The following is a 144,179-nucleotide window of genomic DNA, read 5'->3' on the forward strand; positions in this document are numbered from 1 at the left end:
ATATATATATATATATATATATATATATATATATATATATATATATATATATATATATCCAGAGTTTATACTGTAGCAAGATAAAGGCTAGTTATAAGCAATATACTACTATTATCCTAGTTTGAGCACCTTTATTAAATTACTTTAGGCATAGGCACACGTATTATAAAGAAAAGAGAATAAAGTATATCAACATTTTTCATATTCATGCATGATAAGTTACATATAGTTTTCTTTATTTTTAACAATTATTCACTGAAACATTATATAATTTGTTTAATTCTTGCCTTCCCTTAAATTTCACACCTCCTGAACATTATTTTGTGCATATCCCTGGCTGCATCCTACATGAACTCAGGCATGAACTTGCACCATTAGGCACCCTATTCAACCAAAGTCTGAGTACTGGCTTTGTCCCAGCTGAGTGCAGGACAGTCAATGTCATCCCTTTACACAAAGGTGGAGCATCCACCGATCTGGGAAATTATAGACCTATCAGCCTAACTAGCCTGATCAACAAGGCCATGGAACAGATTATCATGGACCTCATTAACAGGGACATTGTCAACCTCCAAACACTTGACCCCACAGAGTTTGGCTTTGTCAAGGGGAGTTCCAGTCACCAAAGCCATGGATGAGGGGACGACAGTGCACACCGCCTACCTTGACTTGGCCAAAGCCTTTGACACTATTCCCCACTGGGGCATAGTAGATAAACTACCTCAACTAGGCATCAATCCATATGTTACCAGGTGGGTACCAAACTGGCTTATTGATAGAACCCACCTAATCAAAATGGGGAAGCCACGTCAAGCAGTAGACCTGTAATGAGCGGTGTACCCCAGGGATCGGTCTTGGGGCCTCTGTTATTCAGGATATACATCTCTGAGGTGCAGGCCAAAACCAGCAGACTATGGCTGACCAGGTTTGCAGATGACTGCAAGGTGGGTGCGGTTATCAATTCCCCAAGTGATGTGGACATCCTCCAAGAGGCTCTCACTCAAACAAGTGACTGGTGCCAGAAACATGGCTCAAGCTGAATGCCAAAAAATGCATCATCCCCTTTGGGGAGAGTGACATCCCCATAAATTATCACATTAATAACAATGTCCTAAGTACACAATCAGTAGTGAGGGATTTGGGCACCCAGGTTGATAGCAAGCTGATTTTTGTCCACCATGTTGCTTCCTTTGTATGGAAAGCTTTCTACATGGCCCACCTCATAAGTAAAGGTATCTCATCCAGGGACAAAGAGGTCATAACAGCCCTGTATTCTTCCCTTATAAAGCCATTTATTGAGTACAATGCCCCCTTCAGCATATAGCTCACAAAGTAGTGATCTCAGTGCCAAGCCAAAAATAACTAGTAAACCAAGAATAAGGCACAGCGAACCCAGCTAAAGGACAAAACTCACTTTAATCCAAACGTAGCAAACGAAAAAACACTAATGCTGTATAACCAGTTCCACATATGTTTTCGTCAAAAAAACAACTTCATCAGATAAACTTGACCTCACTAAACACTTACATAAATAACCTAACCAGTTTGAATAAACCAATGAAAAAGCAACTTGCCTTAAATAGATGTGAAACAATCAATCCTTAAAGACATAAGTTAAATTTAAAACAATTTAAAATGCATACAAAATATAAGAATATGTATAAAGACATTTGTTGTATATATACCTGTATAGTAAAACATATATTTAAGTGGAATACTAAAATTCCTTAAAATTTATAAAAGAAGAAAATTAGAAAATAAAAAACAATAATAAAGTGCAATGAACAACAGAGTACTACCACCATCTGGTGGAACAATTGCACATTACAAATAAAATGAATAAATATTCTGAAAAAAGATACATGACCCTGAAAAATGACATTAAATTGATGAATATATAAATATTTAAATGTAAAGGAATAAAAAGTATGTATGGATCTAAAAATATGTAAAAGTTGAACCATAAACAAATATAATTTGGCAGACTTTAATTTCAGAACCGGTTTTATGGATAACATTTTGTTAAAACCAGGGGAAGTACTGGCATCCAAAACAATTTGCCAGTATAACTCCCTGTATTCCAGGCGGGTCTCCTGTGGACCTCCCCTAGGATCTAAGGGGACAACTTCAATTGCAAAAAACTGAAATTCAGCTTTATCACAATTTTCCTGATGTTTGTATAAAGAATTGTTATCCTTTCTTTTTCTAATGTCATAACCATGCTCATACATTCTCTGCCTCAATCTCCTTTTGGTTTTGCCAGCATAGAAAGAATCGCACATCCCACATAGGGCAATATATACCACCCCAGTGGTGCTGCAATTAGTAAAGCCTATTGTAACAATATGTTTACCCCTGCATTTCAAAAAAATAGCGTCACCTTCTTTTATGTTGAAACATTGTGGACAATTACCATATTTACAAGCTCCTTTTTTGTTACTAAAGAACAATCCACTATTTGCCCCTTCCAAAATGTTCTTAATATTTCGTCCCTTTTTATATACACATTTAAAAGGTTTTTCAAAAATGTCATTCAAATCTGACAAACTAGAAAATTTGTTCCATTCTTTGGTAACAATCCTCCTAACCAAGTTGCTTTCATCATCAAAGGTGGTAACCAAGGCAGACTGGTATCCTTTATCTTGTATTAGGACATCCAATAAATTCTCCTCATTATTAATCATTTTGGAGCTGGGGGAAGTTTTTCCTAAAATCGGGGTAAATCTAGAAATTCTACCCTCCATTACCTCAGTGGTCACAGATGTTAACAAATCCCTGGGATAACCTCTTGCCTTGAACATATCATGAATAAAATCACATTCACTTACAAAATCATCATCTTCAGAAGTCATCCTACTAGCTTGCACCAACTGGCCTTTAATAATTGCCCTTTTTCCAAAGGACACTTTAGTTTATTTACTAAAGGTTTTACTTTTATTCCCAGAGTCAAGGCAAATATAGTGAATTTACTTGTGGATTTAAAATTATTTATAAGGCAAAAAAATTTAGAGATGTTTTTTAGTGGTAATATAAGAAGGAACACATTGGACTTAACTAAAAAGAGCACTTTTAACCCGCCCCCTGCACCCCCAACTTAAAAACTTCGAAGTTATGGTCGAGAAAGAACTTAGAGGCCAGCTTAGGTAGAAAGTCACTTCAAATCTTTCTAAGGAAGAAATGAATATTTTAAGAGCCTGCAAGGAAGATAAAAACCTTAGAATTATGAAGCCTGACAAGGGGGGGGGGTGGGGTTGTATTTATGGATCAGATCAATTACGAAAAAAAGATGTTTGAACTGTTAAATGATGAATTTACTTATGAGAGTCTCTTTGAACGAGATTCATATTGCTCACAAAAAACTAGCCCTTTGCTTAAATTATTTATTAATAGAAGGGCTTATTGATTTAGAACCTATAAGTATTTACACGTTGAAAAACCAAGAGTACCCTCAATTTTTGGTATACCTAAGGTCCACAAAAATATTGTGGATCCTCCACTTTAGCCAATTGTCTTGGCTCAAGGTTCTATCATGGCCCCCTTGGCTAAATATGTAGATGTCAATCTTAAGAAGTTAGTGAAGGATCATCCCAATGTGTTAAAGGATTCATGGGACTTTTTAAGACATATTCACAACTTAAACCAGGAAAACACATCAAGTTTTATTACACTGGACGTAGTGGATTTATTTACATGTATTCCACGTGACATAGGTCTGGCATGGTTTGAAGAATTTTTAGAAAGCAGGTCTAACGTTTCTTTTAAAGTGTTTCGTACATGTTTAATTTTAATGGATTTAATTTTAAACAACAATTTTATTTTTTTCCAGGGAGAGTATTTTAGACAGACAAAAGGTGTGGCTATGGGTGCACATTGTGTACCCACATATGCTAATATTATTTTATTGTACTGGGAAGAAAGATTTGTTTTTAATTCTGATTTTAAACATTACTGGAATTTTTTTGGGTGTTTCTTGAACGATGTGTGTCTTTTTTGGAACAGTTCTGTTGAAAAATGTTGATTTTTATGATTATATTTCCAACACAACGGATTTTTTAAGTTTCACTTATAAAATTGATGAGACTGATTTTTTTCTAGATGTTAACATTCAGAAACATGGTAATGGTTTTAAATCAAAAAATTTTAGAAAAGAGACATTCTCTAATGCCTATTTACATTACACTAGCTCTCACCCACCCTATAAAAAAAGGGCAATTATTAAAGGCCAGTTGGTGCGAGCTAGTAGGATGACTTCTGAAGATGATGATTTTGTAAGTGAATGTGATTTTATTAATGATATGTTCAAGGCAAGAGGATATCCCAGTGATTTGTTAACATTTGTGACCACTGAGGTAATGGAGGGTAGAATTTCTAGATTTTAGGAAAAACTTCCCCCATCTCCGAAATGATTAATAATGAGGAGAATTTATTGGATGTCCCAATACAAGATAAAAAGATACCAGTCTGCCTTGGTTACCACCTTTGATGGTGAAAGTAACTTGGTTAGGAGGATTGTTACCAAAGAATGGAACAAATTTGCTAGTTTGTCAGATTTGAATTACATATTTGAAAAACCTTTTAAATGTGTATATAGAAAGGGATGAAATATTAAAAACATTTTGGAAGGGGCAAATAGTGGATTGTTTTTTAGTAACAAAAAAGGGACTCGTAAATGCGATAATTGTCCACACTGTTTCAACATAAAAGAAGGTGACGCTATTTTTTTGAAATGCAGGGGTAAACATATTGTTACAAAAGGCTTTGCTAATTGCAGCACCACTGGGGTGGTATATATTGCCCTATGTGGGATGTGCGATTCTTTCTATGTTGGCAAAACCAAAAGGAGATTGAGGCAGAGAATGTATGAGCATGGTTATGACATTAGAAAAAGAAAGGATAACAATTCTTTATACAAACATCAGGAAAATTGTGATAAAGCTGAATTTCAGTTTTTTGTAATTGAAGTTGTCCCCTTAGATCCTAGGGGAGGTCCATGGGAGACCCGCCTGGAATACAGGGAGTATACTGGCAAATTGTTTTGGATGCTACTACGCCCCCCTGGTCTTAATGAAATGCTATCCATAAAACCTGTTCTGAAATTAAGGCCTGCCAAATTTTAATATTTGTTTATGGTTCAACTTTTACATATTTTAGATCCATACATACTTTTTATTCTTTTACATTTAAATATTTATATATTCATCAATTTAATGTCATTTTTGAGGGTTATGTATCTTTTTTTCAGAATATTTATTCATTTTATTTGTAATGTGTAATTGTTCCACCAGATGGTGGTAGTACTCTGTTATTCATTGCACTTTATTATTGTTTTTATTTTCTAATTTTCTTCTTTTTATATATTTTAAGGAATTTTAGCATTCCACTTAAATATATGTTTTATTATACAGGTATATATACAACAAAATGTTTTTATACATATTCTTATATTTTGTATGCATTTTAAATTGTTTTAAATTTAACTTATGTCTTTAAGGATTGATTGTTTCACATCTATTTAAGGCAAGTTGCTTTTTCGTTGGTTTATTCAATCTGGTTAGGTTATTTATGTAAGTGTTTAGTGAGGTCAAGTTTATCTGATGAAGTTGTTTTTTTGACGAAAACGTATGAGGAACTGGTTATACAGCGTTAGTGTTTTTTCGTTTGTAACATGTTTGGATTAAAGTGAGTTTTGTCCTTTAGCTGGGTTCACTGTACCTTATTCTTGGTTTACTAGATATAGCTCACAAAGCACATGCAGCATCTGGAAAGACCACAGAGGTTCCTCACCAGGAGAATCCAGGGCCTCAAACATCTACCATACACAGATAGGCTAAAAGCCCTGTCCCTCTACTCCGTTTCATACAGACTCCTCAGGGGTGACCGCTATTTGGCATATAAAGCAATCTCAGACCCTACCTTGATGGGACTGCTGCATATCCACAAGTCAAGTTCCACTAGAGAAACCTGTAGGCGTGACCTCATCCTGGTCTGTGATATCAATAGGACTTGTTGGCAGGACAGATTTGTGTCCCAAAGACTCCCCCATCTGTGGACTCCTCCTCCATGTCAAGCAGAGTACCTCATTATCCCTTTTTAAGCACAACCTGGATAAGTGGATGGGAAACAGAAAATACACCCCTGGGATTCCACCTGTGTCCCTGCTGGACAGGGGCTTTGGGTTCTGACTTGTCTAAACATGGGCTAAACTCTTGGCTATGCTTTTAAGGGCCTCAGGGCCAATAGCCTAGTAACCTCCTATGATCATATGTACTATGCAGACTGCCTCAAGGCCCTATCCCTGTATTCTATCTCCTATAGGCTTTTGAGGGGAAATCTATGCCTGGCATACAGGGCATTGTCAGACCCCACTCTGACAGACCTCCTGCATAGCCACAAAACAAACAGTACCAGAATTACCTGTTCTAAAGACTTAAACCTTGCCTGTGATATAAATAGGACCTGCTGGAGAGATAGGTATGTATCCCAGAGACTACCCCATCTATGGAACAGGCTCCCCATCCATGTGAAGCAGAGTTCCTCCCTAACCCAATTCAAGTGCAACTTGGACAATTGGATGGGAAACTGGAAATTCATCCCTGGTTTGGTACCTATGTCTCTAATGGAAACAGGTAACCTGTAAATGATTTATCTCCCAGGCCTATGCTTACACTTATCAAAGGTATCAGAACTTGTCAGATATTTGGAATGCACTGCTAGGCTTAAAAAGGCACTTGTGTTCATTAGCCTAGTAAACACTTATGAACCTATTGATAACAGGAAGACTTGGCCCTTTCATTTTGACCATTAATTCCTGGGTTTGTCTGCATATGTTGGGCCAAGAATCATGGGTATGTTGGACAGCCAGCTCTGGAGTCTATACTTGTGATTTGAAAGACATTTATATACACTATGGAGAATATTTGCAGTGGTACCTTCTAGTTAAAGATGGAGTACATCCTCTAATCATACAAAATTGACTTAGCAACTCTCCCAAGTTCAAAACAGGATTTCAAGGCATAGTACTAAAGTGTGATCCTGAGCACATTCCTGGGGCATTATAAATTTGCACTGTCGAGCTACAGAGAAAGGCTCAAACCATACTCTCCAATTAACAAACACAATTATACCATTTAAAAGAATTTGGCAAGTATACTCATACTGGTTATAGTTTTACAGAATCAGAAATCACAAAAAAAAAATACGCTAGCACGGGTGTGGATGAATAGCAGTAGAATGGAAGGGATGCTGTATGAAGAATGGCTAAAGACTGGGCATGTTCTCCCTAAATGACAGGAATGAAATAAGGATGTTATCTGGTATCAGAAAATTATAAAGAAGAATTGAGAAGATATTTTACTTAATAAGAAGGATGAGGTCTACAAGAGACCTTATGAGTTTCAATTTTATGGGTCAGACTTCAGGTTAGATATGAGAAAATACTATTTCACTGTGTGTGTGTGGTGGACAGGGAAGCCAGGCATCTGTGATGGGTAGTAAACAGCAAAATAACACAATATTTTAAAAAGGTTTGGAATGAAAAGAGAATGGAGGAAGGCAGGATGGGATGGGCAGCAGCAGGATGGTAGCAACAACACACAGAGAGACTAGATACACCACTGATGGTCTGCTGCTTAAATATGCATATATGTAGATGAGGAAAACAATGCTTACTCCCTCAGAAGAATGGTGTTGAAATGCATTGTATGCTCCATGTTTCATCATCTAGGAAGAATTGTTTTTTTAGTCTCCCTTGTAAAAGAGACGCCCTGATTTTAGTGGGATTAAACATGGCAGCATTCTGGCGCAGGTGTAAGATTTCTGATCTCCACCTCTAGGGTTCAGTGTTCAATCCTGAGTTCCAGTCACTGTCTAAGTGAAGTCAGTTTAGTGTTCCTGGATCTGTGTCAGCTTTCTCTGGGTGAGCTAGTGTATTTGTATTTTCCCTTACTTTTTTTTTTTTTTAATTTCTCCAAGTCTTTTGGGTTTCTAATACCATGACGGGAATGGACCCTATTCCTAAGTCAAAGTGCGATTAAAGTTCATGAAATTAGTATTGTTCCAATCTTTGATGTCAGGCAAAAGTGCTTTTCGCAGCACCCGCAATGTGCCCAGTAATGATTCCTTCTGCAATTCGTATAAAGTTACATGTATTGGTAGCATATCTAAATACAACTGAAAATTCTTTTTTATAAGACCTGTTGCTCCCACTACTTTTGGAGCTATCTGGCTATCTTTCTTCCACATTTCTCTCATTTCTGCCTGCAAATCTTGATATTTTATAACTTTGTGTCTCTCTGTGCACAGGACACTGTATTCACTGGGTGTGGCAATTTCAATGATCAATGCTACTTTTGTCTTCTTTTCCTGGACCACTATATCCAGTTTTCTAGCATCTATCTTTTGAACTGTTGGGAATGGATGATCACATATGTTGTAAACTTCATCATTTTCTATGATGCTTTGTGTCTCATGTTTCCAGTGTTTTTCAGCCACTTCAATACCATAATGTTTGCACAATCTCCAGTGCAACAGTCTTGCCACATTATTGTACCTTTCAGTATACAGTCCTTCTGCCATTAGTATGTTACAACCAGCAACAAGGTGTGCGACAGTTTCCAATTCTGTTTTACAAAACCTACATTTGTCTGTTTCTCCCACATGTTCAATGGATTTTGTAAACCAAAGTGTATGTAGCCCACTATCTTGTGCCACCAGTATTAATCTTTCATCTCTTGGTTTGAGTTCACCTGTCCTTAACCATTCCTGCATCTGTTCCTAATCAACATGAGATTCTTCCAGAAGTTTTCTATACTTGCAACTATATTTTTGTATTTTCCACATCTCTTGCCTTTTTATCTGATCCTTCACCTTATATTCTTTCTTTTGTTTTTTTTTTTGGCACATTCAGTTGCTGCCTGATTTTTATCTACTTTTGGATTGATTTCCATTCCTGCTTGAAGCTAATATGCTTCTGCTAAGTTAAGCAGGGAAGTCATCTTAGATTTATTCTCCTTATGTTTCAAAACTTTCACTACATTTGGATCTCGTGAGGTCAGCAGATATGTGTGGAGTTCCACGATTGCAGATCTATACATGTAATCAATTTCAAGGAGGCCCATCCCTCCTTCGGAACGGGAATATATAATCTTGGTATGCACTGATTTTTATAAAGCATTTGGTGAGCATGAAGCATCCTTCTTGTGTTAATATCTAATCTATCCAACATGTTTTGGGGCCAATCAATCACTCCAGAACTGTAAGTTAGGACAGGAAGAGCAAATTGGTTTATAGCTTGGATTTTGTTCCTAGATGTCAGTGCTGTTTTCAAGATTAATTTAAGTCTTCTAAAGTATTCCTAACTAAGTTTTACTTGCATTTGTTCATGTTTTATTGCTGATCCTTCATCAATTCCCAAGTATATATATACTCCCTCTTGCTCCAGTTCTTTTATATCACATTCTTCTCCCAAACTGATGTTTTCCTGATGCTGCAGTTTTCCTGCTTTAAAGGTTGCTTTTGCACATTTATCAAGGCCAAATAACATTCTTATATCATCTGAAAAAGTTTTGACAACCTCCAGCTGTGCTTTCAGTTCCTCATCTGATGAGCTATACAGTTTAAATCATTGACAGAGAGAAGATGAGAAGTTTTTAGACTTTGTTTGATAGGAGCCAAATTATAGCCATGCCCTAAGCTGTTAAGAGCAGCAACAGTGACAGAGAGTTACCCTGGAATATCCCCCTTTGAATTTTTATCCCTGGGATAATAATTTGTCCTTTATCATGGCTTAATTACAAAGTGTTCTGCCATTGTTTCATTGTCACTGTAATGTAGTCTGTGTAGGGTGTATCTTATACATTTTTAAGCACTCTTTTATCCATGAGTGTGGGATACTATCAAATGCTTTTTTGTAGTCGATCCATGTCATACTTAGATTCTTCCCCTTTTTACAGCTCTCCACTATGACTTTATTCAACAACAAATGATTCTTTGTTCCATATGACTTTTTTATTGTCCTTTTCTTTTACTGCAATAATTGAGTTTTCTTCTAAATGACTGTAAACTTTGTTGGCATCAATTCCCGTATAGTTTGTACATCGTTGGAAGGCAAGTTATTAGTCTATAATTTTTGGGGTAGCTTGCAGGTTCACTCTTAAATAGGAGCATTGTTTTACCTGTTGTTAGCCAGGTTGGTGTCTGTTCTGGGTGTGCATACAAATAGTTCTTACTCATGGCTAAGATGTTAATACTTTTAACCAAAAGTTAGGTACTGCATCTGAGCCTGGGGTTTTCCAGTTAGAAGCTTTTCTTAACTATGTTTCAATCTCTCTGGCTGTTACTTCATCCAATTTCATATCCTGTACCTTTAAATTTCTTATTCTTTCTTTTACTTCTTTTATCCATTTCGCACCTTTTTGTGTTCCATGGGATCTTCATAGATACTTCTCCAAAATTAATTTATTTCTTCTTTTTTTGGCAGTCATTCAATTTCTTTTACCTTGTATCCCCAATTCTGTATAAAACTTTTTTGGGTCATCACTAAATTGCTTATTTTGTACTTTTTCTTTATATTTGTCTGTGTATCTTCTAAGTACTTCCACCTGTGCTGAAACTTTTAATTTATTTGCTATAATGCATGATAGAGCCTGGTCTGTTCTAATACTACGTACTGCTTTTATCACATCTATCTTTCTTAGTATTTTTGTTGATCTATTCCCTCTTCTATAGTCTTTTAACAGTGACACTTCTTGTCTTAATTGCTTTATATTTTTCTCTGTTCAATACTTCCATGATGGTATTTGATTTATCCCTTTCATTTGCTTCACTACCCTGTGCTCTTGTGGTAGAACTTTATCAGTTATTCATTTAGCTGCACAGTGACATATCCTGTTCACTTCTGTTATATCGCATGGATCTCTATGGACAGTCCTAATTCCTGTGTTCATTTGTTTTATCAGATTTCTGACTTTTGGGGTTTTATTAACCATTTGCAGTCTATTTCTTTCATTGATTTTAATATATCTATGTCTGTTAAGTCAAGTAACTCTTCTCTTAGTTCATTTTCTTCCAGACTGAGAGCACATCCTTTGTTTTCCACTTCCTGCGGGTATTCTATAGAAAGTTCTACAGCATCTTCCTGTGGCACCTTCTCTTCAGTTTCATCCTGTGCCATCCATTCCTCTGTCATATGGGAACTCACTGGCCCATCACTCTTTAACATTGACTGCATTAGAGATTCCACAGTCTCCTGTTCCTTCCCTTGCTGTCTAGCTTTAAGTGAACTTTTATACTGGTTTCCTGTGGAAGGCTTCAGAATATCTTGATATAGCGCCTGGCCAATTGCTTCCTGTTCCACTGGTTTCCCCTTAATTTGGATATCCATTGCTCTATCCTGTTGTGGTGCTTTCTGCATTAGATTTTCTACCTTGAATCCTTCTCTTTGTAGCTGTTCCATAACCTCAATTTCTGTTTAACTTCTCCATTACCGATTTCCTTTTCTACGTTTCGTCTTTGTCTTCTTATTTTTTGTATTCTAAAGTTTTCCATACTTGGATTCCTTTGCCTGTATTTCTCTTCAAATATCTTTGGTGCTGCTGTTTTGGTATTGGTTAGTTTTGCTTTCTCCTTTGCATAAATATTACACCATATTAAATCTCTTTTCCTTTCCCATGTCCATATTTCTTCTTCAGATGTCTCCTGACCTTACTTTTCCTTACTGTGGGGACTCCCTCCATCATGCTGTGATGTAGTCTGTATTAAACCTTCTACATTAAATCCTTCACTTTGCAGGCACTCCATAATTTCAACTTCTATTTCTTTAACTTCTGCTTTACTGATCTTCTTTTCTAGATTCCATCTTTGTGATATTAATTTTTTTATTATGAATTTTTCCATATCTGAATGTCTTTGCCTGTATTTCTCTCTGAATAACTTTGAGACTGCCTTCTCTATATTAATTAACTTGGCTTTCTCCTATGCATAAATGTTGCACCATATCAAATTTCTCTTTTTCCCATGTCCATATTTCTTTTTTATACTTTTCAAATATCTCTAGGTTTTGTTGTTTACATTTTCACACTTCCTCAGATGCTTCTTTTCCCAAACAAATCAAAATTTCTTTATCTATATACTGTTTTTCAAAAATCTGTTGTATTAATGAACACAAATTTTCATTTGAAGCTTCTGACAGTTTTTCTGTGGAAGTATTTTCCTTTCCTCTAATTTATCTCTTAGTCTTTTTGTATATTCTCTGCCTGGAAAGTCTAGGTTTTTGCATAATAGTAACAGTACATAATTTCTTTCTTATCCTCAGTAGTCCACTTTGTCTTCTTTATGAGTCTTCTTTGGCTTATCAGTTTTTGGGATTTTTGTGGACTGCTACTTCCTTCTACAATGGGGGGGGGGGGTCTTCCCCCTAGGCCTGGCCTGGCCCCATTGTAGAAATGTTACCATATTTTGAGGATTCCACACCGTCATTTTTTCCAGTCCTGGCACCAGTGCGCCTATCAGGGTTGGGCACTTTTTTATCCTGGGTCCTGTGTACCCAGCTATCTTTTTTGGTTTTTGAGTTACTTCTGTCCATGATATATGCTGTATAAATACAGTCTATATATCAGTGTTACTTTGGTAAGATTTTGTGAAAAACAGGGTCCACCTCATGAAGGTACTCACTAAGACTTGAGGATGAATTCAATTTCAAGACTCCTTTGCTTAGTGACTTTTCATCTCTCCATCTGGCCCCAGTATGGCCTAAGTCATGTCTGAAAAGGTATGAGGCCCAGTTAGCTTACCCATTTAAGTAATTCTGTAACTACAGGGCATTCTTCACATGAATACTGATTTATGCATTTTGACAGTGTAAAAGCATTTTGGAATACAGTCAGTTTGTTTCTTTAAAACAAAGTTCACTTGTCTAGGTAGTGGTCCGCAAACAACATCTAGATCACTGTTTTGGCTTCTTGGCATCACTGTAGGGGTTATTTTAGTAGTGCCATTAAGCAAACTACATTATAAGGATTTAAAATGCATTTTCTGCAGGTTTTTCTTTGCCTTAAGGAAAGCATGCATTCTCTTTTATGAGAAATGTCTGATGCTGTCTTCTGTACGTGCTGTGTAACATTGTTGACATGAGTAGTGATTGCACAATTGTGCAATCATCCAGCTGCCAGAAGTACAGAAGCAATTGAATAAGGAAGTAAATATACCATAGTGTGTGTAACTGAGTATAACATAAGGTTTGATTATATTAGATCTATAAAAATTGTAACATTTTGCAAACAGTATTTGAATAGTTCCCACATTTAGCATCATTTCTGGGCTTGAGTTAAAGATTTTCATGACATTCTGATGAGGTGCAATACTGTAAAATATTTAGCATTTATTATCACTTACTTGTCTTTGTATTACTGAAAACATTCAGAGGATTCTATAGTACCTTAGTTACTATAGTCAGAAATCATTATTACTTTTCTTGACACATCTGCATAAATTTCAGGATACTTTACAATCAGGATAAATGCATTTCTTTTTCTTTGATCAAATTGCTAAGTGAGGCTAATGCTGTTATAACTTACAAATTATCAGAAAACATGTTACTCAAGAAAAATAATGTAGCTGAAAATATAGGCTTTACACTATTAGATTATCTTTGAGCAAGTCATTGCACAGTGTAATTAATGCACGAAAATGTGAGACATGCTTGGATGGTAGGAAGAATCGTTAAATAAAAGTCTTGCACATTAGCTGATCTATTCTGAGAAAATGTAATTATATTTCTGTGTTTATCTGAAAATAGGATGATATCTATGACTCCAGATTAAATTGCCTATCCATACTAGTATCAAACAGATGTTAATATTTTCACAGTGTAGAATGTGGTTCAGATTCGTGTACACCCAAAAAGTTACCAGAAAGTCATTGTATATTATTAAAATATCTTCACAAAGGTTATCAGTCTACATTGTTGCTTTAGGATCTGCAGTTATGTTATACATCAAGCACTGCCACTGGGAAACTAGCATAATATTCAATATGCAAGTTTGTTTTTTTGTAAAAATTATTGTAATTTGATGGAGGTACATCTCCTACTAATAGAAGGGAATTACATGAAGTGTGGTGCAAGTTCTAAATAAAGCTTTAATAAAATTGTGCACTTTGTTCATTTACTTTTGATGAACTACCTGGTCAAATATAATTCATGGTTGATCATACCTTATTGATTAGAATGTAATTTATTAAGCTGATAATTTGTCCTACTGTCATTTCTGAAAAGTTTATATTTGATAAAATGTTGAGCAAGATTTGTACTTTTGAAATTTTTGAGATATGTACATTTGATGTAGAATCCACACAAAATACAAGAAATCCACAGGCTCTACTTTATTGTACATTAAGTGCTTTTGTCCTTCCTAGACGTTATCAGAACAAATTTAAAACATTTACTAGCTTATAAAGTCATAGTCAATTAAAATTTAACCAGTCAAATTACATTTAATTCAAAATCCTCCAATAATAAAAGCATTCCAATTCCCTGTTAATATACACCCCTCCCCTTCACAGTTTTCCCGTAGCCTTTGTAAAACACTGCAGATACATAAAGCATCATTCAAGCCTGGGGGTGTCAATGAAGTTAATCTTAATTGCCAATGAAGTTCTTTTTCTTCAAGCAGGTTTTCCCAGTTGCCACCCCTGGGATCAATTTTAATTTTATCTAAGATCCAAAATTTAAAGTGATTAAAATGTGAATTTTTAAATTCTAGAATGATTGAGACTTTGATTGAGATGATGGGAATAGTACTCATAAGTAATTACATCTGTTAAGAAGGGGAGTAGGGGAGTACTACATCCAGAAATCTGAAATTATGCATTGAATGAGGAAAGCAATGTGTGATTTATTGACATCAGTTTCTTTGAGGTAAAAAGGAGATGGTAACACCATTACTGGGTAAATATATTCAGCATGAACAAAATGTGTTTGGGGGCTTGAAAGATGCAGAACAAGACTAATATGTTACATGTAGTGCATGAGTATATGGCTGCATTATATAGCTCTATGTTTTTTACATCAGATTTTCCTTTCCCTACTTTAGTGCTGATGTTATAGATCAATTGGATGTGGCCATTACTGTGACTCAGTTAGATACTGCATTACAGTTAGTCAGTGCTGGCAAGTAAGGGAAAGAGGTAGGTATGTATGTGTGTGTGTATGAAATGCCATGGTTTGGGATAATAGGTGGTTAGTTAATTTGCTCAAACCCTGTACCTTGGTTACAGGAAACAAGAGCCTGTATCCTCTACCCCAACCACCAAGCTGTTAAAAAATTAATTTCAAGGATTTAAGTGTAAAGTGTAATTTTTAAGGAATTGTAAGCTTCAAGAGTAGAGAAGTTTACTGCTGCTCATGCTAAGTCTGTTTACAATGTGTAACTGTTTTGTTTAGCAAATGGTATTGCTGTTGCGTTAAAGAATTTAAAAGTATTGTGAGTAGCACAACAGATAGCATACTTGCTTTTGAGGCAGAAGGCTGTTGGTTCTACTCCCACAGTATATAGCTGGATCACTAATACTCTGTTGTTCTTTAAGGGGAGTGGGGTTCTGCAGTCCTGAGTATATCCTCCTTTGGATGAGATGCCTAGAAACTATGAACCTGTTGTCAATTTGTCATCCATTCCCTATTGCAATATTACTAACTTAACATTTTTTTTTTAATGTAACATAGGCAGTTTATTCTTCAAAACACTACAATATAAAGTTGTTTGCTAGCAGCAACCTCTTCATTAGTTGCAGATATCTTTAATGTGGAATTATTTAGATGACTTTTACATCTGTAGAGATTGTGCATATTTACTGATCTTGATGGATTGTAATGAGAGAAGTTTGAGTAGACTTTTGTGACGGAAATGTTCTGAACTGGGCAGTTTTGTCATTATTGTGGGTCTATATTAGATGAATGAATGCTTAAAATGTCGAGTACGACATGCTCGATAGCTTTTAAGTGAATGTTCATCTAAGCGAAAACCCAGAATATCGAAACAAGGAGTTTCTGAAATTTACAGTTGGCCAGCCGTCAGGAAGCTAACGGCTGACTGCTACAATGTACTGTAGAACATTACAACCTCCCCCCCAAAAACCCCCCAAAACAAAATGACAAACAAAATAAAGTGGGGGGTTTGCCCTCAAAACCCACCAATGTGGGGGGCTGTCACCCCACACCCCCCTACCTAAATATACCAACTCCGAGATCGCACCACAATGGAGGACTGTCAGAACATTGCACAGGGTGAACGTTGAGACCGCACCACAGTGGAGGACTGTAAGAATGGTGAGACAAGGTGAAAGTTCTGACATCAGCTGTTGGCTTCCTCATGGCTGGCCATCTGTAACTTTTCAAAACTCCTTGTTCCAACATTTTGGAACTGAATACTTTACAGTTAACCGTGGTATATAGTTTTCTTGGTTATCCCTGCAAAAAATCCTGCAGGCCCCCTTGCCACCAGCCTCTTTGTTCTTCTCCTGTTGGGAGTTGTACTGGATTTCTTCCTCAGCTAGAAGTAAAAGAGAGAAGAATAATCTTACTTTTCCATATTTGAAACACGCAACCTACATTTTGTTTAATTGCTTACTGAAAAATGTTCAAAAAATGCAAATTTAAAACATGCTCTAACAAGTGGTGCTATATTATATAATGAATATAATTTAATACAGTAAGGAAGGTTAATCAAAGAACACGTGTGTATGCATGGTCCTACATATGTGTGCAAGGGGCCTGTGATTTGAAAACAGCCCAAAACATAAACTTTATCCACCACTGGCGAGATGCATTTTCTTTTAATGTAGTTTTCGATACTGTTTCAATGAATGTGAGTTTCAAGAGCAGAGAAGTTTTAATGCTAAGACTGTTTTCATTGTGAGACTAGATTGCTTTGTTTAGCAAACAAATGTCTATCAGTGTGCTATATAATTTAAAATAAAAGTTTTAAATTAAATCCAAATAATCATTGTAGAAATAAAGCAGAAAACAGCATGCACATTACAGTACTTATGATAACTGGGGAGAAATAGCCAAGTAATGGGGCACTGGAATGGCTGGAGGGGAGAGGGCTGTGGATAGGGGTACCTCAATCCATTACCCTGCCTAGGGCCCCATTTAACCATAATCCAGGCCTGCTCCCCAACCACAGATATATATATATATATAGTTATATGTGGTTTAAAAATTATACTTAATATAGAACTCTAGTCCATACCTGGTCAACCCACTCTGCCAGCTGGTCAGCACTACGCTTTTGCAAGTCATCATACCTTTCATGACACTGCTTACTGGGGTAGGTTATACATATCAGGTGGTCACCCAACCCCTTCCAGATATCTGTTTTTCTCCACATACTGGTATGCATTCAAGCCTGGATCTTCTCCAGGTACAAATCATGCAGAAACTAGAGCATGATTAAGGTCTCTTTTTCAGACCAGCCAGGAGCATGGCCTCGTGCCTTCACAGGCACTGCCATCACTGGAAGAGCCAGAATCAGAATGAATAAAGTATGGTGAGAGCTGTACTAAGTAGGGTTAGAACCATTCCCTGTTGGGTGTGACATCAACTTGATCAAGCCCTGTTTTACTAATATGCTCATTAGACCAGGTATTGATAACACAGGCAGGCTTGGTGTACCAAAACTGCTTTGTCTCACACTTTTTTTTCTTAAAGAGAAACACCAGACCATACAATTACTAATGGATTATGTCTAAATTTATCTGTAACAATTAAGTGTTGCCGGTAATCTTTCTTCATAGCATTTACATTTTTCTTAAGTCTGAGTTTAGCAGCATTTGGTTTCATGTAGTGAAGTGGAACAAATGCCTCTTTTTATCACTTTTTTAATAGGTAGTGGAGAAAACAATGTCAGTACTAATGTAATGAAGTATTTCTAGTTTTTTTTAATATGTATTACTTGTTAGGGTGTGACATACAGGCTTAGATAGCCAGGGATTAACCTTCAGATCCTTTACAACCTGATATTCAGATTACTCCATTTTGGATTTTACCAGTATATTCTTATATTGGCTAGTTTTGTCCAAGCAGCATGTCTGAAACATCTTGCCAGTGCTGGGGAGTTCATAAATGTCCGCAGTGTGTCCAAGGCTTTTCGGATTTTTTTTTTCATGTAGTGTGTCATGCATCTACACAGACAAAAATCTGGAATATGCCAATGTAATTCATAACAAGTTTGCTTTATACTATGATTCCTAGGCATGTATATAAATTAGCATAATTTGCATGCCAGATACGTAAATCAGCCTGAATTTATGCTGCAAGGTTAACCTGCACCATATTGATTTGAAATAGCAGAGATAGATGACAAATTACTTAGGATAACTCAGACATCAGAAAGTAGGACAGAGTTTATAAATTAATCAATAGTTATTAACCAATTAACAGTTGTCATAATGTTTTAAATATCATTTGCAATTCATTTTGAACTGTGTTGTGCATTTAAACATGACACTGAATGACTGGTTAATTATGGGGAAGTCCTTGCAAGTTGTTTGACATGTGGTGCTGTTCACTGAAACTGTATCATTGCAAAACTTTTGGATTGTCTATACAACAGAGGACTGCTTACTGCAGTTGAGAATGTGTACTGCGCAGAAGACAGAAATGCAGATGTGTAGTGAAAGTGTTGTTTTACTGCTGTCAGTGAAGGACCACTTGGCAATGGCAGACAAGACTGCATTTTAATGTCGCTGTCATTACTTTCATCAGTAGTGAATAACCTGTAGTTGTGATACACTTTGAAATCACAATTCTGTTTCCTTATTTATGTATTTGTGTAGGTGGCAGGAACAGCAGACCAGTGGCTTATAATTTAAGTACTGATGTCATGCAGACAGTACTGTGGCAAGTGTCTGATCATAGCCATTTTATTTTTGTGTTCCCATGTAGTACAGATGGAGAATAAGGGATCCAGGCATAGATATGATAACTTTAGCCATGAGGAAAATCATGTATGTATGGAAGCACTTAAGACATATGGAAAACTGCTTGGTAAAGGGGGGGGGGAGCAGATGAGCCAAGAGGAGCAAAGTATGGGGCAAAGTAGTTGAAATCAATGCAGTTGGAGGCAGAAACAGATCTCTGGCACAGTGTGAGAAGAGGGCAAATGATACAGCAGGATGTGCTAGAAGCAGGGCAAGACAGAATGCTATTTCCAGAACCACTATGGGGGGTGGTGGTGGTGCTCCCAATCTTGTAAGTGAGCACTAGATGATGATATCTTCTGTCCATCCATGGGGATGACTATGATACAGAAGATGGTACAACTGGAATAATTAGAAGTGGTGTGGACACTGCCCCATTGAACCAAAGTCTGCAGCAGCATTTGCATTCATCAGATCCTGAAGGTTGGTTTAAAGTGTGCACCTTTTAAATGTTTAACATTAAATGGAAACAAATAGTGGTGTTATTAAACTCCTCACAATTCATTATTATTAGGTCAACCCTGTACATCACTAGCTAATGAAAATGAAGACAAACATTATGGTTAGTGTCCCCTCCCCTTGTAAGCATACTATAATGTGTGCTGTTGCAGTGCTATTAATGTGTTGTAATGATTTATTTTACAGTCAGAATCAGAAACACAGTTCAACTGTAACAATAAATATACATGAAATCAGCAGTAGAATGGGTGTTGCTGCTGCTGCTAACACAGTTGTATTTATGAGGTAACCTGAAGGAAGTGTAATGGCAGTTTCCCAGTGTAATGGCAGGCTCTTTCACCTAACAACATATTAATAACTCTACAGAAAGTGATACTTCATTACAAAGTCAAACACAGGCTGACTGACATTCCACTCACACTTGTACACCAGGAACAAACCTACAAGTCTACACCAGTGTATCCATATGCAGAAGAACCATTTGAAGATGAAGGCAGGCAATCTGAGGCCACATAGCCCACAGTGACAACATTACAAAGAGGTGCCAAATGCAGAAAGTATTTTGAACTACCTCAGGAAACACGTAAAGCATTGACTACACAACAGGAAGTGTGCCGTGACATAGGGCTCAAAACAGTGCAACAGAGTCAGCTAGAAATGGTTAGAGTCCTACAGGGTATGTAGGAAGATTTCAAACACTATGTTGAATTGGCAGAGAACAGGGATAATGCCATGGTTTCATATTTAACAGATGTGTAGAATGGTGGCACACCAGGCATCAGTTGCAGCCTCCATTTTTACACTGGTTCGGACATACCAGAATCAAGCTGGACTCAGTTTTACCAGGGGAGGGAGATGGGGGAACTGTCCAGACAAGTGGGGAAAGATCACATGATATTAATAGTGGCTCTCAAGACAGTAATGTCAGCAGTCACAGTGAGCAATCACAACACGTTTCTCACAGGCCATGTCAACAGTCATCTACACCTAGAAGAACCTCAGTTTCCAGATCACGTCACAGTCACAGAGCATTGTCAGGTCACTGACAGGAGGATCACCATCCTCCTCTAGATCACACCATTACACTAACTCACGTTACAGTTCTCACAGTAACCCATTCTCCAGATCAGTTGCAACATCTCTGGGCCTATCGATGAGATGTGTATGACTCATTCAGTCTGGAGCTACTGTGACTTACATTTATTGATAAATATGACTGTATACTAAAAATAAGGTTTAGTTGGGGTTGAGGGTGGGGTGGCCATATATACAAAGTTGTTTCCCTTCCAGCTACTCCTTTCACAAAAATCTGAAATTGCAGTCTTGTAAATTTGCAAATAAATGCAATCGTACTTTGGGGGGATGGAAGTCTATGTACACATGTTAAATGCATAACTTAACAATGAGCCAGGAAGCAATGATACATGCATTACCATTCCATATGCTTTCAGTAACAAAATAAATCACAATAGCAATGAGCTAATATTTCCATGTCCACTACACCATACAAAAATTACATATTGAAATAATCTTGCCATATACACTTAACTCCTACTAGTACAACCTCATCACTGTACAAATGAAAGATTCTGAGCTCATAAATATTTTAATGACAATAAAAAGAAATCTGATGTGCAGTGCAACATAATTATTTACAAAGAAATTGCAAATGAAAGTTAAAGTGTTCATTGCTTGCAGTATCACTTTCTATTGCATACTAAATAAATAATTAAAACTGTTATTTAATACAGCATGTGCAACTGTTAACTAATTTATCGATTTGTTGCCATTCAGCATCACTGTACAGGAATCAGTGAACACTCAAGCAAACAGCTAGTAATAAAAAAAATATTTTAAGATGAGAAAGAATGTCAGATGAACAGTGGAAGTGGACCATGCACCACACAGCATAGCCCGTAGGTATTGCTCACTACATGCATCAATTATGATTTTTTTTTAAAGGAAAGAATAGAACTGGGAGCTGTAGAGACAGCATGGGTCACTTCACCACCAGACAGGTGGATAATCTTATTATGCAGAATACAACAGTCAGTGACCATCCTACATGCAGCAGCTGGGCCATATTGAAGGATACCCCCATACTCATCCAGGCACTTGAAACGGTTCTTCAGGAGGGCAAAAACCGTCTCACTTACAACATGGGTTTAGGATAGGGATGTATTATATTTCTGCTCTGCAGATCCAGATGGTTTTCTCACCAGACTTATAAAGCATGGCTCCATTGGATATCTAGCATCCAGCATCCCCTTATGAAAAGAAGAGGGAGAAAGGGGAGGAGATACAAAATAAGAAAATGCAAATTAATAGCAATTACATTTAACGTGAATAACTACTTACGTTAAAAAAATGAACTGACCCAACAAGATGACCACTGAGTATCCTACCACGCAGGAAGAAGTGGTAAAGTGAGCTAGTGTACCAGGAATGGGAATCGTGCACTGCCAGGATGCTGGGCAGAGATGTTTGGTGATACACCCCCATGCTCAAACACTACCTGGCAATTTATGGAATGGAAGCCCTTCCTATTGTAGTACCACTCACCCTGTGGACCAGGAAGGGCTCTAATTGGGACATGGGTGCAATCTGTCATACCAAGTACCTCAAGGAAATGTGCCATCCCATAAAAGACACATATAGTCTGAGCTGGTCCTGAGGTTACACCAGGAAGTTGGTGTACTGATCCACAATGTGCTAAGACTATATTCACCAACTCCTTCAGTATCCTCAAAGCAGAAACCTGTGAGATTTCCAAGGTGATCAGACTGTCTCTGGAAGGTTCCCATAGCAAGTACAGTGAGGGCTAGACATACTTTGGTGTGCAAGGAATAGGAAGTCTGCATATTCCTTCAGTGCTCGTATGGGGGTCAAACATGTTCACTAAGATCCTTATAATGTTCCTGTCTATTCTAAACCTGTCAAATATTTTTTGATTATCAAAGTTAAAATGAGTAATTCTTTGCTTATATTTTTGCCTTCTTGGTAAGTGAGTGCCTCTGGGCTCATGCAGTTTTGGCCTGGCTAAGACAAGCAACTCTGACCTACAAATAGTAAAGCTCACTACAAGAGAGTGTTTTTACCATCTGCAACTCTGATACCTTTGGTGAGGCTTCCTTTTTTATACCGCATCTGCAACAAGTGCAGGAACGCAGGAAAACTATGAATTGCAAATGGTGTAAAATTGCATTAATTAGCATAAGAACATTTTCATCACTTCTCATTACCATCTCATCTGCACATTTGCATAACTACATTTGAGGACTCAGCAAATTGGAGTAAATGGCCTCTATGAATCATGGCTCAATTGCTCCCTAAATCATTTGTGTTAATGACTATGAATACTGCCCTGCATTTTTTGAAACAGCTCCTCTTGAGAAGCCTCATACTCAGCCAGTTTTTTCTTCATTTCAGCCTTTGATTTTTGCAGTTTTATCAATTCAACTGAACAGTTAGTTAAAGCCTCTTCTATTTTTTCAGCCTTTTGTTATTTGAGTTCATATATTCTTTCAATGTTTCATTTATTTTAACCACCTCTGAATACATTTAATTTACTTTTCCTCAAAATTACTGGAAGCCATTTCTTAAACTAAAGCTGAAGCTTAGACTGATTTTTGTTGAACAGCTGCAGAATCCTTCCCAATCAGTGTTTTCTCTTCTCTTTCTCTGGTTGATTTTCTTTCAGGTCTTCCAAATTTCTTCTTTGCTGGCATCCAAGCAGGGTACCTACTAGGCAATAGCGGAATTTTATTAAAAAGGTTTCACTGGCGCTCCTTTTTTCTCAGTTTCTGTTTTCACACTGAGAGCGCTGAAGTTAAGCAGTTGACAGTGTGCAGCTATGTTGGAAGTCTGTATAAGGCCCCATTACTAATAAGTTCTGACCAGTGTAGGGTATTGTTTTTAGTTTTCTAACATAGCTAAATAAGGATTTATAATTATCGTTGACTTCAGAGTCCAGCCTAAGTGCATGGGCTCTTTCAGTGGACCTGTTAGTATTGTTCAGTTTTTCTTTTGTAATGCTTCTAGTATTATCCATGGGAAAATGGATTTTGGCTCTACTAAATAATTTAAGTAGTTTCTTTGTTTTGTTGACTAGTTTATTTATGGACGACCAAGGTGTTTTGTTTTTAATTAAACATGATATTTGGTTCTGGTAAAGACCGTTAGCTCTATGCATTTTTCTAAATGGGTGTAGAATTCCTTATTGAAGCTTCTTGCTGCTGTAGGTCCAGGGAGGCGCAGTCATAAATAAATTGTGATGCTTCATCACATAGTAGGCTAGGGGTGGTATGTATGTAGTCCTTAAATTCAGCATGGTTTGCTGTAGGAGTCGTTGGGAGTTTAAAGAAGGTCACAAGTTTATGGTCAGACGTCACTGGGGAAGGAGATACCAGAGTAGTACGAGAGGTGACCATATTTGTAAGAAACAGGTCAAGAATGGTTTGCCCCATAGTAGCTGAGTCTCATGTACATAACTGAAGTAGAAGGTTACAAATCAAAGTGGAAAAGCATCATGAAGGAATGGGGGGGGGGTAAAAAGTAAGGAGAGAGTAGGATTTTGGATTCAGGCCTTTAAGAAGAATAACAACAACCATACAGGATATTATATTTATAAGACAGCAAAAGAGTATTCTAAGAACTAAGCCAATATGGGAATGGGGAAAGCATATTGTATCAATATAAATGACTGCAAGTGAGGGTATAGAAAATGGACAAGGAAGTTGGAATTTATTTGGGAACCAAGCTGCAGGGAGCACCTAACTATGGAGGGAAAAGTATGAATGTGATAAGACCAAGAAGCGGTTTGGACTACAGGTTAAAGAGTGGCTTCCCTACCAGGGACTTGTAACAGTAAATTTAGAGAAATGTGTAACCCCCAAACAAATGTTACAATGGAAAGGTACTTATTTTACACAAGGGATCAAAAGCCTGGTGTAACTTTTGCAGCATATACAACTGACTTGAGAAACCAGGCTAAAATGTGCAGATTTGGTGATTTGAGAGAAGAGTTGATAAAAGACAAACTTGTGTGTGGTCTTAATAATATAGTGAGAAAAATTTTGCTTCAGGACAGTGATTTAACTTTGAATAAGGCCATTAAGATTTGTCAGATATATGAGCTTACAGAAAAGCACACAAGTATGCTCACAAATGAGAATAGCAGCAGAAGACAGTGACAAAGCTCATGTTGCTAGTATGCAGCACGTGGTTAAAAGAAACAGGCCCAAGCATATGGCAGCTACTGCAGGGAAACCCCAAATCTTTCCAGCAAATTCCAGAGCATGCTCAGTTAAGCATAAGGGTGAGTCAGCAAAGTCAAAACATGTGCCCCCACCCAGCTTCATAGTCAACTGTCATAATTATGGTGGAAATTATGAACCCAAAAGAGAAAAGTGCTTAGCTTTTGGTCAGTAGTGTCATTCTTGCAGTAAGTGGAATAATTTCCAGGGCTGGTGCTAACATTTTGGGGGCCACCAGCAAGTTTCAAGTTGGGGGCCCTACTCAGAAGGGTATAAGGATATTGCTGTCACACCCCTTCCCTGTCAAGCTCCTTCCACCACTCTTTTAATGATCACTGTATAAAAGTGTTAGTACACTCAGACCATTATATAGGTTCATAGGTTGGTACTAGGCTATCGGTCCTAGGGCCTATACAAGCCTAGCCATAACAATTACCTGGCTATTTCTTCCCACAATATTTACTTCCCTAGACCCCTGTCTAGCAGGGTGACTGATGCGATACCCGGGGTGAATTTCCTATCTCCCATCCAATCGTCAAGGTTCCTTTTGAAGAGGGCCAAAGAGGCGCTCTGTTTGACATGTATGGGCAGTCTATTCCAGAGACTGGGGAGTCTCTAAGTCAGGAATCTACCCCTCCAGCATGTTTTGTTCATTGTGATGAAAAGATTTAGATCCCTGGAGCATGTGGCTCTGAGAGATTGGGATTTCTTTAAGTGTGGCATGTCCAACAGCTCTGGGTTTGACATGGCTTTGTATGTTAAGCAGAGATTGCCTCTGAGTAGATGATATGTGACAGAGTATAGCTGGTGGTTTTTTTAGATGGTCAGCATAGGGCATCTGCTTTAGGCCTGTGATTCTTTAAGTGAGGTATATCTGCGACCTTTCCAGTTGTTGCAGATGTCTTGAGAGGTACATGCCAAATGGGGCATTGCATTCTATAATGGGTCTAATGAGGGATGAGTACAGTGGGACAATGACAACTTTTTTTCTGGATGAAAAGCCCTTAGTGATGAGGTGTGCCACATAGAAGGATTTCCTGACTGTTGTGGCAATGTGGTTATCGAAGGTGAGACCACTGTCTACCTGTGTCCCTAAATCTCTTATCATACTTTTGGTGTTTAATGTACTGCCACCTGTGTGGTAATTCATGGGTACAAATACTTCCAGGGCCACTTAGTACATCAAGGCACACACACTGACTGGCATTTAGTAGCAATGTTACATTTCAAGTCTCAGTAACATAGCAAGGTAGACACTCTCAGAGAGGAAGATGCATAAAACTGGCTGACATTTTGTAGTAATGTAACATTACGGCAAGCCTTTGTACCATAACAAGCGAGCCAGTCTCACAGAGATACATAAAGACATCCATACAGATTCCCACACACAGGACAGAGACACCCACACTAGATGAAGACAACACTACAGCAAGATTGAACACAGAGACCCACAAAAGATGATTACAGTACTACAGCAAGACTGAAGACAGACTCCCACACACAGGACAGAGACACCCACATTAGACAAAGAGAACACTACAACTAGACTGAAGCATTGGGCATACTGACCTCACCACACAAGACAGCTACAGACATGCATAACAGTTAGACTACAGAGGCACACAAAGCAGCCATATCGAAAAGACTACAGACACAGAAGACAAACAGAAGAGAGCCTTAGGGAATTACAGGGACTGAGGCAGACAAACGTAACCCAAAGAGAATCAGGTGAAGTCAAACAGCATTCATGTGAGACACCAGTGTGTCATTTATCTGCAGTGTGCAGCCACCCCCTATCTCTCAATTTCCTGCCACAGCAAAACTGGACAAAGTCAAATATAATGGTAGGACAAAGGTGTAAAGATCAGGGACATATTAAATACTGCTTTTACACACACACAAATATGTACATTTGGCAGTATTCTCCACAGCCCTTCCCACTATCTTTTTACCACATAGATCAAGAAATCTGGACAATGCTAAAAGTAAAGATAATGGTAGGACAAAGGCATAAAATCAGGGACTTTTCAAACTTAACCTGGACATTCAACAATATTCCACCACAGCTCTAACTGCTCAACTGCTTGGCTCAAGAAATCTGTACAATGCTAAAAGTAATGTTTAAACAAAGGTAAAAAATCAGGGACATTTCAAACTTAAAAATCTGGACATTTGGCAATAGTTTCACAGCACCCACCTCTCAGCCTCTTAGCACAAGAATTCTGTGCAATGCCAAAAATAATGGCAGGGGAAAGGTGTAAAAATCAGGGACATATTTTAAGTACTGCTTTTACAAAATGAAAAGTGGATATTTCTCAGTATTTCTCACAGCCCCCTTCCCCCATCTCTCAGTCACATTGCACAAGAAAAGTAAAGGTAATGGTAGAACAAAGGGGGCATTTCAAACTTAACCAATACGTTTGCTAATATTCCATCACAGCCTCCACCTCTCAACCTTCTTGCACAACAATTCTGGACATTGACAAAAATAATGGCAGTACAAAGGTGCAATATGAGGGGCACATTCTCAAGACTGCTTTTACAGACAAATGTTAAAAGTAATTTTGCAGTAGTATGCAGATGTCAAACAAAATCTGGCCATTCTGAAACATACTCGCTGCTTACCCTCCCACTCCCACCCACCTTTTATTAACCCAGCTTTGGATAAAGTAAAAAAATAATGGGAAAAAAAGGCATAAAACATCAAGGGAAGCTTAAACCTTGTTCTCATATATAAACAAAACAGCACAGTGTACAACCATTTCTTTGCAGACTGTATGTATACATGCAATACTCTCAAAAATCATTTCAAATTTGTTTTGCTTTTCTCATCCCCCCCCCACCTCCTTACCACCACAAAATAATTCTGGACAAAACCAAAAATAATGGAGAAGAAAAAGCACAAAGCAAGGTAAAGTTTAAATACTTTCAGAGTTACAAAGATACCCCTCCTCCTCAAGTTCTTAACACAAGAAATCTGGATGAAGTCCACAAATAAGAACAGATTTTAATGTTATAAACTTAGAAAGGTGTTAGTATTAATAGTCTACAGAAAATGCAAACCCAAAAGTATGCCATAATTTAGTGACTTCATTCCTCAGTGATTTACCAGAAAAAAAAAAAATTTTTGGGAGAAGAACATGAGAATAGACTAAAAATATAAATCTGGCAAAAGTCTGGACATTCTGTGAAAATATGGACAGTTGAGAGGTATGCCTGCCAATCCCAAAAAACAGTGACTTGCTTTTTATATATGGTTATTGGTTCAAGCAAGTTGCTTGTGTTTGCTTCTGTTCTTCAGCTGACTGGGCCACTCGTGCTCACCCTGATGGCAGACTGACTTTTCTTCCACAAGAGCTTTCAATTGCCCTGAAAAGGACATTTTTTTTTCTTTTGAGTAAAAGATACCCTAGTAAGAAGGGCTTCCCTAATACTTTGATCACTTGTTCCTCAACACCAAATCCAAAATGAATGCCTCACATCTCGACTGTTTACTACTCAAATGCCAATAAAGTTTGCAGCATATGCCTTTCTAAAGGCACATTTCCATGGATGCAGAAGCACTGCAAGCTCATGTGAACCAATCAGATCCTTTCCTTATGTCTATGCCATTAAAAAAAAAAAACAACCTTATAGGCTGCAGTCAATTAGGTCCTTAAGCGGACCTGGTGGATTGCTACTTTTGCTATTATCACCTACTGAGTCACGAGGCAGTACAAGGGAAAAAAAATGCAAACACAAACTGCACTCTGTTAGCTGAGATTTTCCTGCTGAAACCGTGATACCTGACTGATGAATCTTGATAGTTGCATCCCAGTAGGAGCCCTGACCTGCAATGATAGATTTGGGGGCTCTCGCAGTTCCAGATTTCATGGGTGCTTAATGACAGCTAAGATAATTTCAAAAGGTTTTGTAAATCAAATAAGGCACATTCTTTTATTAAAAGAGGGCATTCCAAGAGGCAAGTTGATCAATAGCTGTAACCCCACTTTTTTATGTTGGTGTGTCTGATGCAGTAGATTTGTGGGTAAAGAACAAAATCTTTTGTACTGTTTGGATTAATGGAAGTCCTGTAGAGCTCAAAGTAGACACTGGATCAAAGTGCAATGTAATGTCAGTACAAACATTTGCTAGAGTAAAAGCTGCAGAAAAACCTGATTTGACGAAGTATGCAAAGCGTGTTGCTTATGGTGGTGAAGAGATTCAAACTGAAGGCTCAGTAGTGCTTTCATGTTACTCTGCTGGGAACAGCTATGACTTGCAGTTTTTCATAATCAGGAGATGTGCAGTCATTATTAGGCCTCCGTGACAGTTTGAAAATGGGTCTGCTTTCATGTAATAAAGAAGTTCACCATGTAAGCCTGCATGACAACAGCTCAAATTTCACCCAAACTGTTTTTTCTGAGTGTGCTGATATTTTTGCAGACAAACTAGGCAAACTACCTGTTGTGTACTCCATGAAGTTAGACCCAGAGGTCAGCCCAGTTATTAGACCAGCATGGAAAGTTCCAGTAGCTATGCAGAGCAGATTCAAAGCTGAGCTAGACAGAATGGTGCAGCTAGGATTAATTTGCCCAGTAGAAGAACCAACTGAATGGGCATCCTCTGTGGTGGTAGCTCACAAAAAAAGCTCAGATGATATCAGAACTTGTAATGATTCAAGAGATCGAACAAAGCATTAAAAAGGCCTCATCATCCAGTGTGCACAGTCAAAGAAGTTGCTGCTCTCATGCCAAACTCCACTGTTTTTTCTGTCTTAGATGCCAAGTGCCCATTTTGGCAAATTTTGCTTGACTGCAAATCTTTGTTATTAACCACATTTGGTATGCCATTTGGGAGATACAGATTTCTGAGAATGCCATTTGGAATAAATTCTGCCAGTGAAGTCTTTCAACATGTAATGGAGCAAATTTTTTTTTAGGCAATCCGTATGCTATTTTTGTAGATCATATTCTAGTAGGAGGCAATAGTGAAGTCGAACATGGCAGAAGCCTCAAGAAAGTTCTGGAAAGAGCACGTGAAGTGAATCTTAAGCTGAATCCTCAGAAGTGCAAATACAGGCAATAAGAAATTACTTATGTTGGTCACTTGTTTACCAGTTCAGGCTTACAACCAGATCATTCAAAGCAAACAGCAATTCTTGAAATGCCAGTTTGAGAAAATGTCCAAGCCCTGCAACATTTTCTTAGCATGGTCAACTATCTAGGTAAGTTTCTTACAGATTTAAGCCAACTTTCAGCACCACTCAGAGAGCTGACATGCAAAGATGTAATTTGGTCATGGTCAAAACAGCACCAAAGCGTATTTGATAGCCTGAAACAGAAAATTGCCAACCCACCAACTCTCAGCTACTATGATGTTCACAAACAAGTTAGTCTTTCCTGTGGTACTTTTAAATTTGGTTTAGGTACAGTTATTATCCAAGAGGGTAGACCAGTAACCTGTGCATTGAGAACTCTTACCCAGACTGAGATGCAGTATGCCCAGATTGAGAAAGAGCTTTTGGCAATTGTGTTTGAATGATAAAAGTTCCATGATAATATTTATGGTCAACCTGTCCAGACAGAAACTGACCACCGACCTGTTAATATTTTGAGAAAGCCTATGCATATAGCTCCAGCTAGACTGCAATGCATGATGCTCAAATTACAGAAGTACAATTTCAATCTTGTCTATACAAAAGGCAGATTTCTTTATCTTGCTGATATTTTATCCAGATCACCCAGAAAAAAACACAGAACAGCATAAAAATGAGCAACTTGATTTTGAAGTCATGGAAGTGAGAAATTTTTCTTCCACACATCTTGATGAGCTCAGAACTCACACAGCTTCAGACCCAATTCTCCAGAAGCTGAACTACTTTAGCAGTCAAGGGTGGCCTTCCAATCAATCTTGTTTACAAATAGAAGTGCAACCTCACTTTCCATACAGAGATGAGATCTTGTCAGACAATGGTATCATAATGAAAGGTCCTAAAGTGATTGTTCCAAAGTTCTTGCAACCAGAGTGTATTAAGATCTTGCATCGTGGCCACCCAGGAACTGATTCTACCAAAAGAAGGGTGAGAAGTCTAGTATTTTGGCCTTCTATGTTAAGAGATATTGAGAAAGTACTTTTATCTTGTTCAGCATGTAATAGTACTAAGCCGCATCAACAAAAAGAACCACTTCAGTTAAGCCAGATTCCTGAACTACTTTGGTTGACAGTAGCTACAAATATCTTTGAGTGGAATGGTCAGCATTACTTGGTGTTAGCAGACTCTTAATCAAATTGGTTCGAGATTGACCTACTTCCCGACCTAACGTCCAATACTGTCATTATTAAGTTGAAGCGACATTTTTCTGTCCATGGTAGTTCGCACAGAGTTTTTTCTGATAATGGTGCACAGTTTACTAGTTAGCAGTTCAAGAAATTTCAGAAGAGTGGGACTTTGTTCATGTTATGAGCAGTCCTAAATACCCTCAGACAAACGGCTTGGCTGAACGTGCAGTTCAAAGTGCAAAACAGCTGTTAGAGAAATCCAGATGTGACAATACCAATGTTTTTCTCAACTTGTTAAATCTCAGAAACATTCCTTGTGATAATCATCTTGGTTCACCTGCCCAGAGACTTATGTTGAGACAAACCAGAATCACACTACCAGTCAGCAGTAAATTGTTGATTCCATGTGCTAAGAACAACAAAGTAGTAAAAGCCCAACTGTTGAAAAAGTGTTTATCCCAGATGTCTTACTATGATAAAACCAGCAAATCATTCCGTTCTTTACAAAAAGGGAAGATAGTGAGGATACAGACGTCAAAAGGTTTTGGTCACATCAGATTTTTGAAAAGCTTGCATCAAGAACCAAGATTGTTCATTGTGAAATCACAAGGAATGGAATTCAGATGAAATCGGAAGCATTTGTTACCAGTGTCTGAACCAGTGTTACAGCATTTTGCCTGTGACAAAGACTCTAGTTCTCAGAGTGACTTGTCCAATGTTTCTGTTCCAGAGAATGTTCCGTCAGCAATCCCCATTCCTGATAAAATCCTGCGACTCCTCAAGCAGAACATTCCCCAGTGACTGTCCCTGTTGCTAAACCCAGTTCTAACTATTGTGTCACGAGATCAGGTCGCATCTCGAAACCTACTTTCACGGCAACCTGGACATGACTTTTTCTTTATTAGTGTCTGTATAATTGCATGCCTATTTTGTTGTTTATATGAGACAGCTCAATAAAGAGGGAGGATGTAGATCAGTGTGTGTGATATACCTTTAAGAAGCTTTCCAGTGAGTCAGCAGTGCATATAAGTACCATATTTCTCCGTAAATAAGATCTAACCAGAGAATAAGGCCTAGCATGGTTTTTCTAGGGTGGTCATAATATAAGCCCTACCCCCAAAATAAGCCCCAGTTAAGATCTTCAACAACACACGATGGAAGTGTTGAATTATAAAATAATATTATTGACACCTGCTGACTGAAGTTATCGTACTCTGCTCGCCATTTTCAGACTATTCGGACACCCAACTTCTCTTTGCAGAAAGTCATAAGACTCTTTCCCCGGGAGTCCTCCACGATTCTTACTGTAACCCTAATCCTCACTCAGACTTGACGTTTGAGATCCTTGGCCCATAAACACTGGCAAGTGTACTTTGATTGGTCAAAGTACAGGCAACGCTGAACAGGTGTGGTTGTGTCTTCTTAACTGTCGCCATTTTTGTTGCCACTCCTGTCTCGTAAGTCTTCTATTAACTCCCCAGACAAGATGAATGCAAAAAGAAAGAGCTATTCCGTCGAGTACAAGAAAGGCATTGTGGAGGACTCCCGGAGAAAGAATCTAATGGCTTTCTGCAAAGACAAGAAGCTGGCTCTCCGAATGGTCCGAAAATGGTGAGCAGCGTACGATAACCTCAGTCAACAGATGGACAAGGGAAATGCTAAGAAGTGCAAGTGTGGATCAGGTCAGCAACCATTATTTCCTGAGCTGCAAGACATCATCTGTGAATGGATTGCTAACAGGAGAGCAAAGGCTTTGGTTGTGCGCAGGGCTGATATTCAAACATTTGCCCTTGCAATGGCACCACAGTTAGAAATATCCCCAGAAGAATTCAAAGCATCTCAACATTGGCTGGATGGCTTCCTTCAGCGATATGAACTGTCTCTACAAAGATCGACATCACTGTTCAAGCTGGAAGATACTGAAGTTATTAAACGTGCACTTGCATTCAAGTCCTTTGTTGATGGCATCGACTTTTCTAAATACCAACTCTCCAAATGATTGCTATGGATGAAACTGTAGTGTTTATGGGCCACTAATCTCAAACAACAGTTGATCAGAGGGGTGCCTCATCAATCTACATTCCCTCCACTGGTTACGAGAGTGCAAGTGTTACCTGTATTTTGGCAATTCAGCTAGATGGAAAGAAACCCCCCACCTCTAATCATTAGTAAGGGCAAGAAAGATAAGATCGAATGTGTTTCAGGCATTTACATTCTTGAAACCGAAAAAGTCTGGTGCACACAAGCAGTTATAAGGAAGTGGATCGATGTAATGCTGCCACTTGTTTTGCAAGATGGCGAAAGAGGTCTGGGATTCAGCCAGCACTCACCGCGCTAAAGACATGAAGAACTTCCTTGCACAGAGAAGAATAGATCAAATAATGATTCCCGCAGGAATGACTGCCTATCTCCAGACACTTGATATTGCAATAAACAATTCATGGACCATTTGCGCATGGAACTTGACTACATTGAAAATAGAATGGAGAGAAATCAGCATGGCAACTTTCTGAAACCTAGTCTGCAAGAGGTTGTGACTTGGGTGAAGAATTCATGGGATAAAATCACTGACAGCTGCGTTGCCAATGCAGTACGAGCAGGCTACATGGACAAGCAGTGCTCATTTATGGAGAGCTCTTTTGCTAGGCATGACAGATTTGGGCCAGTGGTTCTACAGGAAATGGAGTCACAAGAAATTCTGGCCGGAATTCGGGGGTTGGAGACTTATGACAATGTTCCAGAAGAAGATGATGTGATTGTATTTGAATAACTTTTCCATTATCAGGGCAACAGAATGGATTGCTTCTCCTTTCAGCTGCCAGCAAGCTCGTCAGTTTTTTTACTTTATTGTATTAAGGTAACGTTTCATTATCAAGGGGTAATTACAAAGTAAGGCCACTAGTTCCCAGACTTCATTTTTATGACTTTCCATCATTCTTCTTTTACGGTTTGAGTAAGGAATAAAGAAAGCATGACCACACAAAAAGTGGCAGTTCTTCACCTGTTTTATTCTCTTCTTCCAATACACATGTATTGAGATTTTTCTGCACATTCTGTTAAGCATAAAATATTGCACTGTGAAAGCCAAGCTGTAGATATTCTGAAGTTGAAATGTTTGTTAAACTGTTTATGTAGAATTCTCACACAAATGTTAACGCGTTACCTAGAACTGTTGCCCAATAATGGAAAAGTACCAAATAAATGTCAATTTGTGTACATGAATAAATGTTGATTTTTGTATATGAGTAAATGAATAAATGTAGATTTTTGTATGGGAGGGGGGTAAATAAGGCATCCCCTGATAATAAGCCCTAATGCGTATTTCGGTGGGGGAAAAAGTATAAGACCCAGTCTTATTTTTGGGGAAATGTACTGAGCATGTGCAAGTAAGAGTGCCATTTTGCGTGAGCAGCCAGATTGTGAGCATGCAAGTATGTAGTCATTCAGTTAGTTCATTTAAGTTTAATGTTCCTGTCATCCATCCTGATGTATTTGGCATGCAATAAACTACTTAAACACCCAAGCCTCAACATCTTCTTAATGCACATAAGAAGAGCAACAATTAGAATAATAAATAAATGTAAGATTCAATCAGAAGAGATTAGAAAGGACTGGGAAGATAGACTGGAAAGACAATTTAGAAATAAACAGTGGCAAGACCTCTGTAAGGTCTAGAAGTTTTAGGGTTTTTGCACAAAGTGCTTGCATATGTATTTTTTATACACCAAGTAGCCTTCAGAGGATATTTCCTCAGGTAGATAGCGATTGCTGGAGGTGTGTTGGGAAAGAAAGAGACATGATTGTGAGCATGTGTTGTGGGAATGTAATGAGTCGGCAGATTTAAAAAAATTCCCCGCAGAGTACTTTATCAGAAATTGTAGGAGAGCAAATGACTGCACACAAGGAATTATTCTTTTGAGCAGGAATATAAGATCTAAATTGCCTAGGCATTGTATTGCCTTGCCAAGTTTAATGTCATATCTCTCAACCTGTAAGTACAAGCAGTCTGGTGGCAGCCAAAATAATGGGGGGACAAAGGCACAAAATCAATGACAATTTTAAATATTGCTTTTATAAACTTAGCAAGTTTCTAGAATAACACATTTTAATCAGCATACATTTTCTGAAGTATATCATGTATGAAACTCCAAAATATGTCAATATTATTGTTATTATTATTAGTATTGTCAGAAAAGCACAACTTTTATAAGGAACAGGATAATAATGTGGGGCAAAAATATGGGCATTCTGCAGAAATCTGGACAGTTGAGAGATATGTTTAATGCCATTGGCTGCCAAAAGAGCAGTTACTAGAAAATGGAAATTAGAATCTAAACCAAGTGTAAGTGAAGTACTGAATATGTAAAGGAGATAAAAGAATTGCAGGTGGGATGTTTGGAAAAAGGAAGGAGGAGATCATATAGAAATAAAAAGAATCTGTGGGAAGAATGCATGCAGAATGATGTTCAGGAGAACGAGTGAAGTTTAAGGGAAAGAAGGATTTGAACAATTTATGTAAAGTTGGAATGAATAATTATTAAAATTAAAAACATATATGTATAATGCTTGAAGTTAATGAAAATGTTTGACGTGGTTTGTTTTCCTTTCTATAACTTTGTGCACACATATTATTGTTGAAGTTAATAAAAGTGTTTTTAATTGCTTTGGAGAGTTGTCCCGGTGGTCGTCCAGCTGCATAAGCTGATTTCTGTTTTACAGTCAGTTGACACCTGCAAATTAAACATGCCTCCTGGTGCACTGACTTTCACAGAGCCTTCAGCCAATTCACAGGCAAGGCCTCTGCAGTACTAGAAGTCTGATGACGGCCCTTTCCCCTTCCTCATACAATGTAGTGCGAATGACCCCCATCCATTCAACTGGATTTATATTCTCAAATAGTTTCAAACACCTTTTGAGAGTCAAAATGTTTTAAAAAGCTTTGGAAAATGTTCTGTGAATAAAGCACGATACAAGACCTGAAGCTAAAGTTGTTTACTCAGCATTTCTTTATCAATGCCACAAAGTGTGCTCTCTTTCTGTGGGTTTGCTCCCAGTAATTGTTTAAAAAAGTGATAATTTATCTCTTGTTTGGTGTACCTTATTTCACTGTCACAACAAAGAAAATATCTGGTCCATAGCCTTAAATGATTCAAACCTCAGCAATACATGCCTTGGTCTTGCTTCTGCAGAATTCTGTTGAGGCATATATACTGTAATTCAGTTCCTGTTTGGCACATATACAAGCCAATCCATTCAACAGATTTGTTTTGGATGTATGTCATACAATCACCACCTCACACCTTCTTGAGGGCTCTAATAATTCAGACAGTTTTCCATCAAGCTCTAATGCTTAAAATACTATATGATTTTTCAGATGCTCAGGTCAATACTAGAGGCTACCATACTAATTCTTTAATTATCATCTCACAATGAAACTCCTCAGTGGCTGTAACATTTGAGTTTATGGCTTCTGCCATCTCTTCTCATTTATTGGTCAACATCATAAAATTTCCCAATATCCTTTTGTAGATCAGTGTGTATATTGAACGTAGTCAGCCACTGTAGTCCGAGAGAATGTGCATATAAGTTACTGAGTATGTTCTAGATCAGGGCCATTTTGTGTAGTCAGTCTGTGTGATTGTAAGCTTCAATGGAGATGCATATGTGTGTGCGTTAGAAGTAACAAGTGCAGTAAGCTGATGAAGTTCGAAGTATATGTTCCAGTTACAGCTCCTGATGTATTTTTGTCAATAAATACATACGTACATTCCGTGCCTCAGTGTCTCATTTGAATGCACAAGGCATGCGACATGGTATCAGAATGGGATCTGAAGTTGAAGCAAACCATGAAGCATGCAGTTAGAAGTGGAATAAAATACAAGAGTGAACTTGCAAACAGGTCAGTGGTTATTTAAAGGTACTTACATTTGTTTTAAATGATTTTCAGTCAACAGACATGTGGCATATCATTTGAAGTGTTCAAAATAATAGAGATATTCGAAATTTCCAAAATAGTGACATAATGATTAAAATGTTTACAATAATCTCCAAAGTATTTAAAATGTTTAAAAAGGCTATAATGTCTGAATTTTTTTGCAATGTACAACTTTTTCACAGTAACTAAAATTTTTCGAAGTGTCCAGAGTATTTGAGGTATTTGCAGTGTTAAAATAAAGCATTTTCAGAGAGAGTGTTGTGCACTTGAGCATAATTACAAGTACCAGGTCTATGCTTATGTTTAAAAGCAATTTGTTGTTATGGCAGAGGGATTCCGCAGACCTAAACTGGTGGTGTTTGATGATAATATTGTTGAGGATTGGCAAGTGTTTGAGCAAGAATATATTTTCATACAGGCTGCTTTTTCTGATAAAGATGCACTTACAAGAGCATTTATCCTTTTCAATTTAGCTGCCTCAGTGGTCATTGAGTGAGAACATTCATTTGTGTATGTACCTGCCATGTATACAGAGGAGGGGGAGAACTGCCATGTTGTGATACAGGCTGAAATGCGGGAAGACCCTGAGTGCTTAAAATATAAATTTACAGAAATTTGTAATCCTCAATGAATATTACAATGTAAAGGCACAAATTTTACACAAGAAATCAAAAGCCTGGTGAAACTATTGCAGCATATGTTACTGCCTTAAGAAATAAAGTTAAAACATGGAAATTTGGTGATCTAAGAGATGAGTTAATAAAATACCATCTTGTATGTGCTGTTAATAATGATGCAGTGAGAAAGATTTTGCTTCGAGATAGTGAATTAACATTGAGCAAAGCCATTGAGATTTGTCAAATATATGAGATTACAAAAAAGCATACGAATATGCTTATGAATGAAAAAAGCATGTTTGCAGTATCCACTAATAGTGCGAATGTTGATAGTGTGCAACAGAAAGTTAACACGAAAAAAATATATAAACCGAAGGGTAGTGCCACCCACAGCCACCCTCATTGTTAACTGTTGCAGTTGTGGAGGCAGTCATGAACCGAAACAGGAAAAGTGTTTAGCTTTTGGTCAGCAATGTCACAAATGTAAAAAAAAAAAAATCATGGAATCATTTTAGAGGGCTTTGTAAGTCTAAAGTTCCACAGATTTATGTTAAAAGAGAGTATTTGAAAAAGCAAGTAGATCAGATGGAGACTAGCAAACTCTGAAAGCTGTGAGCAAGCTCTCTATGTTGATGATGTCTCTGTGATTGATGAAACAGTTAATACAGTAGACTATCAGTTGTCAGCAAAGAGTGAAATATTTTGTACAGACAAATTAATGGGAAACCTGTAGAGCTTAAAGTAAACACTGGATCTAAGTGCAATGTTATATCAGCAGAAATGTTTGATAAAGTAAAAGCTAGTGAGAAACCTGATTCAGCAAAGTGTGCTAAACTAGTTGCTTATGGTGGTGAAGAGATTCTAACTGATGGCACAATAGTTCTCTCATGCCATTATGCTGGAAACAGCTATGACTTGCAGTTTTACGTAGTGAAAAGACACATGCAGTCATTGTTAGGCCTCAAAGACAGTTTGAGAATGGGAATGATTTAATTTAATAAAGAGGTCCACCATAAAAGTCTGAATACCAATGATAGTTTTACAGAGAATATTTTTAGTGAATATGCTGATATTTTCAAAGACAAGCTTGGTAAACTTCTAGTCACATATCCCATGAAGTAAGTCCAGTTGTTAGACCAGCACAGAATATTCCAGTAGCAATGCAGAGTAAGGTAAAAGCAGAACTATACAAAATGGTGAATTTAGGTGTCCTTAATCCAGTAGAAGAACTGACTGAATGGGTATCCTCCATGGTCGTAGCTCATAGGAAAAGCTCAGATGATATTCGAATATGTATTGCTCCAAGAGACTTAAAGCACTTAAGTGTCCTCATCATCCGATATGTACAGTAGAGAAGGTAACTGCTCTCATGCCAAATTCCACTGTTTTCTCAGTCTTAGATGCAAAAAGCTTTTTTTGGCTAATTTTGCTGGATTGCAAATCTTCATTGTTAACTACATTCATTATACTATTTGGTAGATACAGATTTTTGAGAATGACATTTGGAATCAGTTCTGCCAGTGAAGTCTTTCAACATGCCATGGAACAACTTTTTTTCTGGTTATCCATGTGCTATTATAGTAGACAACATTATTGTTGGAGACAACGGTGAAGATGAACATAGCAGAAATCTCAGAAAAGTTCTAGACCATGCATGTGAAGTAAATCTTAAACTGAATCCTCAGAAATGTAAATTCAAACTGAAAGAAGTTACTTATGTGGGACATTTATTTACCAGTTCTGGCTTATAACCAGATCCTTCTAAACAAGCAGCAGCTTTTAAAATTCCAGTTCCAAAGAATGTCACATCTTTACAACATTTTCTGGGTATGGTCAACTATTTAGGAAAATTCATCCCAGACTTAAGTGAGCTTTCTGCACCATTACGTGAGGTAACATGCAAAAATGTAAACTGATCCTGCTTGGAACAACACCAAAGAGCGTTTGATATTCTGAAGAAGAAAATTACCAGTTCACCCCCACTATGATATTATGATGTTCACAGACATATAACTCTTTCTTGTGATGCTTCAAAGTATGACCTTGGTGCTGCTGGTCTTCAAGAATGGATACCAGTAGCCTATGCATCAAGAACTTTAACCCAAACAGAGATGTATTATGCATAAATAGAGAAAGAACACTTGGCATTAGTGTTCACATGTCTGAAGATCAATGATTATATTTATGGCTGACCTATCCAAATAGAGACTGATCACCAACCACTAGTGACAATTTTGAAAAAGCCAATGCATACAGTTCCAACTAAATTGCAATGCATGATGTTAAAATTGCAAAAGTACAATTGTAATATTGTTTACAAAAAGGGCATACAGTTGTACCTTGCCGATGCCTTGTTACGTGCACACAGACAAACGACAGAGCAGCATGAAAATGAACAGCAGACTTTGAAGTCATGGAAGTCAGAAACTTTTCATCATCACACTTTGATAAACTAAGAAGTCACACAACTCCAGACCCAGTTCTCCAGAAGTTGAAAAACATTATTAGTCAAGGATGGCCAACATGACAATCCAGTCTACCACTTGACATTCAGCAGTATTTTCCTTACAGATGAACTCATGTTGAAAGATGGAATCATCATGAAAGGTCCAAAAGTGGTAATTTCTGAAGCAATACAATAGGAATATATCAAATTTTTGCAAGGTGGTCACCCAGGTACTGATTCAACCAAAAGAAGGGCAAGAGGCATTGTATTTTGGCCTCATGTGTCCAAAGATAGAGAAGGAAACTCTAGCATGTTGTTTGCAACAGCAATAAACCACATCATCAAAAAAGAACCACTTCAGCTACACCAGATTCCTGAATTACCATGGTCGATGGTTGCTGCAGATATTTTTGAATGGAATAGTCAGCATATACTTAGTGTTAGTAGACCCTTATTTGAATTGACCTACTTCCTAACTTGACGTCCAGCACAGTCATTACAAAATTGAAGAGACATTTTACTGTCCATGGTAGTCCGCACAGTCATGTCTGACAATGGTGCACAGTTTACAAGTTAGCAGTTCAAGAAATTTGCTGAGTCTTGGGACTGTGATCATATTACCATAGTCCTGAGTATCCACAATCCAATAGGTTAGCTGAACATGGATTTCAGAGTGCAAAATACTTGTTGGAGAAATCCAAGAAAGATGGTACCGATGTTTTCCTTAACTTACCCGATCTCAGAAACATTCCTCGAGACAATTTGCTTGGTTCAGCTGCTCATAGATTGATGTTCAGACAGACTAGAACAAGTCTTCCAATCAGTAAACAATTGTTAGTACCAAATGCAAAGAATAATAGAGTGGTCAAGGCTCAACTTTCGAGAAAACATCAGTCAAAAACGGTGTACTATGATAAGACCAGTAAGTCCCTTAGACCATTACTACAAGGAGATGTTGTGAGAATGCAAACATCTAAAGGATATGATTGAGTGGGAATCGTGAAGAACATTTGTGAAGAACCAAGATCTTACATCATATATTCTGAAAGAATGGATTTCAGATTAAATGGAAGACATATTACCTGTCTCCAAACCAGTGACGCAGCAGATTGCTTGTGCTGATGACTCTAATTTCCAGAGAGACTCGTTAACTGTTTGGATTCAAAAGGACATTGTGCTTCCTTCAAACAGCTTTGATGTAAAGCCCGATGTTCCATTTTTGAAAGAATCCCCACAGACTGTCCTTGTTGCTAAACCAGTCAAATTTTCTATGTTATCAGAGTGGGTAGAATTTCCAGACTGAATCCAAAATGCAGAGCGACTTGGACTTGAACTCAGTTTTGTTTTTTGAAATACTGATGTAATGTCTAGCTCTCAAAAATGCCTTTGTTCTACTATTTTGCTTGCAGAACAAAATTAAAGAGAGAGGATGTAGATCATTGTGTATATTGAACCTAGTAGCCACTGTAGTCAGAGAGCATATGCATATAAGTTACTGAGCATGTGCAAGATCAATGCCATTTTGTGTAGTCAGTCAGTGTGAATGTAAGCTTGAATGGAGATGCATATGTGAGTGTGTTAGAAGTAACAAGTCAGTCAGTAAGTTTATGAAGTTCGAAGTACATGTTCCAGTTACAGCTCCTGATGTGTTTATGTACAGTAAAAGACTTGAATAAATTCTGTGCCTCAGTGTCTCATTTGAATACTCGAGACATGCAACACCTTTAACTTCTCTGAAACCTGAAAATAATTCTTTCTATAGTAACAAATAATATTCATTAGAACCACTGTTTGCTACAGTCGCTCGACGCTATCCAACGTACAGCAGCCTCTTTTCCCATCATGCTGTCAGTAATCATGTCCAATCATTTTTGTTTACTCAGCTGCTTCTCAGCTTCCTTTTTCAATTACTTACCAAGTTTCATCATAGAGGCTTTATCTGTAAATGCATTTACTTCAGAAACAAAAGTGAAATCCATACTACAGTAGACAATTTCAATTTTTTAGACATTCTTGATGGGGCAGTCAGGGAAATATCTACTCATTATCACGCCATCATTAAAAATCCTTTCTTCTAGGAATTCTAGATTCCAGTACCATGGACAATATAGGGAACCGTCAAAGCTCATGGTCAGGTGTCTCCATTATTTTAGATGACAGGGTCTGTGTCAGGATTTTTCTCCTTCTTCCACCAGCTTGCCAGCAAGGGCTGTGAGGACCTGGAACTGCTGGGAAGTTACACTAGTTGTTTGCAATGTTTAGACCAGGTTACAGTGAAATGGTATCAGAAGCTGAATGAATAACAATTAGCTTACAATTATTAGCAAATGTAGTTAGCCATAACTTCGAGTTATGGGTTTAAAGTTGAGAAGTAACTACTGAATAGGAGGGGTCCCAGCACAGATCCCTAACAGGCACCACTGATTATCTTTTTAATTAACTGTGTGTGTTCTGTCAGGCAGCCAATTTGCTATTCACTTTACAATATAAGGATTTATGCTTAGGTCTTTAAATTTGTTGACAATACCAGTAAGAAAACTGTGTTGAAAGCATCAGCCAGATTAAGGTATACGGTGTGAACTGCATTGACCAACAGTCACATTTGAGACCCTTTCGAAGAACTATACTAGGTTGAGTTGGCATGGCTAAATGCAGCTGAATTGGTGAGAATCCATGGCAATAAGATTTTCAATATCTATGTTTACAAAATCTGATCTGGTGTAGTCAATGACTTTGCATATTAAACTACTTAGGCTAATGTGTCTGTAGTTACCTTAGTCGGAGGTAGAGCACCTGTTGGGTAAGGGCATTTAGAAGGGCCATTTCCATGCATCAGAAATAGAACTAGTGGAGAGGCGTAATATTACCATGCCCCACTGATGTCATATACTTGGCTTTGGAGAAGGTGGTTGTGATTTGATCCCTGGTAAATCTTGGATGGGGTTGGGACTGAGGGGTCTGGAATGTCTATGACTGTAGCTGGTGTGAAATTAGCACTTTATTTATTAGCTAGTATGTTGGTAATATTGGGTACTGTAATTATGGATTAAGCTAGAACATTGTTGGTTGTTGCTTCTTAGCTTTCTGACATAGGTGAAGTATGACTTGTAATTATCATTTGTTTCCACTGCTATTTTCAGTTAATAATTGGCTTTGACCTTTCTGATTTTAGCACTTAACTGATTTTCTTGATGGAGTCCTTTAGGTGGGCTGATGGTAATTTTTTGCAAGCATTTATTTTTAATTGTAGAGTTTTTAAATTTCCCATTATATTTGTTGTTATTACAGACTGTTTGGTCTAAACAGCATAGTAAGTCTGAATACATCTCCAAGGTATGTGGCAGGTGTGGGGCTACATGTTTGATTGGGGATAATGCAATGTAATTTTGAAAGCTCACAATGGAGTTTTAAGAGGGTTGCCTTTTTAACGTCCTTAAAGTCGTACATGTTGGCAGAGGATGTGTTTGTGCCTCTGACAAAAAAGACCACTACTTTGTGATTAGATTTGAGTAGGGATGAAGGCACAATAGGTGGGGTGTAAAACAGGGCTGAGTTTTAGGTCAAGATCCAGATTATTAGGACTGATGCTGGATAGGTTGATTATTTGCTTCAGGGACTTTATACATTTTTTAGGGCAAGGAACCATTGGACATGTTTACCATTATTGACTTTTGTCTTCCAGTTAGCAGCTGGATAACTGAAATCTTCCATTATAATAAAGATGTATTGTGATTTAAGGCAATTCAGGTAGTACATTTAGAAATGTTTCATGGTCGTGAGACAACATGGAAAGTTATCTGTTGGCTATGACGTGGTCATTAATTTCTCTTGTTTAGAATGAATTGGACTTTAGTTAGTTCTTTTTGAAGCTTTTGGGGAATCTGTCTGGAGATAATAGGATCTTTGACAAATACTGATATTGTAGGTCTAGGTGCTGTACCTGGGATAGAGGGATGGTTATCTTTATACTGAAACCACCTGTCTGTTACAACACAAATATAGACTGGTCTATATTAGTTCATCAAAGGTTCACTTCAGCAAACCTCCGTTCATCAAACAAAAGCCATCGAAACACTCACTTCAGCAAATGTTCACATCAGCGAAGGATTTACACAGGGAAAGGAACTAGTTGGCCAGCATAAGGAAATTTGCTTTTTTCCCCACTGTAGTGCAATCTCAGAGTTAGTGTATATATAGTTGGGGGGGCAGCCCCCCCACCTCAGTGAGTTTAAAATACTCAAGCATGTGTTACGGGGAAATATTGGGCAAGTAGGTTCTTTTCCAAGCAACACATTCAGTGAAGTGAACATTTGCTGAAGTGAATGTTTGATGTTTTGTGAAGTTCCCTGAAGTGAACCTTTGATAAACGAATATAGACCCATATAGACATCTTCAAGTTGCAGAAGAGTGCCAAGATCAGGCATCTTATTACTTTGACTTTTGACACTGGGTACAACAGCTTTCATGCAGTCAGGATTAATTGTTTTTTGCTAAGTTGGAATATCCTGAAGATGGAATTTGCCTTATTAAAGGCACTATGGGGACAGCAAAAGCTTGGACAGTATGGGGAAGCCATTACACAAGAGGTGCAGACCATTCCTTGTGAAACAAGTAGGCCTGTCACTCATCTCATCTCAAGCTGACACATACTGGACCCCCCTGAATAACACTAGCTACTTAGCCAGTTATTAAAAACACTTATCATTTTTTTAATCTGTGCTTCATTCTGGATGATACTGGAATTCCATTCAAGACCAGATTCTTGCCTGCATTAGATACGTACATAATAAGATCCCTCATGTCTGTCTACCTGTCCTTCTGTGTGTTGAATGTCTCAAATCATTTGTACGTTCATAGGCTACTACCAAGTTGTATTTCTATTTGTATTTGTCTCATTTGAAGGTTTTTAGGACCGTCTTAATGTCACAGATCCTGGTCTGACTGATACCCTTATGTTATCAAGTCTAGTTTGAGTAGAGTCTTTATCTAGCAATAAAGTTACCAGTTACCAAGATAGTAGAAACAGATGCTGTTGAGTCTGCAACCTTGTGAGTCCCTGTACTATAAGTGAATTTATATTACATATGCTGGGGGAAAGTGGTGATGCTGTGATATTGGTTTGAGGCCGAGGCTCATTTATCCTGATTCTAGGAGGTTTAGGGAGTAATTTCTTAACATCCATAACTTTTATGGATATGAAGCGTGCATGCAGAGGTGGGGTGGACTTGTATGAAATTTACTGATTGTTTTGTAGAGAAGGTGACCTTCAGGTAGTCTAGATACTTAGACTTCTCGCAAATTGTATCATGTGGATATAGTAGTAGCTGGTTATCAGTGTTCATTAAGCATTTGTTACACTGTCTAATAATATTGTCTAATAATAACAAGGGCTAAAAGCAACCTGAGCTTCTATATGCCAGAAATGTTTTGCATATAAAGACTACAAAAGGTCAATGGTTATAGTTGGTTTTAATTAAACGGGCTAATACTTTAATGGTTAAGACAGGTTTTACGTAACTCTTCTGATACTTTATTGCACTAATCATAAGAACAACCTGCACTGTATACAAGTACAAGTAGGTGGAATACGATAATGATACAAAGTGTGAAAAGCTCTAGTAAGACTACAGTGTTACTTTGACCCACGAGTGAAAAGTAAAAAATGTACAGTGCTACTTCTACCCACAAGTGAAAAGTGAAAAATATACAATGCTACTTCTACCCACAAGTGAAAAGTGAAAAATCTACAGTGCTACTTCTACCCACAAGTGAAAAGTGAAAAATGTACAATGCTACTTCTACCCACAAGTGAAAAGTGAAAAATGTACAATGCTACTTCTACCCACAAGTGAAAAGTGAAACATCTACAGTGCTACTTTTACCAAGTGAAAAGTGAAAAATGTACAATGCTACTTCTACCCACAAGTGAAAAGTGAAAAATGTATAATGCTACTTCTACCACAAGTGAAAAGTGAAAAATCTACAGTGCTACTTCTACCCACAAGTGAAAAGTGAAAAGTGTACAATGCTACTTCTACCCACAAGTGAAAAGTGAAAAATCTACAGTGCTACGTCTACCCACAAGTGAAAAGTGAAAAATGTACAATGCTACTTCTACCCACAAGTGAAAAGTGAAAAATGTACACTGCTACTTCTACTCACAAGTGAAAACTGAAAAATGTACAATGCTACTTCTACCCACAAGTGAAAAGTGAAAAATGTACAATGCTACTTCTACCCACAAGTGAAAAGTGAAACATCTACAGTGCTACTTCTACCCACAAGTGAAAAGTGAAAAATGTACAATGCTACTTCTACCCACAAGTGAAAAGTGAAAGACCTACAGTGCTACTTCTACCCATAAGTGAAAAGTGAAAAATCTACAGTGCCGCTTCTACCCACAAGTGAAAGATCTACAGTGGTATGTCTACCTACAAGTGAGAAGTGAAAAATCTACAGTGCTGCTTCTACCCACACGTGAAAAATCTGCAGTGCTACTTCTACCCACAAGTGAAAAGTGAAAAATGGCATATTTTATTTGTTTTATTAAAGTTATTTAAGCAGAGTGGTGAACTAATCCAAGAAGAACCCATGTGTTATATGGGGGGACAGGAGCAAGTTGCCCATTCTTTAAAACTTTTTTGTCTGAGTGTGGTGGGATAATTATTTATATTACATAATTTTGTTCAGGTACCCAGGCAGTGAGACATCTCCCTGTGATACATTTGGTTGGTGACACATGAGTGAAGTGACATTCAGCTACACAGAAGTATGGCTGTTGCAGATTCCCTGTGAGAACGGCTGCGATGGTACAGCAGTTAGGGTTGTCGCCTCACAGCAAGAGGTTCTCCCATTCGATTCTCGGCTGGAACGCCTTCTGTGTGGAGTCTGCTTGTCCTCCCTGCAGTCGAGTGATATTTAAAGACATGCAGGTAGGTGCGTGCATGAATCGGTGTGCCTTCAAGGTTGGGCATTGGGCTGGCAACTCGGCACCATAAAAATCCACTGCCAATCATTAGCGGACTGGAGTTCCAATGTGGTGACTTCTAACCAGGAAAAGACGAAAGACTTTTTTTTTTTTTTTAGTGAGAAAAGAGAAGCATGCACTGCCATGTCCACAGCTTTAAGAACCAAGTGCATGGGGGCAGAAGATGTAATGAGTGTTGTGCTCAGTGTACAGTGTGTGATTATGTAACTACAACATGTAGAAGTGTGCTACATCAAGGAGGAAATCCTGCATGCTACTGTAGTCACAGTTATATTCCAGTATGCATTTTGGGTATTGTTCCCTAGAAACTATGAAGGAGGTAGTGGTTCACACTCACCAATTATAATGGCACTGCCCACTGTGCACTTCATTTTTACTGCCATTGACATACCCACTAGCCAGCCTGCTGCTGATGACTGCCATACTGCTTGCTGTTTCATGTTTCCCTGAGGCCATGGACAATATTTTCCTCTTGTGCATGTGGCTATTGACATTGTGGACATGGCACTGCATTTTTCTCTTTGCTTGCAGGGAATTCGCAAAAGCTATACATCTCTGCAGCTGAATGTCACTTCAGCCATGTACCCCCCAGCCAAATGTACCAGAGGGAAATTTCTTGCTGCCTAGGTGCCTGAACCCACATAATTCACTAGGTTTTGAGTCCTAATGGGTGGGGGATAGCACCAAGAATGCATAGTCAATCGATGATAACGAGTTTGATGATTTGCCAAGTAGTAAAGCATTGTCAAATTGTATGTGAAGTTTATAAGAGACTTTTTTCACAGTTATTCTATGACTGAGTGAGTAGATTCACTATGTAAGGCTTTGTGTATGGGGCAGAGAAGATGATCAACATACTCAAGGAAATGTGGCTCTGTGTATAGTATTGCAGTGGTGTTCTTTGTGAAAAATGGATGAAATAGCAAATTTTGTTGGAGAGGGTTTGCAGTTCTTTTTTTTTTTTTTTTTTTTTTTTGGAGGCATGGCTTTGCAGGTGTGGCTAAGAAGTGAAAGTGTGTATTCTAATTGTGGTAGCAATATTCTTTTGACTATAACTTTCCTCCCTTCAGGGCATAAAACTCTAAGAAGGACCTAGCAAAGATAACGTCTTTGATGTTTATTACCTTAAAGCTTCTGTAGTGGAGGCCCATGGGATATCTGCTAATAACCCCTTAAAGATATACCAGTGTTTCAGCTCCATGGCTTCTGAATACACAACATTTTACTTTCACTTTTTCAAAGTCTGTTTTGCTGGTACATTCAAGTAACTAAAGCCAGTTTTCACTAGCTGTAGACATGCCATGTTTTGCCCTTTTATTCCTGAGCTCATCAATATGGCAAAAGTGGACTGTTTGGCCATACTTTAGAAGCACGTAGCTTAAAAACAAGTCTGATGTAATTATCATTAGACCGACTGCAAAATATCCCAAATAACATCCAAACCAAAGGATAAAAATGTCACACAGAGAAACCACCTAGTAAAAACTACAAGAAAGACACAACATGCCAGTGTTCACTGTGTAATACCGTAATCCTCCAGTAGAGGAGTACTAAGAGATATATGAAATGATCCCTTAAGGGTATATCAGTGTTTCCTCTACATGGATTTTGGATACCTGTAACTTTTTACTTTCATTTTTTTGAGTCCTTATAGGTGCATTCGGGTGAGCGAAGCTAAACTCCACTTGCTGTAGACATGTGTTTTTTTGCCCTTTTTCTGAAAGGTTGCAAAGTATGATGTTTTATGACAGCCATAGAGGGGAGAGTTAATTTTTGCTTTTATATTATTGATGTGGAGGGACATGTTTAATGGTGGCTTAAGATTAACACTGAGATGTTTGAATGAGGGATGCTATTCAATATTTAGTTATTATAAAGAGCAGTGGATAGGAGGAGTTGTAGATTGTTAAGCTTGAGGAGAGTTCCAAAGAACATTATTTTTGTTTTAGTAGTGTTTAATTTGAGATGCTTGTTGGGTAGCTGTGGGCAAATTTATGTAATGTGGTTTGAAGTGTCTGCAGTACTGTTTCATAATTTTGGGCTAAGTAAAAGAAGACAAGATTACTGGCATACTGCAAAATATTTTATTTCTTTTTAATCAGTGAGTAGAACGTTGATGAAAAGGTAGGGGCTAGTGCTATACCGTGTGGTACACATGTATTGATATTTTGTGTTGGTAAGAGGTTTTATTGACACCAATGTTCAATTTTTGGGGTAACTAATGGAACAGAAAGTGGTGGTAACAATATTGTGTAGTATGCTGTTAAGTTGATTAGTTTCATATGTTTAAGTGAGGCCTTGGTAAAATCAACAGCGTGCCTGTGAGATGGCCTTTGTATTTGTAGAAATTATGTGAGTTAGTGTGTAGGACAGTCTTGGTGATTTTTCTGTCCATCATCAGCCACTCAGAACAAAGGGAGTTCATTCTTCTCTCAGAAGCTTTTCGAGTTCTAGCGAAAAGATTACCAAAGCACAAAACAATGTTTAAAATGAGCACAATTATACTCAAAAATATCAGAAAATAGTTGTTCACAGTCATAGCAAACAGTAGGCAAGTTCAATTTAAAGCAACCTAGAAAAACACATTATTGCAGAAAAGCAGCACACTCACCAGTCAAAACAAGCTTTGCTTTGTGTCTCCAACAATCAGGCACTCAGAACAAAGGCAGTGTACTTTCCTTTCACTAAAGTAAAACTGGCTTCTTCAATTCTAGCTGAAAGATTACCAAAACAAAGAACAATATTTAAAACAGTGCAGGCACACTAAACATAGTAGAAAAAGACTTAACTCAGTTGTGTTTCTGGTTTTCCAATCAGTCTAATGGTTCAAGGTCATGATATCTGTATGTGTTTGCATATGTTTATGTGATCTGATATAGACTGGCATCTTATTCAGGATTGGTTAATCTACCTTGCAACTGCTTAGTCCTGGATAAGGCTCAGATACCGTTGTGAAGCTGAACCAAACAAACTGGGTACTGGGGAATAAATGAATAATAATGAGAACCATTTTTAAACAGCATTCAGGATGCGTGATGATTGTGTAATCCTGCATTTAAACAAAATTTCTAATATTTTTAAAACAGTCACACTCCATAGGTCAAAAGTAAGACCACATGTTAAGGGCTAAAACACTTATTTTTTTTTATTCTTATAAGCTCTTTTAATGTTTGTCTGTTGACTAATAGGCTAATTACAATTATACTCTCTCCATTCCATAAGAGGAAAGAGCTGATCTTGGTGTGGCTGTCATCCAGGCAGTCATGAAGGATTTTCTATATATGATCTCATCTCACACCCTAGTGGCTAATGTGAACAGTCACTTTAACAAAGGCTTGCTTTACATTTCCCAGTGCACGTGAGTGTGTGCTTCAATACATGCAATGAGGGCTGCTGTATAGATTCAGCTAGCTACACATTCTTCAGTGCACGTGTGCATGTTCCATTACGTGCAGTGAGGGCTACTGTATGGATGGAGACTTTGGAGTGATTAAGTGTAATTTTTCTGCATTTTCTTGCTGCCTTTAGCTAATTCCACCTAAAATGCCAATTTTCTAGAGGTTCTGTGATTTAAAAAGCTTGTTTCAGCTACATATTGTACTTATTTTACTGCCTGCACTTTAACAAAGTTGTTTGTGTTTAAATTACCTGTTTAACTGTTGTAACTGCTGTATTTTCTGAAAAAACAAAACAAAAAAATATACTTGTTTTCCCACCTTTCTAAGCTAGTATAGCCCAGTTGTCAGGTTAGTGCTGAATTCAGGGCTGTGTTACAAGTTTCTGTGTTTGCCCATACCTTACTTGAATAGAAGGACGTTTCTCTGTTCACTGTGAGAGAGGGAGCTTTGAGCAACCTATCTGTCTCTGGAGGAGTGGTTTCAGCCCAGAAATTAGTAGTTTATTGGCCATTTTGGGCTAATTTCTATATCTTTCATTTCCCTGCTATAAAACCCACATTTGCGCGCCAGTTAGCTAGGGTATAACTATTCCCGGCTCCACAGAAGTCTACTCATCAATTTTTTCCTTGGAACTAGAACAAACTTTCAACTTAAGCACTCAAACCATTCACTTTTCATACCAGCACTTGCTCAAAACTCATAGCAATCACTAATAAATCTTAGCACTAGACCCCTTTTATACTGTAGGGAAGGACAAGGCTCTCTATTCGACCTTACCAGCCAATCAGTAAAACAGTTCACTGTACCTATCCAGGCATGTCCAAAGGGCAGTTTCAGGTGTACTCTCCAGTCCAACTGGTGAATCTGGGCATTTTGAGGCAATGTTACAATTGCCTCATGTACACAGACAACCCTCTCCTCCTTCCATCAAACACTTAATAGATTCAAGAGATGCAATTATACAGCCAAACTGGAGGCTAAGCTCTCTCAACCTAAGACTGGACCAGGCAGTCAAGAGGAGAAGGTAATTACTTGCATCACACCACCAGTCTCACATAGACCTATGGAACCAGCACTGGCAAAAAACACACATAAATGCACAAAAACATACTCGGAGGCTCTAAATAAAAATCTGCAGAAGCAGACATCCAAGCAACCTCCACCCCCCAACAGAAACCATGAAACACATACTTCACAAAACCAGTGTGCCACACAATCACAGCCCTTAAGGTAAAATAACATACCTAACACACTAGTAATAGGTGACTCTATAGTCTGGCACACTGACATCCCACTCACTAGGCTGAACAAGGAGAAGGTTACTGTTAGCTGCCTATCAGGTGCCAGGATACTCCACATAACACAAGCACTCAGGTCGATCCAGAACAAGTACAAATATGACTCCAAGTAAAGGAAACCAGTCTGGTGGACCCCTGCCATAAACAAGCTATACAGTAGAAGGAGGAAACTAGTACAGAAAAGTGTAAAATCCCAAGAAGGGAAGACATCCCTGATCAGTATCAGCAAGAAACTACATTCCGTCTTAAAATCATCCAAGGCTAGCTTCGAAAGAAAAATTGCCATGGACTCCAAAGATAACCACAAAGCATTCTTTAGCTATGTCAAGAATCTAAGTGGCAATTCTCAGATCTGCTCAGAGTTAGTGCAGAATGGCACAAAATACACTGAACTGACCGATATAGCCAACATCCTGGCAGACAGGTTCAGTGCAAACTTCACCCCCAAAAGGGTCCATAACTATACCAGAAGAATATAGTGCCCCTGAAATCACAGACACTCAGGTTAAAACAGCCCTCTCCAAAGCCAAAAACAGAGCATCAGTGGGACCAGATGGTGTCCCAGGCTGCGTCCTACACAAGCTCAAAGATGAACTAACCCCTCACCTAAACACACTGTTTAAACTCAGCCTCTCCACAGGCTACATTCCCACAGAGTGGCGCACAGCAACGGTTATTCCACCCCACAAAGGTGGAGCCACAACAGACCCCGGGAACTATCAACCTATAAGCCTGACTAGCTTGGTCTGCAAATCTATGGAGCGCATCATCATGGATCTCATTAACAGAGACATTGGAAACCTCCAAACACTGGACCCTACCCAGTTCGGTTTTGTTAAGGGCAGATCAAGCCTCCTAAACGTGGTGAAATTCTTTGAGACAGTTACCAAGGCTATAGATGAGGGAAAGGTGGTCCACACAGCCTACCTAGACCTTGCAAAGGCCTTCAACACCATTCCCCACTCAGGTATTATAGACAAGCTCACCAGCCTGAACATAAATCCCTATGGCATGAGATGGGTTGCCAACTGGCTCATGGACAGAACCCACATGGTAAGAGTTGTGAGAGCTAGGTCTGACTCTAAACCGGTTACAAGTGGCATTCCCCAGGGCTCAGTCCTAGGACCCCTCCTGTTCGGCATATACTATTCAGAGGTACAGGCAAGCACAGGAGGACTATGGCTGACCAAGTTTTCAGACGACTGCAAACTAGGGGTTATAATTGACTCTCTGGGTGACACAGACATCCTCCAAAAGGGTCTCACTGAGACAGATACCTGGTGTCAAAACCATGGCCTCAAGCTAAATGCCAAAAAGTGAATAGTCATCCCCTTTGGAAAAAACAAAGTACCCACAAACTACCACATAGGTGGTAGCCCCCTAAATACGGAAGACGTAATAAGGGATCTGGGGACCCAAGTAGATAGTAACCTCTCCTTTGATAATCACATTGCCAAAGTGGTTAGAAAATCCTTCTATGTGGCCCACCTAAACACAAAAGGGTTTGCATCCAAATCGAAAGAGGTCATTAGGCCACTCTATGCATCACTCATCAGACCCATCATAGAGTACAATGCCCCATTTGGGATGTACCTTACAAGACACCTGCAACAACTGGAAAGACCACAGAAGTACCTCACCAATAGGATCACTGGCCTCAAGCAGATGCCCTATGCAGCTCGACTGAAGAAACTCCAGCTGAACTCGGTTGCATACCGCCTACTCAGAGGTGATCTCTGCCTGACATACAAGGCCATGTCCAACCCAGAATTGATGGACATGCTCCACTTAAAGAAAACCATATCCCCTTGAGCGACACACTCCAGGGATCTAAACCTCACCATAACAATAAATAGGATTTGCTGGAGGGATAGATTTCTGTCCCAGAGACTTCCCATGCTCTGGAACAAGATTACAATCTACATTAGGCAGAGTTCCTCGCTAACCCTCTTGAAGAGAAACCCTGACAAGTGGATTGGAAACAGAAAGTTTACCCCAGGAATTACTTCAATGGCTCTGCTGGACAGAGGCACAGGGAACTAATCTAAGGGGGCGGCGAAAGCCAATACATTCCAGCTAGGCTTATAAACGCCTTCGGGCAGATAGCCTAGTACCTACCTATGAACCTATGGATGCAGCTTGTCAGAGCTAAGACCATGTCTTTGGCCCATATGCTGCATGCTTTGCACACATTCTGTAGGGGGTATCAACATGCAGTGGGCCAGTTCTCTCTCCCTCCCCCAGCATTGGCAAGCTGGCATCATGTCTCTTCTGCCAGCTTCAAGGTTGCTAAATGATCCTGTACCATCTAGGTACTTCCATTTTTTTACTGTATTTTTGTGTCACTTCCCAGCCATAAAACATTGCAGTACTTAAAGCAGCCCTACTTCATAATTACAATTTGAGATTAAGGCTAAACACCACTGTTTCTTTGTATGCATTGTGTTCTTTCTGCCCTTTAAAAGGAGGTGTAACAAGGGTTTTTGGAACTGTGTACCACTTTCCAAATTGCTGCACCCTGCCTCCTCTGGGGGTGTAGTCAGAAATGTATACATTTGTACCAAATTCTTGTGGTGTTATACTCTACTGAATCTAGTTCCCCTTTTTCTGAAGTATATATCCTTAATCCAGATGGAAAGATGCAGACCTTCTTAGTTAGACATATTTATTTTGCTACCTAGTAATGCAGCAAGAAAGAACACATATCATTGAATAACAAACATTAACTTCTTTACTGACTGACTTGTAACCTTTTGCTTTGATTAATTTACTAAACCTGAGACAGCTAATGCCCTTGTAATTGGCAAAATAATCCCCCCTTAAAAATACATTTATATATCATGGTATACATCTTTTAGGCCTAGTTATACCATGACTGTAAGCTTTTAATCAGCACTCACTATGACTGTAAGAGTGTAATCAGCACTGACCTCCTTACATTTCCACAAATGAAGTGTCCTGAAAAGTGCAACATTGCCTCATTTTAACAGAAATGGCATCTAACGAATACAGAGTTTATTCAGTAACTATGATCTACACAAATTGCATCCTCTAGCAAACAGATGATTCTGATGCTCAAAGCAACACAGCAAACAAAAAAGAAATCTGGTGTCTAAAAGAACAGTTTTCTCCTTTTCCATGCAGCTGTATTTAGAGGAAGTTTGGAAGTCCTGTCTGTCCTTTCAGGTGCACTGTCTAGAAACATTACTGGAAACTGGGTAATGCAGGCAGACAGATGAGATGCATGCACTCATGAAATGATTTTTAAGGAAGGACATGCTGCAACATTTTAGCACCCCAAGTAGCTGTGGATTAAATAGGTGCCTCATGCAGGGCTATGACTGCATCTAGTACCTATAGCCACACAACCTGTTTCCATGCCTCTTTTCCCCATCCAGCTCATGTCTTTTTAAAGCAATAAGCAGTTCTGCTGCACACCATGCAGTCTTGGAGCTTCTAACAATGTTTTGACATCCTTCTATTTGAAGAAGTAAGTTCTCTCCTCAGTTTGGAGATCAATATTTATGACCCCTGCCCTGCACAATCCCTGTCCTTTCTTTTTTAGCTCATATGCTTCACCATTTCCCTTAATTATTTTGTGGACCCAAATCAAATTCTCTCTTTGCTTTCCATACTCACTGGAGATGAGACCATGTTCTTCCAGTCTCTCCCCATATATCACGCAGTACATCACCATTTTGTTGCCAGTCATATAATAGCCATAATCAACAAATTCAGTAGTGCCACTAAAGGCTGTGATGATCTGAGTGCTTCACGTGTTTTATCAAAGCAGATTAGCAAATTATGGTTTTATTTGGGGGTTCAGTTTGCTTATGAGCAGGGATATAGCAAGCAAATTAATGGTAAGGAGGTGTGTTAAGCATCATTGTTGCAATGGAGTTTTTTGAAAAGATTTTGACTTTTTTATTAACTTCATTTTATTGCAGGCCATTTTTTATATAAGCGAAGTACTTATTTCATTTACAAATCATACATCATGGAAGTTGCAGAGTAAGTATTCTATGCATGTGCATGTTTGTCGATGTGTTTACAAGTCAGACAGCTTTTCCAAAAACAGCTCCAGACTGCTTGAGTCAGCTTCTTGACAAAATTAGAAATCAGAAAACCCATGTGGATTTCAAGCTCTGTTTAAGGAACACCTTTCCACTGAAGTTGAGAATGTGGCTTAATATACATTTATTCAAAGTGAAATTCAAGAACTAAGTTAGCATGTTCACATATCTAAAATGCTAGAAAATAAAAATCTTAACTCTAAATATATGCATACTATAATCCTACTTGTTTGGCAACTGCAGGTATTTTATAACTATTCCAAATCTGTATTCACCACTCAGTTTTCTCACGTATCTTATTTTGCTATGCATTAGATGAAGTTTAAACTGTGTGTATTTATATCCCCTAATCTGAGGGGAAAGCCAGACTTACCTGGGTTATGAGCAAGGGGGTGCACACTGGCAGCAAACAGAGCAGAAGGAATGGATGCAGGCAGGGACAAAAAGATCCTTCATGGCTGCCTGGATGTTGGCCCCTCTGGATAGCTCACTGCATTACTTTATTCGAAATCGGCAGATCCCTAGTCAGATGGGGGATGCACGGGTTACATCTGATTGCACAAGGCTTAATGGTTGGCACACATGGGGCAAAAAGCACCAGAAAAATATAATCAGGTCATTTCTTGCCAATGTTATAATAAGAATATGCTTAGAAATGATTTTTATACTTCTTGGCATGATTATATAAGATGGGAGATTTGAGAACTTGTTATGCTGATCAGGTATCTGTTACCTAAGTATAATTCTTTCTGATTCACCTTCTGTGTGTTTCAAGGATATAAATACTTATTTACAATGTACATTTTCATCTAAAATTTATGTTTATTTACAAAACAAGACAGCTGTCATCACGTATTGTATCCACTCAACTTTTTCATTGATGCTACAGTTTGCTAAGTGGGAACTATATAACTGTTCAAGTCTGGTAGCATGTGGTGTCCTGCTAAACACAAATCTTAGGTATCAACATTTTTTTGTCATCCTTGTGGTATCATTTGGATGAAACAATCAGTACTTCCAGAGGTTTAACTTAGTCTGGTCCATGACCTTATGACTCTACAAGTACATTTGCTTCATTGTCCTCTATCAAAACATAAACAGAGACAAGAGTCACTGTTACAAACAGGTTAACAACGCAGCAGCTGAAGCACTGATGAGAAGGATGTTAATTTTTCAGTTCTCTGACTGCATACCATAACATGTTAGAGAATTCTAGAATTTCAACTGTCTGAATACTAGAGAGATTTTCATGGAATTTTACATTTTTGGCCAGAGCACTAATTCATCATAACTTTTTTTATTATTATTATTTACTACTTATCAGGCTTTCCAACATTCTTCATGTACTGATCACTGCTGCAGTAGCCTTAGCTATACTGGTTATATCCTAACAAGGATTTAACAGTTGACCAGCTTCCAAATCTTCAGGGCACCTTCCACACACACAAACCATTAGGCAGTTTGAGCTGAACTACCTAAAACCACAGGTTTGAGCACCAAGCCCTTCAGAGCTTTCTTCCCAAGAGTGCTCCTTTGTGGACTTTCAAGGATCAACTTGTGCTGTTCTTTTATTAGACAGATAAGTTCACTTCGAGGAAGAAACTTCCACATAAAAAATGTTGTTTATATTTACTTTCCTGCTTAGGAAAGTTATTTTTAATGTAAGAGTTTGTGTTTTAACACACTGTCATGAGACTTAACTGTACTTTTAAATGGCAGGGCACTTCTTTCCTGTCAGTATAAAAGTTGTTTAAAGCAGTTGAAAAACATTTTTTCTGTTTAGAAATTGCATTTAATAAACTTTGCCTGGCCTTAAAAGTAAAATAATGTGCTTTTTACTGTGTTTTTTTGTGAAAAAAGTGACTTTTATCAACTTTAAATTTTTACCCTCTTATGCTGCTTGTTTTCTAAGAGAAAGTGGCCCCATTTTCGGTTTGACCACAGTATAGACTACCAATCCCACAGTCGATCCTTCCAGTCACAAAAAGAAAAAGCTAAGCAAATAACCTTTGTCACCACAGGAGATTAGCAATTCATCACAACTGCAGGGTAGATGACTGTGCTCTGGCCATTGTTGCACCACAGATCACTCATCTTTTAACCTGGATCCTTCTGGTGTAGTACCTACAGCCACTATAGACTGGAGATTACTCATGTCCTCTGTGGCTGTTGCAGTCCCCTCAGTGGGAACTGGAGTGCCAATCTTTTCAGTCTTGGGAGAGAAAAAGAGAGAACAGGAAAATCTGCCCCGTTTAGTCAGAATGTTGTGCCCATCCTTGACGAAACTGTTGTTACCATTAACACCATTGCTGGCCTCATTTTTCCTTTCAAAAAGAAACCAAAAACTAAACATGTATTGACTCCTCCTCAAATTTCCCCTAGACTGGATTGGTTTACTAGATTTGTCTCAGGGTTTAATTAAAGCTACTGACCCTACTTAAAAGGTGGTTTATAGTAAAAGAACTAAGGGTGCCTCTTTTTTGAAGAGACTCAAGAGTTTGAATCTGAACAGGAAGATCAAGGGACAGATGCAAGCTTTTCTCCTCAGATTTCTGATTCAGACTCAGGGGAGACCATAGAGTCTGATTCTCCCTGTGTGAACTTCTCTTTATCTGAGACTATTTCCAGCATGTGCCAGTGTTTTCAGTGGGAGAACAGTGAAGTTTCTCAGCCCCTCAAAAAATACTATCAGCTGTTACAGATGGAATTTCCCGAACTTTCACCCATGCCTCCATTGTTGTTGGCTTTTGAGGATGTGTGTGTCACTCCCTGCAGTTTTCCTGACAGTCAACTTGCTACCACTAAAAAGGCAGACAGACTGTATAAAATTCTTCATTCAGGTTTTTATATAGTCAGCCCAAACCTGACCCAGTAGCTATAGCTTTAGATAATCTTACTGCTGCTAAACATTTAATTAATTCCAATCCTACACTTTCTGACAAGGATGGGAAAATAATTGATAAATATGGGACAAAGTGTATGCTTCTGCAACTTTTGATTTTCAAAATTTTAAATTATCAGTCTCACATGTTAAATTTTGTTCTAATTGTGAAATTATGAGGAATGTTTGGTCTGCAGTTTCTTCTTTTGAGGAAAAGTCTGCTTTAAATGGTTTAGTTTCTTCCATTTTACAGGTCAGAACTTATTGCTTAGTGTGTGTGTGTGTGTGTGTGTGTGTGTGTGTGTGTGTGTGTGTGTGTGTTTGTGTTGATACTTCTTTGAGGGCTGGAGCCAGTGGTACTGTTTTGAGGGGTTTTGCCTGTCTGGGTTCTCAGAACCTCCTAGGAAATATAAACAATCTGATTTTAAATTATCCTCTGGGCAGAGAGTTTTTTGTCCCTCTGCTGCAGAGATTATCAAAAACTGTAATAAATGGAGAAAGCTAATTTAGGGAATCTCTAAGATTTTTCAGCCCTCCTTTTCCAAATTTTCTAAGGGATTTTCTAACCCCTCATACAATAAACAAGTCCCAGACATTTAAGAAGAAATTGCAAGGGGCTTCCAAAAAGACAGTCCAACAAGTCAGAATGACTATTTTAGGGACCTTGCCCGCCCTCCCAAGTTCTGACCGTTTGTTTTTCCCTTCCAGAAAGTCTGAATCTCCACTTTTACCAACAGATAGTTTCAGACAAATGGGTTCTGAAGATCATTCATCAAGGTTACAGACTGCAGTGGGAGGGAACTTCACCAGATCAGACTGCTCTATTTTCCCCTGTCCATCACATTATCTGAGGGAGTGATAGAGTCATTTTTCAGAAAGGTCTTTATTCATGGATATTTTGGTGGCAAAGAAAGAAAATGCTTAGAGACCAGTTCTGGATAATTCTCTGCTAAACCAATTTGTGATAGCATCTAAGTTCAAAATGTTGTCACTTCAGAACTCATTATCCCTTCTTCTTCATATATGTTTACTGGTAACACTAGATCCAAGAGATGCTTATCATCACATCCCTATTCATCCAGACATCAAGCATTTCTTAAAGTTCTGTGTGCCTGGATCACATTATCAGTTCTCTGCCTTACCCTTTGGAATATCCACTGCACCAAGAGTGTTCACAAAGTGTCTAGCTCCAGTTATATTTATTTGCGGGCTACAGGGCATTCATGTTTTTCCATCTTTAGATGACTTGGTTATCTTTGCAGAGTTTTTTCAAAGTGTCAGGAATCTCAAACTTGGGTGAGAAATCTGTTATACAAGCTGGGATTCCAAGAGAACACTCAAATCCATTTTTGACTCCTGTACACAGGATTGTGTTTCTGGGGTGTCTGTTAACTCTATTTCTAGGGTTTGCCACTCAAATTTCAGTCACTGCAAGGGAATATCTCAGGATTTTGAGTCTCGTGCCATCTGTGATTCTCATAGTACTCCTGGCAGGACTCTACATGAGAAAGATATAATAGTATCTGAAGTCTCTTTGGTCCCAGGAGCAACACCCATTATCTTTTCAAATCTCAGCTCTGGGGTTTGTAAGAAGAAAATTCACATAGCAGAACAAGCAAATATCCTTAAGTCCAAGTCTCCCCTTCCCCCTTCCTGCTCCAAATCAGTCAGTCACCACAGATGCCTTGGACATTGCTTTGAGAGCAGTATCAGGAGGTATAAAAAATAAGATGTTTGGTCCACCAAGGACAGATGCAAGCATATAAATTTAAAGGAGATGCTTGCAATGATCATCTTTGGTCCCCTAGATCTCAAGTTGTTGCAGACAATATAACAGTTATGTGGTACACCAGCAAGCAAAGGGGAAGCAGTTCTTACCCCCTTTGTAGACTAGCCATGTTAGCATGGGAAATAGCTTCACAGCACAATCTAACTCTATAGGCATCCTAGATTCCTCCAGAGCAAAATTATGTGGCAAACAAGCTGAGCAGGGCAAATGGAAACTAGATTGTGGGGCTTCCAATTTTTGATCTGTCTGCAATGAGTTCCACAAGTGGACCTCTTTGCCTCCTTTCTGAACAATCAGATGAGAAAATTCTGCTTCAAAGCTCCACGCAAGAAGGCCTGGAAGACAGATACCTTTTCCTTGGACAGGAATGCTTCCGTAAGCTATTCCACCTTTTCCATTAATATCCAGAATATTTCTGAAGATTCAGAAGGGCTCTCCAAAAGATCAATGTAGTGACTCCCTTCTGTCCCAAGCAACAGTGGTTCGTTCTTTATGAAATTACTTCAAGCTTCCTCACAGAATGGATCTACTCATACAAGAACAGGGGTGTTTGAAACACCAATCAACTTCGACTGACTGCATGGATGATAGTGTCTAAATTCCTTTTAGGCACCTGTTTACTGAGGACATGCAGCAGGTACTAAAGGAGGCTAGAAAGCCTGCAACTAGAAAATAATATATTAGCAAATGAAAAGGTGCTCTAGCCGGTGTCAGCAACATAACCTGCACCCATTCAGGGTTAGCTGTTCTCTGGTTTTACAATATTTGTGTGAATTGCTATCCTTTGGCCTTTCTTATCCCTACATCAAGGTTTGTTTATTGGAATTTCAGCATGTCTGCTCATGGATCCTCTTTTTTTTCAAGGCATTTTCATGTCAAAATGTTTTGAGAGGGGTTTTTCATAGGAGACCTGCAGGAAAGCCTTTGGCTCCTCCTTGGAATCCTAAGTTTGTGTTAGAGAAGCTGACATTTACTCCATTTGAACCAGCTCATCTGGCTGATTTGAGCTTCTTTGAAAAACTGTTTTACTGATTGCTGTGAGTTGTACAAGAAGAGCATCTGAGTTGCAAGCTCTAATAGTGAGTCAACCCTACCTCATTTTCTACAGCGACAGGGTTTCTTTGAGAACTAATTCTTGTTTTATGCCTAAAGTGGTAGCCAAGTTTACTTTAAGCCAAACTATTCCTCTCTCCACTTTTGTTACTGAACCTGAAAATGAGGGAGAAAGGATCCTCCATACTTTGGAGGTTCACAAGCAACTCAGGTACTATATTGACAGAACAAAATCTTTCAGATCTGTGGATCAATTATTCATTTTTTGTTAAGGTAAGAAAAAGGGACAACGTATGCTAAAACACACTATTTCCAAAATGGCTGTCTCAGGCTATTATTTTATTTATCTTATTTTACATTTGTTAACCGGGATGGTCCGACTGGACACAGGTCGATTTTCAGAGGAGGCCCGGGGAGAAAAGCTCCACAGTAAGTAAAATTTTACACAATATGTTAAAATACAGTATACAGAGACATTTCAAACAATATGTTAAAATCCAGTATACAGCAGAAGACATAACAAGACCTATATGTGCAGGAAAAATAGTTACACATGGTTAATAGAATAAGTATACAAATTCAATCAGCATTAGGAGAAGACCTAGACTGTAATATACATTACAGTAGGTATATTAGGAAGTGAGGTATATAAGTGGAATAATCTGAGGACTTATGTAATACATGGGCATAGCCACTTATTCTTTAAGTGTGTTCTAAGTGAGTTTTTAAAGTGAGAAGAGGTAGGGGCAGAAATCAGAGCAGGAGGGAGATTATTTCAGGTTCTAGCTGTGAAGTGGGAGAACAGTGCTTTTCCTGCAGTATTGTTAGCCCTAGAGATACAGAGGAGGTGTTTGTCGGAAGATCGGAGAGGATGATTTGTATTATAGTGGGTGAGAAGTTGGCCTAGTGCAAGGTTTTTTTCTGGATGTGTTACCACATTGTAGGCAATGACTGATTGTTGATAGGTTAGTAGCTGGGGAAGTTCCAGCCATTGCAGTTCCCTTAGAGCCTGGCAATGGTGGGTTCTAAAGGTGGAGTTGTTTGCAAACTTGGTGATTTTATTATAACATGATTTGAGTCTGGCAAGGTCAAGTTTTCTAAGCTGGGTAAGAACTGGAGCAGCATACATTAGGGCAGACAAGAGGTGAGTTTGGGCTAGGGTAATCTGTGCTTGTTTTGAGACGGATTTCCTGTGCCTATATAGTGTTCCCATTTTTTTGTGGACATTTTTGATAGTTTGTGAAATGTGGACATTGAAGTGTAGATTATCAATTTCAACACCTAGGAGTTTGGTATGGTCAGAGAGACCTTTGGAGGAAATAGTGAATGATAGAGGGGTGGAAATGTTTTTTTTGGAGGTGAAAAGTAGTAATTTGGTTTTATTAGGGTTTAGGATAAGTTGGATCTGAGTGATCCAACTTTCCACGCAGCTAAAGGATTCCTGGGTGAGTTGTAGGGTGGGAAGTGATGGAGCTGAACAGATAAGAGTTGAATTGTCAGCGTATTGTATAAGTGAAGCATGCTGTGTGGTGGTATGGAAATTATTGGTAAATATGGAGAAAAGAAGTGGGCCTAATATGGAGCCTTGTGGTACACCTATGGTAGTTGGGAGTAAGGGGGATAGTACACTTTGCCATTGGACAGATTGTTGTCTATTTGACAGATAGCTTTTAAACCCAGGCTATAGTGGAAGGGGCAAAGGATAGGGATGTCAGGGTGTCTAGTAGTAAGTAATGTGAAACCATGTCAAATGCTTTGGAGAGGTCTAGAAATATTGCAGATACAAAGTTATTATTTCTATGTTGGTTGATCAGATTGGTGAAAGAGAGCAGAGCGGTGGTTGTGCTATGGTGTTGTTGGAAGCCATGGTGTGTGGGGGAGAGGAGATGGTGTGAGTTTAGGAATTGTGTTACTGAAAATGTATACATTTCTCTAGTATTTTAGATAAGGGGGTGGAATGGCAATGGGGTGATAATTTGAGTGTTCATAAGAGTTTCTGCTTTTATGTAGTGGAATAATGCATGATACCTTCCATACCTGTGGGACATATGCTTCTTGTATGGAGTGATTGATAAGAATAGAAATAGGGTAGGATAAGGATTCAGCAGCTATTTTTAGGAAGTTGGCTGGTAGATTGTCAGCAGCAAGGGTGGTAGGTTTTAGTTTTAGGAGGTGTTTTTTTAATTGCTGAGATGGGTACGGGTGAGAGCGTAAAGGATGGGATGCTGTCAAGGCATTTGGTTGGATTATATGTCGGGCTGTTTTTGGATAGTTGGGAGGATAGTGTTAAGATGGCTTCTGTGAAGTGGTGATTGAATTTGGAGGCAATGTTTTTGTTGTCGTTTGTGGAGTTAGGAGTGGTAGTTTTGCCTGGTTTTTGGAGAGAGTTAATGGCATGCAAAAACTTATGGGGATCTTTTGAATGTTTGTTTTGGATATTGAGGAAGTAATTTTGTCTATCGAGTTTAGTTTGTCTCTTGGCCTGATTAGTAAGTTGTAAGTAACTTTGTTTGGCTAGGCTAGTACTGTATTTCTTCCAAATTCTCCAAGCCTTATCCCTTGACTTTAGAATGGCTCTACTTTCCCTAGTTAGCCATGGTGCATAGTTTGACTTGGCTCTTATTTTCCTAATTGGTGCAAGTCTATCAAGGATATTGATGAGAATATTGTTGAAGTAGTCAACGGCTTGGTCTAGATTTAAGGTTTGTAGTGGTTTCCAGTTACTATGTTTTAGAATACTGTTTAGGTCTTGTATATTTAGTTTACGATCATCTCTGACTTGTCTAAAAACAATGGGTTTGGCTATGTTGGTACGTTTCCACAGGAGGAAGGTGGGGAGATGGTCACTAAGACCATCAGGAGGGCATCCTGTCTGATAGTTTTGTTTGGGGTAGTTAACTAGTGTCCAATCTAGAATAGACTGTAGTTTTTTTATTGATTATAGTGGGTTCTTGGATAAGTTTGGTAAAACTGTAAAGATGAATATGCTTAGTGGGGTTGTTAGAGGTACAGGGTGACCAATCAGTGTTCAGGTCACCTAATAAGATGTTTTCTTAGGGGAGATTATCTGTGGCCCACTGTAACATTTCTTCAATGATGGGAGAGTTATTACCTTGGGGAATATAACAGCAGAGAATGATGATAGTTTTTGTGTCATTTATGCTTAGGGTTGAACCTAAGGTTTCGGCATTTTGAAATTTAGGAATGAGGGTTTGTAGAGGTTTGATGTTGACTGTATGTTTGTAGAGGATAGCAACTTCACCTCCCTTTTTGCCCACTCTAGCCAGTCTTAGGATATTATATCCTGGTGGGAGAATTTCTTCATTTTTGGGTACTAAGTTTTAACCACGTCTCTGTAATGGTTAGTATGTCAGGGGAGTAGTGAGCTATAAATGCGTGTACATCAGAAAGTTTGTTAGAGATACTTCTAATGTTGACATTCAGAATCAATAGGTTAGAGATTTGCTTAGCAGAGAGTTTTGTGGTCCAGGGTTTGGGTGTATGTCTCCAGATATAAGTAGATTTTTAGAGATAAACACTATGTGTTTGTGTGCACTATGTCTATGTTGGATCTAAATGATATTTTTCTAGTGTAAGATGGTGTTTTGTGAGACTTATGAATGTGTAGGATTAAGCTGTCTTTAAATAACGTAGAAGAACTAGGAAAGAAAATGTGAGAATGTATATTTGTTTGAGAAAGTCTTATGTGGAATGATGTGTTTTCTAGTGATGTGTTTGTATATAATGATGTGATGTTTGTTAGGTATGTGAGGGTTAGGAAGAGAAATCCTAGGATTAATGGTATTTTATGAGGGAGTAGTTGTTGGGTCTTAGTGGTTTTGGGGTTAAAGTATGGGTGTGAGTGTGAATGCATGGCAAGTAGATACTATGTACCTTTTTGAGGTAGAAATTTGATAGGCAGTGTGTATGAGAGGTTGTTTATTGGAGGAGGGTGTGGCCAGATGATCTGGGGTTAGAATAAATGTAGAGGTAGTGGGGGCAGGTGGAAAATGGGGGCAGGGTAGGGGAGTGGAGTGAGCTGAGGGTAGCGAGGTAAACGGAGTGGGGTTACACCAGTCCTCGAGACTGCAGAACCTATCTATAGGGCTGGTCAGGACAGAACAGTAAAAGGAAGATACCTCTGTAATTAAGCAGGAGTAGGAGGGAGTTGTGCAGGTTCAGGGTGGGGGAGGGGGGTAGACACAAGGAGGGGAGTATTACTTTTGTTATTTTCACCACAACAAAACTATTCCAGGTAGGATCAAGGCTCTACCAGGAACTTGGCTTAATCTTTGGGTTTTTGGAAAGGGGTTGATTTTAGAATTATTCTAGAAGTAGTAACTCGGTCTTCTGTACATACTTTTACAAAGCACTACAAGCTTGATACCTTCTCCAGGTCTAGGTCAGGCTTTGCTAGGACCATTATCCAGGGGGTCCTGGATCCTTACCCTTCCACCTCCCAGATATGCTTGGGCAATCCCGTATACCTAAGTCTACTGCAGCAGTGATCAATGTGATGAACATAGTACAGTTGTGTAAGTAAACTTACCATAACAGTAGATGTTTGAATGATCACTGCTGCAGTAGCTGCTCCCTCCCTTCATGTTTTTTGATTTTGCCAGGGTGTGTATACATATATACACACACACACACACACACACATATATATATATATATATATATATATATATATATATATATATATATATATATATATATATTATATATGTATGTATATGTGTGTGTGTGTGTGTGTATGGATATATATCCTAGCTACATCCTTTAAGAGCTCAGCCTCTATCAGTTGGCATGAAAGCTCTGAAGGAATTGGGTCTCAAACCTGTGATTTTAGGCATCTCACCTCAAGCTGCCTAAGGGTTTTAATGCGTGGAAGGTACCCTGAAGCTTTGGGAGCTGGCCAGCTGTTGTCTCCCTGGCAGGATCTAACCCATTTTGCTAAAGCTACTGCAGCATTGATCATTCTAACACCTACTGTTATGGTAAGTTTACACTACTATACTTTTGCTTTTTTGAATGTCCCCTGCTAAGTTCATTACAGCCTAGTGACACCACCAGGTGTTTCTGTTGTTACATCCTATTGATACTCCTGGATGTGTAATATTGCCTGTTCATATTTGCATAAATAATTCCAAAACCATGCTGCTTTTCAAGCAGCTGAAATATTTCATCTTACACTGGTGTTTGATCTCTGTCTAGGGCTGCTAAAGAGAGATTAATTATTGTTCATATACTATTTATTTATATTGTCAGACTGTTCATATTTTGCTTAATATCTCCACAACTAACACTGACAGAATGCATAGCCTCATATGAGCACTCAAAGAAAGTCAACCAAAATGCTGCTTGACAGCAAGTGTATAGCTTAAATGGTTACTTAGATATTGTGAGTTTGCAAAATTAATATTTACCGTATTCCTTGGACTTATAAAACCCAGTTTAAGACTTAGAATCTAATGAACACTACCATTGTAAAGATTTATTTGTGATGAATGGATTGCCATTTACATTTCTTTAGTAGCCTTCATGGCTCAAGAGATATAAACACTTGTTTGAAATATGAGTCCGTAACTTGATTTCAGAAAGGTCAGGATACAATCATTGGTAGTTAAGAGTATAAACATCCAGTGAATGAGTTGGAATGCTTTACGTCTGAATATAAATGTATTTATGAGTGAATATGTGTGTGTGTGTATGTCTGTATATATATATATATATATATATATTTTTTTTTTGTGTGTACGTATGTGTGTGTATTCATTAAAAATGATAAAGGAAACATAGTAATGAAGAGACATTACACTTTACAATCATGGCTATTATTCCTTACATTTCAGCTCATGAAAATGGAAATTCATTTTTTAATAACTGTAACTCACTGTCCCTGCCAATGCAGTAACTGGCGGATTACCTTCAAGGTTAGTATATTGCACTACAAAACTTGAAATTGCATGGCTTCTGACTACCTGCAGTTTATTTAAGGGCACACAATCACTTCATCTCTACTCTCCTGTCATTTTCATCTGCATGACCTTGCCCAATGGCTCCCCATACCTACCTCCACTCAACCCATTCCTTCCTCTTGTGGAGTGAAGGGGGCCTATTCATTCCTTGGACAAGGTGAGAGTTCATTGGCCTATTCCTTCCATGAACATGACAGTGCCCTAGTCAGATAATCCCTTTCTAGGTGAGAGTCGCATGTTGGGTATTGAGCCAGTCAGTTGATCATTCACATATCCATAACTCTCTTCCCCATCAGCATCTTGTGACCTCCACAACTGCACCCTGTTGCAGCTTGGACAGACTAGGCTTATAGCTGTGGGTTATACACCAACACATCTGTAGGTGTAGTTATTACAGTGAGCCAAAATGCTTCCCTCCCTCCATGATGTGCAACCAGATGTTGGACTCTGACTTCCATCTTACTCTGCCTGGCCATTTCAGTACCTGGGCCATAGTCAGAGCGTTATCTCTTTCTATATCATAAGGATAGGCATAATCTCTGCTATTTGAAAGTACACTGAAGGATTGCTAGAAATTTCTAGAATAATTTCAAGGAATTTTGGTGTTTTATGTTTTTCGTTCTTTTTCTTTCTCCAACCCTGTTAAGTTCTGTACCTTCTTGCTAAAGAAATCCAGGCAATCAAGGGGATTTAAGAGTGCAGTAAAATCATATGTAGAAGCTGTCTGTATAGTATTCTTTGACAGAGCTCTATGTACAACCCAGCATTCACCTGTGAGGCAAAACATTTGAGGGTAACATTGTTCAGACAAATTGATGACAAAGCCCTCTCACTGTTCTGTTGTATGCACTCTCCCCTTGGACTGCTTGCTTTTGCTCAGAGGAAGAGTAGTGCTTAAAGTGTAAAGCCCATCACACAGATGTGAACATTAATTAAAAAATTACATACATATACACATTCATGTATGTATGTATGTATGTATATATATATATATATATAGAGAGAGAGAGAGAGAGAGAGAGAGAGGGAGAGATACAAATAGATATACAGATGTAGATATTTATGTACTTACCTATTGCAAAAAAAAAACTTCCAGCCTTGCAGTAGTGCAACAATTCATATTTTTTCTGTTTGTGTAATAATTTAATAAGTATGATTCAAGTAGTTGGGAGAGTGCTATAGAAATAAAGTTTATTTTTGTTTTTAATTTAAGTAAACATGTATAACCTTCTGCACTGAACCGCTTCTTTCTTCTTATTGTGTAGGCAGTAAAATGCTGAACAGTATCCAGTTCAGAATCTAAGCCATTTAACTTTCCTTTATTTTTTAGCTGAAGAGGAAGAGCAAATTAAGTAAAGCCTGGGAACCTGATAATGCGACTACATAACTTATCTTTGCTCCTCTTTCCTTGGTAGAAAATTGCAAAACTGATAATATGTACTCCAGTGACGTCTGAAGTATTGGCTTTATAATTTTGGGGTTTAGCTATATAAAACTACAAGCTTCTCTCATGGGACATTATCTGCTACCCCTAGCTTCCAAGGACACAGCAGATAGAAGGGCAGTAAAAAATCGTCAGAGATGCTGGAAACATTGCATTTAGAACAGCAGTGATGGATTTATCTCATTAAGTGATTAAGGACAGGGTAGGTGTCCCACATTGTTTCTTCACTGTTATGAAACGGAATATTCTCAGATTATTTTAGTACCTGCATTAGGTAACATGACTGCATTTACTTAACTTTGTGAACCTAGATCTATAAACATCATCTTTACAGCAAAATGAAAATGTCTTCTGTCTCCATGCTCAGTCTGTATATAAACAGACATGAACTTATGCAGCTACAGTGTCTGTTTTTTTCTGTGATAAAGCTTAAAAAATAGATGCATAGTGAATGGGCATACAAACTGGAGTCCAAACAAGCACTGGGTATGCAGAAACTAGAGATGGACAGGAAAGGCTGATGACGGTAGATGTTCAGCAGCCTTGTATAGAAGGACAAATTGTTCACACAAGCAAACTATTCAACTCTACTTCATTATGAGGAACATTCCTCATTCTAAGTGTTACAAATTCAGTGGTTCACTAGTATTCTACAGGTAAAGGGTTTGTTGCACATTCATTATTAATCATTTTTAAGCTAGTGTCCTTGACAAATAATAGTGAATCATATTACATTATCAGAATGACTTAAATGTATGAATTTGCACATTTTAACCATGCTGCACGTTTCTTAGTTGAACTTGTTTGGAAGTTGTTAGCAAGTGTTCCACATTTTGCCCATTTGTTCCACATTATGAGGGGTAGTGTTCCACATTTCCCACATTTTGGAGATGGAAGGTTGAGAAAAAACATAAGCTGATCCTTTATTTCACTCTCTGATAATTCCCAGTTTAATACCAATATATGTATTGATCGCAATTACATCATTGCTTATTTGAACAACAGGAGTTTTGTGTAGTCATCCTTAATCACTGGGATGATAGCTGGTGAATGCAATAATTCTTCCTGCCCCTTATCAGAGTAATGAACTCTGCTGGAGGGCTTCAGCTGTTGGAAAATTACTGCAGTGACATGAGGTTAGAAGCTCCTTCCTGGAAGAGAGGCAGCCATTTGGTAATGAGTAACGTTAAGGTATGCCTAACAAGGGTGAGGAGGAAATGAGGTGGTCACAGGACACAAAATGGTCCAAAGGAAGAAATGATCAAACAGGCACTAGGAAAAGAAGGAATAGTTGGTAATCTGATATCTTAATGCCTTTTTGTATGTATAAGGACTACTGTTTAAATATCTGTTTGAAAGAGGATGTTTGTTTCTCACACTGTGCTTATAATAGCAATCAGGTTTTGGAAGCTTTAACAGGTTTTTTTTTCATGTACGAGTTTTATTTAGTTAGACTGTCAAATTATATATTATACTGCTTGCAAATGAAGTCCAAAAAAGTGATAACAGATGTGGTTGATGGACTGATAAGAGAATTTCGGAGTCTGTAATGAGGCAGCCATGAAGGAAATGTGATGTCATTAACCCACAGGCCACATAGCATGAATATAGATTCTCTTGCTATCCAAGTGTATGAAACTGATTATTGGATGACCCAAATTGGATGTGCAGTAAATGTGTTTTGTCATTTTGTTTGCTGAAATGGCTTTTATTTTACACAGCAAATAACTTTAGACAGGTCCTAAAACATTGCTGTGAATAAAAATAGAACAAGAAAACAAATGATTCCCTCAGAAAAAAAGGCATTTCCTTACATCCATAAATACTTTAGAAACACCAAGTGTTTTTTCACTGATTTTAATAAAACGTTTCATTACTGATTATTGAAAATTGCCCCATCCAATATCCTTTGCATATGGTGAATCTGTTCTACTTTCCAGCATAGCAACTAAGTCCTTGAAATCTAGAATGTTTCTTGCTATCTGAGTCGAGCCCTCTACAAATGTAACTGAACAGAAAGTACAGTTGGGTAAGTAAACTTACCATAACACTAGGTGTTCAATGAAATCACTGCTGCAGTAGCCTAAGCCTAGCATATAATGACTGGTGATTCTTCCAAAGCCTTGTGTTCCCTCTACCTGCACCAAGGCTGCCGGATACATGAGTTCCAAGTGAAGAAAAACAGTAGCCTGAGAACAGAAAGCTTCAGGACTTTCTTGGCAACTGGAAAAGGGAGGCTGCAATCCTGATAAGAAAGTTATGGTTATGCACAGCTATACAAAACATTTCTCGGGTATTAACATAGGGTCTATATTACAGTGTCGAATGCTTAGATTGTTGAAAGCCTAAACGTCGATAGCTAAATGTTGAACGCTCAAAACCAGGATGGGCCAATTATGCAAATTTTTTCCCCGTGAAATAATTCGCTTGGCCAACAAAAAAAAAAACAAAACATACTCTAAAACCCTAATCAAGTGGGGGGCTGTGCCCTTCACACCCCCCTAACTAAATATACCAATTCTGAGATCGCTCTACATTGGGGAAAAGGGCAAATCTCCGATGAAAGCCAAGCACATTTTTTCCCTGGGAAAAAATTTGCGTAATTTGCCGGTCGAGGTTTTGAGTGTTCGACGTGTAGGTGTCAACGTTTGTGTTCGACAACCTAAGCATTTGACGCAGTAATAGGAACCCTAAACATAGACATAAAAAGGGGGATGGAGGGAAGGAGTGGCCTCTGCAGCAGTGATTTAATCAAACGTCTATTGATATGGTAAATTTGCTTACACAACTATTCATTTATAAATCACTGTTGCAGTAGCCTAAGCTGTATGGGTAGAATACTAGAGTTTACATAGATTGATATGATGAAGGATAGGGGTCCAATAGCCCCTGGATTATGGTCCCTAGCAAAGCATGTTCTACACCTGGAAAAGGAATCTAGTTTGTCATGCTAAATAAAGGTATGTACAGAGGACCAAGAAGCTACCTCTAGAATGCTTCTGTAGTCCACGCTGTTACAAAAAGCTGTGCAGGAAGTCTAGTCCCTCATAGAATGACCTTTAACCTTGTCTGGAAGTGCTTTATTATGGCTTGAATAACAAAAATAAATGACAAGGGACAATCATATCGAAATAATCTGCTTTGATATGGGTTGCCGTTTTTTTCTTACCTTCGTAGGAAATAAGCAGCTGTTTAGCTTTTCTGAAAGGTTTAGTTCTGTCAAGATAATAACTTATCCTTGGTTTTTAGGTTCTGGAAAGAAGTCAGACAGATAAACAGTTTAGCTTAAAGTAAACTCTGAAACCACTTTAGTCATAAATGAGGGATTTGTTCTCAGTGAAATCCACCATAAGAGCCTGCAGCTCCAATACTCTTCTTGTACTGACAGAGCAATCAGTGACACTGTTTTCCAAGTAATGAACCATAAATCAGCCTGACAGACTGCTTTATAAGGAGTTAAAGTTCATTTTTCAAAACAAGGTTAAGCTCTCAATTAGATGCCATCTGTTCTTGGTGGGCACATATAACACCTTTCAAGAAAAGCTTAGCCAAAGACTAATGAAATGGGAGGATCCATGGGCAGACATGCTTAAATTGCTGAGACTTGAACTTTGATAGAGGAATATGAAAGGCCAGAGGATACTAACTGACACATAAATATTGCAAAACCAGTGGTAAATAAGCCATAAATGGGCCCTGGTTCTTAGTGGGGCACCAACTAGCAAATGTTTTCCATTTTATCAGTAGATGTTTTCCTAGTAAAAGGTTTCTTTGCTCCTTTGACACCTGGTGCATGTCCTCAGGGAAAAAGGTGCCTAAAGGAATTACAATTGAATCATCTAGGCAGTCAGTTGTATGTTTTTGAGGTTGGGACGTATGAAACACTCCTCGACTTATGTGAAGATGTTTGTGATAATTGCCCTTGGACATTTCTATAAGATGGGTGACCCACTGTTGCCTGGCTCAGAAGGGAGTCACCACAATGATTCTTGGAGAGTCCTTCTGAATCTTTAGAATGATCCTTGAATCAGTGGCAAGGGAGTAAAAGCATATAAGAACACTCCCTTCCAAAGGGAATGAAAAAGCATATGTTTTCCAGGCCTGTTTGCAAGGAATCGTAGAGCAAATTTTCTTCAGTTGTCTGTTTTGAAAGGTGGCAAATAGATCTACTTGAAGAGTTCTCAAACTGGATCAATTCCTGGAAGACCTCCTCATTCATTTTCCATTTGTGAGGGTCTGTCATGGTCCTGCTCAGCTTGTTTCCCCACAACATTTTGCTCTAATAGGATGTAAGAAGCTTGGAGGGTAAAACAATGCTGAATTGTTACTTCCTAAGCTATCACAGGCAGCCTCTACAGGAGATCTGTTAACCCCCTGTTTATATACCACATCATTGTGATGTTGTGTCTGATTACTTGAAGTGGCCCTGGAAACCACAGATGATGCGGACAATTGAGACATGAATAACAACTATCATCACTCCGACATAGATATGCTTTGATGTGTCCTATTTGTTCCATAGGCCATGTACTTTTACCACCATAGACAGCTCCCCACTTCAAAATCCAATGTATCTATTGCAGATCGTGCAGGCATAGTCAGAGAAAAATGGAAATGTAGATTCAAGGATATCTGGTCTTGTCACCAAAGCAGATGTTTCACAATGAGTACACTGAGAATCATACAGCCATGAACCCTAGTATCCTGAGGTGTTCTCTTGCAGAAGTCTGAGACTGAAAGGAGAAGCTTAGGAACAATCTCAAATAAGGGTATGCTTTTTCTTGAGGTAAGAATGCATTTTTCTTGTTTATATCCAGAAGGCACCCGAGGAACACTATCCTTTGAAAAGAAGTCAAGAAGGAATTTTGAGTGTTAAACAGGAATGCTAGATGAAAAGATTTCTTAATCAGGTAAGGGACTCCTGACTCTCTGAAAAAGACTCTACAGATACAAAAAAGTTATCTAAATAAGGCAAAATGAAAAACCCTGCATTCTGCAATGGATTATTACAGGAGCTAGACTCTAAATAAATATCCTTGGAGTAGTAGATAACCTAAAAGTAATGCATATAACTAGTAGTGTAACCCAGAAACAGAAAACATTAGAAAACCTCTGAAATCAGTGGCATTAAGAATGAGAAAACATACATTTTTCAAGCCTAGAGTTACCAAAACAAGAGGAGGAATGAGAGATAAGGTTTGTAGGGTCAACATTTTGAACTTTAGAAGTTTCACAAACAGGATAAGAAAGGAAAAGTCCAGAAGTCATCTCCAAGACAGATCTTTCTTGGTACCATAAGAATTCTTGAATAAAAACCTTTCCCACTGAATATGGTGGATCTGGTTGTATGACTTGCACAAAAAATATCTGGTCGATGACTGGGGGAAACAGGGACGTTTGATTTACAGAACAAGAGGGGATCCTCTGGAAAGGAGGGAGGCTTACTCACTGCTGTAACCCTCCTGAACAACTCATAGAATCCGTTTGTCTAAAACAATCTGATGCCAAATAGGAAGGTGAATAGCCAGGCTTTGGGACAAGTTGAAGGTAGTGGCAGGGAGGGAATGGGTTGGGGAGGAGGAATGCTGCAACAGTCATTCCATGTTATTAGACTATTCCTTTTTCTGTAAGGTTTTTGCCTTCTTCTTTGAACCTTCTTAACTTTGTCTACTAGTTAGAAGATTGTTGAGGCTGTTTATTTTGTTTTTTGAAAAGGAGCCTGAGTTTGCAGCAAAGATTTTAATAAACTAAAAGAAGGAGGGCTGAAATCTCTTTGTGTGTCACCCTTAATCACTTTCCTTCTTTTATCAAACTGAGTACCTGAGTAGTAGAAGGACCAAATAAAACCTCCTTATACAAAGGAGAATTTAAAATTTTAGACATAATCTCTTCAGAAAACTTCTGTGTGCACACCCAACCAAACCTTCTCATAAGAGAAGCAGAAATTGCTGCTCTTGATTGGAGTGTGTAGTTACCTGAGAAAGAGAAGCAATTAAAGAATTCAAAGATGCCTTACTTTCTGAAGAGGGGAAAAGGCAGTCATGTTTCTCATGATGTCAAAAGAAGCCAAGAGATGCTTTAATGTGTGACTGAAATTTAGAATTCTAAAGGCTAAAGTGGCAGAAGAATAAATTCTCTTCCCAAATCTGTCAAAAGCTGTCTTCTGTCATCCTTGTCAGAAGGAGAGGGCCTAGCATTAAGTAAATTTTTTGTTGCAGCAGGATTTGACACGGAAATAGCTGCTGGATCAGATCTGAGATGCAAAAACAAATATATGTAAGACTGCGAAGCTTTATAAAGCCTGTCTGTCCTTTTAGGGGCTGCAGATTGACCATCAGGCGTATTACAAGCAATTATCAGCAACCTCCACCAAAACTGATAAAAGAGGAGGAATAGTAGCAGAGTGTGGAAATTCAGCTTGTGATAAATCATAGTATTTCTTCAAAGAAGCTGGAAAATCAATCTGTTCAAACTGATACATCTTATTTATTACAGAAATAGTTTCAGAAAAAGGAAATTCCTTCACAGGAGACTCATAGGAAACACTTTTCTCAGAGTCAGAATCAGGCACTCGGGTAGAAAAATTAGAAGACACCCATTCCCAAGCCCTTTCCTGAGCATAAGACAAAAATCCCAAATCCTCAGAAACTGAAGGAACTGACTTTGATTTATATATATATATATATATATACATATACATATACATATATATATATATATATATATATATATATATATATATATACACACACACACACATATATCTATATATATATATATATATATATATATATATATATATATATATATATATATATATAGTTCACCTGCAGTACATAGAATATGCATTATGTTGAAAATGTAGTGCCCTGGTAAGTAATGTCAAAAGCGAACAATGTTGAAATTTGAAAATATCGAATACCCACAATCCTAAATCTGGAATGTAAGGCATGTGTATTTCTGTAGGCATTGTGTGTGTCTGGAGTTAGATATCCAACATGGCAACCCACATTGACTCAAAGCATGCACCAGGAAACATTGGTGGCTACTACAAGACCCTGCAATCTCAAAAAAAAAAGATAAAAATATCTTAGTTGTTGATAGGTATGTTATGAGTGCAGTCTAGAGAAAGTGTACAATGAATAGTACCGTGCTTACAAAGGAAAATTAAAATCTAAATGTAGAAGGTGCCTTCTGTATCAAGGGCGATGTTACTGAAAAGTACTGGGTATCACCATCCCACAGATCCAGTATGGGTAGAACATTACATTTTTATCACTGATCTTAGAATGTGTGCAAATGTATCTAAAGATAGTCCATGTGTCATAGCAGATGATGTCTTGGCATTTACTTTTGTAGAGGCTATCATATCATTCCTTTCATGGAAAGCGTTAGTGCAGAGCATACTAGAGTGAGACACAGAGCAATCTGTGATGCCCAAACAGGGGAGGTACCCCTACATACTTTGGATGTATCTTCATGGCAATTAAAAAATAGTGAGTTTGTTGGATTTATATTAACAGACCCATCATGTGCTGTTATTGTAACTGTGTTTTCTATGCAACAAAACAGAGATGACTTGTGCTCTCTCCACATTTGGCTGATGGATGAAACTTTTATAACTAAGGGCAGTATCTGTCAGCAACTGTATAGCTTACATGGATTCATAAGATACTGCGGGATAACTAAGACTGTTTCATTATTATTTTGTTGTGTCAAAAAATCCTATTGAGAGTATAGTCTGGTAGGGTGTGTATGAGCTGTTATTTTTAGGTAACTTCTCTGCAAATTTCCACTTCATTTTGTGTGATTCTGAGCCTGGAGCTCTGAGGAGCTTAAGGCAAAACATATCTGGCACGAGAAGTAAAGGTTGTCTGTTCCACTTTAGAAAGAATATTTGGTGGAAGGTGTAGAGTGTAGCATTACATTTCAATTAGCAAGTAAAAATGGCTGATTTAACATTTTTGAATGAATGTGATATTATTGATGATTTTAAGGACCTTAGTCATGACTTTCTAACAGACGAAGCTGGACTGTTAAAATATTTTCAAGAGTGATATTTGCTGGAGAATTCTAGAAAGTTTGCTATGCAGTCTGCACCATTAGCTAGATTTCCTCCTTTATTCCCACTATTGTTTTGGAACATTTCAGATCTGAACCAACTTTGCTTGCTGTGGACTTGAAACTCTGTAGAGGGCTAGCACAGATGGTTATGTTGCTTAATTTGCTGTAGGATGTCTGCCTTCCATTGTGTAATGGCAGAACTCATTAGAACAAGCCAAATGTACCAAAAGAGTCCAACCCAGTTTATTAAATTCAAGTTTTAAAATATAAAACAAATTACAAGTAGGGTTAAGCACTTGCATCTGTATTGTTTTGTGTGATATTTGCTGGAGAATTCTAGAAAGTTTGCTATACAATCTGCACCATTAGCTAGATTTCCTCCTTTATTCCCACTATTGTTTTGGAACATTTCAGATCTGAACCAACTTTGCTTGCTGTGGACTTGAAACTCTGTAGAGGGCTAGCACAGATGGTTATGTTGCTTAATTTGCTGTAGGATGTCTGCCTTCCATTGTGTAATGGCAGAACTCATTAGAACAAGCCAAATGTACCAAAAGAGTCCAACCCAGTTTATTAAATTCAAGTTTTAAAATATAAAACAAATTACAAGTAGGGTTAAGCACTTGCATCTGTATTGTTCCCAGACTTCCTCAGAAGGAGGGGCTATAGTTCCCAGGGTCCATGGATGTACCCCCATTGTGCAAAGGGATGATGATAGCTATTTTTCATTCCACTGGGATGAAGCCATTGCTTAGGCTGTGATTGAAAAGCACGCCCAATGGTGATGCTAATTCCTGTTTTAACTCATTTAGAACACAGCCTGGGAGGCTGTCTGGTCCCATACAGGCTGTGTTTTTGGCATTGGAGATGGCATTTAAGACTTGCTCTTTGAAGATAATAGGTGGGGTACAGGTGTTAGGGATGCTTTGGGGTATATGTGGTGGGGATAGGGAAGTGAAATTTTCACTGAACCTGTCAGGCAGCAGGTTTGATATATCCACAGGTTCTGTACATGTAGTACCATTAACTACGAGTTCACTGCAAATCTGGGCCTTACCTTTGAGGTTATGGATGTAATTAAAGAACACCTTCTGGTTATTCTTAGAGAAACAAATTTGGATTCATAGTTAGCTTTGGAGGACTTCACTAGGAGTCTTATTTGCTTGTTTAAGTTGAGGAGGGAGGGTTTCCAATTTTGAGACCATTCCTTCTGTACTCTTAGTCAGGAATATCTTTCTTTCTCCTATCGTATAGCATATTCATGGCAGTTGTCCACCAGGCAGGTTTGTTTTTCCTTGACAATCTTGCTTTGGTTCTCTCAAGTATGATAGAGTCAATACAATTGTACAGGTGCTTGTATAAAGCATTGGTGTATAACTCAACATAGATGTCTGTTCCATCAGTGAGGGGAGGGGCTATGAAGCTATTCATGCTGTCACATAAGAGGTTGTAATTGACCTTGGAGAAGTTTTTTAGTCTAGTTGTTGCTAAGGGGGGTCTTGTGTTATAGTTACTTCTGGCGAGACTGATTTGTGGTCAGATCTCACCAGGGATGGCCACACACTGGGGGTGATGCGGCAGTCCCCCATGTTGATTAGCACTTGATCTAAGATGTTTGAGCCCCATGTGGATATTATCAACCAGCTGGTCCAGGGCAATGGAGTTACAGAAGTCCAGGAACCTTTGGGCAAATGAGTTAGCAAGTAGATCTAAGTAGGCTGAGTGGATGTCCTGATTCATGGAGGGGGGTACCACAGCTGGTAATGACCTGAAGAGGGGTCTTACCTACAGTCAATTGCACCTGAAGTAATTCAAGGGACTTGTGCTGTTTAACCACTCTAGAGGTGTATTTATTTCTTTATTTATTTTTGTTTGTTTTTTAACATAAGTGATCGTCTTTTTTTTTTTTCTTAAATTTTTTTTATTTTTCAAATACATTTGAATTAATTCCATAGTATTTATACATAACATCTTAAATAACTATATACACTGTTTACATTAGCCTGACACTATAACAGATCTTAATGTATACAGTTACTTTATAAGTATGTCCAATCCATTATCAGAGTGATCAATTATTGTATAGTGTCAATCAACGATAAGACTTTTCCCCAAGGGTTGTTGATAAATGGCTTTGGATAAATTCTTAGTTCTTTAATTTTAATTTCCAATAATGTTGTGGTCTTTAGTAGGATGTAGAAGTCTTCCAAAGTTGGTATTGTGTTTGTATTCCATCTTCTTGTTATACACTTCCTTGAAATTGCAAGTATAGTCCATACTAGATACATATTTGACCTGTTCAAATGAGGACATTCATTCACATTTAATAATACAAGAGCTTTAGTTAAATAAAATGATTCATTAAATAAAGCTTGTATAAAGTTAATACCATTCCAAAATGACTTAATTTTAATACAATCAAAGAAAATGTTTTTCCAATCTGCACTGTGCACTTGCTCACATCTCCAACATATTACTTTTATGGAAGAACTAATTTTGCTGATTCTATCTAGGGTTAAGAATGCTCTGTGCAGGCATTTCCAATTAAAAACTTTTCAGTATTGTGTAAAGGATGTATATTTTATCGATAAGATATTTGTTTTAATATCTTCAGTTAACTGTATTGAGTGTCCTTTTGTTATATATTTCCAATATGAGGCTTTGTGTGTTGTTTTATAGTTTATCAATATTTTGTAAAATTTTGAAATGCTGTTTCCCATGTCAAAGTCATTATATATGATTTCATATATGTATTTCTTAAATTTAGGTATTTCTTTAAATGAAGAATTGTTAATTATTCTACTTAAATCTTGTGAATATGATAGAATACCTACCTGTGAATCTATATTGGATGGGAAATAGGAAAATCACCCCGGGGATCACTTCTGTGGCTCTGCTCGACAGGGGCACAGGTAAATAATTTTCTTAGGTGGCGAAAGCCAGTCCTGCTGTGGAATTTTGTATGTTGTTTTTATTACTTGCATAGCTAAAACTTTTAGTTCTTTGATACATCAGAGCCAACAAACAAATCCTTTTTGTTCCCAGGAATTAATAATTTCTCTTTATATTTTATGTGGAAAGTTCTTTGTGACTATAAAGGGTGTTAAAAGATCAAACCAGATTTTTACATTTATATTTGCATTAATAATTTTCCTAAATGAGTCAATGTAGTAATTAATCATACAATATTAGTGGGTTTAGTTATGTCATATTGCATACTAATACATATGTGCCATGGCAAATTGTTTTTATCTGTTATTTGAAATTTTTTTTGTAAATCAAATTCATTTATTGATATTACAGTTAGTAATTCTTTCCAATTTGCAGAGTAATTTGGACTTATCCAGTCTGAGATTGTTTTAGATATTGATGCTTTTAAATACGTTTCTATATCAGGAAAGTTTAATCCTCCCTGTTTCCATGGTCTGATATGATGTATTAAAGCTATTCTGTTTCTTTTGGGAAACCATAAAAACTTTATTAGGCATGAATGTATTTCTTTAAGTATGTTCCTTTCTGGTAACAGTTGTATTGCCAAGGCTATATATAGGATCTTGGGGAGTAAAACAATTTTTATTAACTGTAGTCTATCTTCAAATGTTAATATTATTTTGTTCCATTTTTCCATAGATATTTTAATTATATTGATGATGATATTGTAGTTTTTTGAGACTAATTCATTATTATCCTTGCATAACTCAATTCCTAGATATTTTAAGGTAGATTCTTGTTCCCCTATGATGTGATCCCCCTTAGTCTGCAGTTCTTTTTTTTTTATTTAAAAATAAAAATTTTGATTTTGATTTATTGAAATGGAGTCCTGAAGTCATGTGAAATTTGTTAATTAATATATCTAATTCTTCTAATGTCTCTTTTGTATTAGATAATGTTAGTAATATGTCATCAGCAAATATCATTACTTTAGAATTGTATTGTTCATAAATATGTATTCCTTTGATTTTTATATTGTTACATATTGAATCTGCCAATATTTCAATTGTCAGAGCAAACAGAGTCGGTGACATGGGACATCCTTGTTTAGTGCCTTTTGTTATATGTATAGATTCAGAGGTAAAAGGACCTAACTTGACATGCTATAAATTATTTGTATATATATATATATATATATATATATATGTGTGTGTGTGTGTGTGTGTGTGTGTGTGTGTGTGTGTTTATATATATATATATATATATATATATATATATATATATATATATATTACTTAGGAGATGAACAAAGGATGCAGGAAATTCAAATAGCATTAGGATTTTGGATAGTCCCAATTTAGGGAATCAAAGGCTTTCTCTATATCTAAGCCAATTATGAGTGTTTATTTATTTTTTTATTAACAATCTATAAGAGAAATTATCCTTTTAATATTGTCATGTGTGTGTCTATGATATATAAATCCAATTTGATCATTATTTATTGTTTTGGATAGTGGTATTTTCATTCTGTTAGTTAATATTGTCATAAATATCTTATAGTCATTATTTAATAATGATATATGTTTATATGAGGTACAGAGGTTTGGGGATTTGTTTTCATTTAGGATTGGTGTGATTAAGGAATATCTCCAAGAGGGTGGTTTTAAAGCTTGTGACTGAATTTCTAATAGAGTTTTATGGAAGAGGAATAGTATCTTTAAAGGAAACAGTTTATATATTTCCATAATTACGCCATCTATACCTGGAACTTTATTATTTTTACTCTCTTTTATTGTAGCTGTAATTTCTTTGTAGGATGTGGGTGCTTGCAGTTCTTGTTTTTATATTAGAACATTTTTCATCTAGATTGTATATTTTCTTTTTGGAACTGTTCCATATAGTGATTTCTATAGGCATCAAAAATGTCACCTATATCAGAGACGTTTTTCCCTTTCTTTTCATGGAAGATACTTTTAATGTTATTAGGTTTTGATTGCAGTTTGATTCTTGTGGATAAATTATGTAGATATTTGGGTGAAGTGGCCAAGGTATTAATTTTTAGTTTTTCTAAATCTAAACTAGTTTTATGTGTTAGAATTTCATTGTATTTATTGTTTAATACTTCTACTTTCTTTTTCATCTCCAAATGATTTTGATTTTTTTTAGCATTTACTGACAAAAGTTTAGATTGTAGATCTAATAATTCAGAATCCCATTCTCTGATTTTTTATACCAAGTTAGGGTTTTACCATATATGTAAGCTTTTAATGAGTCCCATATCATTATTTTATCTCTGTGGTGTAATTAATATATAAGAAGCACTGTAATTCAGATAATAACCAAGGTTTGAACTTTTTAATTTTTGTTATATATGTTGGAATTCTGGAGTTAAAGATTAATGGTTTGTACCCATTTTGAAGTTTTAGTATCAATGAATTGTGGTCTGAAAAGGGGCAGTGAGTGATTGAGAAATTAATGACTTTAGAGTGTAAGTCATGGGCAGCAAATATTTTAGCTATTCTAGTTTGGGTACCAAATCTATGATCTTGATGGGAAAACAACAAAGATTTATCTTCTTTCAATTTGAAAGTATCTACAAGATGAAATAATTCTACCCACTTTTTTAAAGCTTTTGATACAGCAGATGTACACAGCGGTCTTTTATTTGTAGTTTGAGAAATATGAAATATACAGTTAAAATCTGCTCCTAATATTGTTGCCTTTATAATTATTGGAAATGAAATCCAAGTGTTTTTTTAACAGTTCCTGATGTTCTTCATGTTTCACTGTTGCAGTCATCACATTTGGGGTTATCTGCCTGCAGATATCCCTCAGCCGGCCTGAATACCAGAGTCTTGGAGTCCTGTGTCGGATGCTGTCTCTTCTTCCATGATGTCAGGTCGTCAGGGGTATAAAACATGCAGCCGATGCCATTACATCAGTCTTTCTTGCTGTGCGGTGCCCAAAGCAGAAGCAGTTCACAAGTGCCGGTCGGCCAACTCCTGAGATTTTCATTTTCGAGTTTCAGAACTGAAGTCTTCAAAAAAAAAGTTAAGTAATCCGTTGCGGATCTTTTTTCTTGCTCCAACCGATGTCAGTAAAGTTAACAATTGTCTTACCTGTGGAAAGCAAATACCTCATAAAGATTTTCATTCATAATGCATTCCCTGCTAAGGCCCAGACCACGACGTCCCTTGCTGTCAGTTTTGTGCCTTGTTCAACCTTCGAACTATTCGTCGTCGGGCTATCTTTGCAGCAAATTATTTTGGTACTCTTTATCAGAACTCTGAAATGGCTTCATTAAGCCATCCGACTACTGATCTTCCAAAAAAACGTAAAGATAAAGATAGAGACAGACCGCATAGGTCCAAAACTGCCACTGAAGCTTCTGTTAAGCTAGTCGCCAGTCTACCGGTACTCAAGTGAGGCGCTTTCGCAGCCCCTGATACCCGCTACTTCAGATTCTCAGGCCTCTACTGAGACCCATTCAGAGCCTGGTATTCCGCAAGATGCTTCAAGTATTGAACCCGTGACTGTCTCTCCCTTAGATGGGTCCGGAGCCACTGAGCAGGCACCGGCTTCTGAGGGTGTATTCAGGCTTACAGACTTGCATTTTAAATCAATGCCATCATCTTCATCCAGGCCTAAAACTCACACCATGTCTAGAAGACCGATGTCCAAACTGCATGCTCAGGCCCATATGCCTAATAAACAAATGCTTAGAATGGCTGAAGACCTTATTACCTTAATTAGGGGAAGCCAGCCTTCCCCCCTCTATGAGACCTAGAACTGATTTTCCTTCTGATTCTTCTGATCAGGAATCTGATATTTCTGTTGCTTCTTATTACCAGGATTTGCCCTTATCTACCTATGAGGATTCTGATGCAGAGGATTCCATTCCGTCTGCTTCACCACCAGAAGATTTTTCTTTTGGTGAAACCTTACACACTCTTAGGGAGCATTTCTGTTGGGAATGCCAGGATTACTCTGACTGCAAAAAGAGGCTTAGGGAATTCTTACTCCTTCCTCAACACAGGCCTTTATCTATCCCTCCAGTTCTGGACATTGTAGATGATGCTTTCTTGGAATCTAGCCTTTCCCCAGACACTTTACCTCCAGCTCCCAGAAAACCTGACAGGTATTACAAAGTACCTGACTCTCACAAGTTCCTCTTCAAGAATCCTACTGTGGATCCAGAGACCATTTCACAAGGACCAAAAGGCATTAAAACTACTGCTGCCAAAAATCCTACCCCTTCTGATAGAGATTCTAGAGCCTTAGACAGATGGGGTAAGAAGGTATACACTTCTGCTACTTTGGCCATTAGGGCTTTAAGTTGCCAGTTTCATATGTTAAAGTACCAGCAGCATATTATGGGACTACTTAAACAGAAAATTATGTTGATTCCTGACTGTGCTGAACACAAAGAATTACAGGATTTAATGCATTCTGCAGAACAAGTTGGTCAACATACTTTGCAATGTGGTTTTGACTCTTTAGAAGCATCTTGCAGGGCTGCTGTCACTGGGTTTGTACTTAGATGGCATGCTTGGCTTATGGAGCAAAACTTGCCAGATCACGTTAAAGCTAAATTACTGGTTGCTCCCTTAAACCAAGACTGCCTGTTTGGCAACGAAGCAGAAGTCCTCCTCAAAAGGATGGAGGAAATAACTAAATCTATGCAAACTGTTAAAGATTTCCTACAAGTACAGCCTCCCAGATTTAGTAGACATTGGCCTTCAAAGAACTGGTCCTTTCCAGTCTCTTCCAGGCCCTCTCAGTTCAAACCCAGAAACAGCAGACCACCTAGGTTACAGTCTCAGACTGCGCACAGGTCTAAGCAGTGGGGGCTCCCACTTCCAAAGCAGGGAGCAGTAAACCACCCCCTACAGCAAAAATGGCACAATGACTTAACCAGTTCTCTGCACTTCCCTTTGGCTTATCTACTGTGCCCAGGGTATTCACAAAGTGTCTAGCTCCAGACATTGCATTTTGCAAGCAGAGAAATATTCAAATATACCCATACTTGGACGATTGTCTGATTCAAGCAGAAAGCCAGGGCTTGCTATTACAACATCTGGCATTTGTAAAGAAACTTCTAACCTCTCTGGGGTACACCATAAACGAAAAGAAATCTCACCTAGTACCCTGCCAACAGATTGTATTCCTGGGAGCAAGCTTGAACACAACTTCCCAGATGGCTTTCCTCACTCCGGAGAAACAAGTTCATTTGACACCCTACTTCAAACTATTGGGCACAAAACCCCAGCTATCTGCAAGGACAATTCTGCAAGCCCTGGGGTTCATGGCCTCTTGCATTCTACTAATTCCATATGCAAGACTGCATATGAGGAAACTGCAATGGTATCTAAAAAGCCTATTGTGTCAACATTCTCAGGACCTGGAATCAATGATTCCTATCATTCCTTGTATAAAGACAGACTTCCTTTGGCAGGCAGAGGCCTACTACCACAACAAGAGGCTCACTTTCACTTTATCCCCTGCCACCCAAACCCTAACAACAGACGCACCAGACTATGCATGGGGGGCTCACTTGGCAGGGCAGTGCATTCAGGGCAAATGGAACCCGAGACAGATGCACCTGCATATCAACCAAAAAGAAATGTTAGCTGTACAGAATTCCCTGACAGCCTTCAAAGACCGCATTCTTCCAGGACAACTATTGGTAAAGACAGACAGCATCACAGTTATGTGGTACATAAGCAGGGGGGATCCCATTTGTACCCTTTCTGCAGACTAGCCATGGCTCTGTGGAACACAGCCTTGAGCTACCAAGTGCACCTACAAGCTCAATTCCTGCCAGGCAAGCTAAATTCACTGGCAGACGACTTAAGCAGAAATCTCATGGACCCACCCGAATGGAAACTGGAACCAAAAATATTCAACCTCTTGAGGAACAAATGAAAGACTCCAGATGTAGACCTGTTTGCCTCCCCTCAGAACTACCAATTGGACAAATTCTACACAAGGACTCCCCACAGTCAAGCTAGGAAAGTGGATGCCCTGTCCTTTACCTGGGAAAGCCTCTCGGTTTATGCCTTTCCCCTCTGCCTCTCCTCTCGAAGGTTCTGCTAAAGATCAAACAGGACAAGCCAAAGACAATACAGATTGTACCAGACTGGCCATGCCAGCATTGGTAACCCCTCTTGTGCAGTATGACACTGCTGGAACCATGGCACCTGCCTCAGACCCCTTCCCTGCTGTCCCAGCAGGTGGGCCAGATTCTGTACCCTCAGCTTCAAACCATGAACATTGCAGCCTGGCTAATTCCTTGAGCTCTCCAATAGCATCCCTCAGTAAGCAGGTGCTAGATGTCATTCTGGAGGCAAGGAGGCCTAGTACTAGAAAATCCTATGCTGAAAAGTAGAAAAGATGCTGTTCCTGGAGCCAGACTTGGGATGGGCACAATGGTGCCCAGCTTACCTCATATTCTTCAGTACTTAACAGAAATGCTCCACAAGAGCCTATCCTTCTCATCAATTAAAATTCATGCCTCTGCCATTTCAGCTCATTATAATACTGAGCCACCCCTCTTCTCTCACCCTCTGCTAAAACAATTCCTTAGAGGGGCCAAATATTTAAGACCCCCCAGGGGAGCCCCTACTCCAGCCTGGGACTTCAACTTTGTATTGGAAAAGCTCACTCTTCCTTCCTTTGAGCCAGCTGCAACAGCAGAGTTGAAATTCCTTTCTTGGAAAACAGCATTCCTTCTAGCCATCACTTCAGCAAGAAGAGTGTCTAAATTACAAGCTCTCATGGCAGTGGAACCCTTCATTATCTTCCATGCGGACAGGGTTTCCCTCAGGACTAATCCTTCCTTTATGCCCAAGGTGGTGTCTAGTGTGGCCCTAAATCAGTCCATTCACTTGCCTACTTTCTTCCCTAATCCATAAAACAAAGGAGAACAAATACTGCACTCTCTGGACATGCACAGATAACTTAGATTTTATTTGGACAGGACTAAGCCTCTCAGAAAATCTGAACAACTGCTAGTTGGCTTTGTTGCAAGGGCAGAGGGGAAGGCCATTTCAAAACAAACCATTTCCAAATGGATAGCCCATTGCATTCATTTCTGCTACAAGCACCATGGAAAACCTACCCCACAGGGGATAAGATCACATTCCACCAGGGCTGCATCTACCTCTGCAGCCTTTCTCAGATGAGTCCCTACCAGGGACATCCTAGAAGCTGCTGCTTGGAGCTCTGTACATACCTTCACCAAGCATTACCACATGCCTCTTTTTTCTAAATCCAGAGCTGGTTTTGCCACTGCAGTCTTGCAGAGCTTAATAGCTGGCCCTAATGCTCTCTAACTTCCTCCTCCCTTCCTTAGCTTTAGGAACAAACCCAAATGTGATGACTGCAACAATGAAACATGAAGAACATAGTACAGTTGTGTACACTTACCATAAATGTAGATGTTCGAGTGTATTCACATGCAGTCCTGGTTACCCTCCCTCCAGCCCCCTGACTTCTCTTGGCTCTAACTTTCCTTCTTGTTTGGTATATTTATGTTTTCTGGTGTATTTGCTTTTTGATGGAGGTGTACCATAACATATATTTGTTTCCCATTGTGGGGGCACCTGACATCTGGGGCAAGAAAAACTGATGTAATGGCATTTGCTGCATGTTTTATACCCATGACGACCTGACGTAATAGAAGAAGAGACAGCATCCGATGCAGGAATCCAAGACTCTGGTGTTCAGGCTGGCTGAGGGCTACCTGCAAGAAGATAACCCCAAATATGATGACTGCAACAGTGAATACTCTCGAACATCTACATTTATGGTAAGTGTACACAACTGTACTTTCCAATGCCTGGGAACCACTATAGATTGGCTAGGGTCTATATTCTGTTATTATATTTAACTCTTGCTAATGCCATAAGGCCTTCTTTATCTTCATACTTATAAATGATTTTTGGGTTAATCACATTTGTTTTCCATAAAATTGTTACCCCTTTTGTCTTTGTCTCATAAGTGGATTGCGCCAATATCATATATTCCTTAGGATTCCATTTGTAATTGTCATTTGTTTTGAAGTGAATTTCTTGAAGGAAGACAATTTGTACTTTGTTTAGTTTTAAATATTTCAGTAGATTTGATCTCTTGCTAGGATTGTTTAAGCCATTGGTATTTAAAGATAATAAAGTTAAATCCATCTTAGGTTATTTAGACTATGTATTTTTTTGTTTTATTGTGACTATTAAACACTTTTCTCTGATAACTAAATAGTATATGTTTGAGTTTTTAAAGGAAATTATTAGTTTTATACTTTGAGTGTTTACCAGTAAAGTAATGTTTTGGTCAGGCATACTAAAAATGTTTTTGTGAAATAAATTTAAATTAATAAATGTTAACAAAACTAAGACTCACACTAGGTATGGAATGAAAATCATTCCAAATCTGATGGATAAATCTAAATCCATCAGATTATCACTCATACCTTGACAATCCAGAACATCTGAGCCCCATAAATTGAATTATCATATGGAGAATATTTGTAATAGGAATAAGCAATATTTATATTATTTTGAACAGATATAGTACTATTGTACTATACTATACTATAGTACTATTGTAGATTAGACAGAATTCTAATACAATATAAATGTCTACTTATTGTATAAGCAATTAAGATTTACATGAAAGACAGATGACAAGCAAATCATTCATAGTAAATAAAGTAGGATGCATCATATATAAAACCTCAATAAAAGATTATAGCACAGATTATAGCACACAGTTATTTAACATATTCACCCTTATTGATGGTCTTTCAAAATGTATTACTTAATATAAATAGATGGTAATAATATTTATACCTAATGTTTAAAATACAATGTATTTTACTGGATATATCAGAAGTTATATTTCATTGTTTGCCAGCATTTAAGTAATCACTTTGTTGCTAACTTACTTAAAGCATCAATTTTGTTTGATGTGAACATTGATGAAAGTTAGTGCATTTTAATTATCAGTGCATCCCTCTTCCCCCCATTTCCTACACATAAGGATTTTCATATCTGTCATTTATTATTATAAAATGAGTGAAATTATAGGTTCATAGGTAGGTACTAGGCTATCTGCCCGAGGGCATTTATAAGCCTAGGCAGAGTGTGTTGGCTTTCGCTGCCCCATTGATTAATTAATTGATCCTCTGTCAAGCACAGCCAATTAAGTGATCCCAGGGGTGTATTTTCTGTTAAAAACAGCAGCAACAGACCGACTAATGCTCCACAAAAAGAATAAATCCACAAACTTGAAAGCTAGTAATGCAAACTTTTTATTCCATAAAGTGCTTTTCATCTAGACTTCTTCAGATGCAATTAAATATTCAAAACACAGTATATAACATGAACATCAGTCAGCTGATCCGTCCTGCTAATTAGAACAGCTGATCAACACCAACCAATTGCATATACATACCCTCACATCCTAAGCCAAAATGCCTTAAACACACATACCATGAATTATATCTACTTCTAAATAAATTAATTAAAATCTACTAACATATTTATTAATTTAAATCATAATTTATATATCTATAAATATTCTAACAACATTCTAAAAACTTATAAAATACTTAATATACTATAAGAAAATTATAGAAGTCAGAAACCATACATATAAATGAGTTTCTGACTTTAATTATGTACATACTCCAAAAAACATGTAATTTAAACAAACTAAAACAGTTAAACTAATGATGCAAAACTCATACATTGCTCCTACTGGGACAACTCTAGTTAGTAAAATAATATAATATAATATGTATAACATGTAAAATTCATAAAATGTTTGCTATGTAGAATAATATACATTTCTGCCCTAAAATGTTTTTTAAAAACTGCTTTAAAAATATATAGCTGTTATTATCTTAAAATACTTTTCAGTTTTAAAATACCTTTGATAGAATACATCTCATTAAGATCTGGATAGACACATGCAAACATACGTAGTTGCCAATACAATTCCATTTTTTCAAGTAACAAATGTACTGGGCCACCTCTAGCATCGGAGGTTACACATTCTATAGCTCTATAATTTGGAATTTTGTTCCAAAGCATGGGGAGTCTCTGTGACAGGAATCCATCCCTCCAGCATGTTCAATTTATTGTTGTGGCGAGGTTTAGCTCACTAGAGAGTGTGGCTCGCAGTGACTTGGATTTCCTTAGGTGGAGCATGTCCATCAATTCTGAGTTGGACATGGCTTTGTAAGACAGGCAAAGATCACCTCTGAGTAAGCAATATGCCACTGAGTACAGCCAGAGTTTTTTTCAGTTGGGCTGCATAGGACATACGTTTGAGGCCAGTAATCCTCTTGGTGAGATACTTTTGTGGTCTTTCCAGCTGTTGGAAGTGTCTTGTGAGGTACATCCCAAATGGGGCATTGTACTCTGTGATGAGTCTAATGAGTGACGAGTAGAGGGGCACTATAACCTCTTTATTTCTAGATGCGAACCCTTTAGTAATTAGATGGGCCACATAGAAGAATTTCCTAAGTACTTTGGCAATATGATTGTCAAAGGAGAGATTACTATCTACCTGGGTCCCCAGATCTCTTATTACCTCTTCTGTATTAAGGGACTGCCACCTATGTGGTAATACGTGGGTGTTTTCTTTTCCCAAATGGGATGACTATGCATTTTTTGTCATTTAGCTTGACGCCATGACTTTGACACCAGGTGTCCGTCTCAGTAAGGCCCTTTTGGAGGATGTCCATGTCAGCCGGAGAGTCAATTATGGCTCCCAGTTTGCAGTCATCGGCGAACTTGGTTAGCCATAGTCCTCCTGTGTTTGTCTATACTTCTGAGAAGTATATGCCGAACAGTAGGGGCCCCAGGACTGAGCCTTGCGGGACACCACTTGTGACTGGTTTAGAGTCGGACCTGGAGCCCACTATTCTTACCGTGTGAGTTCTGTCTGTAAGCTAGATGGCAACTCATCTTGTGACGTAGGGGTTTATGTTCAGGCTAGTGAGTTTTTCTGTTATACCCGAGTGGGGAATGGTGTCAAAAGCCTTGGTGAGGTCAAGGTAGGCTGTGTGAACCACCTTTCCCTCATCTATGGCCTTGGTGACTGTCTCGAAGAAGTCAACCAGGTTTAGTAGGCATGATCTGCCCTTAACAAAGCCGAACTGGGTCGGGTCAAGTGTTTGGAGGTTCTCATTGTCTTTGTTAATGAGTTCCATGATGATGCGCTCCACAGCCTTGCAGACCAGGCTAGTCAGGCTTATGGGGCAATAGTTACCAGGGTCAGTTGTGGCCCCTCCTTTGTGGAGAGGAATAACCATTGCTGTGCGCCATTCTATGAACATGTAGCCTGTGGAGAGGCTGAGGTTGAACAGTGTGTTTAGGTGGGGGTTAGTTTGTTCTGTAGTTCGTGCAAGACGCAGCCTGGGACACCATCTATTCCCATTGATGCTGTATTTTTGGCTTTTAAAAGGGCTGTTTTCACCTGTGCGCCTGTGATTTTTGGGACATTACCCTTTTCCGGTATTGTTGTGGGCCCTTTTGTAGGTGAGAGGGGGGTGATGTTTGCACTGAATCTATCTGCCAGGATGTTGGCAATATCAGCAGGTTCTGTATATTTTGTGCTATTTTGCACTAGTTCAGTGCATATCTGAGAGTTGCCACTTAGAGTCTTAACATAGCTAAAGAAGGCTTTGTGGTTATCGTTTGAATCCTTGGCTATTTTTCTTTCAAAATTAGCCTTGGATGATTTCATGAGGGACCTTAGTTTCTTACTGATACTGATCAGGGATTCGCTTTTTTTCTGAACTAGTTTCCTCCTATTGTATAGCTTGTTTATTGAAGGGGTCCACCAAACTGGTTTCCTTCTTTTAGAGGAGTGAGTCTTGGTTTTGCTAGGGATGGCACAATCCATGCATCCTTGTAGGTGCTCATAGAGTACATTTGTAAAGGTTTCTGCATCTTGGGCAGCGTTATCCTTTAGCGTGGAGGCTGTGAAACTTAGCACCTCTGTCTTAAGTAAGGTGAAGTTTGCTTTAGAAAAGTTTTTTACTGTGGTTTCCTTAGTTGGGGGTGGTGGGGGGGTGTGGAAATCCAGAGTGATTAGTTTATGGACTGATCTAACCAGTGATGGGTTGACCTCTGGTGTGGAACACCTGTCGCCCAGGTTGGTGATGACCAGGTCCAATATGTTTTCACCTCTGTTAGGGGAGTTTACCAGCTGATCCAGGGCATTTGAGTTGATGAATTCCAGGAAGCACTGGGCCTGTGAATTTGCACTCTAGTAGTTTTCCCAGTGAATGGTAGGGTAATTGAAATTGCCTATTATCAGGGTGTTCGGTAGGACCTTCATGTTTTCCAGTGTCTCCAGAAAGGTGAAGTGGTGGTCCTGGGTCATGGAGGGTGATCTGTAGCAGGCCACAATTTGCATTGCAGATTTGCCCAGTGTTAGTTGCACATGGATGATCTCAGAGGTATCATGCTGCGCCACTAACCTGGAGGTGTAGGTATCCTTGATGAATATGGATACACCCCCTCCTTTTGTGTTTTGGTCCGTGTTCTTTGGCTGAAACATGTGGTATGAGATGTAGCCCGGTAGTGCTGGGGTGATCTCTGGAGCCTTGAACCAGGTTTCAATTACTGCACAGATGTCGACGTTCTCCATACTGAGGAGTGTGTCGAGCGCGTGCATTTTGAGATTTAAACTCCTGGCATTGAGTAGCATAACCCTCAGTTTTTTGTTACTTGTGCTGTTGATGGAGGTGGGTTTCCTTGCCTAAAAAGGCACTATGGGGCAGCAAGAGCCTTGGCCTGTATTCGAAAGCCTAGGGGTGACAGGTGCAAGCAGTGTCTTGTGAAGCAACGCGACTTGTCGAGCATGTCGTCCCAGGCTGACAGACATTGGATCCCCTTTGAATGACACCAGAAGCTATGTAGCCCAGGGAGGTACGTCTCAGGTTCATTCACACCAATATGAACAATGACAGAGTCATATTTGTACTTGTTCTGGAGTGACCTGAATGCTTGTGTTATGTGGCGGATTCTTGCTGCCGACAGGCAGCTAACAGTAACCTTCTGCTTGTCCAGCCTAGTGAGTGGGACGTCAGTGTGCCTGACTATAAGTCACCTATTACTAGTGTGTTAGGTATGTTATTTCGCCTTAAGGACTGTGATTGTGCAGCACACTGATTTTGTGTGTTATGTGTTGCGTGACGGGAAGTGCATGTTGTTTGGGTGTCTGCTTTGGAGGTCTCTGATGCTTTTGCAGGTTTTTTATTTAGAGCCTCCGAGTATGATTTTGTGTATTTATGTGTATTATGTTTTGTGTGTATTATGTGTTAAAAACAACAAATTCACTTATTGTGATTAATGGTTACAAGTTCCCTTCCCATATTCATAAATTGCCATTTTATGGCATATACTGAAAGCTTTTAGATTTAAATGGCAACATTCTATTTTGTATAATCAGCAAAAGGTAAACTGAGTGATTATTGTCAATTTAATACTATTTGTTCAGAATGTGATTGTTACATTCTTTGACATTCCTAGTTCAGGCTTCTATTGTTTCCCTTGAACAAGTTTGTCAGTTTGATGTCATGTATAAAACATTAGTTACCTTGGTAACAGCTTAAGTATTATGTATGGTCAAGATGGGTTACAAAACCACAATTCAAGTTAAAGCAATTATATAACTTGTTATGCACATTTTCTTATATAAGAAAATCATCATGCTTCCCCTTGATGTTCAATGTAGTATATGTCTTTTATGACAAGTTAAGACAGTAGTGTTTTTATATACAAGCCCATATTATTAAATCATGTCTTTAATATCTAAATTCAGCAGACTGCTTCAACTTATATGACGATTATATATTTTATGTCTAGATTTACTAAAAATCATACATTACATAACTATTGTGTTTTTTTTTTTTTTTTTGGCTGTTGCTTAGTTATTTGAGAGACCACAAGTAATGCTTATTCTTATTATTAGCTCATTCCAAGCATGTTTATACAGTCTGCAGACTTTAAATTATGAGAACCTTCTAGTTTCTTATTTGTTATAAGTATATTTCCATCTTTACATACACACATATCAATACTTCAAGCATGGGCAACAATGCCCATCCAGTTTTGCCAGAATACCATTTACTAGTTCATGTGGTGTGTTTCCAGGCTGTTCTTAAAATATCCAAACCAGTATTTTTCCTGTTCCATGCAGTGGCCACTCTGCCAGTGAACCACTCAACACACCTTCCATTCCCACCGATATTTCCACGAAGGAAATCTGATGACTCTCTAGCACTTCCTGGCAACCCCAAACACCCCTAGAATCAGCTATCCCCATATGCCCAACACGTTCGAGCAAGCTCACCTCCCAGACCACTGCATAGGGTACTGCACAAGACCAAGTGCTCTTAGTCTTTCACAATAACTCAGACTTCCACTCTTATGTAAGTCCTTAATGTGTTTGGACCAAAATACATTTTAAATATAAAATTGCGCTTATTATTTTATTTTATTATTTTTTTATCAAGAATCAACTTAATGAGCTAAACAAAGTGTTGGGAGACCATCAATATGTGTACATGCGGTTTAAAACAGCCCTTTTATTTTATATATATATATATATATATATATATATATATATATATATATATATATATATATTTTTTTTTTAAACCAAAAACTTCATTGCGGAGAATCATCTCGGAGAGTCCTAAGAGCCGTTAAGCATTGTTGCCACTCTGTCTCCATTACCACAGCAACCTGGGAGCATCTGTTTTTGTTAGTGTGTCTGTGTACTGCATACCAGAGGCTCTCAATGCACCTGAAGCAAAGGTTCACTTCACTGCAACTTCAAGCCTAAATTCCCTCCCTTTCAGCAAGGCAGCAGCCAGGAAAAGAACGGAGAGCAAACAGAAAAAAAAAAAAAAAAAAAACTTCCAACAAACCCCCATAACAAGAGACAACACACTCTTCCAGCCTTCCCATTTCTCACTCAGCAGATGTATAAACAAACTACTCTCGGGCAAAACATCCCAAATCGCAGTTCCATCCCCCCTTCCCCTGGATCCAGGCCAAAACATCAAATGTCTCTTCCCAATACACAAGCATCAGCAAACCTCGATCACAAGCTGCAACCGACACTGCTTCCCGGAAACACAAATGGCAACACACAATAGCTGCGAAACACAGCTGCATCCACACACACCATGTCAGGCTTAATCAAACAACACTTGAAGCTATGATACCTGCCATAATTGATATTAACTATGTTTAGAAAGAATAATAATGACATTTGTACTAGCTGCCAGACACAGCTACATCCATGCACACCATATCAGGATTGATCAAACAGCACTCGTAGCTGTGATACCTGCCATAACTGATATTAACTATATTTAGACAGAATAATGATGCCATTTGTACTAAGAGCTTGCTACTATTATTTAACCAGGATACACATGACATTTTTAAATCATACTTTAAATGAAGAAGGCATTAGTCTCCATGACAGCATTTTTTTTTCAAAACACGCTACTGTTACTGCTATTATATATGATGTTAATTTGTTACATTTGAGTCTGAACTCTGATGAATGGTACCTTGTTGAATTAGTTAATTACTTAAAATATTATAAGTAAAATCAATAAAAAATGAACAAGATAAGTATTCATTGAGTTCAAGTAGGGGAATAGAAACTTCTATGTTTGTATTATATGTTGCTTTGTTTGGCTTATATATAATGTGAATAGTAACCCATCTTCACCTACCTTTGTTTGTGAAGAATTATTGGACTCTTTGAACATTCTGAATAAATCATTACTGTTTCTCAGTTGTTTAAGAAACCCTCCTTTTTTAAAATAAAAACAGATGACATGTGATGTACCATATATGTTGATACTTTGAGAGATGTAGTTGTAAGAGTTATTTTTTGGGACAGTTATCTTGGAATCAGTTTTTTGTTTCTTCTTTCTAGCATCAGTCCAAGGATTTGTCTTTATTCTTTTAAGAGTAGGGGACATCCATTCCATTTCTTCTGGGATAGACACTATTGTTGTTTTTAATGAATATAGTAGCTTCTTCTAAGTCATTAAGTGTTCTCTTCTCATTGGCAAAAAGTATTTTTATCTTGGCTGGAAAGGCCAGCTGTACTTTAATTTTGTTTTGTTTCAACAGTTTTATTAGTGGCCAGACTTTTTTCCTTTGTTCTAGTATTCTGGAGGAATAATCATTGTCAAACCTTATCAGGCTTTGATTGTATTTTGAGGGTGATTTTCTCCAAGCAGATTTTAATATTAGTTCCTTGTCCAGAAATGAAAAAAATTTTATAACTGTGGATCTAGGTGGAGTATTTGTTGAGTTAGAAGCAGGTTTCCTCAGTGCTCTATGTGCCCTTTCAATTCCAAATTAAAGTCCCTCTTTCAAGTCTAAAAATTCAGGAATCTAGGTTGTTAAGAATGAAATAATGTCTTCTCCTTATGTTGTTTCTCCTTTCCCTGTTTTCTAAGTCATCTATTTTGTTAAACAGCCATGTATTCTGTTTAAGCAGAAATTCCTTTTGAAATTCTTCCTCTTTGAGTCTTCCTTCAATGTCATTTAGAGAAGTCTCTATATTTGTTATTTTTGTATGGTGTTGCTGTAATAGTTCCTTAAGAGTATCAGTCTGTTTTTGAGATTTTAATTTGAGGTTTTCTAAGTCATTTTTAAAGCCATCCATCTTCAAAGATAGTTCCTTTAAGTTAGATATCATCAACTGCAGTTCTTTTTTCAAAGCAGCATCTGGATGATAATTCCTTGAGTTGTTCATATTCAGTGACTCAATATATCTCCAAGTTACTTGACAGGAAAAGTTTTGTATATCTCCACCAAAATTTATATTTATGTAGTTTAGTAGTTTATCTATAGATTTCTGATGTTTTAAACCTGAAAACAATAAAATATTCCTATATTATTATACTAGTTTATGGTGCTCTCAAAATTCATTGCTCTCAGTTGGCCATCTAGGCTCTGCCCCAGGTGTATTTATTTTTAATGAATATTGATACACCACCTCCTTTAGTTCTCATGCCTTCAATTTGTGGTCTAAACATGTGGAGAGAAATGTAACCTGGTGTAGCTGGGGTGCTTTCCACAGCCTTAAGCTTGGTCTCAGTGACTGCACAAATGTCATCATCTTCCAAGGTGAGCACTACTTCCAGTGAGTGCAGTTTCAGGTTTAGACTCCAAGCATTTAGCAGCAGAACCTTGAGGTTGTTTTTAGAGGGCATTTTTAAATTGGGAATTTTGTTCTTGTGACATTGCCTAAAATAGGCACTATGGGGGTAGCAAGAGCATTAGCCATTAACCGAAATCCTAGGGGTCACAGATGAAGACCATCTCTGGCAAAACATGAAGGATTGTTGACCATGTCATCCCCGGTTGACAGATACTGGATCCCCTTTGAATGACACCAGAAACTAAGCCAATTGTTAGTCAATCATTTTTTGTTTGTACTGAGGTATCATCCTAGGTGAAGGTAAAATGCTGCTTAAGGCTAGGGACATACCTGCCTGAGACACATAATCAGAGACCTCAGTCATGTCTCTCTTCATATAGTCCAGTGAGGTACATCTCAAGTCATTCACACCAACATGGACTATGACAGAGTCATAACAGTGCCTGTTGTTGAAAGACAGTGCTGACTGTGACTTTTTCCTTATCCAGCCTGGTGAAACGGACATCTGTGTGTCTCACAATTGAGTCACCTATGACTAAGATGTTTGTTTTTGTGTTATGCCTTAGGGACTTGACTGGTGAGACACTGTTGTGTAATATATTATGTGTACTATGTTCTACAGAGGAAGTATTTTGTGAATTGTGTTTGTGTTTGTGAGGTCTCTGATGCTTAGGTAAGCTTCTGATAAGGGCCTATGCATATGTAGGTTTATATGTTGTTGATTTGGTAGGTGCAGGAGGTGAGGTGTGCATGCTGACAACCTGCTTAGTATCAGATGAACTGACTGGTGAGTGAGAGAGCCTGGATTCTTGGTTCTTGACATAGATGCATCTCTCCCATAATGAATTTGTGTGGAGTAGAAGAAGTGGGTTGTCAGTGTACATGAGGCAATTGCTACATTGCCTCAGGATGCCCATGTCGACCAGGCGGCTGGAGAAACTATGGGAAATTGTCCATCATTAATGCTAAGTACGTTGATGTGGTTTGAAAACAGGGAGAGGATAGGAAGGACCAGGTAAAGTAGAGGACAGGAGAAGTGGACAAAAAAATATGAAGGGTTAGAGGGTAGGATCTGTGTTGGTACCACAGGAGCTTCACTAAATCTATCACCTGTCAGTGAGGGACAATTGCGAGAACTCACCAATGGAACACCAGCAGAGTACTAAGGGAAAATTTGCAGGCAGAAGTGTTTGCATCTATAACCGCCAATGGGGCCATTGTGCATGATGTGCAAACAAGTGCAAATCTGTGCAAAGGCGGTGCTTATGTAGCATGCAAGAGCAAACTGATTTAAACAAATTAACCAATAAAAAAGCTCAAAACTGAGCCTTGTTCCAGCAGCCTTCAATCAGATAAGTAATAACTGCACACTCCTGCCTCTAGAGTGCAGGGGAACCCTCTCCAACAAAAGATGGCCTGGTTTAGTGCTCAAATTATTAAAGAAGAACTAGATTCAGTAGGTCTGAATCTAGTCTGTGCTACAGCAAACAAACTTGCAATGATTTCAGAAAAAAAACTGTTCAAATAAGCAGTGACAGGTAAAATGCAGTTCAAAAGTGCAATATAAAGTGAAAAATTCTACTTAAATTTTGCAGAGATCAGCAGATGCCTTGAATCGATCAGATAAATACAGCAGAGCAGTAGCTGGTCACCAAACTCTGTGGAGCTTTCCTAAAACAAGCACAAACCCATGCCAATGTGGTGCTTATGTAGCAAATGAGAGCAAACTGACTTAAACAAATTAACCAGAAAAAAAGCTCAAAACTGAGCCCTGTTCCAACAACCTTCAATTAGATGAGTTGTAACTGCACACCCCTGCCACTAGGGTGCAGGGGAACCCTCTCCAGCAAAAGATAACCTGGTTTAGTAGTCAAGTTATATAAATAGAACTAGTTTCAGGAGGTCTGAATCTAGTCTATGCTACAGCAAACAAAGTGCAACACTTTCAGAAAAGAGTTCAAAAAAGCAGTGATATGGTAAAAATACAGTTCAAAAGTGCAACATACAGTGAAAATTTCTACTTATGGTTTGCAGATGTCAGCAGATGCCCTGCATTGAGTTGTTAGGGAAGATAGAAATATCTTCAGACGTCATAGCTAGTGACTGCAGTAAAATGAAAATAGAGTTTAAAAACAGGGTCAAAATAAAAGTGAAAGAGATATCCCTAAGAAGTAATATAAATTACTTACAGGGACTGACAAAGGTTAAAGTATTGCAGAATAAAGGAAATCTAGCAGAACAAGAGGAGGAACAAATGCAGAGTGCTAAAGGGAAGTAAGGGAGTATCTGGATAATATACATGAATTTAGAAAGACTGCAGTTAAGCAACTGTTTTTGATAACTCCAGAGCACAAAAACCTTTAGCACAATGGCTTAGTCAACAGATAATTGAAAGGGTTGTTGCCAAACTTAGGGAACTATAACAAGAAAAATAACCATAGATCCTGTAGTGGTTTTAGAGATATTCCAGACATTTTATAGAATTTGTATAAAGGAGAGAAATGTGGAAATCAAGAAAGAGTACAAATGGAAATATTTATGAAAGACTTAATTATGGCAAAGTTAGAAGAAGACTAGGCTCAACAACTAACAGTTAAGATAGGAGGTGATGAGATAAAAATAGTGATGCATAATCACTGGAAATTAGAAGGGAAGACAGTGATAAAGATCTGGAAGATTTTATTATCAGTCTTTTAAAAGAAATGGAACCACTGGCATTTTAGAAGAAAGCTGTGGTGGCTGTGCTACCTAAAGATGACAAAGACCCTTCAGATACAGCTTCAGATAAACCCATTTAAATTTTAAAGCACAATTATAAAGTGTTTATGTCTTTGCTAGTTAAAGGAATGGCAAAGGTGTTGGAAAACTGATAAAGATGGATCAGTGTGGTTTTGTGGAGAAGAGGCAAACATTTGACAACATTAATATAAGAATGATGATCCAGATGGAAGCAGAATGAAGGAAAATACCACAGTTGTTGGTGGGTCTTGATGCAGAGAAAGCATCTGACACAGGATGCTGGAATTTTATAAGTAAGGCATTAGAAGCATTTGCATTCCCCGATACAATAATAAAGTTAATTAAAAGGCTATGTGAAGGATTGGAGGCAAGAATTAAAGTGGGTGGGTTCCTCTCAGTTAAGCTTTGTTTGAACAGAGGAACCAGGCAGGGGTATCCTAATATCCTGGGATACATATTCAGAAAGCTTGATCGTGTCTCTCTTCATATAGCCCAGGGAGGTACGTCTCAAGTCATTCACACCAGCATGGACTATGACAGAGTCATAACAGTACCTGTTGAAAGACTTGAGTGCATGGGTGATATGGTGGATTCTGGCACCCGACAAACAACTAACCGTGACTCTTTACTTATCCAGCTTGGTGAGGGGCACATCTATGTGTCTCACAATGGAGTCTCCTATGACTAATATGTTGGGTTTATGTTTAGGCCTTAGTGGCTGTGAGACACAAGTGTGTGGACTATGTGCGGTATGTAGTGTGGTGGGCAGTGGAATTTACATGTATTTTTGATTTGGAGGTTTCTTTTGTTTGGGTATGTTTTTGTCGAAGACCTCTGCATATGTGGGGGTGTGTTGTGTAGGTGTGGGTGGTGTTTGAGGTGTGGTATTCGTGTTGACAACCTTCTCAGTGCCAGATATACTGGCTTGTGGGGGAGAGAGCAATGACACTAGGTGCTTTTGTTGACTGCCAAAAAAAAAAAAAAAAGCATTTACTAGAAAATGGAAATCAAACTCTATACCAACTGTATTACGGTATTGAATATTATAAAAAAGGTAAAAAAACTGGAAGAGGGATCTTTTGAAAAGAGAAGAAACAAATTACATAGACGTAAATGGAAATTGTGGAAAGAATACATGCATAATAATTTTCAGCAGAAGGAGAAGTGAGGTTTAAGTGAAGGCAGACATTCAGAAGTGAGATGTTGCAGCTGGGTTTTAACATTTTGGGATATGATGTTTTCAATTGTTGATCAAGTGTACTTTTGATAAAACTGCTTCAGTATTCCATATATTTGGCATTCAACATTATGCCATAGAACTATATATGTGTATATATATATATATATATATATATATATATATATATATATATATATATATATATATATATATATATATATATAGGTTCATAGGTTCATACTAGGCTATCTGCCCTAGGGCATTTATAAGCCTAGCCAGAGTGTGTATGGCTTTCGCCACCCATTTTAAATTAATTTTGCTATGCCCTTTTTCGAGGTTAGTATACTGTGCCTCTGTCTAACAGTGACACAGAAGTGATACCGGGTAAACCTCGATCTCCCATCCACTCATCAAGATTCCTCTTGAAGAGAGTCAATGAGGACTCTGCCTAACCTGGACTGGGATTTTATTCCAGAGTGAAGGGAGCCTCTGGGTTATGAATCTGTCCCTCCAGCATGTCCTATTTATTTCAGTGCTGAGGTTTAAGTCCCTCGAGCACGTAGCTCGATGGGATTTGGATTTTCTGAGGTGCAGCATGTCCATTAATTCTGGGTTGGACATGGCTTTATACGTCAGGCACAGATCGCCTCTGAGCAGGCGGTATGCCACTGAGTAGAGCTGGAGTTTCTTTAACCAGGCAGCATACGGCATCTGTTTGAGCACCTTGATCCTCTTGGTGAGGTACTTTTGGGGTCTTTCCAGTTGCTGCAGGTGTCTGGTAAGGTATATTCCAAAAGGGGCATTGTACTCAATTATGGGCCTGATGAGGGATGAGTAAAGAGGCACGATGACCTCCCCTGATCTAGATGTGAATCCCTTCATGATTAGGTGGGCTATATAAAATGTTTTTCTAACCACTTTGGCCACGTGGTTGTCAAATGAGAGATTGCTATCAACTTGGGTCCCCAGGTCCGTAATTACTTCTTCTGTACTTAATGGATTACCACCTATGTGGTAATTTGTGGGCACTTTGTTTTTGCCAAAGGGGATGACTATACACTTTTTGGCATTTAGCTTGAGGCCATGGCTCTGGCACCAGTTGTCTGTTTCTATGAGGCCCTTTTGGAGGATGCTTGTGTCGGCTGGAGAGTCTATTATGGCGCCCAGTTTGCAGTCATCTGCGAATTTGGTCAGCCACAGTCCTTCCATGTTGGTCTGTACCTCTGAGAAATATATACCGAAAAAGAGAGGTCCCAAGACTGAACCTTGTGGGATGCCACTTGTAACTGGTTTGGAGTCTGACATGGCTCCAGCTATTCTAACCATGTGGGTTCTGTCCTTGAGCCAGTTTGCAACCCATCTAGTGACATAGGGGTTTATATTTAAGCTGGTGAGCTTATCTATAATGCCCGAGTGGGGTATTGTATCGAAGGCTTTTGCGAGGTCCAGGTAGGCTGTGTGGACCACTTCCCCTTGTCAATGGCCTTGGTGACTGTTTCAAAGAAATCAACCAGGTTTAAGAGGCAGGATCTGCCCTTAACAAAGCCGAACTGGGTAGGATCCAGTGTCTGTAGGTCCCCAATATCTTTATTTATAAGGTCCATGATGATCCTTTCCATAGCTTTGCAGACCAAGCTAGTGAGACTTATGGGGCGATAGTTTCCAGGATCCGTTGAGGCACCACCTTTGTGGAGAGGGACCACTGTTGCTGTACGCCACTCTTTGGGTACATATCCTGTAGTAAGGCTGAGATTGAACAGTAGTTTTAGGTTTGGGTTTAGCTCTTCTTGGAGTTCATGTAGGACGCAGCCGGGACACCGTCTGGTCCCATTGGTGCTGTGTTTCTTGCTTTGGAGAGGGCAGCTCTTACCTGAGCATCTGAGATGTCAGGGGGGCAGCACTCTGCTGGGATAGATATTAGCCCTTTGGCGGGGGGGGGAGAAGTTTGCGCTGAACCTGTCAGCTAGGATGTTGGCAATGTCTGTGGGTTCGGTGTATTTTTTGTCATTTTGGACTAATTCTGAGCATATCTGGGAATTCCCACCCAGGTTCCTAACATAACTAAAGAATGCCTTGTGATTATCCTTAGTGTCCTGTGCAATTTTTCTCTCGAAGCTGGCCTTAGACGATTTTATGTGTGCCCGTAGTTTTTTGCTAATACTGATCAGAGATGCCTTCCCTTTTTGGGATTTTGCTCTGTCATGTAGTAGCTTCCTCCTTCTATTGTATAGTTTGTTTATGGCTGGGGTCCACCAGACAGGACGTCTGCCTTTGGAGGATTGGGTCTTGGTTTTATTTGGGATTGCATGATCCATGCATTCCTGAAGGTGTTCATAGAATGCGTTTATAAAGGATTTTGTGGTCTAGGCCGTATTATCCACAGGCCCGGGGGCTTTGAAAGATTCCACCTCAGTTTTGAGGAGTGTGAAATTTGCTTTAGAGAAGTTTTTCACTGTGGTTTTCTGGGCATGGGGTGGGGTCGGGATGTGAATATCCAGTGAGATTAGTTTATGGTCTGATCTTACCAGTGAGGGATACACTTCTGGTCTGGAGCATAGAGTCCCCATGTTGGTGATGATCAGGTCCAGTATGTTTTCCCCTCTTGTGGGAGTGGTAACAAGTTGTTCCATAGCATTTGAGTTTATAAATTCTAGGAACCTTTGGGCTAGGGTGTTGGAGCTAGAGTAATGCTCCCAGTCTATGGTTGGGTAGTTGAAGTCACCCAATATAATGGTGTTTGGAGAGACCTTCATATTTTCCAGTGTTCTCAGGAAGGCCAAGTGGGGTTCCTGGGTTTGGGAGGGTGATCTGTAGTAGGCTATAAACTGGAAGGCAGTTTTACCCACTGTTAGTTGCACATGGATAGTCTCAGATGCTTCGTGCTGTGCCACCAACCTGGAGGTGTGGGTATCTTTGACGAATATTGATACTCCCCCTCCTTTTGTGGTTCGGTCCAAGTTTTGGGGCCGAAAAGCATGGTATGAGGTATAACCTGGTAGTGCTGGGGTGCTCTCGAGAGCCTTGAACCAGGTTTCTGTTACTGCACAGATATCGATGTTCTCCATGCTAAGGAGAGTTTCGAGTGCATGCATCTTGAGGTTTAGACTTCTGGCGTTGAGTAGCATTACTCTTAGTTTCTTATCTCTTGTGATACCTATGGAGGTGGGTTTGTCTTTTGAGCCTTGCTTAAAAAAGGCACTATGGGGGTAGCAAGAGCCTTTGCCAATATCCGAAAGCCCAGAGGTGACAGGTGCAAGCCGTCCCTAGCGAAGCATCGTGGCTTGTCGAGCATGTCATCCCAGGCTGACAGGCATTGGATCCCCTTTGAATGACACCAATACTTAAGCCAATTGTTGAAATTGATAATCTTGTCTTCATACTGTGGCATCATTCTTGGTGAGGGTAAGATGCTACTCAAGGTCAGGGTCATACCGGCCTGGGCTACATGCTGAGAGAGCTCCTCTGTGTCTCTTTTCATGTAGTCCAGGGAGGTACGTCTCAGGTCATTCACACCAGCATGGACAATGGCTGAGTCATATTTGTACTTGCCTTGGAGTGACCTGAGTGCTTGTGTTATGTGGCGGATCCTAGCGCCCGATAGGCAGCTCACCGTAACCTTCTCCTTGTTCAGCCTGGTGAGCGGGACGTCAGTGTGCCTGATGATAGAGTCACCTATTACAAGTGTATCAGGTGTGTTGTTTAGCCTTAAGGGCTGTGACTGTTCGGCACACTGGCTTTGTGAGCTATGTGTTGCACGTGTTTTGTTTTGGGGTAGCGGTTGCTTGGGTGTCTGCTTTGGAGGTCTCTGCTGCTTAGGCAGATTTTTATTTAGAGCCTCCAAGTATGTTTTTGTGTGTTTATGTGTTTGGTTTGCTGTCGTGGTAGGTCTATGTGAGACTGGAATTGTAGTGAGTGTGGTTTCCTTCTCCTCCTGACTGGTTACGCCAGTACTGAGTTGAGAGAGCTTAGCCTCCAGTTTGGCTATATGGTTGCATCTCTCATATGTGTTGGAATTTGTTGGGAGGAGGAGAGGGTTGTCTGTGTACATTAGGCAGTTGTAACATTGCCTCAAGATTCCCAGGTTCACCAGCTGGACTGGAGAGGAGATTGACAACTGACCTTTGGACATGCTAGAATAGTAGTGGGAATTCCTTTATAATTGAAAAAAAGGGCCAATGGGGAACAAGTTACTCAAGGGGAGTTTGTGAGGGTGTAGTGCTTTTAATTTTTAGTGCTGACTTATATAATTGCTTTAGTGAGCAAGTGCTAGGCTTTAGCGTAGGAATAGGGTGTTTATTATGAGAACTAGATCAGTTCCAAGGCTCAAACCCAAATAAGCGGCGCTGCTCGATGCCGCGCTATGCACAAAATCACGCAAAGCCGCGCTACAGCGGGTTTTATACAGGCGAACGTGAAAGAGCTAGAAATTGGCCCAAAACAGCCAACAGACTACCAGATTCCTGTGCTGGGAACACTCCTCCAGGGACAGATAGGCTGCTCCAAGCTCCCCACTGCCACTGGTGAACAAAGAAGCCTCCCTCTATCCAAGAAAGGAAATGGCAACACAGGAACTTTCCAAAAGTCCAGAATACAGCAAAGCCTGTATTTGGACTACTCTAGGTCAGGAAAGATGGGAAACAAGGATAACTTTTTTTTTTTTTTTTTGCAACAAGATATATATATATATATTTAGAAAAACTCCAGCAGTTACCCTGCAGAGGTTTTAATACCTGCAATAAACCTTGAGCTAAGCCAATAAACTCTTTTTTTATCTGCAGAAAAATAATCTGAAGAAGAAAGATGTTTAACGTTTTGTCTCTGTTTTTTAGGGATATCCAAAGAAGGAGACAGATTACTGCATGGATCTTCACCCCGGGGACCAGGTCTCTTAGCCCAGCTATGGAGGGATGCAGTCCTCTCTCCCTCCTCTGAGACTGACAAGAATGGCTGTCCCATACTCACCAAGGGCACTTGAGCAGCCACACAAGTTGCTGCAAACTGGTCCTTGCTGGATGACTTTGCTACACTAGAGGGATCTGATGAACAAACTAAATGGTCTGAGGTATCAGTAGTGGCTACAGTAGAGTCACCCATCAGCAGTTGTTTTCTTTTTCTTGGGTCCAGAGGAAGGCAGTACCTTGGGACTGATATGCATTTTCATAGTTCTTCTGATAAAGGAGACTGATTCCCTGATAGCACAACCACAGTGAGTCAGTAACAGGTAAGTATTAAAAAACAAAATACACAATGACATTTCCCAAACATACTTGAGCCCAATAAAACACAGTAAGTCCCATAAAATAAGCACTTTTTTCACAAAAAGTATTTAAAATAAGCACAAATAGTAAAAGTTAAAAATAGAAAATAAACAATCCTTCAGACTAGCCAGTCCTAAAGCAGTCTCATAAAACACATTTTCAATCAAAAAAGAATGTTTCTGACAGAAATCAGCAAATTATTCACAGAAAATATACTGTGGAAGACTTTCCCCAATAGGAACTTTGCCCAACAATGAAAGACCATTAGCTGACCATCAATCCCCTGAAGCCTGCAAAAGGAATGCTCTCTAAGGGCAACAAGAAAGTACTGAAGTATTTGGTGCACAGGCTGATGTTTTTTTCCCAGTTGGAGCTCATGAAATCAGCTGCTTGGGTGCAGGTAGAAGGTACCTAAGGCTTTGGAGGACTGTCCAATTGTTATATTCTAGGCAAGATATAACCAATATACCTTCGGCTACTACAGTAGTTAGTTAAGAATGAACATTGTAGATTATGTGCATTCTGTTGACCAGCATTAAATGGAAGTGAACAGACACAACAAGACAGAAGAAAGTGGGAGGGTAGGGGTTAAGTGTTATAGTGTCTCAGTAACTGCTTTGACAAGGAGAGACCCCAAACTGCGTAAATATATTTTTTGTATTCCACATTTTGAATTTCTAATCTATGTAAAAGCATATACATATGACTATGACATTTTAAAAGTAACTCTACCTCTTTCCCCAAACAGACAAGATCATCTGTTTCATTTATATACTATGTCAGTGTCATTTTAAGCAGGTGGGAAGACTTTTACTATAAATTACCACATGAAAAGGATTTTAAAGCTGCATATATAACATTGACTAAATTTGGAAGTGGAATAAAATGTATTCCATTGTAAAAGGACAATATAATATACATGTATGTACATGTATTTACATTAGGGACTGATGATATTCAGCCTTTAGGACCAGACAAAGCAAATTAAGATGCTGTAATGCTCAGGAGTACATATTATCTCATATGTACTGCTGAAAACTAGTAAACAGTTACTTAGGTAAATGCAATCCCTAAAAACTGAAATACATTTCTTTTTTTCATCTCAATCACATAATAATAACAAGCCATAAACTAGTGACATAATTGATGAGCACAAATTCATAAAAGAACAAATAACTAAGTGCAATATATGTGATTTTCTGATGAAGTTCATAGGTTCATAGGTAGGTACTAGGCTATCTGCCCGAGTGCATTTATAAGCCTAGCCAGCGTGTGTCGGCGTTCGCCTCCCCATTGATTAATTAACTGATCCTCTGTCAAGCAGAGCCAATGAAGTGATCCCAGGGGTGTATTTTCTGTTACCCATCCACTCATCAAGGTTTCTCTTGAAGAGTGTTAGTGAGGGGCTCTGCCTAATGTAGTTTTAAATTTTGTTCCAAAGCATGGGGAGTCTCTGTGACAGGAATCTGTCCCTCCAGCATGTTCTATTTATTGTTGTGGCGAGGTTTAGCTCACTAGAGCGCATGGCTCACAATGACATGGATTTCTTTAGGTGGAGCATGTCCATCAATTCTGAGTTGGACATGGCTTTGTAAGTCAGGCAGAGATCACCTCTGTGTAAGCGATATGCCACTGAGTGCAGCCAGAGTTTTTCAGTCGGGCTGCATAGGACATATTTCTGAGGCCAGTAATCCTTTTGGTGAGGTACTTTTGTGGTCTTTCCAGCTGTTGGAAGTGTCTTGTGAGGTACATCACAAATGGGGCATTGTGCTCTATGATGGGTCTGATGAGTGACGAATAGAGGGGCACTATAACCTCTTTATTTCTAGATGCGAATCCTTTAGTAATTAGATAATAATAACTACTTTGGCAATATGATTGTCAAAGGAGAGATTACTATCTACCTGGGTCCCCAGATCTCTTATTACCTCTTCTGTGTTAAGGGGGCTGCTACCTATGTGGTAATTCATGGGTGTTTTGTTTTTCCCAAATGGGATGACTATGCATTTTTTGGCATTTAGCTTGAGGCCATGACTTTGACACCAGGTGTCCGTCTCAGTAAGGCCCTTTTAGAGGATGTCCGTGTCAGCCGGAGAGTCAATTATGGCTCCCAGTTTGCAGTCATCGGTGAACTTGGTTAGCCATAGTCCTCCTGTGTTTGCCTATAGTTATGAGAAGTATATGCCGAACAGTAGGGGTCCCAGGACCGAGCCTTGCCGGACACCACTTGCGACTGGTTTAGAGTTGGACCTGGAGCTCGCTATTCTTACCGTGTGAGTTCTGTCTGTAAGCCAGTTGGCAACCCATCTCATGATGGGGAGGGTGGGCCTAATGGTTAAGGTGTTTGCCTTACAAACACAAGGTACAGGGTTTGAATCTCACAGGGGATAACTGGCTAGGCTTAAAATAGCTCGCAAGGGCAGTTAGCCTAGTACTAGCCTATGAACCTACAAACCTATGATGTATGTTCAGGCTGGTGAGTTTTTCTGTAATACCCGAGTAGGGAATGGTGTAGAAAGCCTTGGCAAGGTCAAGGTAGGCTGTGTGAACCACCTTTCCCTTGTCTATGGCCTTGGTGACTGTCTCGAAGAAGTCAACCAGGTTTAGTAGGCATGATCTGCCCTTAACAAAGCTGAACTGGGTCGGGTCAAGTGTTTGGAGGTTCCCAATGTCTTTGTTAATGAGTTCCATGATGATGCGCTCCATAGCCTTGCAGACCAGGCTAGTCAGGCTTATGGGGCGATAGTTACCATGGTCAGTTGTGGCCCCTCCTTTGTGGAGTGGAATAACCATTGCTGTGCACCATTCTACGGGCATGTAGTCTGTGGAGAGGCTGAGGTTGAACAGCATGTTTAGGTGGGAGGTTAGTTCGTTTTGTAGTTCGTGCAAGACGCAGCCTGGAACACCATCTGGCCTCACTGACGCTGTGTTTTTGGCTTTTGAAAGGGCTGTTTTCACCAGTGCATCTGTGATTTCCAGGACACTACACTTTTCCAGTATTGTTGTGGGCCCTTTTGGGGGGTGAGAGGGGGGTGAAGTTTGCACTGAATCTATCTGCCAGGATGTTGGCAATATCAGTAGGTTCAGTATATTGAGTACTAGTTCAGTGCATATCTGCGAGTTGCCACTTAGATTCTTAACATAGCTAAAGAAGCATTTGTTGTTATCTTTTGAATCCTTGGCTATTTTTCTTTCAAAGCTAGCCTTGGATGATTTTATGAGGGACCTTTGTTTCTTACTGATACTGATCAGGGATGTCTTTCCTTCCTGGGATTTGCTTTTTTCTGAACTAGTTTCCTCCTCCTATTGTATAGCCTGTTTATGGCAGACATCCACCAGACTGGTTTCCTTCTCTTAGAGGAGTGAGTCTTGGTTTTGCTAGGGATGGCATGATCCATGCATCCTTGAAGGTGCTCATCGAGTGCATTTGTAAAGGTTTCTGCAACTTGAGCAGCATTATCCTTTGGCATGGGGGCTGTGAAACTTACCGCCTCTGTCTTAAGTAAGGTGAAGTTTGCTTTAGAAAAGTTTTTTACTGTGGTTTCCTTAGTTGGGGGTGGTGGTCGGGTATGGACATCTAGAGTGATTAGTTTATGGTCTGATCTAACCAGTGACAGGTTGACCTCTGGTGTGGAACACCTGTCACCCATGTTGGTGATGACCAGGTCCAATATGTTTTCACCTCTGGTAGGGGAATTTACCAGCTGATCCAGGGCATTTGAGTTGATAAATTCCAGGAAACGCTCGGCCTGGGAGTTTGTACTCAAGTAGTTTTCCCAGTTAATGGTAGGGTAATTGAAATCACCCAATATCAGGGTGTTCGGTAGGACCTTCATGTTTTCCAGTGTCTACAGAAAGGTGGAGTGGTGGTCCTGGGTCATGGAGGGTGATCTGTAGCAGGCCACAATTTGCATTGCAGATTTGCCCAATGTTAATTGCACATGGATGATCTCAGAGGTATCATGCTGCGCCGCTAACCTGGAGGTGTCAGTATCCTTGATGAATATGGATAGATCCCCTCCTTTTGTGTTTCTGTCTGTGTTGTGTGGCCGAAACATGTGGTATGAGTTGTAGCTCAGTAGTGCTGGGATGCTCTCTGGAGCCTTGAACCAGGTTTCAGTTACTGCACAGATGTTGACATTGTCCATACTGAGGAGTGCTTAGAGCGCATGCATTTTGAGATTTAAACTCCTGGCATTGAGTAGCATAACCCTCAGCTTTTTGTTAATTGTGCTGTTTACAGAGGTGGGTTTCACTTTTGAGCCTGCCTAAAAAAGGCACTATGGGGGCAGCAAGAGCCTTGGCCAGTATTCTAAAGCCTAGGGGTGACAGGTGCAAGCCATCTCTTGCAAAGCAATGCGGCTTGTCGAGCATGTCGTCCCAGGCTGACAGACACTGGATCCCCTTTAAATGACACCAGAAGCTTAGCCAACTGTTGAAATTGATCATTTTTCTTTATACTGAGGTATCATTCTTGGTGAGGGCAGGATGCTACTCAGGTCAGGGTCATACCAGCCTGGGCTACATGATCAGAGAGCTCTTCCATGTCTCTTTTCATGTCATCCAGGGAGGTACGTCTCAGGTCATTCACACCAACATGAACAATGACAGAGTCATATTTGTACTTGTTCTGGAGTGACCTGAGTGCTTGTGTTATGTGGCAGATTCTGGCTCCCAATAGGCAGCTGACAGTGACCTTCTGCTTGTCCCGCCTAGTGAGTGGGACGTCAGTGTGCCTGACTATAGAGTCATCTATTACTAGTGTGTTAGGTATGTTATTTTGCCTTAATGAATGTGATTGTGCAGCACACTGATTTTGTGTTTTATGTGTTGTCTGGTTTGTGACGGGAGGTGCAGGTTGTTTGGGTGTCTGCTTTGGATGTCTCTGATGCTTTTGCAGGTTTTTATTTAATGCCTTTGAGTATGATTTTTGTGTATTTATGTGTATTTTTTGCCAGTGCTGGTTTAGTAGGTCTATGTGTTGCTGGAGGTGTAGTGTAAGTGTTAACCTTCTCCTCTTAACTGTCTATTCCAGTCTTGGGTGGAGAGACCTTAGCCTCCAGTTTGGCAGTATAATTGCATCTCTTGCATATGTTATTGTTTTGTGGTAGGAGGAGAGGGTTGTCTGTGTACATCAGGCAGTTGTAACATTGCCTCAGGATACCCAGATTCACCAGCTGGACTGGAGAGTACACCTGAAATTGCCCTTTGGTCATGCCTAAATAGTAGGGTGAGCTGCTTAGTCGCTTGGTTGGTTCCTGTCATAGTATGCACAGAGTGTAAGGGATCACTACTCTACACACTTGATCATGTGTTTTATTGTCTAGAGTTACTGGCATCTCTCTTACTTCTAATGTAAGGTTTTCCTGCTACTTCGCTATCTAGATCATGTATAGTCTCTAGATCTCGTGAATGATAACCTCTTTGTACAAACTCTTTTCTCATCACTTGAAGTGACCCCTGCAAAGTCTCATCATTACGTGTGAGTCTAGAATACCTAAGAGCTTGACTTTTAACAATGTTCTTATAGATATGTTGGGGGTGCATACTATTACGATGTAGTAGGGCATTCCTTCTACATTCCTTCTTAAATACCTTGGTATGTATAGTGTTCCCTTCTTTTATTAATTCAACATCTAGGAACTCTATCTGATGTCCAGACCATTTGGCTGTAAAAGACAGGAACTGTGTTGTCCCATTTACATATAAAATGAAATCTTCCAAAGCATCTACACTACCTCTCCAAATCAAAAACACATCATCCACAAAATGTTTATAATAAACTATATTACCCAAATAATGTGCATCACCAAGAACATATAATATGCCATCACTGCATTGGCATAAGAGCTAGCTCAGGGTGTCCCCATTGCTACACCATTTATCTGTATGTTGCTTCATACACTTGCATTGTTGTTCAAAATTAAATCCATTAACATGGTGCTTCTAATGACATCATCCCTGGACATCCCTTTTTCATCCAGAAACAATCTCAAGTAATCAATTCCTACATCATTGGGAATGCTAGTAAAGAGTGACATAACATTTAAAGTCACCATGTAATCTTATCTTAAGATCCCTTTAAGACTCATAGTCTCTAGTAGAGGTTGGCTCACTGAGCCCATATCAATATACATGGAGAAACAATTGAGACCTCTAGTAGAAACTACAGATTCTGTTTTGAAGTATACTCAATTATTGGAGACATTATCAAGTTGTCAGGTTATGAATCAAGATTACATGGTGACTTGAGTTTGTAGAAAGAGGTTATCATTCACGAGATCTAGAAACTATACATGATCTAGATAGAGAAGTAGCAGGAAAACCTTACATTAGAAGTAAGAGAGATGCCAGTAACTCAGTCTAGACAATAAAACACATGATCAAGTGGATAGAGTAGTGATCCCTTACACTAACAATAATAAGAAAGTCTTAGAAGTAATTCATAAGAATTGGAATATCCTATTATTAGATGAAAAGATAAAAGAGACTGTGGGAGAAAGACCGAAGATGTGCTATAAAAATGCAAAGTCACTTAAGAGATTACTTTGCTATGAAAAACATAATAAACAGAAAGTAGATTCAGTAAGGAAGGGTACTTTCTCATGTCGCAGTTGCAACCAGTGTGCTTATATAGCTAATTGCAACAACTTTACTCATCCAGATACAGCAAAAGTAAATGCTTTTAATCATTACTCAGATTGTAAGTCTATTGATTTAGTGTATTTAGCAGTGTGTCAGGAATGCACCAGTTTCCATGTGGATAAAACCAATAGGACACTTAGAGAAAGAATTAGAGAACACTTATATGCCATCAATACGTTGGATGAAAGGAATGCCCTGGCAAAACATGTAGTACAGCAAGGAGCTAGTCACAGATTTACATTTATGGTTTTAGAAATGACACACACGACAGTGAGATTAGGTAATATTAAGACCTTCACAGAGAAACAGGAAGGTAGATGGATTATTAACTTACAGGCAGACAAGGGTCATGGTTTGAATGAAAGAGTTTCTCTAAAACCAATTTTAGCAGATTGCCCTTTGACTCATTAATAGTATGAGAAATTATTAATTATTAGGAGACACTCTTATATGATATATATATATATATATATATATATATATACATATTTATTTTATAGAATTACATATATTCTACAAAATAAAGTTTTTAGAATGAAATGTTTTTAGAATGAAATGTTATGTGTTTGTGTGTGTGTGTGTGTGTGTGTGTGTGTGTGTGTGTGTGTGTGTGTGTGTGTGAGTGTGTATATATATATATATATATATATATATATTTTTTTTTTTTTTTTAACACAAGTGTTTTTAGAATGATATTTTTTCAATATATATATGTTCATTGGTTACAGAGTTTGAAGTTATCTGGGTATGAATGTATCACACACACATTTTATGTGGAGTATGAATGAAGAGTTTTAATTGCTTTGTCTTTGTACCTTTAAAACACTAATGAATGCTTTAATTAAGAGAGTAATTTCATTGGTTTAATGGTTTTGTGTCACTATTTAAGATTCATTTTCCTTGTATTTTAAAGTCTGATGAAGCGCTCAAAGGGACGTGAAACTGTTTACTTGTGGAATTAAAAGGTTAGCTTTGATTGTCGTGGTGTGCCTCTTTTTGTTTTTTATTCATTTGCAGTTTGCTTCTTGGAGGGGCATTTTACCTGGAGAATAAAGTGGTACACTGGCTTCGTAGTTGTTAGTTTTTTTTTTTTCATTCAGTGTTGTTTTTTTTTTTTTTTTTTTTAGAAACATGAAATGGTTATTAAGAAATTCAAGTAATTGGATTTTACTTCAGTAGGAGGTATATGTAAAACTTCATATTTCCATCAAACAATTAAAATCTTAAAAGCCAATGCAGTTTAATTTTTCTGATAAAGTAGTCCATTTTTTGAGAATTTCCAGTCTCAAATGAAGTGGAGTAGGTAATCACAATCCAAGCCATAGACTGTGCAAAAAATTAAGTGACTTAGGGTAATATTTAGCCATTTTATAAGGAATTACATGTGCATTGTTTAAAATCATCAGCTGTGTATATGATAGTTTCTTTAATGGTATGAAATTATTGTACAGTTGTAATATTTTGGCCAGAGATGTATTATTTGAGTTGAGTGTATGTATGTTAGCCCAATATGAAGATAATGAATATATATTTATATGTGTTTGAAATAGCTTTATCAGAACAAAGAGAGGACCACAATTCATTCAAAAGTACAAGCTTATTATCTACATAGAGCTCTGTTGGGACTGATGCTAAAAGTATATTTATGATTTGATTAATAAGAGGTAGATGTCCTTTGGAAAGACTGATATTTGTCCTAATTTGCTCTAGCAATAGTGAGAAAAGTAAAGAAATGTTGATTATTTTTGATTAATGGAAAACTAGATAGATGTAACATTTTATTCACTAATTGTAAATTAGGATTGAGATTCATAGCATGAATACGATTTTGACTGTTGACAATGCTTAATAACTTCAATAAAGTTCTGAAAGAAAGAATCACATTTTATTACTCTGTGGATTTCAGGCTGTTTTAGTTTTTGGATCCAAGAAGGGAGCAGTTTAAGGATTACATGGGTAAGATTTTAGATTATTTATCCATATTCTTATCCACACTGGACACCACTGATTTTTGAGAGGATAGAATGTAATGATATGTAATAGTCTACTTGAGTTAATAATTAAGTAGTAAAGATAAAAATCAAGAAGACTGACCCCCTCCATTATGTTTAGGTGAGGTTAATTTGTTATTGTTGGGAGGGTGGCCTAATGGTTAAGGTATTTGCCTTACAAACACAAGGTGCAGGATTGGAGTCTCACAAGGGATAATTGGCTAGGCTTAAATGGCTCACAAGGGCAGTTAGCCTAGTACTAATCTATGAACCTATGAAACTATATGAAATACATATTGATTTAGGTGTCCATATAAATTTATATAATGAGGAATTGATGTTGCTAAAGACTTTTTTGATTTTTTTTTTAAAAGAAAGCCATGATAAAGAAGAGAATTGTTGGAAAGATGTTCATTTTAACAATGTCCACTTTACAAGAGATGAACAATTTAGATTGGGCTACCTCTTGATGTCACATTGGATACTTAGCTATGTGTTAGAGATGTTGGCTTTGTCATTATGGGATATATTGATGAAATGTGATCCCTAGATATTTTAATGTTGTATTCATATGCAATTGGTAATCTTTTATGTTTTTTAATGTATTATAATTTGTATTAAGTGGAAGTAGCAATGATTTTTTTGTAAATTCAACTTATAGTTGGAAAATTTTCCAAAACATCCATTGTATTTAAAATTTTTTAGGATATTTGATTTTGAATTGGTAAGGTATATATTTAAGTCAGCAAAAGCTATAAGTAGAATATGAATGTTGGAGAATTTCAGAAAATCAGAGCTGGTTTATGTACTAAAGAAATAAGAAGTGGTTCTAGATGTATATTAAAGAAGAGAAGTGATAGACAACCTTGTCTGATGCCACTGTTTATATGGATAGGACGGAATAGCATTTGTTAATTTATAATCTAGTTGTAGGGTTTTGTAAAGTATGTGAATATAATCAATAAATGCTTTGGGAATGTCAATTTTAGACATGACAATGAATTTAAAATTATAAGGTATTATGTCAAATGTTTTACAGGCATATATTGCTAATGCAAAACATTCTTGTCCATTTTGGCATGTTAGAGTTTGCAAGGATTCAAGAGTTAGTGTGAGATCTTTAAGAAATCCAGATTGGAGAGGTGATAAGATAGTTGAACAAATAGGTTTGAGTCTGTTTACTGATAAGAAGGCATAGATCTTTATATCCAGGTTTATAAGAGTTATATGTCTGTAATTTAAGGGGTTTGTGTGGTCTCTGGTTTAGGAATCATGACAGTTTTCTATTGATGTAGATAAGAACCTGAGATTCCATGTTTATTGTTGTCATTATAAAGCTTTAAGAGAATTTAGAAACAGTAGGTTGGAAACATTTATAAAATTCAGAGATATAGCCTTCTGGACCTGGAGTTTTGCCATTTTAAGTGATTTGATATAGGTAGATATTTCTGATAAAGTAAACAGTTTAATTAATTGTTCTCTCTGGGCTGGCTTTATATTTGGAAAGTTAATTTGTTCTAAGTATGCAAGTAGATCAGTGTCTGAATCAAGCTGGGTTGAGTTATTATATAATTGAGAGTACAGCATTAGAAAAGTATCTATAATTTATTCATTTTAAGTGATAACAAGAATTATTAATTTTTAGGTTAGAGATATAATGTGGAGTGGTGTGTATTTTCAAGATTTTGGCTAAGAGTTTCAATGGTCATTGTGCCCATTGAGAATATAATGCTTTTGATTCATATTGTGAGAGTTGCTCTTGATAAAGAAGATTTAGCTGTTTTTAAATACATTTAATTTGTGAAACAAGTTATTCTTTCTTTTTGAGCATGAGTAGTTCCTTTTTTAGGTTGTCTTCTTTTTGTTTGTAGGAAATGGAAAAAAAGGCTTTAATGATTAACATTCCTTTAAGTTCAGCCTTTAAGGCAGCCCATTGAATGTCACTTTTAATTTCTGTTTTATTTATGTAAACATAATTTTTAAGAGGTGAATTAATATATTTTTAAACCTCATATTCCTGTAATAGCCAGGGAATAAGTGTCTATGAAATGACAGTGTTTTTTTTTTATTTGTGATCTGAGCCCAATCCAGGGATAGAGTAATCTTTGAGTGGTCTGAAAAGTATCTAGAGTCAGTAAAAAAAAAATTGATACAGCATAGGTCAAGTTGTCCGAAATTAGGAAAAAATCAATGTGAGACCAAGCTCTGTGATGGCTTGAATAGAAAGTGAAGTTTTGGTTGGAGAAGTGAGTATAGGTATAAGAATTTTAAACGTTAAGAGGGTCAGATAGATCTAGATGTAATGCTAGGTCCAATATAGCTGATGACATCGATTGATGCATGGGAACGACTTTGCCTGTATGGTTATTAACTGGGTCTAAGGCTAAATTCCAGTCACTTGCAATTATAAAATTATTTATGTTAGGATATTTAGTCATGAAGTAGCACCATATACATTGTGAATCAACTGCAGAATTAATGACATTATGTTGGAATGGTGTTTTAATTACAGTGACAACTCCTGATTTTTGGTTTGAATTTCCAGAAGCAATAATAGCTTATATCCACTTTTTAGACTATAGCATTTCCCATTGTTCTTGTTTCATGTGGGTTTCTTGTATAGATCCTATGGAAGTTTTATAGAAGAGATGGTAAAAAGTTTCCTTTTTTAAATATTGTAATCCCCTTATATTCCATGACATTCCAATGTGCTAATAATTAGTCATATGTTATAGTTAGAAGGGTTAAAGAGAGAAGAAATGATTTGTATGAGTTATCCAAAGGAATTTAGAGTGAATTACATATTTAGGCTTAATGTAAGTGTCCAAAATGTTATTAAATATTAATTTATTCCTGTTGAAATAGTAGTAAGTGTATTTATATGAGTTGTATGTATATGTACATATTGTAGCTATCTGTAAATATAATAAGTGTTAGGGATATTTGTATATACATATATCAAAATTTTTTTGATGTACTATATTAACAGACCAATCTGCTTGCTTGTGGTAATAAAAGTAAAACAGGAATAATAACTCTTCTTCCCAACATATTGGGCCTAACTCCAAATTTTAATGAGAAGATATTTATAGTATGGTTTTAGAGCTTTGATGAGAAGGCAAAATTAACTTATTGTAAATAATGATGCTCTCAATTAGTTGTTTTGATATTACAAGTAAAAATAAAAATATTAGCAAAAAATAAGATTTAGTTAACCAGAATTATAAACATCTTGTAACTATGCTTTCAAGCACAAATTAACTATCTTATCAAAGTTGACCAACTTCCAGATCGCACTATCAGCTCCAAGTTGAATAACTGAAAAATTATAGGGATTATGTTAAAAGTTGCTCTAATAAACATAGCGGCTTATTTATATTTTAGCTTGCTTACAAGTAATATATTTATGCATTCGAATTCAATGGCATTGTCTGCTGGTATCTTAAGTAAAAATGGAAGGAGTTCAGTAAAATAGGAAAATGTTGAAAGAACTGACAGTTCATCTCAAAAATAAAATGTAGTAAACAAAGATTTTTTTTTGTATGAAAGCAACTGAAAAGGGTTCAGTCTATAAATCAGTTAATATATTTGAAGAGTTTGTAACTTTCCTTGTTCTTTAATTTGGAAGAGTGGTTGTGTTACAATTAGCAATATGGCAACATGGTAGAGCTTCCTGCCACACACCTGGCAACCATTGGCTTGCCCAGTCACAGCACAAAGGTCAAAACATGGAACCTCTCTCTCTCTCTGTCCCACTGATACCAGAAGACCAATCTGATGGTAAATAGAACAACTAGGTGATGAAAAGCCAAAGGGTTTATTAAAGATGTATTTTGCTTCTTGTGGCTCTGTAATAGTATAATTAGGTCCTGCATAAGAAAAGCATAATTTTGCAGAATATGCCCTTTTGGAACTTGATGCTTCTTTTAATTAAGCAGTTGCACTACAGAGAAAGTTTTTGGCTTAAAGCTTTAATTTGTATAGGGAGATCTACTGAAAGCTTTATTTTGTAGCCCTTCCAGGTGAAATCTGGTTTTGATTTGGCTGCTGACAAAATTCTTTGTATGTTTTGGAAATTAAGAAGTTTTGCACAGATTTGTCTGGGATGGTTATCAAGTCTGCAATTTTCTTAATGCTTGGTGGGCTCTTTGAATTATTATGTTTGTGTTGGATTGCTGATCATTAAGCAGACATTTAAAAATGTCTTGTGTTATTTGCATTAAATTTTGATGGTCAGTCTTTTCCGGTACTCCTCTTATTAATTTGTTTTTCCTTCTAGTGTGTGGCTCCAGATATTTTTTTTTTATTTAGGTTAATTATTTCCTGAGTGTTGGTGTTTTGGGAAGTTTGTAAGACTTCATTTTTGTCTTCACAAAGAGCTATTCTGTTTTCTGAGCAGTCTGGCCATTTGGAAATGTCTGTAAGGGTAGTTGATATAGTATGTAGTTTTTCCGATAAAGTCTGGATGGCTGTTTGTATGGGATGTAAGTCTATTTTTAATTCATCCCTGCCAAAGAAAATGTTTTATTCTTTTATTTAGCCATGGTAGATTTCTTTTCATCCTTATTTGCTGGCTTGTATCTTTTATTAGCGATATCCTTTTCTGCTGTGCTGATCAGAAAGAATTTAGTTTTGATGATTTGCATTTCCATTAATTCTGATTTCTCTGACATTATAGTTGGCTTTTAGGTGAACATTTTTCTGGAACAGAGACATGAATTTGCTGTTTATTGTTACATCCAATGCTATTTTTGCAGGTTTGATTATAAGGTTGTCTCCAAGCTCAAGGCCACACTGTGCTAAGGTCATTAGACAAGAAGAGACTCTCTGATGACAAGGATGAGCAGCTGCACTCTCCACTCCAGCACAGCAAGGTGAAGATAAATATGTGTGTTATCAGTCCATGGTAGTTTTTTGTTTTCTAAATGGTAAAACTGAAGAGCTTGATGTAGGATTCCTTTGGATTTACAAGTGGAGGTAATGAAACTGTACTTACAGAGCATTTACCTCAAGGCAGCCATTTTAATCCCCTACTGAAATACATTTCTGACCTGTTTAGGAATAGGTATATTTGAATTTTATATAGGCATGTTCACATGCAGTCTAGCCTCTCAATGTTTAATAAATGTGTATACATTTGTTTTCTTCTTCATTCCTTCTGTCTTGCAAAATGATGTCATTCTCAATCGGGATGAAGTATAAGAAAATTACACTGTATGTGGCAAATGATATTCTGACTCTGAAGTTAAAATATTTTAAAAAAATATAGTCCATCTTATTGGTGGTGATACACCCACAATAAAACTGCTACATAATCAATAACTGAAGGGATATAGCCTCTGGCCTTTTTGTACCCCTAAATGTACTTTGCATATTTCTTCATGACATACTTAAACAGAGTGTAGTAAACTGATGTATTTACTTGCAGGAAGTGCATATTTTTTATATTGGTACACCCTGTATGCAGGGATAGCCTTAGATGAAATGGAGCCCAAGGCAAAGGACTGTATGACACCCCCACCTTTGCCCAGTGGTTCTCCTGCTCTGCCGTCCAAGTGTCTTACTCTTCAGCATCTTCCTCCATCCTTTCAGTACACCCAAAATGGCCAAAACTGCAGTGTAATAACTGTGTAGAAGCAAGCAAATTAAGCAGAATGTTTAGTCATCCAGAAACCATAGTGTTCTAGATACTCTGAGTTGCATTTTGGAGCTTTTCCCTATCTTTTTATCCAGTGATGGCCTGAATAAAAATCATGTGTAAAGAAAGATGATATGCTTTATTTTGATTTCTTTCAATAAAGAAATAAGTTCCAGTCTTAATGGTACAATCTGACAACATAGCAGTTCCCAATAACCTGAGAAATAAAATGCTTATAGGGATACATAAATCATATTGTAATGGTTTGCTAGCTGTTTGCCTAGTACTTACCTATTAGTCTATGAGCCTATTATCTGCAAATAGTGCCTACATCTCTCCTCCCTTCCCCCAAAAAGAAGGCAATCACCTTTTGTTTACATATTTGTCTTACACTGAGATGAAAGCAAAAGAACAAATCACCACAATCATGTATTTTAAATTGCCATTGTCATACATATGGTCACGATGTCACCTCACCCATGATCCCTAAAGACAGTCACATTCGTTTACCTTTTGATGTTAAACTGTGATGACATTTAAAGAACCAAAAGCCACTTAATATTTTTCATGTATTGCTATGAGATATAAATACACAGCATTCCACCTTACCCCTACACCCAAACGATAGCTACCTCTATACAAGTCTGACATTCATTGTATAAAAAAAAAAAAAAGTGCATTTCACTGTGTTACTTTGAGAGAGTTTGCTGACCCTAGACAACCTTGATGCATATCACTGAGGTTTAATTCTAAGGAAAGTTAAAGAAATAATGATTACACTGACACTATCCAGCCCCCCCCACACTAAATATATTGACCTTCTGTGCACCTCTCCAAACATGACTTGTTTTAGACTGTGTGTCTTGGGCCAGAGGGTTGAGGATGGGCCAGGCCTTACTACCAAACCTTTGTCTAATTCCCTTGTGTAGCTTTTTTCCACAAGATCCTTTATCTGAGCTGTACCTGTTCTCCAGCCATATACTTGGAACTTGTTCTTCGTAAGAGAGAAAACTCCAGGTAGTAAGTAGAGGAACTAGTTTTTACCTGCTCTCTTGCTTCTTGTCTCAAAAAATTCATGTACATTCATGGATTCAAGATGGCCGCAAACTAGAAAGCACAAACCTTAGCTCTCATTATCAACTGTTAATCTACTCAAATCACTTATTACCGCTGCATCAAAACATACAAAAATGATCATAAAGCTAGGATAATCGTATTTCCACCTACGTGACTTATATTTTTGGATCTGAAGCAACAAAAGGTTACATAAATCTTTTCTCCAGCAGTGGTACAGTGGTGAATCCAACTACATGTGCTCGAGCCTGACAGCCTTGTAAAAGATTCTACACAAGCAAACAAACAAAAGATCTTATTAAAATGGAACAGATGGAATCGCAATCTTCGAAGACTAGACTTTCATTAATCTCATCTCCAGAGAAAGAAATTTCTACGAAAAGACAAAAAAAATCTAAAGCACAGTCAGAAGCTCCTAAACAATCCAAGAAAACTAAATCTGATCAGCCCTTTTCCATGGAGGAGCTCAAAGCAGCATTAATCCCACTTCAGTCCGAAATTCAAGATTTTTCTACAAAGTTAACTTCATTTGGAAATAATTTGGATCAAATCATGTCTAGACTGGACCAAAACGAAGCAAAAATTATGAACAATGAAATAAAAATACAGGAGCAACAAAAAAAACAGTTCTACAAATGAAACATCCATCAATGACTTGCAACAAAAAATAACGGATCTCAAAGCAAGAGTGAGACATAACAATGTGCTAATCAGAGGTATACCAGAGCAGTATGAACAGCCACAACTTGCTAGCATTGTGAAGGAAATCTTTGATCTTATCATTGAAAATAAGGAACTATCACAGTCTATCACAACTGAGAAAATGCATCGGGCTCTAAGAAAGTCACAATCCCAGGACACTTCTAGGCAAGTCTACACTAGAATATTAAATGCTTCACATGCTCATTCTGTCTGCAAAAAAAAAAAAAGAAGTACATAACCTGGAAAGGTAACAAAATTACAATTGCCCAAGATTTACCCCTTCCTATAAAACAGTCTAGACAAGTCCTTTCACCCTTTTGCAAATACCTGCTAAACAAAAACATTAAATTCCAAATTAAATATCCAGCAACCCTCTCTTTTCAACATAATAGCATCAACTATTCTATCAAGAACCTCTATGAAGCTAAATCTACCTTCAACAAAGCGTTTGGAGAACTGCCGAGTACTCTGGAATAAAAAGCAGACCTGATCCTGAAAAATGTCAACAATGTTCTAAATTCTGATTCCATTCTTGTATACACCTAAACCTTAAACTCAACATCAAGTTAAATACCTCAGGTAAAAGTCTCTCTCCATTTTTTCCAACTCGGCATTCTATTTACAGGCTGAGTAGCCAAACCATGCGGTCGTTTAGTGCCCTCGATCTTACAGTTAACTTCCAGTCTATAAAAAGGAAGAGTAAGATCATTGAGGGCAAGGTTCACAGACATGTTATGCATCAATACAATGACAGCTTGATCTATTAAGCGAAATGAAGGAATAAGAAATGGTGGGGGACAAGAACAGGGGAAGAAGTGAAGCCGAAAGATCCATTAAAGAAGACTGTATATTAAGCGGTCAGCACATTTTGATACATTTGTGCATCACAAAAGTCCGGAAAGAAAATCATAGACATAATAGCAAAGCTCTCCTATTTTTTATATGATATTCAAGGTACTGTACAATATCTGTTTCTGAATGTCCGATTTATGCTTGGTGAATCAACCCAACTTAATTGGCAGTAATGACTCTAACTACATCCTACAATAATGTTGTTGTATTTTCAAAGTACTGTGTATTGTGTAAAGTATAGTGTATTCTATTCTGCAAAGTGTTATCAAGCATTTTCAAGAGTGTTGTTACTGGGTTATTAATCATCCTTGGATCTTTGTTCAGGCAGTTATAACTTAGACATGACATAAACAACATTTCATTCTTCAATGGATTTAGTATTGTCTATAGAAATTTAAATTGCATAAGTCTGACTTATACCCTAATAATCTGTGCACAGTATATTGTTTAGCTTTTACTGTATTTCGCTGAACCTTCCCACTGTGATCCATATGCTCTTTTCACTTTTGATCAGGAGATGTCTAAGCTTATTTAGCAGTTTTAAAATGAGCATGTTTCTGAAGGAATCCCTAAGCTATAAATATGTTATATGTCTGGTAGCAGTAAGAATGGGTTTGGTTTAAGACATAGTGTAAGGTGGGAAAATATAATAATACATTCCTATATACAATTAAACAAAATTGATGCTTTGTTACTCTAAATTTGTTATAACTTTCAAGGAAGTATTTTAGTCCTCAAATGTTTTGAGCTATAGACATTTTGTCTCTTATATAATGATTTGTATATATTCACCTGTTTTTATGGGTCTACACTACTACACGCAGTCCTTATAATGACTTTATCTCATTATCCTCCCAGATGAAAAGTATAAGTGTTTAGTAATTAATATAATAAAAGCATAAATGCTTGAATAGTAATAATAATGTTACACTTGTCTAGTATTTGCTTTAGGAGAGGGAGTCAACTGTCTTGAATTGTAAAAGTGATCTTTCAGTATTCTGTATGACAGCTTTAAAATACACTTCAAGTTGTTATCCTTACCAACACTATTATGACAAAAGAACAATGGGAGAAGGATTCCAGAAGGAAATGGATAAAACAAATAATAGCTGCAGGGAACTGCACGGCTTCTAAAGGTGTAGCTATAATTGTTAAAAACTCTTTTAAAGGTACACTAATAGCAAGTGGTTATGATCCTAATGGAAGATGGTGCTACCTAATGTGCTCCATTCCCTTCTATAGTAAAGATATTTTAATTCTAAATGTATATAGTCCTTGCATGTCCCAATCCATATTCTTATATGAAATGTATAGACTTTTAGAAAATTTCAAAATTATCTATTGATTTTGGGTGGGGACTGGAACATGAATAACAGACCTGAACTGGATAGGACATGCAAGGATAACTAACAATCTACAGGCCTTACCACCCTTTTAAATAAATTAATGGATGACTTTAATCTGTGAGATCCTTTTGAGTCCTTCAGAGATGATCCTTCAATTAGCAAGTTTACATTTTTTACAGCCTACCATAAATCGTGGTCTAGGATAGACTTCTTCCTAATCTCAACATTTTTTTTAAATTTTGAAACAAAGTATACCAATGACCCTAGAAATCTGTCTGACCATGCTAAAATCAACCTGAAAATAAGTGTGACTAGGTCTAACTCATGTGACCAATTCCTATCAAACTGGATCTTTAATTCAAGTCTTCTAAATAATAAGAATCTCTGTCAAGAAGTTCAGGAATTTCTAACCCACACAACCAATATCTTAGTCATTCCTCATGACATCCAATGAGCTGCAGCTAAGGTAACACTCAGAGGAATTCTAATTCAAAAAGCATCCCTAATCAAAAAACAAGCTAAGTCGCAAATATCTACATTAGAATCTGAACTAAAAAGACTAGAGTTAGAACTGCAAACTGAGTATTCCATAGACGTAGAAAATCAGATGATCTCCCTGCAAAAACAATTGCATGAAATCCATCTAAAACAGCACTCTCTTACGGAACTCAGGCTTCTTCACAGATATGCTGAATGGGCCCAAACCCCTTCTAGATTACTAGCCAGGATAATCAATATGAAATCTCCACCCACTAGGATAAAACAAATTAACCATAATAGCAAGTCTTTCTTCTCTGACAAGAAATCATTCAGATCTTTGAAGAGATGTATCAAGAGGTTTATGGTCCCAAAGAACATGCTGAAGATTTGTCCACCGATAATTTCTTAGATGACTTAAAATTCCCAAAATTAAATGACACCCAAAGAAATTCTCTTAAGACACCAATAACTACTGATGAAATCCTCTTAGTCATAAATAAACTGAAACCAGGAAAAGCCCCAGGTTCTGATGGATATGTAGCTGAATTTTATAAATCCTTTAAGCAACTGTTAGCCCGTCTTTTACTTAAGGTTTATAATTATATAATAAAATTTGGCATCTCTGATCTATACATAAATAACTCTAAAACTATTTTTATACAAAAGCCCAATGCTAATAACTTCAGCCCCAATGATTATCGACCAATTGCTCTAATTAATCTAGATATAAAAATCCTATCATCAATACTTGCTTGCAGACTTAATAAAATACTACTTCACATTATATCTCCAGAACAATTGGGGTTCATGAATAATAGGCATGTTTGGGATAACATGCTGACCATAGAAGCTATAACCAACATGACAGTGAATGACAAATACCCCAAATATGCACTGTCTGTAGACACTCAAAAAGCCTTTGATAGAGTCAACTTACACTTTCTTTTCAAGATTATGAAGCATTTTGCCTTTCCTGATGAATATATAAATATGGTCAGAACCCTATATAATAAGGCAACTACCACATTAAACATAAATAAAAAGAAATCAAATCCAATCCAAATAACTAACGGCACAAGGCAGGGTTGTCCGCTTTCACCTTACTTGTTCAACCTTTATTTAGAAGTTCTTCTCCTGAAATTAAGAAAAAAAAATTCCAACATTCTGTCTATATCTCTAAAGTTCTAGTGAAATACACTGCCTTTGCTGATGATTTAAATATTTACTTTGAATTTCCCTCGACGGACCTAGAAAAGATTTTAAGCACCATTGAAAAGTTTTCATTTATCTCAAATTATGCCATTAATCCAAACAAACCAATAATATACCCACTAAATCCCCCAGGACACAAAGAATTCTTCATACAAGAAACAAAGATCAAAGTAAATTATTCACTCAGATATTGGGTATTACTTTTACTCACCCCCAACAGGAAGTAATTAAAAATAATCTTTATAAAACGTGGTCCAAAGTCATGGAAGATCTTACAAGATGGAAAAACCTAAATCTCTCCCTACTTTCTAAGACAGCAATTATAAAAACGAACATCCTCCCTAAAATTCTTTTTCTTTTTTATGTCATCAACCAGAATATTCCAAACAGTTTCTTCTCGAAAATGGAAACTACATTAGGCAAATGTATCTGGTACCCCAAGAGCAATAGGATCAGTTACTCCAGACTAACCCTCCCCAAAGAGAAAGGAGGCCTGATCCTTCCTGATTTTCAAACATATTATAATATAATAAATGCCAGTCGTATTATATACATAATTAATTTCGAACTTTCAAATAAAGTTTGGCACCCCCTTTGGATAAAAATCTATCATTATCACCTCATTGCATCCAAGCTGAACCCAAAAGTCATCCCTTTCCTTGATACTAAAACTCTTAAAGACTTTAAGATTCATCCTGCATTAGTGAAAAATACTTTGTTTTCAAAAGCTCATAACATCCCTAAATTTAAAGAACTCCTTAATTATGGCTCAACCAATTCACTTAAATCCCAATTTCAGGTTAAACAACAATGTGTTAAATCTAGACAAATTTCCACTTATCAAGAACTGTATGGTTTGGGACTTTTATAAAATCAAAGACCTGCCATTTGAATCTATTATAACATCTTTAGCAGTCAATAAAAATATTACATAATTGTTAAACAAATATTATACCTAGTAACTCTGTTTACAGATAAGGTCAAAGTAACAACATTAGATTTACAACTTTATCAACAACTAACAGCTCTGCTTATGTTAAGGACTAAAATGTTATAAAACACGTTATAGTTTAATAACAAAAATAAAACACCAAGACAAAATCCTTCATTCCAAGTATTGGGAGAGCCAAAACAAGGAACTAACTTTTGACCAAAAGCTTGAGGCAATTGACATAACTCTAAAACTAACTCCTTTCAAAAAATGTATTTATACTCAGATTATGATAAATAATAATGCTTATATGCCACTATTTGTTAGTAAAATTAATCCCAATATTTCACCTCTCTGCCCCACTTGCTCTAACTCGATAGCCGACACTTTACACATATTCTGGTCCTGCAAAAATATCTACAAACTGTGGTATTCTCTGAGAGCACAACTTGTGAAAATGGGCTACATGAAATCCACCCTTTTGTGGGAAATGGCAATTCTGAATATTTTTCCCAGCTCCTATAACTTTGAGTCCAAACATATCATTTTAACACTGTGCGCTATACTCAAAACCTATATAGCTACTAAAGTAACTATTGCTACTAAATATGTTCTTGCGAGCAAATTAAGTACAATAAGTCAAAAGAAAATAAAGTATTTCCAGGAATATTGGGAAAGCCTCGTAGAAGCACTTAGCTAGGCCCTTATCTATCTATATCTTTCTTTCTTCATTTAAAAGTCTCCTACTTAATACTTTATACCAACTGCCTTAACTTTATCAGATGAGGATTGTAAATATCCAACCAATTTCCCAAGGGATATACAGACTATGTACAAGCACACCTTCTGACTTTACTGGTATAACTAATACCTAGTAACCTTCTGTAGGACCTCATCTACAAGTGACAATCGAGTGTATATAGTTAACTAAATAGGCCTAGACATATGGTATGGGTGCATCCTTTTTGTTAGATAATTTAATATGTATATCATTACCCTTACAAAAACATGTGATCAGTTCTTTTAATGACTAGCCTTTAACTCATTAGCGCAATAATTGTATTCTTTTATTGAGTAATTTCAAGCATTGCCTTATATGATCTTAGGTTTAACCCTAATTGTTTTTCTAGCACTGCAATACATATGTCTTGATGTTTTTAACTTCCTGTATTTGATAGCATGTAACTAATTTTAGTTGAAAGCCAAATTTCTATCTGTATCTGTATTGTATATTAGAAATTGTAATAAAAATTATATTGGAAAAAAAATCATGCACAGCCATTCTTCCAGTCAAAAATAGAAACAGAAGTTTATTTTCAGATGACAGCCTTTGCCCTTATATTGTAAACACTATATATAGGGTGCCGGAAGGAAGACACGCACTAACACCAGCAATGATACAACCTGTTTAAAGCTCGATAACAGCACAGAGCAAAATTACGGATCTAGTGCTTTCATCCACTCCAATGTGGACTTCATCAGAATCAATTATTCAATCATCAGAAGTTAATTCATATTTTTTTGGCACCAAAACAATATATCAGATTTAAAAACATACTACCATATTATTACAATATAAAATGCATATTGCTAGTCTATTACAATGCCACTAATACATGTTTTAAAACAGCCTTAAATTATTGAAAACAAATAAAGAATATATTGTGATAAGCATTATAATAGCCAATCAACTAGTGTTCCATAGCTGTTGATTTATAATATGCAACCTAGGTCTACAAAAGAACATATTTTGTGTGTGTGTGTCAAATTCAGTATTTCTCACACTCCGTAAACTGTCAATTTACTTCTAAAAACATTTTTAAAACTACCCTAATGTAGAAATTTAAGAGAAATTAGTTGCTAATGATATATATAGGTTGCAGAATGAAACTAGTTGTAAAAGGGTGAAAAGCAACCTATCTAAAGAGGAATTATTACTATTCCAACGGCTAAGAAACGATGACAACGTAAGAATTATGAAGCCAGACAAAGGCGGTGGAGTGGCACTATATGATCAAAATTAATATAATAATAAGATGTTTAAAATATTAGTCGAATCAGGAAATTATATGTCTGTATCAATTAATGAAATTAATATTGGGTACAGACGTATTGAAATTTTTTAGAGGAATTTCTTCTAGATGGAAGAATCACTATAAATACTTACAAATTTCTGGTTGTAGAGCACCCAATATTGGCCACCATTGTGGGAGTACCAAAAGTACACAAAAATATCTGTGATCCACCATTTCGTCCAATAATTTCAGGTAGTCGGTCGAAAACCTTCCCCTTGGGAGTTGCCATAGACACATGGTTAAAACATATTTATGACAAAATACCCCATTTAGTTAAAGATTCTTGAATGTTTCTTGGGAACTTAACCCCACAACTTTGGAAAAAGGGAGTTGCATTTATTACGGTGGATGTAATTGATTTATTTTCATGTATTCCAAAGCAAGAGGGACTAGACAGTTTCTGTAACAGCATTAGACAACATTCCAATTTAAAATGGGATCACATTAACCTAATTATGGAACTTATGTCTATAGTACTTGAGTACAATTATATTTACTTTGAAGGTTAATATTATAAGCAAACTCAGGGAGTGGCAATGGGGGCTGCGTGTGCCCCCATATATGCCAACTTGGTCATGCTGGACTGGGAGACTGAAAAATTATTTAAGAGTGAATATTTCAAGTAGATTAGACACTATACAAGATTTCGGGACGATATTTTTATATTTTGGGATGGACCCGAAAATATTATAGATGAATTTATAAATTATTTGAATAGTACTAGTCATTTTTTAAAATTCACTTACAGCTATAGTGGTGAGGGTATAGCATACCTTAACACATTTGTTTCTGTTAATAATAATGGATTTTAATCTTGCATATATAGGAAGAACACCTTTTCCAACAACTATTTGGAGTATTTTAGCAACCATCCCTACAAAACTAAGAAGAGCATTTTCAAGGAACAATACATTCGTGCTGCTAGGATGACCTCTATATTTAATGACATGATAGAGGAAATAGATTTCATTTGTAGTTTATTCAGCACTAGGGGGTATCCCTCAAAATTAATGAATGAGATAAAAACTTATGTGATTGGGGAGTGGGGGAAAAATTTACCCCTGTGCTAGGGAAACCATTAATGAACAAGACCACAGGGAATGAGTGTGTAACTGAATATAATCGAGCATGCATATTGAAATACACTCCTCAGGTTACACAAATTAAACAAATTTTAAATAGACATTGGAATATACTTACTGTGGATTGGGAATTAAAAAAATAGTAGGTGAGACTCCTATATTTGTATTTAAAATGGGAACTAATATGAAGTAAATTTTTGAGAGGAACAACAAGGTAGGCTATTTGAATTTGCAGCAAAAGAAAACTAGGAAATGTGGCAGTTGTGGCCAATGTCATGTTATATTAGAAAAATAAGTATTTATATTAGAGAATATTAATAGGACGAGAATAACTTTTAGTAATGGGAACTGTAATACTAAAAATATTATATATATGGCAAAATGTTCAACTTGTTCAGGTTTTTACATAGGGAAAACCGAAAGAATGTTTAAAAAAAGAATTTATGATCATTTATATGCAATTAGAAAAAATTACAGTACTAATGCACTGTATAGACATATAGCTGCAAATGGGAACAGTCATGCATTTAGATTTGCCATTTTGGAACAAGTGAAAATAAATAGTAGAGGAGGAAACACCAAAGTTCACTTGGCAGAGAAAGAAGTGAGATGGCAAATTTTAACGGATGCATCAACCGTACCGGGATTGAATGATTATATTACTATTAAACCCATTTTGCAGAAGTTACAATAAAGTGAAAGATATAACAACTTTGTAACACGAATGATATATAAGTGGAAAGGATTATTTTATTTTACATCATTATGACAGATACACTTGATAGGTGCTGTAAGTACGCATTTTGGATATATGACGATATAAACCTTCTTAATAACAATGACCAGATTTAGACGCATTTCCCTTATGTACATATAACAGAATTAGTTTTATTATGACACAAGTATTTGGGCCATACAGTGGCCTTTCCTTTGATACATATGTGGCCCCTTAAATCCACTATATAGTACATGTACACATTAAATTCCCATAGGGTTTTAATTAGCAAAAGAGAATATTTTAATACACTATGATCATGTTTATAGATCAGTTAGATAAGGTGATTAGATAGGAAGGAATGTATATTTATGAATTTTTTTATAATAATAAGTAGAAGTATTAGAATAATTTGGTTATTATTAAACATTTTTTATAGAAGTAAATTGACAGTTTACGGAGTGTGAGAAGTACTGAATTTGACACACACACACAAAATATGTTCTTTTGTAGACCTAGGTTTCATATTATAAATCAACAGCTATGGAACACTAGTTGATTGGTTATTATAATGCTTATTCTTTATTTTTATGTTTTCAATAATTTAAGGATGTTTTAAAACATGTATTAGTGGCATTGTAATAGACTAGCAATATGCCTTTTATATTGTAATAATATGGTAGTATGTTTTTAAATCTGATATATTGTTTTGGCACCAAATAAAATATAAATTAACTTCTGGTGATTGAATAATTGATTCTGATGAAGTCCACATTGGAGTGGATGAAAGCGCTAGATCCGTAATTTTGTTCTGTGCTGTTATCGAGCATTAAACAGGTTGTATCATTGCTGGTGTGAGTGCGTGTCTTCCTTCAGGCACCCTATATATATAGTGTTTACAGTATATTCATTGTTTGTGGTCTCAAAACACTATACAATTGCTTTTTGCCCTTATATTCTCTTTTTCTGATCTAAGTTTTCATTTGGTTGATATAAAATGTATACATGTTTCAACCCCCCCCCCAAAAAAAATTGTTTTGAAATTAGCATCCAAAAAGACTAGTGTTGAGTGAGAGAGGAGTATGATGGGCTAAAATCTACACCTTAATTAACATAGGGAGTCTGATTGGTCAGCCTGGAGTGTTTGGTAATATGTTAATCATGTGAGTGAGTGAGTCAGTTGTTTGCCCTGCTGAAGCAAGGTATTGACTGGCGGTTACAAGTATATGTGATTTGTTTGGAAATGGTATAAAAAGGCTGGATCTACTTTGTGGGGTGGGTGCTTGCGTGCCGAATTGTGGTTGGGTAAAGGGAAAACTGGCATTTGGTACAAAGCTGTCATGCTCTTTAGGGAAGTCTGCATAGTTTTACTAGCAAGGTACAATGACACATGCAAAAATTGTAAATATTATAAGAACTGTGTGCTTGCTTATATGGAGATGGTTGTAAAACACAAACAATATGTGAAATCAGAAAACATAATTTGCAATTTAGTCATCAACAACATAAAGCATAAATATGTGAAACCATGGCCTGAAAAATACTAAAATTGTTGAAATAGTGGAAGTGTAATGAAGTGCTTTTGCCACGTGGTCTTCATTAAATCTAGAGTGATGGGGAATCAAGGTAAAATAGATAAAAACATATGAAATATGCATAAAAGGCTCAGAATGCAAACATAATAAGTCCATTAATATAGTCCTTGCGGTATTACTTTTTGAGCAAAAGTATACTTTGTATGGAGCAAGCAGTGTGTGCTCTAAGGGCAGGTAATCCATCTGAGTTCTCATTTTTCAAGTTTACTTTCACTGTTACCTTCTAGGGGATCATGAAAGGTAAACTTCATATGTCCACTATAGAGGTTGGGTGATTGGTTCTAACGTTGGAGTTCTGTCTTGTAATGCATTTCATAAGGGCATTGATGGCTTTCCTGACATGATCATAGGATCATAGGAAGTTACTAGGTTATTGGCCCTGAGGCCCTTATAAGCCTAGCCAAGAATTTAGCCCATGCATAGACAAATCAGCACCTGATGCCCCTGTCCAGCAGGGACATGGGTGGAATCCCAGGGATGTATTTTCTATTCCCCATCCAGTTATCCAGATTGCACTTAAAAAGGGGTAAAGAGGTACTCTGCTTGACGTGGAGAGGGAGTCTATTCCATAGATGGGAGAGTCTCTGGGACACAAATCTGTCCTGCCAGGAAGTCCTATTGGTGTCACGGACCAGGTTGAGGCCATGTGTGCAGGTTACTCGAGTGGAGCTTGACTTGCGGATATGTAGCAGATCCATCAAGACGGGGTCCGAGATTGCCTTGTATGCCAGACAGAGGTAATTTCTGAGGAGTCTGTATGAAACAGAGTAGAGAGATATGGCTTTTAGCCTATCTGTGTATGGTAGATTTTGAGGCCTTGGATTCTCCTGGTGAGGAACCTCTGTGGTCTCTCCAGCTGCTGCATGTACTTTGCGAGGTACATGCCGAATGGGGTGTTGTACTCAATAATGGGCTTTATAAGGGAAGAATACAGGGATGTTATGATCTTCTTGCCCCTGGATGAAATACCCTTACTTATGAGGTGGGCCATGTAGAAAGCTTTCCATACAATGGAAGCAACATGGTGGTCAAAAGTTAGGCTGCTTTCAATCTGGGTGCCCAAATCCCTCACGACTGACTGTGTGCTTAGAACATTGTTATTAATGTGATAATTTGTGGGGGCATCTCTCTCCCCAAAGGGGATGATGAAGATGCATTTTTTGTATTCAGCTTGAGGCCATGTTTCTGGCACCAGTCATTTGTTTGGGTGAGACCCTCTTGGAGGATGTCCACATCACTAGGAGGATTGATGACAGCTCCCAACTTGCAGTCATCTGCAAACCTGGTCAGCCATAGCCCACTGGTTTTGGCCTGTACCTCAGAAAAGTATATCCCAACTAACAGAGGCCCCAAGACTGAACCCTGGGGTATGCCACTCGATACGAGTCTACTGCTTGATTTGGCTTCCCTATTTTGAGTAGATGGGTTCCATCACTGAGCCAGTTGCCTACCCGTCTAGTAACATACAGATTGATACCAGATGAGAGTGTTTATCTATTATGCCCGAGTGGGGAATAGTGTCGAAGGCTTTGGCCAGGTCAAGGTAGATGGTGTGCACTGTTTTCCCCTCATCCATGGCTTTGGTGACTGTCTCAAAAAAGTTGACCAAATTTAACAGACATGACCTCCCCTTGATGAAGCCAAACTGTTTGGGATCAAGTGTTTAGAGGTTACCAATGTCCTTGTTAATGAGGTCCATGATAATCCATTCCATGGCCTTGCAGATCAGGCTAGTTAGGCTGATGGGTCTATAATTTCCCAAATCAGTAGACACTCCACCTTTGTGTAACAGGATGACAGTGGCTGTCCTCCACTCAGCTGGGACAAAACTGCTACTCAGGCTTTGGTTGAATAAGTCGCCTAATGGTGCTGCAGATTCCTGCCTGAGTTCATGTAGGATGCAGTCTGGGATGTTATCAGGTCCTATGGAGGCTGTATTTTTTTTGGCTTTGATAGAGCAGTGATGACCTGATCCCTAGATATAAGGGGAAGGGGCAGGTACTGGGAATGTTCTGATTTACTGATGGGGACAGAGGGGTGACATTTTTGCTGAATCTGTCAGCCAGCAAGTTTGCTATATCTATGGCATTTCTATATGTGGTGTCCTTGACCACCAGTTCTGAACAGATCTGGGTGCTATCTTTAAGATTACAGACGTGTGAAGAAGGCCTTATGATTGTCTCTAGTAGATGTGGCCAATTTGGACTCGAAGTTTGCTTTGGAGGATTTCACTAGTGCTCTTATTTGCTTGTTTAGGCTATGGAGAGATTGCTTCCAATTGGGCACCTGCTCCTTCTTGGTCCTGGACAGCAATTTTTTTCTTTTGTTATAGAGTTTAATGAAATGCATGGTAACTATTGCATTTAGTGAAATAGTGCATTTAGTGTTACAGTCATTTCTGGTTTTACTGTAGTATTTTCTTTTCATATTGGGGCAGTAATAGCTATAGTAATAGCTCTTCTGACTCATGAAGCAACAAAAGTTGAATGTGGAGTTGCATGGATATGTCCCCAGTGTTACACTGGATACTACTTAGAATGATGTTTCAAGTCAGTCTTTTATATTCTTACCTTATCTATATGTAAAAGTAGGTTCTGGGTTCAGATTTTTACCAATAAATTTGTTCCTTCTGAGTATGCACCTGATTCTTTCAGTGATGTCTTTATGATTTTCCAAGTCTCTTGAGTATAGGTTCATAGGTTGGTACCTGGCTATCGGCCCTAGGGCCTATACAAGCCTAACCATAACAATTCCCTGGCTATTTCTTCCCACACTTTTTACTTTCCTGGACCCCTGTCTAGCAGGGCGACTGATGTGATCCCCGGGGTGAAGTATGTTAGTATCAGGCTTTGTCTAAGCCTCTCATAGCTGTGGGTGTTGGTCCTGGGGTAGTTCTTAGGTGGTGGGAAAAACAGTGTTGCTGTTCTTCTGTTTTAATAGCACAATAAGTTAAAGGATGGTTTGTACAAGTATTTCTTGGTAACCATGTTCAATTATGTCTCCTTGTAGGGTTTTAATGTTCTTTTTTTTTCACTTTTATTTTTTTTTAAACAACAAACATCTTTATTAAATTATCACCTATGACACAGGCAATCATACATTTGTATAAATTGAAACAAACCGTATTGACATAATCCCAGCTGCAAGCATTTTACATCATAAACCATATTGATATAATCGTCAGTCAAACATTATGTATTTCATTCAAGTCCTGCCTTCTTTTAAACCTCATTCCTCCCCTGTATGCATTGTTCCCACAATTCCCATTTTTCATATGTAATTTACTCCTACCCTTTTTTTAAAGATCTCAATTTCAGTTGTTTTATCTCTGATAATATATTCACTACTTCTAGTACATTTGGTTTAGACTTTGATTTCCATTTTCTAGTAATTGCTTTTTTTTGGAGCTACCATAATTAGATTCAGCAAAGGCATTACTATGTCTAGGCAATTCAGATTCTGCTCAGAAAAATCATTTCCCTATTTACACCAATTTGCTTACCCACTATACCCGACAGAGTAGTCTGCAGTAAATATGCCAACTCATTATACTCCCAGAAAATATGTTCCCAATTACCGCTTTCTTCCTTATCACACCGCCAACATTTGCTCTCTAATTGAGGAAAAATTATTTGGAGTCTACTTGGGGTATAAAAATATGTGTAAACATTTTCAAGCAAAAAATACTACATCTTCTAGACTTTGTTGCATATTTGGAAGACATACATACAAACCCCATTGTTTCTTTGTGAATTGCTTATCCAATCTCTCCTCCCAATCCTTTCTAACCTCCTCTGATTGATTCTTATAGTTATCATGCAATATTTTAATGCTCTTCTAATTATTTATTTTTTCATGGCAGTTTCTGCTCTAGATTCTATTAAAAACTCTACCATTGCTGGTCTTTCATTTAGGACCCCCCCCCACTTCCTTCTCTTTGCCTATACTCTGATATCAATCCTTGATAGGGAGGGCAATCTCTAACCTGCAGTCCAAATAAATTCTTGCTTCTTCCAATTCTATTACCTTTCCCTCATTAGTTATTTGCTTCCAGTACCGTGGCTCCTTTGCCAGTTTTCTCCAATAAATTCCAGTCCCATCTTGCCTATTGTCTGTATCTCTAATTGCATTCATCCCTATTGGCAGAATCTCTTTCCTCCGTTCCCATGTTGGCTTAGTTCTTACAATACTTTTTGCTACTTTATGAATATAATATTCTGTATGTTTATTGTTATTCTCTGGGTTTTAATGTTATTGAAACAAAGGTCTATTTAGGTGAAACCTGTGCCATCTGCATGCCTTGCTATTTGATTACATTTTGTTTGGCTTTGTGGAGGTACACACTACAGGCAAGGAGCAGGAGGTTTGCTTGAGTTGGTTTTCTGTAAAGGTCATTGGAGAGTTCACAAGAGTTAGCTCTGTTGAAGATGTTGAGGTCCAGAAGTTATACTTTGCCTAGTTTGTGGTATGTGATAAAGTGAAGAAATCTGGTGGAGGACTCTTTGATGTATTTGAAGAACTGTTTGAAATTGTCAAGGGAATCATTTCTACATGAGGAAGATGTCAATAAAGGGTAGGTAGTAGCCTATCTTACTGTAGAAGGGGGAGTTGGATCACATTGTTTTTCCCACATTGCCAGTGTGGTATTTGCTAGGCATTGTGCCATAGCTGCAGCTATAGAAGCTAAAGCCACTTATGTCTGATTGTGATAATAAATGTATTTATATATTGTATATTTCACCTTTGTTTCACACAAACAGTAGCCACTCTAAAGTATTCCAACTTGCTATAAGCAAGTACACATTAGTCCTCCAAAGCCAGAATAATGACTGTTTAACTTAAGCAAACAGCAACAGAGTCAGTCATTTTAAACCACAGAAAGCCCCCATACCCAGCAACTGTATCCACTTTGTTGAGTACATAAACCCGACACTTCTGTAAGTTAGATTTTTACGACGGTTTATTTCAGGATGACTATCAGTCATATACAATTGTTGACAGAGTTGCATTTGTGTCTAGTGTATTAAATGCAATTCTCATATTTATTGTTATAAAAAAGGTTAATCATGTGTGATGTGTCCTTAAAGATAACAAGAAGGCACTCAATTGGTACATTCTGGGATTATTTGAAGTTACTACATTAAGGTTGGCTATAACAATGCAAGTACCACAGCATTACCCTCAGATAGTATATTAAAATTACTACTGAATGATTACTGAACTTTTGTTACATAACAGTGTGTCTTATAAATGATCATTTGAACCTTTGAATCAAAGTATGATATTTATGTTTGACTTCTTTGGGTATCTTTGCATGTTATCTGGAACATTATCTTACGGGAGTGCCTAAGAGGCTATATTTGCAAAATAAATAGAAGGAAAAGAGGAAGGGTGGACTACAAGGGGAGTAACATTGGAGGACTACTGATGTAAGATATTATGACTTTTGTGTAAAGAACTGTCATTTAGCAGCCTGATAAACTCTGTGGCTATAACAAATAGTGTGAGGTTTTACAATGTGCCTTGGGGAGGGAAGGGAATTTTCTCATCACACTTGCCACACAGATCTACAAATTGTGTCCAACCCTCATAAGGGTCAACCCTTTCAACCACGTGATCTAATGAAGCCGAGCACTGGTGCAAAAGTGTATATTCTCCCTACCCTGACTGAGCCACATAATTCTCTCCTTTCCAAATAAAGGTATCAGAATCAATCCTCATGACCATACCTCTCAACCTCTTAGTGCAGAAAATCTGGACAGAGCCTCACAGAAAGGGGGGGGGGGCAAAGGCCCCAACATAGAGACAGATTTTAAATACTGCTCTTTTAAACTTTTAAAGTTGCTAGAATAACATAATTTGTCTTAGCATGCATTTTTGTAAAGGTTATGAAGTCTGAAACACAAGTGTATGTCATTATTTAGTAACTTCAGTTCTCAGATCATCCCACTGATTTGCTAGAAAAAAATCTCATATTTTATGAGGAACAGACCAAATATATGAGGCAAAAATTTGGACATTCTGCACAAATCTGTACAGTTGAGAGGAATGCCCATGACCTATTCTATTTCTTGCTTATCTCCTACCCCCCCTTCAGACTAACCCAAATACTCCCTCCTCCCCCATCAGAACATAATTGACAAGTACATTACACGTTTGAGTTTAACAGTGTGAAGTTACTTTGTACTGAAACTGCTGGATTGTAAATTGAATTTAGCCCTGTTCAATTAAGAAAGACAGTTAAGAAAAGCTGTTAGTCTGTAGTGAACATTGATTTGAAGAAGTCTACAGATCTTGAAAATATTTTGGCAGACAAAAGTGCTTATCTTTCACTTTAGTGGCTCAATAAAGTTACCTTCTAGTTCATCTGAACTGTGTTTTTACTTATTTTCATTCAGTGGCGTAACTACGTTAGAAGCGCCCTGAGGCAAACTTTTCCTAGGCGCCCCAACATCCCCCCCCCCGGGAACCCAAGCCATCGAGATGACCGAAGCCAAAGAAATCACATATAGTCACGTTCGCTTGACCTATGACAGTGGCATAAAACACTGAAATCTGGAGACGTGCTATTTCAGCAAAAAGTAAATTAAAACAATTTTAAAACAGTACATTATATAGATACCAGAATGTGAATTGTACCTCCATTGTTCAATCCTACTCCTAGAATGACTTCTTGCGGGCTTTGTTATCAGCAAAACTATCAATGATCTTGTCAGTGTCCACGTCTTCCAGGCATCGGCTCTCAATCGACAGAATGACTAAAGAACTAAGTCGAACCTCAGACATTGTACTACGCAAGAATGTCTTTATCAACTTCAACTTCAAAAAACTTCTTTCAGCACTGGCAACTGTCACAGGAAGTGTTAGATACAGCAAACAAGCAGTGATTATATCCGGAAAGCTGGAAGATGATTCTGAATGAGTTATCAAGATGAATTCGGCCAAGTCCTTGATAGATTTCAGCGCTGACAATGTGACACTGAAAGTCATTTTGAGCAGGAGCAGTTGGTCAAACAGCTCATCTGAAATGTCATTCGAGTACTCCGTGATCAGACTCTTTGACATCTTCAGCAGTTCGTCATCATTCGTTTCAGTAATTGTCATAGGTTTCAAGCATGTGAAGACTTGGTCAGTATCTCGCAGTGACTTGAATCGTGTTGTTATCTGGACAATGGCATAGTCGATGATTCTGTTGAACACTTCGACCTTTTAGTGCTGTTCTGCTGACTCCAGTCTGCAGTCATTTGAAAGTTCATCGTGAAACTTCTTGACATGAGAAACCCTCTCTGAACTGTCAAACTCGGATGGCATGCCCCAACTTTGAGCTAGCTCCTTGGCCGAGAACAAAACAGTCTCCCAGTTGTTGCGAAGTTCACTCAGGTCCTTCAGTAGTGATTCCAACAGAACACAAACAGATGTGACATCGGATTGTTGTGACTACATTTTCTTGGAGATAATGTCTAGTGGTCCCAGAATGCGCGACAGTAAAACAATGTTCATCATTGATGAAAAGCGTTCAAAATATTTCTTCAGCGATGATGCCTCACCTTTCTCATTACTGTCCTTGCCAGTCAGTGACAACACAGTCAACAGTTTCATCATGTCGACAAACCGGCTGTGAAGAGCTATCAAGGCTTGATTCCGTGATGACCAACGTGTAGGACAAAGTCGCTTTAATGTAATTGAGCAGCAGCTACTATCTTTCTGTAAGCAATTCCATCTGCTAATAGCACTGAGGAATACATACAGCTTTTCCAGCATGTCAAAAAAGTTCAGAATGTCCTTCACGTTCTTAACAGCATCATTTATGACTAAATTTAATGCATGAGCACTGCAGTGAACATAACGGGCCTTTGGTGCTTTCTGCTTCATTAAAGACTGGACACCCTTGTAAGCACCACTCATGTTGGCGGCTCCGTCATATCCTTGACCGCAAATCTTCTTCAGGTCAGTGACACTTTCAATTTCCTTTGTAATTACGGATGCCAAATCTTGACCCTTCTGGCTTTCAACATCAGTGAACCCCAAGAATGATTCCTGGATATGCAAGCATACCGGCCTCCCTTTGTCATTCTTTTTGACAGTCACATAACAAAATATTTTGCTCAACTGATCCATCTTTGAGCAATCCACTGTTGTATCCATTATAAGAGATACAAACGGTGCGTCGGCCATTTCGTCTATGATCTGCTGCTTTAGCTCTCTTGCCAGAATGTAAATGATTTCATCCTGAATCGACCCGCTCAAGTACTTGGTGGTTCCTTTTGGCTGCTTCAGCAAGTTTTCCAAAACAGGATCGTACTTGGCAATTAAGTGAATGAATTCCAGGAAACTTCCTCGTGAGCCGGGCCTGTCGTCATTGGTGTAGCTGTCGTTTTCACGGTGACCTCAAAATGCAATGTTGCATTTTGACATGGTAATGATCAGATTCACTATGCGATCCAGAACACAGCGCCAGTACTTATGGTCTTGCAAAATCTGTTTGTCGGTCAGGACATCGACAGTGACATTGTTCTTCCAATTAGTAAAAATCTGACAAGCTTTTGCGTGGGTCGCTGAATTTTCATGTATCTGTATGGAACGTGACAAATTCTTCCAGTTACAAGTACCGTCAGTCCATGAATCACTATTTCTTATCGGTGATGGAAACAGCCAACATGGAATGCAGTAGCACTTGTCACCAGCCGTGCTGTAGGACAACCATGTTCTTCTGAAACTCAAGCCAGACTTCGTTTTGCGTGTGTAGAAATGTTCCTGGAAGCTGCAGCCTTTATTAAGACCTTCTGCCTGTTTCGGGAACAGACCAGGTGGCTGCAATGCACCACCCATCACAACAAATCTCTTTTGAAAAGCGCTTAATGTCTTGCTTCCAAAATATGCTCGGTCAGCAGAGGGCGGTAGCAATTCTGTCAATGCACTTGATTCTGGTAGTTGAGCCTCATGTTTAGGAAAATTCTGTTCATTCAGGGCATCATCGGATTCGGAGTGAGTACTGGCATTCTTCTGATCGTCCTCTGGCTGCCGAATATCTTTGTTCGTTATCCCTTGTCCTTCTTCCCACTGTTCCAAAGTCACACTACAAGTTTTGGTACTTTTTCAGCAGTTCACTTTCTGCAACCTCTTTCTGTCTCTCTTGCTTTCTCGCTGAGCACCACTAAGCTTTTTCTTGCCACCATCAATTCATAATCATCCTTCTGTCTGGATGCAAAGCAGTCAGAGCAACATACCACTATGCCAAATCAGCTGCTTTGTGAAAGAAAAATACTGTGTTACCACCATACATTTTACTACCAAGGTCCCTATATATATCTGAATGAGGAAATCATGTGTCTCATCCATTTTCTGTTGTGTAGAGACAGTGATAGTGCACTGTAGAAGAGAAGCTGGATGATGCAAGATAAGCAGCTCCCCCCCAGATATATACTATGTCACCTCACCTCTGCTCTCTTGTAAATAAAATAATGCAAGGATAATGCAGTTGATGCTATCAGATGTACAAATATCATAAGAAGACTGACCCACATTCAAAGAAAATACATTTTGCCAGTGGCAGATAAATATTAACTCTGGGCTGTCTTCAAAATCATAGGCCCCTTGAACATGAAACATACACATGCTCTTTGATACACGTTCCTGACTGTATTACATTATATTCCTTGTACAATATAGTACAGTTGTTAGAGAACATTCTAAGTGTATTGTTTTGAACATTTTTCCAGTAAACAATGAAACAAAATGCATACACCAATGACAAAACTGCCCAATTCAGAACATTTCCATCATAAAAAGTCTACTCAACCTTCTATAGTCCACCAGTATCAGTAAATATGCACAATCTCTGAAGTAGTAAAATCCACATTAAAGAAATCTGTAACTAATAAAGAGGTTGCTGCTAGCAAACAACTTTATATGTCATTGTTTCATCTACAAATAAAGTGCCTGTTGTCCTTGAAGAATAAATTGCCTTTGTTGCATGAATTAAAACATAAGCTAGTAATAATAGGAATGGATAGCAAACTGATAACAGGTTCATAGTTACTAGGTATCTTTGCCAAAAAGGACTGCAGCATCCACCCCCTTTACAACACAGTACAGTATCAGCAATGCATCTACCTACTGTGGGAGTAGAACCCACAGCCTTCAGCATCAAATATAGCCCCCAAACATTCAGTGAATTCAGTTCTCACCACAGCTCTCAACCTCTTAGCAAAAAACACCTGGACAAAGCCAGTAATGGGGGAATATAGCCCCCAAACATATTCAGTGAATTCAGTTCTTACCATAGCTCTCAACCTTAGCACAAAACCTGGATGAAGCCAATAACAGGGGGAATACAGTCCCAAAGATAGGGATAAATTTCAAATATCCATGTTATACACTTATAAAATTGCTAGAATAAAAGTTTTTGTGTTACCATGCACTTTCTGAAGAATATGAAGTCTGATATTCAAATGAGTGTCATTTTTTTTTAACATTTGTTAACCAGGAAAGTCTGATTTGGAACAAAAGCTAATTTTTAGCAGAGGCTGGAAGAAACACTCCAGACACACACACACACCTCTCATTCTGAAATCCCACACACACACCTCTCACTCTGAAATAAATCCCACACACACACCTCTCACTCTGAAATAAATCCCACACACACACCTCTCACTCTGAACTAAATCCCACACACACACCTCTCACTCTGAACTAAATCCCACACACATACCTCTCACTCTGAAATAAATCCCACACACACACCTCTCACTTTGAAATAAATCCCACACACACACCTCTCACTCTGAAATCCCATCTTCCACACATTACTCACTGTGAAATCCCATCTTCCATCCTGTCCGTCCGTCCATTTCAGTTCCCGGACCGACTTAACCGAACCGCTGCAAGTAGTCCTCAACCATCCATTTTGGTTCCCGCAACTTGATGTGCTGCACTATGATGACTACACTTCTTAAAGACGTTTTTAATTAAATGCCCTGCCCAAAGTGCCCCTGGCCACTGTTTTCATTCATTCAGTGATATAGCCACCTGAGGCTGTTACTGCGCAGAGTTAGGACCTAGCAGACATTTTCTGTTTCTTTTCTCCATGTTATAAAAGATTGCAGAGTTGAATGGGAAGAACTAGGATAAGCTGTTTCTAAACTACCCACACCTCACCTGGATTCACATAATTTGAAATGGTCTATGACATCTAGCTCCAAGGATAACTCAATATTGCAAAAGAAACCTATGAAGAAGAAAACTTTTTTTTTTAAAGTGCGACAAACCCTTCTTTCACACCAGCAGAGCAGGTTAAGATCTATAATACTCATAAGAAGAGGACAAATGAAGAGAGCACACAAGGCGTATAACAAAAATCTTCACCTCAAAGAATTCAAACCAGGAGATAAAGCACTTGTGTTACTACGTGCTGCTGAAAACAATCTCCTTGCAAAGTGGCAAGGACTTCTGAAACTGTCTGAAAAATAAGGGATATAATAAAATGTTCTGAAACCTTGGAGGCAAACAAAAGTTTCTGTACTATGTGTGCTGAAGAAGATAAGGTTCTAAGTAGGTATGTTTGTTGAAGAAGTTAATGTTCTTACAACAGATATTATCGTCT

This window comes from Protopterus annectens, chromosome 9.part0, assembly GCF_019279795.1.
Source record: "Protopterus annectens isolate FY-2018-M chromosome 9.part0, PAN1.0, whole genome shotgun sequence".
NCBI classification, from domain to species: domain Eukaryota; kingdom Metazoa; phylum Chordata; order Ceratodontiformes; family Protopteridae; genus Protopterus; species Protopterus annectens.